The sequence below is a fragment of the Dendropsophus ebraccatus genome, chromosome 3, assembly GCF_027789765.1.
Source record: "Dendropsophus ebraccatus isolate aDenEbr1 chromosome 3, aDenEbr1.pat, whole genome shotgun sequence".
Taxonomy (NCBI): Eukaryota; Metazoa; Chordata; class Amphibia; order Anura; family Hylidae; genus Dendropsophus; species Dendropsophus ebraccatus.
Genome location: NC_091456.1, coordinates 131085675 through 131229853, shown reverse-complemented (window position 1 = coordinate 131229853; position 144179 = coordinate 131085675). Strand labels below are relative to the sequence as shown.

Sequence of the window (144179 nt, the reverse complement as noted above, 5' to 3'; positions counted from 1 at the left end):
CCTGGCCTGATCAGGTGACTTAACCACCCTATAAGGATGCGCCGAGGGGGGCTTGTCTGGTACGGTCCGGGTAGCGCGCCTGAGGAAATGGTATATGCTGCGGCGTGGACGGTTCCAGCTTGATTGGTGAGAGATGGTGGTAGACACCCTGCTTTTGGAACTCTTGACAAGGGGGATGTGTTTGGTGAGAGCCCTGTGATAAGCGTGGTACGGTCGGTTGTCACCCATCCTTCTATGTTATTTACAGGGACGTATACCTGGGGCTACTACGATTTGTTGGTGAAAGGGGTGCCAAAACTTGTGGAAAGAGGACTGACTGGCAGCAATGCCGCCTAAGCCATCACAGAAGAGGGGCGGGCAGATTGGATCACCTAGAGAGAAATCTGCTAAAACAGAGAAAATTGATAAATATCTAAAGTCCCCTAACTGTACAATAACCCCTGCCTCATCGCGGTCTCCGTCTCCAGCCGGGGCCGAGAAAAAGATATCTGGCTCAAGATTTTCTATCCTGCATGAAGAAAGGGGAGAGGAAGTAGAGGTGGGAGAGCCTGCGGTGACAGCCAGTAAATTAGATGCTATTCTGGCTGAGGTGTGCAGCTGTAGTAGATCCTTGGCAGAGCTTACTCTAAATGTAAATACGTTGGCCGTGGATGTCTCGCTAATTAAAGATGATTTGAATAAGATCCGTGGGAAGGTAGACATGCTGGAAAAATCAGTGCCCACATTAGAGTCTGAAATATCAGAGATGAAAGTAAAAATGAAGGACTTTGAGAAACAGCTTAAAGTAAATACGGAGAAAGTTACAGATCTGGAAGATCGGTCTAGGCGGGCTAACGTCAGGATTCTGGGCCTGCCAGAGGGGGCAGAGTCGAGTAATGCAGTGAATTTTTGCCAGAAATGGCTGGTGGAAATCTTTGGCAGAGACTCTTTCTCTACTCTATATGGCCTGGAAAGAGCTCATAGAGTGCCTCTGAAACCCCTTCCCCCGGGCAGTGCTCCTAGAACGATGATTGTTAAGTTTGTCTGCTCAGGGGATCGTGACAAAGCGCTAAAATTAGCAAGAAATAGAGAAGATATCACATACAATGGTGTGCGTGTTGCGCTCTTTCCGGACTTTTCGAGAGCCACGCAGGCCAAAAGGCTGCAGTTCAGAGAAATAAAGAAAAGGCTTCACAAGGCTGACATCTCTTTTTCATTAATATTTCCGGCCAAACTGCGAATTGTCTATAAGGACACGGTGCGGTTTTTTCTGTCTCCCAACGAGGCAATAGAATGGATGGACAAAGAAGGCCTCTAAAGATATGAAATGTGTTACGGGAGGGGGGGATGGGAGGAGGGGAGGGTTGGGGAGGGGGCCGTGGACTGGCTATGGACAGAGGCCGTTCTTGGGATGTTGATAATGTCCTAGGGGGGTCAGTTGGAGTGGGAGGGTTGGGGGGGGGGCAGGGCGGTGGGGGGGGGGGGGGAAAGCACGGAGGTTTTTTTTTTTTTTTTTGTTTTGTTTTTTTTTCTCTAAAGTATAATGAGTTTTGATATCTTTTGTTGGAACCTGAGGGGACTGGGGGAGAGGACCAAGAGGGTGGCGGCATTTGACGTAGTGAATAGGCATCTGCCTGCGGTAGTCTGCCTTTTAGAAACCCATGGGACAGAGGAAACGATTGGTAGGCTGAGGCGTAAATGGGCAGGAGTAGAACTGCACTCCGTTTTTAACTCATACTCATCGGGGGTATCGGTATATGTTCACCATAAGATTCCGTTTGAGACTATGGCTAAAAAGATAGACGGTCGGGGTAGATACGTGTTTGTGCAATGTAAAGTCTATGGGAAAGCAATGGTGCTTGCATTTCTCTATGTTCCTCCTCCCTTCTCCTCTCAGGTATTTTTTGATTTATTGTCCTGGTTGCATGGTAGAGAAGAGCTGCCACTGATTATATGTGGTGATATAAATTGTGTGTTTGACATATGCTTAGACAGGAAGGGACCTAAGCTTAAAACTACCAGAGGTACGTCCCCTATTGCTAAACTAGCTGGGGAGGTAGGGTGGTTTGATGTTTGGCGTTCTTTGTATGGTAATAAATGTGAATATTCATGTTTTTGCCCAGCTAGGGGTTCGGCCTCAAGGATTGATGTAGTTATGGGTAACGAAAGGGCCCTTCGCTGGGTAAAAAGGATGAGATATGAGACGCGCTCACTTTCAGACCACTCTCCTATGACAGTGAAAATAGATGTGGCGGAGCAGACACTACACCACATGAAATCTTTCAAATTTAACGCCCATTGGCTAACACTGTTTGATGATAAAAAAAAAATTGGTAAGGAATTGAATGAATTCTGGGATATTAATATAGGGACAGCAAGTCTTCATTGTGTATGGGATGCTTCTAAGGCGTTTCTTAGGGGTCTCCTTAGCCGAGAGATATTCCGTAAGAAAAAACATTTTAGGGAACAAGAGAGGAATTTGCAGGAGGCAGTTGAGGTGGCAGGCGTAGCATTTGCACAAGATAACAGTGAGGTTAATGTGGAAGGACTAAAAGAAGCACAAAAAGTTTACTCAGATTATCTGAGAGATAAAGCGCAACAAAAAATTTTCTTTTCAGGGCAGAAGCATTTTATAGAGGTAGGTAAGCCGGGGAAGCTCTTGGCCAATGTACTAAAAGCGCAAGGGGAGAGTGGTCACATTGCAGCTATACAGGGGGAGCAGGGGATTGTCATACGAGATCAGGGTCAGATTCGGGAGGTAGTTAAAGACTTCTTCTCCCAGCTGTATGGGGAAGATGTTACTCACTCGGAGGGAGATTATAGCGCTTTTTTTGAGAAGATCTCGCTGCCTCGAATCTCAGAAGAACAAAGAGTTAAATTAAACAGTCCCATTACTTTGGGAGAGTTGGGGGAAGCACTGAAGAGCATGGCAGTGGATACAGCACCTGGGTCTGACGGCCTACCTTTTAAGATCTATGGGGAATATGGGGAGGTATTGATGCCACGATTATTGTCAATAATGAATGAATCCTGTAGCAGAGGCATCTTACCAGACTCTATGAGACAGGCCAATATTGTTTTGATCCTTAAAAAAAATAAGGATCCCTTGCTGGTTGAGTCGTATCGGCCGATCTCCTTGCTCAATACAGATTGCAAGATTTTTGCGAAGGTCTTGGCAAGGAGATTGGCCGAGGTGGTCCCGGATTTGGTGTCACGAGACCAGGCGGGTTTTATACGCGGGAGGTCGATTTTTGACAATATATCCAGAGCCTTTGCTAATATTCAGTTGGGGGGTTCGGGTCCCCACTCCATTCTGTCATTAGATGCGCTTAAAGCATTTGACAGGGTGGAGTGGGGCTTCCTGTGGAGGGCATTGGAACGGTATGGGTTGGGTACAGAATTTATAGGGTGGATAAAATTGTTATATACGTCACCTATGGCCAGGGTGATAGTGAATGGGGTCCCCACTGAAGGCTTTGAGTTAAAAAGAGGGACCAGACAGGGCTGTCCGCTTTCCCCCCTCCTCTTCGACCTATATATGGAACCTTTGGCAGAGAGAATAAGGGGAGCATGTGATGTAGTGGGTTTTGGTCTGAGAGGAGGGGCGGATAGGATTTTATTATATGCGGACGATGTCATTCTTTTTGTTGACGACCCTAGGAAAAATCTGGACAGAGTGATGAGATTGGTAGAGGAATTCGGTAGTATCTCTGGATTCAGTGTGAATTGGGGGAAATCTTCATTACTGCCAATTGTGGAGGGGGAAGTTATAGACTATAAAGATCTGAAAGCTAAAGAGTCGATAGAATACTTGGGTGTGGTGATTAGCCCCTCGGTTAAGGACTATGTTGCGTTGAACATCAAACCTTTGTGGGATAAGATAGGTAAGAAAGTTGAGACCTGGCTTAAGTTGCCCTTAGCGATGGTAGAAAGAATAGCAGTCATCAAAATGGTAGTCTTACCCCAAGTCTTATACTTTCTAAATGCGGCCCCGGTGTGGATCCCAGATGTATGGTTCAAGAGGCTTAGAGTTATGATGGATCGGTTGATCTGGGGTCGGAAACAGGTTAGGATCAAATATGATGTGTTGTGTCAGGAGGTTGGTAAAGGGGGTCTCGCCTTGCCGGACTTTCGGCTCTATTCTATTTCTGGTGTAGCCCAGGGTCTGGCGAAGTGGAAGACCTCCTTGATAGTAGAGCATATTTTAGTTAGAACAGGGAACTCTGGGAAAAGTTTCTTTGAAGTACTAGAAGCTGGTCAGGGCATGAGTGGTCCCCTAGATAAATTCTCGTTTTGTACATTATATAATAGAGTGTGGAGGACTGTGAAAAGAGTGTGTGGAATTAAGGGGTCGTTGGATTTCACTCCATTATGGGAAAATGGTAATTTAAAGGAATTTTTGAGCCAGGATCTGGCAGGTTTTTGGAAGAGTAGGGGGGTAAAATATGTGTGTGATTTATTTGAAAATGGAGAAGCGATCACATTTGAAACTGCGCAAAGCAGATATGGGTTATTAGATATTCACAGATTTCAGTATGCTCAAATTAAGCATGCAGTACGTTGTTCACAAGGGATAGATTGGAGATGTGTGGAATCACATGAAGTAATTGATGTATTATGTAATTGGAGTGGTAGGGGTAAGTGTTTGCCGAAAATCTATAGAATATTAGTTAGAGAGAAAAGAATGCCACACTTAGAGAGGGTAAAGGTTAAATGGGAAGGGGCATTTGGGGTGATACATGACACAGTGTGGGAAATTATAGTTAAGAATCTAGGAGTAGCATCATGCAGTCCGGCACATAGGTTAATACACTACAAAATTTTGCTCTGGCTTTATAGAACTCCTGAGTCCCTATCCCGTTTTGGTAGACAAACTGTGAGTTGCAATAAATGTCATACTGAGAGAGCTGACATGATACATATGATGTGGACGTGCCCATTAATTTGTACCTATTGGGAGAATATAAGGAATCATATTGAGGGAGTAATGGGATTGCCTCTACAAATGTCTTGTTCTATTCCAGAGCTGCTATTGGGGGGTTTGGTGGAAGATGGGGAAATTAATTCGTTACTGAATAGGATAATGGGTTGTGCAAAGGTTTTGATAGCAAGGAGGTGGGTGAACCGTCTACCCCCTGTGGTGGAAGAATGGAAGGGGTTGGTTAGAAAGGTGAAGAACTATGAGGAGATAGTGGCAAGAAGATCTAGTAAAGCAACCTTAAGGTTTCAGAAGCTCTGGAGAGGTTGGAAAGATTGATGTATTCATCTGTGTTTTTTTTTTTTTTTTTTTTCTCTTTTGGCCTCCGTGCTATGGGTGGGTGGGTGGTTGGGGGGACATATATTGTGAGCTGTGATATTCTCGTCTGTTTTTTTTTACTATGGTAAAAACAATAAAATATTTATAATTAAAAAAAAAAAAAAAAAAGCTTAAAACTTTAATAAGTTTGGTCCTTGTATTCTCTAAGAATCCATAGGCTTTGGATGTAGTGTTTTAACCCTGTGAGAGCCAGTGAGTGGTGTTGTGGGTTGACAGTGTCCTTTCACACTTAATTTGAAAGGTGGTGGCAGCGTGTGTGTTGGGGTGCTGGGACTGTGTTGGGGTGTGATTTATGCTCAATTTGCCACCTGAGTGGAAGGTGAGTGCAAGATTGAGTGAGTGGAAATAGATTAACCCCTTGCAGTGGCATCCCCGTCACGTGCTAGTGTGTGTAGGTGACACTACGTATTTCACTGCGCAGTGCATGACAACTGGGAAGTCTCGGTAGTCTGCTTAGCCCAGATAACAAGGCCTGTGGCTCGTATTACCTATCTAGGATGGGTAGCCTAGAAGTCATCTGTGAGTACGAGTATTCTCTACTTTCTTCTTCTACACAACTTTATTGTTCCGGCAGAGGACATGTCTACATTGGAGAATGCCCCTCAGGTAATCCCTCTCCTCTACTCTCTCTACTCCAAAGCACCTTATCTCTACCTCAACTACAAGTAACATGCAAGATTGTATTTTTCTGTATTGTGCTGGACTGTATTACTACCACAAGTACTCTCCTTGTATTGTTCTCCTAAGTAATCTGTCCTATTTTACTAAAGCACTATGGCTTATTTCTTGCGCACCCGCACCCTCACACCCGTACATTTGGGTTAACCGCTTTTTGTGTGGTGTTAGCGAGGCATAAACTGTCTGGGGTGGGTCCTACACCATTTCCTGTGACAAGTGCCCAAGTGACCCTAGACCCACTCAGCTACCACAGCACTGTACCAGCTGACCCGGCAGGAAGACCACCAAAACAACAACTCCCCACACCTTGCAATCCATAATCCACTGCATATTGAAAGTATGCTGTGAATACTGAGGTACCAAAAGGGCCTGTTTAGTTTGTGTGCAAATATAGTTGTAGCTTGGAGAGAAGACAGTGAGTGGAATGAGAGAAAATGCTTAAGTTTGGGAGCTATTGTCTTGAGACCAAGTGAAAGCCTGTATATTGTGGTGTGGTCAAGAGGGACAGTAACAAGGACACTGGGTTCTTGGACACTTAGCCAAATAAAAGAGGAATTTTTAAAACTGATGCTTTTCCGTCTTGTACTGCATATAGCAAGTTAATGTTGATCTATGTGAATGTCCATCAGTTAGGGTATAAGTTATGTTATTATTGTTACAAGTTCAAAGGAGTGGTATTTAAAGAGATGTTAAACTGGAATATGGAGTTGTAGTGCCCACTCTGGATTGGGACTGTACTCTTGTTGTGGAGAGTGGTATATATAACTATTCATCCTACTTGTTCACATCTGTAGGTAGTTGAAACCATGAAAGGACCACAGCATAGTGACCACAAAAAATCACAATGATCACAAAAGAAATATAGATGTTAAAGTGTAATTATTTTATAGAATATTAAGCTATAAGGCTATGTTCACACAACATAAGAGACAACGTAAGAGACCAGCTGTTGCATGACCCAGCCAGGTCACGGAACGGCCGGTCTCTGAAAAGATCATCTTTCGGGCCGCAGAGTTCTGATGCGGGCGCATCCGTGCACGCCCGCATTAGACCTCCCCACAGCACGCTATGGAGCGATAGTTCAGAGCCGCTTACTCCGCAGTGTGCACTGACATGGTTTTCTACAGCCGCTATTCATTGAATAGGTAGGATGTGCAGCCGCTCCCTTCTCTCCATGTCGTATTCATTGAATAGTGGGCACAGAAAACTGATATGTCAGTTGTTATCGGCGCCGTTAGGGATCCTGGCCGGAGTGTATACTATGTGTATACGCTCTGGCCGGGATCCCATAGGCAGCAATGACAGCCATTCAGTGTGTTGCCCAGCCACAGCCACTGATTGGCTGGGCGGAAGAGTAGGAAGCCGTGACCCGAGACAGGTAATGTATACCGACAACGCGGGGAGCCGATTAAGGGGTTAAGGGGGTGGCTGCATTACATACTCGCAGTGGTCTGAAAGATGTATGTAGTATGTAGTCACAGGGGCCTGACAGGATCTTAGCTCATATCAGAAACTCGCAGCGTGATCTCCGCTGCGAGTCGTTATGTGTCAAGGCATCATTAAACTTGCAGCCCTGTGTCAAATTGGGGTGGCCTAGAGTTTCTGTGCCCTAGGCTTGCACCACCACCTCTCCATCCCTCCTCTCCACCCTCTTCACCATTAGGAATGCCCCAGGCAGGATTTCTCCTAATGTACCTTCAGAGGGTTAAGTTGGGATGCAATGCATCCTTACTTATTCCCTTCCTGCATCTCTCTGAACCGTTGCGATTCCAGCTTCTATCTGCAGCCAGGGACCATGGCTATTAGCGGGCGCGGTCCGATTGCCATGTCTGCTCAATAGACATTTAAATGCAGCTGTCAAAACTGACAGCTGCATTTAAATGGCTCTAAACAATCATTGGCTGAGACGGGACACCACTCCAGCTGCTGACTGGCTGAGCTGAAACTGCAGAAGTTTCTCGTCAGTCATTCAGCAGTTGCAGTGGTGTCCTTCCTCAGCTGCTGATTGTTCAATAGAAGACCGGAGCGATAAGTAGAAGTTCCCGGCTCCCTTACCCCCCCCCCCCCCCCCCCCCACACACACACACTCACACACACACTTTGTACATGTCATGATCAGACCTTCTGGATCATTGGTGGGACCTCTGCTGGTCTGGAAGGTCAGATCTCAATGGACATGGAGATGCAGTCTGCAATGATGCATTATATTATGGCGTCTCCTCTGCCACAGAGACCCGACCCTCCCAATTAGCAGAGAATCTCGCCACTCGCCACCAGAACGTACAATTTAAGGCTATGGAAATGCATAATGAATTTCCACAGCTTTAAAGCTTGTTAAAAGGCTTTTCAGCAGTAATTAAATCCTTAGTGTCCCATGACGTACCTGGTACGTCATGGTGGCGCAAGGGAAGTCCAGAGACGAGTCCCGCCAGGTCCCCGATGTGAGCGGCGCCGCTCCCGGCTGCTATCTGTAGCAAGGGGGTGTATCTATTAGCCGGCGTGGGTCCCGTTGCCGCGCTGGCTAATCAAGCACTTAACAACCAACAACTAGCCAGAATCCTACCCCACACTGACGAGGGGCAAAAACCCCGAAACGGCTGTCTGTGGGTGGAAGCCTGCCTTTGCAAGCCCTTGTCATGATCGCAATACTCGCACCTTGAGTTAGACATTGACAAAAGGGGCCACCCTGTTGTTTCCCTGTCTATGTTCCAATACTTGCAACCGAGTGGGACTTAAGGGGTTATTTATCAGGGTGGTGTGGTGCTCTCCCCATCATGGAGGCACCCCGTTGGCAACAGGCTAGAGATATCTGGCTATCCCGTGTTTTGAGACTCGTAACTGAGGCTCCACGGACTCTTGTTTTGCATAATCAAGCACTTAAATGCAGCTGTCAAACCTGACAGCTGCATTTAAGTGCTGTCCTCCGCATGTACCTGTTGTCTAGTGGGACCATCTCCCCCCTGCGATGCGGTTGCAGGGGGGAGATCCATTCTTCTGGCCGGGCCTCAGCGTCCGAATGACGCTGATCCTGGCTCGGCAATACATTGCTGTATTGCGATCTAATTGACATTTGCTGTGTATATACACAGCATTGATATCTATGAGAGATCAATGCTGTGTATATAGAAGTCCCCCAGGGACTCCTAGTTAAAATAAAAAAAAAGGAAAAATGTTTTGTCATTAATAAAAAATCCCATCCCCTAATAAAAGTCCAAATCACCCCCCTTTTCCCATGTTATAAATATAAATAAACAAATAAACATATTTGGTATCGCCTTGTGCGTAATTGCCCGAACTATTAAATTATCACATCTCGCATGGTAAACGCCGTAAGCGCAAAAAAATTCCAAAGTGCAAAATTGCGCATTTTTGGTTGCATGAAATCCAGAAAAAATGTAATAAAAGGTGATCAAAAAGTCGCATATGCGCATTCAAGGTACCGATAGAAAGTCTAGATCATGGTGCAAAAAATGACACCTCTCTCCCCCATAGACAAAAAAATAAAAGCATTATAAGGCTGGGAATAGAGCAATTTCAAACACATTTAGTTTTTTTCTAAAAAAGGTTTTCATTTTTTAAAAGCCATCAAATAAAATACCATAGTCAGTTATACCATAGGGCGAACGGCTTTAACACGAAACTCCCTGAAATGAAAACAAATTCCTTTTTATTTCAATTTGGGAAAATAAAGTCTTTGATTGCAAAGTACAATTGGTGTCGCAAAAAAAAGGGCTCATATGGGTCTCTAGGTGAAACAATGCAAGCGCTATGGCCTTTTAAACATAAAGTGGAAAAAGCAAAAGCGCAAAAACGAAAATTGGCTTTGACCTTATGCTCGCTCATTTCTACTTACTACTCACCCAATGTCACTGGTATCCAGAGAAAAGATACCATTAAACCATATCCAGAGATAAGGGGTTATCTAGGATTAGAAAACACACAGCTGCTTTCTTGTAAAAACAGCACCAACCCTGTCTTTAGGTTGTGTGGATAGAACTAAGCTGCAAAATCCCACCCAAACTAGAAACAAAAGTTGTGCTGTTTCTGGAAGAAAGCTGTAAAGTTTTTCTAAGCCTGGATAACCACTTTAAATATAGACCACCTCTTTTAGATGGTAGATAGATGATATCAAACTTCTATACAGGTAAACTGTATTGTATTTTCACCAATTGCAACTCCAGAGCTACCCATCATTATAGTAGAACTGTTGGTCAAGGCAACTAGGTAGGTTGAACATGTGTATGTGAAAGGATAAGATGGACAGATGCTCTTTCGTGCTGTTTTTATACCAGCTGGAGGACAAAATTAGACACTGCAATAATTCATGATAAGCATCATTTTTTGGATACCTGATCAAATTCTGGGAGGGTGTTGCAGCAGCATAAAGAAAGGTATCGTTTATTGAATAGATGGAAGAAATGTATTTGTGTGAAGAATGATTCACAGCTAACCTTCACCAAGTGTTCTTGGACGCTCAAGCATTGCACAGCTCCGCCTCTTGGTTTGGCTTTAGGGCTATGAAGTCAGCCCCGAGTAGCTTTCATAACAGGCGGGGTTGTGGTAAACAAGAGCCACTGTGAACTGTTTTTGGCAAAGATGTGAGCTGCACACGTATTGTTTGCTGAGTCGTAGCTAGAACATAAGAGAATATTCTGTAATGCTGGCTGGAGCAGTAAATACAGCATTGCATTAACATACCTAAAACTCTGTGAAGATTTTTTTCTTAGAACCATTCCGTAGATTCAGGGAAAGAACATAGTAGATGATATCTGTAGAGGACACAATGTTTTATTCCACAACACTTGGCAGACAGAGGGACAGACATTTAGAAATGACTAGAAGATGGCTGACAGATTTGATCGGGCATTTAGCAGTCAAATGAATTATAAGAATGCTTACGTCACAATGTAGTTACATAATATATGCATAACCCATGGTCATGTGATAATTTTATTATAAAAAAAGTACATATCCAAACCTGGACATCCCCTTTAATTTGTTAAATCAAATTTTTTTTAAATCAACTGGTTTCAGAAAGTTATATAGATTTGTAATTTACTTCTATCTAAATAATCTCTAGTTTTCCAGTACTTATCAGCTGCTGTATGTCCTGCAGGAAATGTTGTTTTCTTTTCAGTGTCACACAGTGCTTTCTGCTGCTACCTCTGTCTGTGACAGGAACTCTCCAGAGCAAGAAAGATTTTCTATTGGTTTTAGATTGGTAGTATATACAGATCAACCGCACCGCTGAGAAACAGTCCTTAATGTGGAGGTGTAATAAGGCACAAGGGAACTCTGAAATTGCTCTGTATACAAAAAATGTTGAATGAAGTCCATCAAATGCATATACGAGAGAAAAAAAGAATTTCCAGCATGCACCGGTCCATGAAGCAGGGACAAGCTTTATTTCATTTTCATGAGGAGCAGGGAGAGGTATACAGGGGGTGCAGACTGCGCTGCGGAGCTACGTACGTTTCAGGCTATCACAGCCCTTCGACTGGCTCATGCACGTGACTTAAAAAGCAGGTGTAAGATAATGACTGAGCTGCTAATTACACAAAGACACTAAGATCTTTGCGCTCATTCACACCAAGCAGTTCAGTGGCATTGAGACCCAAGATTGTGTATCCAAAAGCCGGCAGTAATCTATCTACAAATGAGAGAAGAGCTATGAATTGGCTTCGTTCTCGCCCCGACCTGGTGGTCCGCCAGGCCGATAAGGGCGGAGCAACCGTCATTATGTCTAAAACTTACCATCAAGAAGCCATGCACCAATTATCCGATACAGTGACATACTCCATCCTTAAAAAGGACCTGACTTTAAAAATTAAGGAGGATCTTAGATCCCTTTTGTCCAGACATACCTCTAGTGGCGCTTTGGATGCGAAGATTGCCAAGAAGCTCTACTCAGACCATCCCAGGGCGTCAGATAGTTTCTGCCATAGGCTGAGAGCCTGTGTCACGATCGGCAGGTGAAGACAACACACTCGACAGTGGGCCCTAAATCTGACCCCACCCACTGTCACCTGCCTACTTGCCTCAGTCGACCCTAGGCGGTCGCGGACAACCACGAAGACAATCCCTATACTGTATACGTGCAGAACATAAAACGCAGACAGACAGACAAACAAAATGCGGAAAGTCAACTAGCCGAGTCAGGAACCAAACGAGCAACGCAGTACAAAATCAGAACCGAGCGGAGAGTCAGGGGACAGGCAAAAGGTCAGAATCCAGGCAAGACAAAATGGAGAAGGATAGGACAGAATACAAGGGACTGGGGAGCTGGGATCAGAAACAACTAATAGCCAGCGATTAGAGGCTGACACTGCAAACACTTATTACTGGATCAGGAGCCCGGACCAAAGACTGATTGGTCCGGCCTCCTGAATCCAGACACATAGCAGCTGGTGCGCTGCAGGCTGAGTGGCAGAGCGATCCGTCACTCAGCCTGAGCTCAACAGCACTCAGCTGCTTGGCCGGGCGACGTACACTAACGCGAGACCCGCGGCTTCCCTGGTTACTAGGGACGCCGTCGGGTCTCCGTGACGTCACCCGGCTCGGCCGAGGAGGACGGCGCTGCGCTCCAGCCGGACCAGACGACGCTGGAGCGCGGTCAGGTAAGTTACTGACATTACCCCCCCCTTCAGGAGGGGCCTCCGGACCTCTACCTAAGGGACCAGGCTTAGATGGATTTTGCAGATGAAACTGTCTAACTAGACGTGAAGCATGCAAATCTCTACTAGCTACCCAAGTGCGCTCCTCTGGTCCAAATCCTTTCCAATGAACTAAATATTGTAAAGAACTCTGAACCCGACGAGAATCCAGAATTCTCTCCACCTCATATTCCAGTTCACCTTGAATGATTAACGGAGCGGGAGGAGCAGACGGAATCACTGGATTAACAAATTTTTTCAATAGAGATTTATGAAAAACATTGTGAATTCTAAGACTCCTAGGCAACAGCAGCTTAAATGAAACTGGATTTATGATTTCTACTATAGGATAAGGACCAATGTATTTTGGAGACAATTTACCAGATGGTGTCTTTAATTTCAAATTTCTAGTGGAGAGCCACACCTTGTCACCTACCCTGTACTCAGGGCCAGATATGCGTCTTTTATTAGATTGTTTTTTACAATTCTCTTGAGCTTTAACCAGGTTCTGCAGAGCCTGGGCCCAAACTGTGCACAGTTTTCTGTAAATTTTTTCGGCGGATGGATTAGTGGATTCGGACGCATGTACAGAAGAACAACGAGGATTAAACCCAAAATTACAAAAGAACGGCGACATTTTGAGAGACTGACTTTCACGATTGTTCAGGGCAAATTCAGCCAATGGTAAGTATTCTCTCCATTTCTCCTGTGAGCCTGCAACAAAACACCTTAAGAATTGCTCCAGTGACTGATTTACCCTCTCCGTTTGTCCATTGGATTGTGGATGAAAGGCTGAAGAAAATGACAAAGATATACCTAGACGACCACAAAACTCTTTCCAGAATCTAGATACAAACTGTACCCCCCGGTCCGACACAATATTCTCCGGTACCCCATGCAACCGTAAGACATGACTAATAAAAAGAGAGGCCAAAGTACGAGCATTGGGCAGTTTGCTGAGAGGAATTAAATGACACATCTTCGAGAACCTGTCAACAACCACCCAAATCACCGTTTTACCCTTAGAGGGTGGTAAATCAGTTATAAAATCCATGGAGATGTGGGTCCAAGGTCTAGCAAGCAGGGGCAGGGGTTGAAGAAGTCCCTCCGGTAACCTGCGAGGAACCTTGGACCTGGCGCAAATCTCACAAGCTTCTACAAACAGTTTAGTATCCGTAGCCCAGGATGGCCACCAGTAATGACGAGACAGTAGGTACTTGGTACCAGCAATACCTGGATGACCTGCCAGTACTGAACAATGTGTTTCTTCCAACACTTTCAACCGAAGATTAGGGGGAACAAATAGTTTATTTTCCGGGGTGTTTCTAGGTGCCATGGACTGAGACTGAACCACCTGAGCAGCCAGATCGGGCTGCAGAATTGCCACCACCACCCCAGGAGATAAGATGGTTTCGGATTCTCTTACAGGGACCTCTTTAACACTGAAACTACGAGATAACGCATCTGCCTTTACATTCTTGGACCCTGGTCTGAAGGTGATTTCAAAATCAAACCGTGCAAAAAACAATGCCCATCTGGCTTGCCGTGGAGTAAGGCGCTTGGCTTTATCTAAATAAACGAGGTTTTTATGATCGGTAAGAACTTTAATTTTGTGTTTAGCCCCTTCTAAAAAATGTCTCCACTCATCAAATGCCCACTTAATGGCAAGGAGCTCTCTATTGCCAATATCATAGTTGCATTCGGTCTTGGAGAACTTTCTAGAGAAGTAGGCAACGGGTCGGAGGTTAGTGAGTGTTACGGGACCTTGAGAGAGGACAGCCCCTACACCCACCTCTGATGCGTCTACCTCGACAATAAAAGGTAATTCAAAGTTAGGTTGAATCAACACTGGAGCGACAGAAAAACATGTTTTGAGTTTGTCGAAGGCCAGAATGGCTTCAGGAGTCCAGTTATCCATATCGGAACCCCTTCTGGTGAGATCAGTTAAGGGTTTAGCAATTACTGAGAAGCCTTTAATAAATTTTCTGTAGTAGTTGGCGAAACCCAGAAATCTTTGAAGAGCTTTAAGATTCCTGGGGCGTTCCCACTTTTCAATGGCTGCCACCTTAAGGGGATCCATACCAAAAGAACTAGGGGTGATTTTATATCCCAGGAAAGAGACCTCCTGAACACCAAACTGGCACTTCGACAACTTCGCAAATAACTGATTGTGTCTTAACAGTTCCATAACTCTGCGAACATGATTGACATGTGAAGACCAATCTGGAGAAAAAACCAAGATATCGTCCAAGTACACCACCACAAAACGACCCAGGTACTCACGAAACACATCATTGACGAAGCGTTGGAAAACTGCAGGCGCATTACACAACCCGAAGGGCATGACTAGGTATTCAAAGTGTCCCTCGGGGGTATTGAATGCAGTTTTCCACTCGTCACCCTCCCTTATTCGAATCAAATTATAGGCCCCCCGGAGGTCGATTTTAGAAAACCACCGGGCCCCCCCAATCTGATCAAACAAATCTGGAATCAAAGGGAGCGGGTGTTGATTCTTAATGGTGATTTTATTTAGCTCCCGATAATCAATGCAGGGACGTAATCCACCATCTTTTATACCTACGAAGAAAAATCCGGCCCCAAGGGGAGAACAGGAGGGACGGATGTGACCCTTATGTAAACTTTCCTTAATATAATCCCGCATAGCTTCCCTTTCTGGTCTAGACAAATTAAAGATACGCCCTTTCGGGTATTTAGATTCAGGAACCAAATCGATAGCACAATCGTATGGACGATGAGGGGGTAGTTCATCCACCGATTTTTCATCAAAAACATCACCAAAATCAGACAGAAACTCGGGGATCTCCCCTTCTAATGAAGAACATCCTGTTAGATTTAAAGAAATACAGTGAGCAGCACACCCGGGCCCCCATTGGACGAGCTCTCTGCTTGCCCAATCAAAAACAGGGTTATGCTGGGTCAACCAGGGCAAACCTAAAATAACATTGGAAGACAAATTGTCCATAACCAAAAAATCAAGACACTCCGAATGGATCGACCCCACTTTTACTTCTAGAGGAGGAGTGATATATTTCACTCTACCTTGAGCCAGTGGTGTAAAGTCCGCCCCAGTAATACTCAGCGGGCATTTAAGCTGAAGTGGACATACCTCCAAACTGGACCAAAACCCGGAATTAATAAAATTAGCGGATGCCCCTGAGTCCACATGGGCCATTCCCGAAATACACTTCTCACCCAAACATAGTGAGATGGGGACCATTAATTTATTCTTATCGAGTGGTACCTGTGCGCCTGAGTGACCCCCTCGATAGTCACTCAGGCGCTGGAGTTTTCCGGCGATGATCCAGGCTTGGAAGTACATTCCCGAACACGATGTCCAGCTTTGCCACAGTACAGACACAGATTATGTTGCATACGATGGGCCCGTCTAGTTTTAGCATCGGTAGCCCCGATCTGCATGGGTTCCTCCGGAGGTGGTAACGGGGAAGGAGGAGGTTTAGAAGGAGACAGAAAAGAGGTAGGGGTTTTACAGAGTTCAACGATTCCTTTCTCCCTACGTCTGTCCCGCGTACGACGGTCCACCCTGATGGCTAACGTCATGGTCTCTTCTAACGTTTCAGGGGGAGGATAAGCTACCAACCAGTCCTTTAGCTGCTCAGATAGGCCCACCCGAAACTGATAGCGCAGAGCAGAGTCGTTCCAACCGGATGGGATACACCACTGGCGGAACTCTGCGCAATAGTCCTCAACTGGCCTTTTACCTTGTTTTAAGGATGTCAACTGTCGCTCGGCTACAGCAGTCCTGTCAGGGTCGTCATACAATAACCCCAAAGCTGAAAAGAAATAATCAACCGAGGTTAACTCTATGGCGTTGGGAGGAAGAGAAAATGCCCACTCCTGTGGTGGCCCCTGCAACAGTGACATGATAATCCCCACTCTTTGAGACTCGTCCCCTGAGGAGCGGGGACGTAGTCGAAAGAACAGTCTGCACCCCTCTCTGAAGGTCCGGAAATTCCTTCTATCACCCTTAAATTTTTCTGGGAGTTGTACCGGTGGTTCAGGGGGGGAAGGGGTGGTCATAGTAACTTGTCGGGGAGCAGCCTCCTGCTCCTGAACCCGCTCAGCAAGGCTCTGTACCATAGAATTTAGGTTCTGCATTTGCTCCAACAATGCTTTCATAGGATCCATAATAGAAATCCTGGTGCACGTCACGAAACTGTACTGGCTGGCTATTCTGTCACGATCGGCAGGTGAAGACAACACACTCGACAGTGGGCCCTAAATCTGACCCCACCCACTGTCACCTGCCTACTTGCCTCAGTCGACCCTAGGCGGTCGCGGACAACCACGAAGACAATCCCTATACTGTATACGTGCAGAACATAAAACGCAGACAGACAGACAAACAAAATGCGGAAAGTCAACTAGCCGAGTCAGGAACCAAACGAGCAACGCAGTACAAAATCAGAACCGAGCGGAGAGTCAGGGGACAGGCAAAAGGTCAGAATCCAGGCAAGACAAAATGGAGAAGGATAGGACAGAATACAAGGGACTGGGGAGCTGGGATCAGAAACAACTAATAGCCAGCGATTAGAGGCTGACACTGCAAACACTTATTACTGGATCAGGAGCCCGGACCAAAGACTGATTGGTCCGGCCTCCTGAATCCAGACACATAGCAGCTGGTGCGCTGCAGGCTGAGTGGCAGAGCGATCCGTCACTCAGCCTGAGCTCAACAGCACTCAGCTGCTTGGCCGGGCGACGTACACTAACGCGAGACCCGCGGCTTCCCTGGTTACTAGGGACGCCGTCGGGTCTCCGTGACGTCACCCGGCTCGGCCGAGGAGGACGGCGCTGCGCTCCAGCCGGACCAGACGACGCTGGAGCGCGGTCAGGTAAGTTACTGACAGCCTGTCTGAATTTTTGGACTGGCTTCTCAGACCCATTTTAGCTGATACCCCGTCATATCTGAAGGATTCGGGTGATTTTCTGTCAGTCCTTGATGATTTTGCTTTTACTTCCATTGATGTCGAGAGCCTCTATACCCGCGTCCCCCATGCTGCAGGTGTAGAGGCGATCAATTGGTATCTCATACAAGGTGGTTATTTAGTGGCCCTCAGATCTTTTGGTAAAGAAGCTCTTCTTTTTGTTTTGAACAACAATGTGTTTCACTATGAAAGAGGTTGGTATCGTCTGGAGATCGGCACTGCCATGGGCACGCTGGTATCCAGTACATATGCCAACCTCTTTCTTGCCAAACTTGAGTATGACCATATCTATTCACTATCCAATCCATATATTCATTACATCAAAGCATACCAAAGCTATGTGGATGATATTTTTATTATTTGGGACAGTTCCAGGGATTTGTTCACTGATTTTGTGCCATATGTTAATGATTGTAATCACATTAATATGTTTTTTACATATAATTTCGGTGGCCCCTTTTTAGATTTTTTAGACATTTAAGTATCTATCTCAGATCATAGGATAGTGACATCTGTATTCAGAAAGTCGACTGTCTGCAACTCCCTTCTCCACTTCGGCAGCTCTCATCCTCTCCATGTTAGGAAGGTCATACCTTTTGGTCAAGTTACTTGTTTATGTAGGATTAATAATACTGACGAGATATTTCATCTCGTCCAAGAAGCCTAATTTAGACCGCAACTCGTTGTTAAAATCTAAAACTACTACAAGTACAGACAGGTTTAATTTTATTTTTCAAAATTCTCCTTTTAATGATGTAAAATAGAAAGCCATGAAAAAGCACTGCTTTCTAAAACCAGTTGATTTAACGAAAAAGATTTTGTTAGATAACCCCTCTAACCTTCAAGAAACTCTCTTCAGGGTTATTTCTCATGTTTTCATGGTGCTGTTGTTTAGAATAACCTACTTCTAAATAGTATTTGTTTTTCCACACATCTGAAGTAGTCTGGAAAATAATTTAGTAAGTGTCATTAAAGGGGTTATCCAGCGCTACAAAAACATGGCCACTTTCCAGTGACAGCCCCGCTCTTGTCTCCAGCTTGGGTGGGGTTTTGCTGCTCAGTTCCATTGAAGCGAATGGAGCTTAATTGCAAACCGCACTTGAACTGGAGACAGGAATTGTGTTGTATCTGAAAGAAAGTGGTCATATTTTTGTAGCAGTAAGCAAAAGCAGTAAAAGCAGTTGTTTAGGCCTAAATTTTTTTTCAAAATTTAATAAAACTACTCCAGTGATTTTTTTTCTTTCAAATCAACTGGCTTTAGAAAGTTATATTGATTTGTAAATTACCTCTGTGTGGTGTAATTTTTCAAGCGTGACACAGTGCTCTCTGCTGACATATAAGGGTGGGTTCATACTGAGGAATACTCGCGGATAATGTCCCCGGAATTCCGCTGTCTGTCCGCGCGCCTTTCCGCCGGCTCCATAGATACCATTCTATGGGCCAGCGTATTCTGCTGCGTATTCAGCGTATTCTGACATGTCACTTCTTTCAGCGGATAGCGGAATACGCCGGCCCATAGAATGGTGTCTATGGAGCCGGCGGAAAGGTGCGCGGCCGTGCGCGGACAGACACGGGAATGCTGCAGACATTATCAACATGAATCCACCCTCAGACTGTAAAGAATACACCACTTCTGCAGGGCATACAGCAGCTAAAAAGTATGGGAAACTTGAGATTGGAAAGAAAAAGATTTTCGCTGGAGTACCCATTAAGATTTTCCATACTTATTCCAGCTTAAAGGGGAACTCCGGGTAGAGGTAAAAAAAAATGAAACTTCTGCAGAAGCATATAACAATACTTACCTATCTATCCCAGTTTTGAAACTACCAAAAATCCATTTGTTTTGGAGGTTTTGTTCTGTTTTGTGTTTCTGTATTTCCTGGTTGAGCAGATGTACTCAGTACTACAGGTTCCAGAATGCAATGCTTTCCCTCAGCTGTTCCATCACAGCCCCCCACCCTGCCTATTCCCCGCCCAAAGCTGTTGCAGAACATCTAGGCTGTGTTCACACATTGCAGTTTCATTGTGTTACTGAATTATTTGCAGTATTTTATCATCTCATTGTGGTCCCACCCGCACAGCACACTGTATTCTCTACCTGTAATGCTGATATTGGAATAAAGCAAAGAACTTTTTAAATATTTTTTTCCCCCTTTCCACACACACATTATGATCAAGCATCTTTTATCTTTGAAGTTGATTCCCACAAAAAGGACTTTATCTGATATTAGCTTACATGGGATATACTGTTTATGCCTTGGTTTTTGTGCAGGTGGGATTGGCAGTGCCGGCTCTTATCCTCTCTGCCGTTTAGCATTATCTAATTGTGTTACTGCATCATTTTTGTGCAGATGCTGCAGTACTGCAATGACACTCCAACTTGTGTGAACATAGCCCTAATTTCTCTGTAGACTTTTGCACAATCAGCGAAAGTTGAAACACCTGCTGAGACGAGCAGACTGAGACTAGCAGACACACACAATGTGAGACAGAGGCATGGGATATTTGTCTCCTAAGGGAGGACAGCAGAAAGAGCAGGAGACAATGTGGATCCGCACAGGGGCCATTTTTCTTCTCTTCCTGGGTTTCTATCAGCTACCAGTGTGGCAGAACTGTAGAGATACAGTAATACAATGTATAGACACATCTATATAACTTAATGTACTTTTAATAGAAAACAAGTTTTTCTTATCCCAAGTTCCCCTTTAACAACAATTCTGTAGAATTACTTACAATGCTGCAATATCATCTTTAGGAATCTAACCTCTCTTTAGGAACCTCTAACCTTATGTTTGACAGGTTATGTGAGTGGGTCAGCAAATGGTGTCCTTGTGAAGGCCACATAACCACTATGTTGTCCTTTAGACAACACACCATTGTATGGAACTGTAAGTAGTTATGACATGGGAGACCCTTCCAGTGGTGGTGTAGGAATAGTTAGCCATAGTAAAAGTAGTCATAATGACAAGTTTATTATTTGGACGCTATCAAGCAAAAACATGGATTTTATTATTTTAACAGTATGGAATAATTTTAAGGGTTTTTTCATGTTACCAGAGAACCCAATAGGTAAAAACTGGAAATAAACATACAATGGAGGAGCTACTCAGTTGGGATAGAGGTTCCCATGAGAAATACCTGAAGGAGTGGCAGCCTTGGCTTAGCTACCACCACATACTGTAAGAAGTGGTCACACTATGCAGGCTGGGCCAGAGCCTACACATTGTCATTGGTGTACTGTTGACTGTAGGGGGGGTGGACTTTCTCCTTGCATTTTCCTTTTATCACCTACTGCCTTGCTGTTGTTATGTGTGTTGAGGATAATGTCTTACATGGTCTACCAATATGTTTCCTTGTTATAATGTTTCCTTGTTATAATGTTCTGTGTTACACCCCTGGTTGTCCGTCATGGCCTGCTGTTAAGGGCCTGGACGGACATTCCCCATCCTTCCCTCCCTCTTCCCCCCCATCCCCCCTCCCCTAATAAAACCAATACCCACGGCTTTGCATTATAGAGGACTTGTATGCACCGCTGAGATGGACTTGTCATGATAACTGTCACATACAAACTATGTTCCGCCCACCGCGTATATGCCCCTCAACTATGTATGAACGTGTTATTTGTACAACTACATGCCTATGCTTTTTGTGGATATTGTCGAAAAACCCAATAAAAACTTGATTATAAAAAAAAACAAAAAAAAAAACATACAATGTAATACTATCTTACACATATTGCAAAACATATTGTTGGAATATATAAAAAGTAGGTGAACATTAAAATGAATAATCATCTTTGTGTATGGATCATGTTCATTGTGGCTGCACAATTTTTGACTGTAATTTCCTGGCTTGGCAAGCATGTTTGGATCTTTTGTTAAGAAGACAAAAAAATTAACTAAGCGCAAAACTAACCTCTACCAGCCAAATCAGAGTTCAGATATGCTTTGTTTTTGCATGAATCTCGGGTTTTGTCCATAAGGCACCTTATGTCTTTTCTAGAGATGAGCGAAACTCGAGCATGCTCGAGTCCATCCGAACCTGAACTTTCGGCATTTGATTAGCGGTGGCTGCTGAACTTGGATAAAGCCCTAAGGCTATGTGGAAAACATGGATATAGTCATTGGCTGTATCCATGTTTTCCAGACAACCTTAGAGCTTTATCCAAGTTCAGCAGCCCCAGCTAATCAAATACCGAACGTTCAGGTTCGGATCGACTCGAACCCGAACCCGGTTCGCTCATCTCTAGTCTTTTCCCTTAGTGGATTCCACATCAAACATATTTTGTAAACTGAAGGCACATCTAAGGACAACTCCAGCCAAAATGTATTTTTTAATATGTTATTACTTAAAGCGTAACTATAATTTAAGTGGCCAAAAAATTAAATTACTCAAATACAAAGCCTACGTGTTACTCTTTAAAACGAGCCCTTACTTGAGTGGATATCTTGTGTGCTTGCAGAGATATCTCCAGTAGGGATGGTCCGAACCGAGTTCGGTTCGGGTTCGTACGAACCCGAACCCTTGGCAATGATTCCCGCTGTCTGCCCGCTCCGTGGAGGGACCGCCTGGAAAACTGGGATATAGCCATAGGCTGTATCCCAGTTTTCAGGGCGTTACTCCCGCTGGATCCGCCCGCTCCACGGAGCGGGCAGACAGCGGAAATCTGCTGCCGAGCATTCGGGTTCATACGAACCCGAACCTCGGCAGGTTCGGATCATCCCTAATCTCCAGTTGTTTGGCTCAGACAAATAAATTAATTTTTCTCTGGTCTGTCTAAAAGTGGGCCTATCCCTCATCTCCTTCCCTCAAGAATGTGCTGAGGTCCCTCCATCCACTGACAGAGATGCAGATGGCATTGCACAAACTGGGATAGGATACAGACCCCAACAGCAGCAGTATCACACAACAGAGGCTTAGATACAGCAGCTGCAGCCTCTCTGGTGTGGCATACCAAGCAGAGCAAGTTTGATGGGGGGGGGCGCTAGAGGAGTAGCCGAGCTGATATTAGTTAGTGGTTGTGCTGGTACCCGTCCTCTTTGCGGTGCCCGCGCTGTATTTGATCCAGGGCAGCTCATGGTGCTGGGGGTCCTGTGGCTGCTGCTTTACGCTGTTTTCACTCACAAGGGGAGGAGGGTGAACTATGTGCCTCACCACTGCCGCCCGGTCCCCTAGCCCTGCTGCTGGCTACCAGCATCTCTGCTACAACTGCATGGTCTATGTAAAGGAGAGCCCCCTGACAGCTATACCGGAGCCCTCCTATCTGGCGCGTACATACACCATGCCGCAGCAGAGCTCCGGTACAGCTGTCAGACGGCTCTCCTGTACATAGATCAGAGCCTCCCCACTGACAACCCATCACCTACCGCTGCTTCTGGGTGCCGATATCTCTGCTACAACTCGTTATGGGCTATGTACAGGAGAGCCGACAGAGAGCGGTACCGGAGATCTCCTGCTGCATGGTGTATGTGCGCACCAGATAAGAGCATGGGAGATCTCCGGTACCGCTCTCTGTCGGCTCTCCTGTACATAGCCCATAACGAGTTGTAGCAGAGATACCGGCACCCAGAAGCAGCGGTAGGTGATGGGATGTCAGTGGGGAGGCTCTGATCTATGTACAGAGCCGTCTGACAGCTGTACCAGAGCTCTCCTGCGGCATGGTGTATGTACGCGCCAGATAGGAGGGCTCCGGTATAGCTGTCAGGGGACTCTCCTTTACATAGACCATGCAGTTGTAGCAGAGATGCTGGTAGCCAGCAGCAGGGCTAGGGGACCGGGCGGCAGTGGGGAGGCACATAGTTCACCCTCCTCCCCTTGTGAGTGAAAACAGCGTGAAGCAGCAGCCACAGGACCCCCAGCACCATGAGCTGCCCTGGATCAAATACAGCGTGGGCACCGCAAGGAGGACGGGTACCGGCCATCGGGGTTTACGTATAGTGTGGGGGCTGTCTGGCCTTGCATCTGGCTGCCTCAGCCTGTCATATAAATCTGTATAAAGCTCAGGCAAAGTACGGATTTTCAGGGGGCGTGGCTAACAAGAACTGAAAAGTAACACAGAGGCAGAGGTAAGGTTCAGAGGAAATTCAGCTACATCTACATCTAAAACTATTCATTTTAGGTTATTAATGTAAATTGCAAAAATTCTTATCACCTAAGCTAACTAAAAATAAATGGTCAAAAAACTTTATAGTTGCGCTTTAAGGAAAGTTAGACAAATTCCTAATGTACATTAATTATGGGAAATGCACATATAGTGCATCTACCTCCCCCCTTTCTCCCTGCTTGGTGCAGTGGGACAGATACACACTACTACTACTCCCATCATCTGCTCATACTATGAGCAGATGATGGGGGAGTAGTACCAGGAAGATCCCCATCACCAAGACCCCTCCCAGCCAACATCCCCCATCTCCAGGCTGTCTGGAAGATAGGGGATGTCGGCTGGGGGGGGGGGGTCTTGGTGATGGGATCTCCCTGGTACTACTCCCCCATCAATTGAGCAGATGATGGGGGAGTAGTACCAAGGAGATCCCCATCACCAAGACCCCCCCCCCCCCCAGCCGACATCCCCCATCTCCCAGTCTCCCTGGTACTGCTCCCCCATTATCTGCTCATAGTATGAGCAAATGATGGGAGTAATAGTAGTGTGTATCTGTCCCATTGCACCGAGCAGGGAGGGAGGGGGAAGGTAGATGCACCGGCATCTCTCTCCCTCCCTGTTCGGTGCCCTCCATTTGGGGAGCAAGTGTCCTTGCTCCCCAAATTATTCCATAAACGTACTGCTTCAATAAAGCATTACACCACATTACATTACATAGACTTCAATACAGTGCCATAGACTTCTACATATAGTGCACCCCCGCTGGACACTCCATAGGAATTACACCTTTGTGACGTCACGGTTTTTGAGAGAATTTGAAGCTTTCCCGATCTACTAAAATAAGGGAAATAGCAGTATATGTGCATTTCCCATAATTAATGTACATTAGGAATTTGTTTAACTTTCCATAAGTAATAACATATTAAAAAATACTTTTGGCCGGACTTCTCCTTTAACCCAATTACAAGGGGAGAGTTTAATTTTTGTTATTGATCATTAAGAGAACATAGCTTTACCTTTGTGCAAAACACTAGACAGAACGCACATGAACACTATGGACAGTGTATAGGTACTGTATTAGATAGACACAGCAGAGTTAGACAGAATTCTGAAATATGTGATCAAAGTAACTGCTTAATTGTGACACCCATAAAGATATCCAAAACTATGTGCATTTTGTGTGGAGAAAATACCATACCCATAATTGTAACTATGACAAGGAGAAATCTGCCTTGTCTAGAAGAAGGAAGATTTCAACACCATAGTAGATGAGGATTCAGGACTCTTCACTATAGGAGAAGTGAGATTATGAATTTTTAAGACTCCCGTGATTGATTGACACATTGAAACACAACTCTCTGTACTGACCGGAACTTCATGTTTTTAGTCTCTTTTTTTCAACCAGCAAAAGACTAAAAGCTGCCTGCAGGAAACTGGACCTGGATTTTTGGTAAGTATAGCTTTGTTTTAGAGTAACTTAACAGACACTTTAATCTTTTGGATATTTATCACAGTTAAATGTTTCTCTTTTCTGACAAAACTGAGAGGAGCCTTTTTGTTCTTTTTGCTCAGCAGTGATTTTTGTCTTGGAACTTTGCAGCTCTTTGAGTGTTGTTGCGGGGTGTTTTGTGACCTCCCAAATTCATTACTTTGCTCTTGGGGTAATTTTGGATGGATGGCCTCTCCTGGGAAGGTTTACCACAGTTTCATGATTCCTCCATTTGAAGATAACAGATGTGATGTGAGTCCCAAAGCTTTAGAGATGATTTTATAACCTTTTGTCCAGACCAATAGATTTCAATTACTTTGTTTCTCATTTGTTCCTGAATTTATTTGGATCTCCCCCATGAGGAAAATCATCAGGAAATCAGATAGTAAGGTCCCCAAGTGGGACAGTAAAATAAAGTAAAAATGCAATGAAAAAATAAATAGATACACAGAGTGAAATACATATGTCCCCCGATGCAAATTTAGAAAAAAAATGTACACATTTGGTATCACTGATTGCGTAACAACGCATTCCTCCAGAATGATTGATAGTCGTCTTATCCTCGGCTGTGCAGGATTTCATTGTGAACTGGCTGTCAATCATTCTCGAGGAGGCGGGGGTGGTCTGAAGACAGAGTGGTGGCCGGAAAGTGGAGCGGGCATAGACAGTGTCACAGACCTGCCTCTGTGACAATGTCAGTGAGAAATATATATTTTTTTTACAAAGATGCCAGATTAGAGAGCAGCACTAATGCGATGCTCATGTTATAGGCAGCTGGAAACTGGTCCCACAGATATATATATATCCTTTAAGCTAAAACTACATACTATTTGAGCCAGGAAAAATGTCATAGCTAAATTGTCAGTATGCTTATTGTTCTTTATTCATTGTGAAAATGCTAAATTCTGGTGTAAAACTACATATCATATGCAATTTTTTTTTTATTTTCATAGCCCAATACTAATAAATCCAACAAACTACATGTTTGGTCAAAATGCTGGCCAAACACCTCTATACATCCCTTAAGGGGTGTAATTTCCAAAGTTGGGTCTTTTTCTTATGTTTTGGCACCCCAAGGCCTCTGAAAACCTAAAATGGAGTAAAACATAAGCAAGAGGAGAAAAAAAATCATTAAGTGCTCCTTCATGTCTGAGGTCTGTGGTAGAGTCCAGTAGCTTTCTAGGGCTACATATGGGATACTTCTAAAAACCTCAGAATTGGGATTTATACTTCTCTGTCAACACTGTCAAAAAACTGGATTGAAATTAAATATCTGAAAAAAAAAAAAAAAAAAGAATTTTCCAAATTCTGCCCTAAATTCTGTGAATCACCTAAAAGCTCAACATATTTCCTAAATTTTGCCTAGGTTCCCGACCACCACTCTCAGGTCTGAGAGTGGGGGCCGGGCTGTGACACACTCAAGTGGCTAGGATCCTCGGTAACGGTAAGTATACTTTTTGTATTCCCTATTACCTAACAAAAGTTTAGGTGGGAATACCCCTTAAGGCTATGTTCCCACTACGTATTTTTCCGTAAAACTACGGCCGTGGTTAATACGGAAAAATATGATACCTTGCTGTTTATGGAATCCTGGCCGGAGCGTATACACATTGTACACGCTCTGGTCGGGATCCCTAGCGGCGCCGCAAACAACTGACATGTCAGTTTTCTGCGGCCGTTATTCAGTGAATAGCGGCCGCAGAAAACCATGTCAGTGCACACTATGGAGCCAGCGGCTCCGGCTGCTCGCTCCATAGTGTGCTGTGGTGAGTTCTGAGGATGACCTAATAAAGTAAAAAGTTGAGAAGAGCTGGAAGAAGACCAGGCCATGTGGTTTCCTCTCCATGTGTGGAAGAATTAGTAAGCCATGAAAGGCTTAGGGAGCTGGTTAAAGATGGAAACTTGGAGGCAGATGTAATATTGCCAGTTATCAGTAATACATTCCTGAGGTGACTGATTCAAAAACATCTGAATAACATAAATGAAGTTGGTAGGAAGTTTGTTCCTGTAAAAATAGGAAAATTGGCAATTGCCTCATAGGTTATTTTTCTTCAGCACTAAAAAGAAATTGAACAGTGTGCACCTTTTTAACCTTATTATGTAACATAGGGATGGTGAAGAGCTTTCCAGTCAGACTGTTTTGCAGAAAAGGCTATGATTTAGCCTGTTACTTAAAGCAGATATCACAAATTTTAATATGCATGGACAAATGTGATATTTTATTCCAATATTAGCCTTACTGCTGTCTGAATCAACTTCTGTAAGTCACTTAACTTTTATATACAGGCACCTTTCTGGCACAAATGAATGACAATATAGAATGAAATGGTTGATGTACCCAACCAAGAACAGGCCTTTTATAGTAATACACAAAGGATGTAACTGTCTATATAAACAGTTAAAGGGGTTGCCCAGCAAAAGTCTTTTTCTTTCAAATCAACTGGTGTCAGAAAGTTATTCAGATTTGTAATTTACTTTTGCATGACATATAGTAGCTATTAAGTATGGGAAGACTTGAGATTTTTTTTAATAGAAGTAAATAACAATTCTATATAACTTTCTGACACCAGTTGATTTGAAAGAAAAAGATTTTCCTGGGCAACCATTTTAATGTGACATGCAATGAAAAATACCATATATAAAATGTATCATATCATTCATATGTCATTCATATATCATTCATTCTTCAAATACTCAACAGAGTAGGAAATATGGATGACCAAAGACCACACCCAGAAGTTCCTTCAATGTGGAGAATTCCTCTAAGCATCAGGATACGGGACTTACTGACTACCAACCTTGTGTTCAGTTTTTTCAAAATACACAGAAATTCTTTTGAAAATGTTTTACTGTTATTGTAATATCAATGATAAATAAGCTTCCCTTTGTGATCCAAATGGGCAGTTTTCAGTCTTTTGGAACAAATGATGATGCAGTTAACATTCTGAAAGAGGGAACAGTCTTCACTAATCTGGACAGCTGTGGGTAAGAAAACTATTAAAGCACAATGAATTCATTCTAAACCTCTCTACTAAACACACCTGCTAAGCTGAAATACCAATTCCATGCCAAAGTGACAAAAACAAGCTTACAAAAATTGTTTTGACAAATGGTTTTCTTAGATCAGACAAAAGGTTTGCTTTTTCTCTCAGAGACAGTGCCACCCCTATCCATAGACTGTGTCTGGTATTGCAGCTTAGCCCTACCTAGTGGAATGTACTGTAGCACAGCTACAATGATGAAAACCCGTGAAGATGCTTTTACATAATATCATGTATATCATTTAAAGTGTAATCCACAGACCCTACGGATCGTAAAGCTTCTCAGTGGACTCGGCATCTCCATTGTACTACCTGTCATGCACAAATTTCTGTACAGATTGGCCTGCAGACACAGCTAATACCAGAAGGTGATTTTTCATCAGCACATCAATCTGGTGACAAGTACCCCTTAGGGTGTGTTCACATGTACAGTATCACAGCTGATTGTACTGTGATGGCCTGCCTACCTAACCCACCAGCTCCTGGGCTAATACATTACCTGCCCACGCTCCCGCTTGCTTCTCCAGCTCCCAGATCACTCATGTCCTGCTCAGCCAATCAGCAGCAAGGCAGTCAACTGATTGGCTAAGTTGGATGTCAGTGACCCGGGAGCTGGAGAAGCAGGTGAGAGCATGGGCAGGTAATGTATTAGCCCAGCAGCTGGTGGGTTAAATAGGCTGTGGCTACATTCTCGCAGCAGAATGAAAAGCCATAGGCAATGGCAGTGCAGAGCATCGCAGCAGATTTAACTGCAGAACTCACAGCGAGAAATCCACTGCAATACTGTACATGTGAAGGCACCCTTATAGGGGTTGTGGGGGGAAGCAAAAAAGTTCTCCCTGATTGGGTGTGGTATCAAAGTAATAAACTCACCTCCTTTGATCTCCCACAACTGCTAGTCTCTATTTCTTTCAGGTTTTGTGTTGTTTCAACCACAGAGGACCTGCTTAATAAGCCAATCAGTGGCTGCAATGTTGTCCTGCCTCGGTTACTGATTGACTGGGTAGGCTTGTGACACACAAAACCCGGAAGAAAGGAAGAGCAGTGGAGCATCAGCATGGCCAGTGTTAGACCGGCTCACTGGAGGATCCTCCAGTAGGCCCCAATGTCTGGGCACTGACCACTGCTGCGTCATGGTGGCAGAACTGTGATCGGGTCAGAGGCACGGACAAGCTATGCGTGACCTGTGAGGTCCTACAATTTGCTGGCCACCAGACCACTAGGGGAAGACAGCGCAGTGGGATGGTGCTATGCTTGCCGATATTGAGCCTTATTACTATATGGGGCAGTATGAAAGGCAAGTTTGAATAGAGATAAGAAGGTTACTGGATAAGTGCAGGACCTAAAATGTTTGTCCAGTAGTTTTGGCTGGAAAAAGTCAGTCTGGGTGAGACGAGGAGGAAAAGGAAAGTAAAAAACTCCAATCAGAGAAGACGTCCCCATGGAGTCAATGTAAGTAACTATTGTAATCACTCACTCAGGTCAAGCGTAAAACTGGTACCACTATGTGGTCACTATATGGGGTTATATTGGACTGCATAAAGTGGTTTTAATTTAGTAACAGTATGCTTGTAATATGCAGGATATTTTACAGTTACCATGTTGTAGTAATATGTTCATGATGTGATGTGATGGTAATGTTTGTTCTTTTTAAAGTGAAAAGAATCATATGGGTATACAGGGATTTGGTATTATTTGGTATAATTAGACATAAGTGCAACTGGAGCATGCTTGAGTCTGATTGTGCGGCATTTCATTATCAGGGCTAAGGAAGTTGGATGTAGCCCTAGGTAGTCCAGGTACACATGGATACAGTCATAGGCTGCATCCATGTTTCCCAGGACTTCCAGGGCATCCACTGGTATTCAAACATTGATCGAACGATTACTCACTAATGATAATGTATACTCGATACTGGTGTGACTATTATTTAAAGGTATACAGTATTATGATACATAGAAAAATATCCTAGGCTGGGTTGTGTGCATCTGTTTTTCCACTGACTGTAAAACACAGATCAAAAAACTGATTAAAACGCATCCTTTTCTTAGTGTACACAAAAACTTGGTTAACCACGTTTTTGTGTAGGTAAAAAAAAAAAACTGATCAAAACGGATGCACACTAATGCATCCCTAGCAATGGTGATGCGGAGGAGGGATGGGTATGTGGGGTCATTAGGCTGAAGGGTGAGCCCGAAAAATGATTTTCTCTAGTGGGCTCAAGGCACTCCAGTCCGACACTGAGCAGTGCGGGGACTAGAGTTTGTGATTATAGCATTTTTTTTTTTACACAACCCCTTGCTGTGGAGTAATTGTCCTAGATAACCCCCTAAAGAGCCCTTTACTGTACAAATTTGTGAGTCACATTAGTCATTATCTATACAAGGAAATATCCTTTATGTTTCATGTGCTGAACCTTTAGCCTAAGTACTTTGTATCATGATAGCAACTGTTGTGAATAAAGTTGCAGTCCATAGGAAAACATCTACTAACAGGACTGTGTACATGAAATCTTATGGTCCATTTGAAAGTGATTTTTGTGAATGCTGTAATTTTTGCTTAGTAATTACAATATTGTTCTTACATGAAAGAGCTTTTATTTTTTTTAGTCTGATGTGTGGACAGCACATATTCTACTGTAAAATCAGTATGGCATGAGAATTTTTAAATTCTTCATTAGTGTAGCTACACACATAGCAAAATTACAGCGGATTTCACGCTGTATGGGATTTTCCATTCTGCTGCGAGTATGTAAACCCCACCCCCTTAATCACTGCGCCTTTACCCCTCCACGCTCCGGCCTGCTTCTGTGGCTCCTGGCTCCCCAACGGCTTGCTCAGCCATTAAGTGGCTGTGGCAGGACAGCGCACTGATTGGCTGAGCGGGATTTCATGGAGCCAAGAGCCACAAAAGCAGGCTGGAGCACGGAGGGGTAAAGTTTTCACTGGGCCCCAGCAGGTTAAGGGGGTGAGGCTTTACATACTCAGTCGATTGAGTTTTTGTGTAAGCAAAGAAAAAGGATGTGTTTTGATCCTTTTTGTTTATAACTGAAGTCAAAGGGAACACAGATTCAAACAAATGCACATAAATGGATTCATTTTTTCCATTAAATGGACAGCAAAAACGCAGTGTGAACCCAGCCTTATTGGGCTTATTTGTCCCTAATTGTTTTTAGTTTATTCAGTAATAAATATTTAATTGTAGCAAAAAAATCTGTTCTTTACCAAGATGATATTCTGGATGACATCCTAAAAAACAGGGTAATTTTGTGACCAAAAGAGTTAAATCACTGGAGGCAATGCTTTTAGCTACATTATTCAACAGCCAAACAGAAATTATGTATGATATATTTGTGGCCTGAACAGGTGTGGTGCAACCAGACTTCAAATAACTCAATATTTTACTCAATAGAGGCACCACCCACCTGCATATTGATATGTCGTAAGTGTCCCCTAGAAACAGATTGCGACCTGCACCTATGTTTATACAGAAGTATCACTTATTCAAGGGGGGAGTTGCTATTTGTGTGAAAAATTAAAAGAGAAACTCTATAAAGAGAAAAAAAAGAATACAAAACTAATCAGGAGTTCGTATACATTTGGATGTGCAAATATACTAACTCCTTTACACTTACTCCTGTATACTTTTTTTTTAGAGTAGATGAATGATAACAAAAAAACAATGTACTGACCTCAATATCATTGAGCAGTCTGGGGAGGTCTCAAGCGTGCAATTCATGCAAGAGAGCCCAGGAATTTACAGGAACTGGAGGCTTTTTGCCAATAATAATTGGCAGCTTTACCATCTGAGAAAATAACGAGCCTCATCCACAACTACAACAAAGGACTTCAAGCTGTCATTGATGTTACAGGGGGGAATACATGGTATTAAGAACTGGGGTATGTGAACTTTTGATTAGAGTCATTTGGATGTTTTAGGTTGTCATTATGATTTAAAAAGAGAAAACACAGTAGTTTGACAATAAATGGCTTCACCCAAGACAAAGATTTTTGTGTTATCATTTATATTCTCTGAAAAAGTACAGCACAACTGTACATTAAAGGGAAACTGACACATATACTACTATACTGAAGCAATAACTAACAGTTCCTATTTCCTTCACCAGGGGTGTACGCTCTTCACTCACTAGTCTGCAGATTAAGTACTGTACACCAGTGCTACTCACATGAATGTCACTCATGTGGTTCATTTCTGTACCAGGAGCCCTCTGGCCTAATTGTCAACTGGTCCTCCATGCTCTGCCCCAGCCGCAGCTTCACTCACTATTGATGACTCCATACCTGGGTGGTCTACAGCAATGTCCAATGGAACAGTGGCAACACTTAACAAAGGCCAAAAAATGCTTGCTGTCTTTCTGAGCACCTTGCCTTGTACTCTTCTCTCAATGCTGGACCCCACACGGCTAGACTAGGAAATTATGAAGCCAGAAGAAACACAAAAAAAGTGGATCCTTATCTATGGTCTCCTATAATCATTCCTTCTTGGTTATTCTGACATCATGTGGCCATTCCTTGCATTGCTATCTGTTGTACAAGAAAGAAAAAAAAAAAGAATGCAGGGTATGAAACAGAGCGCACACCAAAATATATTAATAAATTAGCTTTATTGTAGCCGGTGCAATAAAGCTATTTTATTAATATATTTTGGTGTGTGCTGTGTTTCATACCCTGCATTCTTCTTTTTTCTTTCTTATAAGCAATTGTTATATTGCAGGGTATTCAGCAGCACCCAGATTTATTGATTCATATTGGCGGTGCCCACAAGCATATAAAATACAACATAATATGCAATATAGCATAAGACTTTTTTCTTTTAGGCCCCCTTCACACGTCCATGAAATTTACTCAGATTTTTTATACTTAATATGTTCAATTTTACTTTTTTTTTTACTCCGTTTTTATAGCCAAGAAACACTGAAAGTTTCCTGAAGCCTCCTGGCCATAAAAACAGCAACATACTGTATGTGTGAAGGGGGCCTTAGAGTTTTTAAAGAAATAAAAACAACATTTAACCCCTTCAAGACTAAGCATATTTGGGCCTTAATAACTAGGCTCATTTTTCAAAATCTGACCTGTCTCACTTTATGCGCTTATAGCTCAGTGATGCTTTAATGTATGCTAGTGATTCTGAGACTGTTTTTTCGTCACATATGGCACTTTATATTAGTGGCAAAATTTGGTCACTACTTTGTGTGTTTTTTGTGAAAAACATCAAAATATGAAAAATTTAAAAAATTAGCATTTTATGAACTTTGAAATTATCTGCTTCTAAAAAAAGAAAGTCATAGCACATAAATTAGTTACTAAGTCACATTACCAATATGTCCTCTTTATTCTGGCTTCATTTCATAAACATATTTTACTTTTTTAGGGTGTTACGGGGCTTAGAAATTTATCAGCAAATTACCACATTTGATTTAGGAGGTTTGTATACTGGAAACCCCCATAAGTGACCCCATTTTGGAAACTACACACCTTAAAGAATTAATCTTGGGAGTATAATGAGCATTTTAACCCTACAGGAGCTGGAGTAAAGTATTCACAATTAGGGCGTAAGAAAATGGAAAATTAAAATTTTCCAATAATATATACGTTTAGATTAAAGTTTCTCATTTTCAAAAGGAACAAGAGAAAAAGCAACACAAAATTTGTAACGCAGGTTCTCATGAGTACGGTACCCCATATGTGGGCGTAAACCACTGTATGGGCACACAAGGAAGGGAGCGCCAATAAGCTTTTCCAAAGCAGATTTTGCTGAAGAAGTTTCTGAGCACCAGGTGCGTTTGCAGTGCCCCTGTAGTGTCAGCAGAATAGAACCCCCCCAAAAGTCACCCCATTTTGGAAAGTACACCCCTCAAAGAATTAATCTTGGGGTAGGATGAGCATTTTGACCCCACAGGTATTGGAGGAAAGTATTCAAAATTAGACAGTAAAAATGAAAAACTTGAATTTTTCCAATAATATGTTCGTTTAGTTTGAAATTTCTAAATTTTACGAGGAACAAGAGAAAAAAATTACCCCAAAATTTATAACGCAGGTTCTCCTGAGTAAAAAGGCACCTCATATGTGGGCATAAACCACTGTATGGGCACACAGGAGGGCTCAGAAGGAAGGGAGCACCAATTAGCTTTTTCAATGCAGATTTTGCTGCAGAAGTTTCTGAGCGCCAGGTGCGTTTGCAGTGCCCCTGTAGTGCCAGCGGAGTAAAATCCCGCCATAAGTCACCCCATTTTGGAAAGTGCACCCCTTTAGAGAATTCATCTTTGGGTAAGATGAGCATTTTGACCCAACAGGTATTAGAGGAAAGTATTCAAAATTAGACAGTAAAAATGAAAAACTCGAATTTTTCCAATAATATGTTCGTTTAGTTTGAAATTTCTCAATTTCACAAGGAACAAGAAAAAAAAGTACCCCAAAATTTGTAACGCAGGTTCTCCTGAGTAAAAAGGTACCCCATATGTGGGCATAAACCACTGTATGGGCACACAGGAGGGCTCAGAAGGAAGGGAGCGCCAATTAGCTTTTTCAATGCAGATTTTGCTGAAGAAGTTTCTGAGCGCCAGGTGTGTTTACAGTGCCCCTGTAGTGCCAGCGGAGTAAAATCTCGCCATAAGTCACCCCATTTTGGAAAGTGCACCCATCAGAGAATTCATCTTGGTGTGTGGTGACCATTTTGACCCCACAGGTATTAGAGGAAAGTATTCAAAAGTAGACAGTAAAAATTAAAAACGCGAATTTTTCCAATAATATATTCCTTTAGTTTGAAATTTCTCAATTTCTTGAGGAACAGGAGAAAAAGTTCACCCCAAAATCTGTAACGCAGGTTCTCCTGAGTAGAACAGTACCCCATATGTGGGAATAAACCACTGTATGGGCACACAGCAGAGCTCAGAAGGGAAGGAGCGCCAATTACCATTTTCAGTGCAGATTTTTCTGAAGAAGTTTCTGAGCGCTAGGTGCGTTTGCAGAGCCCCTGTAGTGCCAGTGGACTGAACCCCCCCCCCATAAGTTACCCCATTTTGGAAAGTGCACCCCTTAAAGAATTCATCTTGGGGTGCAGTGAGCATTTTGACCCAACAGGTATTGGAGGAAAGTATTCAAAATTGGCCAGTAAAAATGAAAAACTCGAATTTTTCCAATAATATGTTCATTTAGTTTGAAATTTCTAAATTTCACAAGGAACAGGAGAAAAAATGTACCCCAAAATCTGTAATGCAGGTTCTCCTGAGTACAACGGTACCCCATATGTGGGTATAAACCACTGTATGGGCACACAGCAGGGCTCAGAAGGGAAGGAGCACCAATTTGCTGGAGCAAAACCGCAGCTAGTAACAGTTATTAGAATAGCGCAGTTACTAAAATACAATAAAAAAAATTAGATTACAGGTAACGTGGGGTGTTTACGGACAGTCTGGGGTGGATACGGTGAACATAGGGTGGTCACAGGCAACCTGGGGTGGTTACTGGCAATGTGGGGTGGATATGGACAACCTACTGTGGTTACAGACAACATGGGGTGGTTACTGGTAATCTGGGGTGGATACGGTCAACCTGGGGTAGTTACAGGCAACCTGGGATGGTTACAGGCAACCTGGGGTGGTTACAGGCAACGTGACGTGGATACGGACAACCTGCTGTGGTTACAGACAACCTGGGGTGGTTACAGGCAATCTAGGGTGGTTACAGGCAACCTGCTGTGGTTACGGTAAACATAGGGTGGTTACGGGCAACGTGGGGTGGTTACGGGCAACGTGGGGTGGTTATGGACAATCTGGGGTGGTTACGGGCAATGTGGGGTGGTAACAGGCAACGTGGGGTGGTTACGGATAAACTGAAGTGCTCATAGGTAATCTGAGGTGGGTACCTGTAATCTGGCGTGGTTACGGGCAATCTGGAGGAAGTCATTGGCAATTTGGGGTGGTTAGAGGCAACGTGCGGTGGTAAGAGGCGACGTGCGGTGGTCAGTGGCAAAGTGCAGTGGTCAGAGGCAAGGTGCGTTGCTCAGAGGCGACCTGCGGTGGTTGCGTGTGATCTGGGGGGTTACATGTAATCAGGCATGATTACGGCAACCTGGGGTGGTTATGCGCGACCTGTGGGCAACCTGGGGGGGGGGGTTACAGACAATCTGGCATTGTTACGGATAAACTGAAGTGCTTATAGGTAATCTGGGGTGGGTACATGTAATTTGGGGTGATTATGGACAATCTGGAGGGGGTCACTGGCAACGTGCGGTGGTTAGAAGCAACGTGCGGTGGTTACGGGCAACGTGCGGTGGTTACGTGCAATCTGGCGTGATTACGGACAACCTGGGGCGGTTACAGGCAACCTGCGGTGGTTACGGGTAATCTAGGGGGGTTAGGTGTAATTTGGGAGTAAACTGCAATTATTACTATAATAAAAAGTGTGTTGGCTAGGAGGGGCCAATATAAATGTCCCTTCCCACCCTGATCATACTAGGCTGCTGCTCCTTGGTTTTTACCTGGCTGGTTATGGTTATTTTTATTTTTTTAAAGCCTATAGGGCTCTCCCCTTATTCCAGCTCTTCCCAGTACCCCCATAGTGGTTGGTACTGGGGTACCAGTGTAAGGCCGCATGCAGACGGCCCGTATATTACGGTCCGTAGTTCTGTGCATGGGCCGTCCTGGATTCTTTCAACGGCCGGCATGATGCATCAATATCATGCTGTTGATGGGGAAAAGCTTTGAATCAGTACAGTGCTGCGGCAATTCAAAGCATTTCCCCGCTGCCACCATGATATTGATATATGTCATATATACATACATATATACATCATTCCGGCCAGGGAAAGAATCCAGGACAGCCCATGCACGGGACTACGAACGTAATATATGGGCCGTGTGCATGTGGCCTTACTGTTACCCATTTTTTTATTGAAATCAACACACCCCCACACCCCATTTTATAAAAAAAAAAAATAGCTTTCATCAACGTAGTCATTGGAATATAGGTACCTGTAAACAAGAGAGAGAAAAGCAAACAGTAACCGGAGGGTGTTCTCTGTTGCATTAGCCTGGTCCCGATTCTGCTTGGATTGCAAAAGCACATATTCTAACCGCTGTGGCTAGTGCAGTCGGTAGGAGCGCCTGCAATGTGCTAATGATCTCTTATCTTGTTTTTAAAGGAGACCCATTTTTGAGGGGGCGTGATGTGGCAGGCACGCTCAGCCATTTATCAGCAGAGACAGAGCATGGCTACAGCCTCTGAATGGCTGAGTAGGCCTGCCACATCACGACCCAAGTCCCGTCTTAATACCAGGGAAGGGTCTGAAAATCCATAGAGGCTAGAGTCTGGGATGGGAGGGCATTGTATCCATATGCACTACTTACTGACCAATTGATGCTTTCTTCTACACCACCTAGCGCTCAACGATAAGAGGAAAAGCCATCGTACAAACACAACAACAAAAAAGTAGATCTACTAATACAGGTGCAGTTAACAAACGTCTAATGAATTTAGTTTGTTTTGCTTTGTTCACTATTCGTGCAGATTTTTCAATGGGCAACAATGGGCTAATTCAGGTGAAGGTGAGCAAGAACATCAATAGAAGAAATCTAAGAATATTAGCCTCAGAATTCTCCCACAGAATCTTTGGTAAAGGAGTATTCTGCTGAAACATTAAACTCCAGGGCTGGCAGGAAAAATAATAAGCAGCAGCAGCAGCACCTCTCATGATCCCACGTCTTCCTCTTGTAGCTCCTGGTGCTTAACAACTCGGCTGAGAAATGCCTGCTCATCCAATCAGTTACTGAGGCGGGACACTGACTGGCTGCACAGGTAGAAGCACAGGTGTATCTGTGGATACAGGGGAGGGGATGTGATTCTACACTTCTCTATATGTTATTCCAAGAACTTGTCTCTGCTGGTTGTAAGGCCTTAACAATTTTTGCTATGAGAGCTCCTGAGTTGACAGCTTTACAGATTAAATGTGTTCCAATGAAGTGTACTCCTTTTGAAGTGCTCAATAAACCGGCGCTGCACTGGAGAAAAACGCTACTAAAATCTCTAGCGCTGTAGCTTGCTGGGAGGACAAAAACAAATGAAATACTATGCCCCAGATTATATAACAAATAGATACATGTAATGACTGTATATGCAAAATAAAATAGTGTAAGAAAGTAGTATTGGATATAAAAAGCTCTTAATCTATTGTGATATAAACTGTACTGATTGGGCGCTTGTACTGCGGCATGTAGTGATTACACCGTAAATGAAGGCACTCGTTTAGTAGAAACAGAAGCTGATACTCCAAAACTCGGAATAAAATTCAATACCTGTTTCCCGCCGTGCTATCTTCAGGTTAGTGTCGATATGTTGCGATTTTGCTGTTAAAGATTTAAATGCTGATGTTGAAGAGAATGTTTCTAATGTCGGGGCTGGGAGCGGGCCCCGGCCGGCAGCTCCGCTGCTACCAATCACCCGGCGTGATGGAGTAAGTACCAAGAAGTTCACACAGTCCAAAGAGTCCACTTCTACTGTGTGGACTCTTTGGAACTTTCTTCATCACGCCGGGTGCTTAGTAGCAGCGGAGCTGCCGGCACTTCAACATCAGCAATTGAATCTTTAACAGCAAGATTGCAACATATCGACACTAGGGATGAGCGAACCAGCCGAGGTTCGGGTTCGTATGAACCCGAATTATCGGCTTCTGATTCTCGCTGCCTGCCCGCTCCGTGGAGAGGGTGGATACATCCTTGAGGACCGCCTGGAAAACTGGGATACAGCCATAGCCATAGGCTGTATCCCAGTTTTCTAGGCGGTCCTCAGGCTGTATCCACCCTCTCCCCGGAGCAGGCAGACAGCGAGAATCAGAAACATCATACAAACCCAAACCTCGTCCGGTTCGATCATGTCTGATCGACACTAACCTGAAGATGGCATGGCGGGAAACAGGTATTGCACTTTATTCCAAGTTTTTGAGTATCAGCTTCTGTTTCTACTACATGAGTGCCTTCCTTCACGGTGTAATCACTACATGCCACAGTACAAGTGCCCGATCAGTACAGTTTATATCACAAGAGATTCAGGGGACTTTATATCCAATACTTTTCTCTTACACAATACTTTATTTTGCATATACAATCATTACATGTATCTATTTATTATATAATCTGGCACTTAGTATTTCATCCGTTTTTGTCTTCCCAGCGAGCTACAGCGCTAGAGATGTTTTCATATCTACATAAGCTTTACAGATTAACCTCTGGAGATTGAACCTATTTTTCCCCAGGAGGAGGCAGCACCCCCTTTTGTCTTTTGAAATGCCTTATTAGTTTAGTTTTCCAGTACAGGGCGTCCTTTATTTAAAATTTTGTTTGCTAATTTTTTTATTGCATGGCTCCATAGTTACATGCAGTTTGCTAGGTGGTAATGTAGTGCTCCAAACCGATCACCAACAATTACTTTTTTTCTATGTTTCCCATTTTTTACAGTAAAATTTCATGAGTGATGGAAGAAAAAGATTCAATGGGGCTGAATATCGCAAACGTGCTATACAAAGGAGGATGAAAACTGCAAAGGAAATAGAAAAAGCAGTGAAAAATGACTCTTTCTTTTTCAAGCAGGAAACTCCCTAGCACAAGTAGCTATATACCTGAAATAATAGAACATGACGATATGGACGTCATTGAAAACATTACACAGGAATTTGAAGTTGACATTTCTCAAGAAGAGTCTGATCCTCTTACAGAGTGTGTTTCAGGTGCAGAGGAACCACCTGTTCTGTCAGGGATTAGCAGTGATCCTGCAGAATGGCTACTAAATGATGCCACTAGAGATTATGTGGCCGTAAATGGCTTTACCAGTCTCTACTTCCGCATTATGGACAGGACAAATATGCTATGCAGACCCAAGTTAACTAACTACATTACGAGGGCTATATTGTGAGGAAAACCATCACAACAATAAAGACTGCTGTCATCCTTACCTGACCCCCATATCTCGGGGACACTCAACAGTTTGATCCTCATATATATCATAGGGATCCCCTTTATCCTAGGGGGTATGCCCACTTACCACCTATCAACCTGCTAGTTCAGGACCTCATGTACTACGAGGATTCCTGGGATAATGTATCGGATGGAGACCCAGGGATTACACCTTAAGGCTATGTTCACACTGCGTATGATTCCGTCCGTAGTTCGTACGCCGCCGTACATGTGCGGCTGAAACTACGGGCGTGGGAAAAATCGACATGCGGCCAGATGCATACGAACATACGCCCGTAGTACAGTTATGCTTCCCTAGCTTGTTTCGAAGCGATCTGAGTCAGGTCATTTACTTGGAAATCTACGCCCAGCCCCGTAAACCACACAGAACCTTTTGGATCGAAAAATCAAGTTCAATTTGGCTGAAATAAGTACTTCGTACGGGACTGCATGGAAATTCACGGCTGTGAGTTTCAACATTTCCGTCCTCAAACAATGATCTTGTTCATTTTTCACGACGCCGTATACAATCCGGCCGTAAGCTCATACGTAGTGTGCACTGTGCGGGCGTATATCGTATACTTTCAAGCGAACGCATCAACCGCAAAACTACGTGCGTATATTCGCAGTTCGCACTACGGACGGATTCATACGCAGTGTGAACATAGCCTTAACTATATCTACATCTTGGTAAAAAAAAAGGAACGTATCAGTGCTCCACTTATCTGATGTCTGATACACCAACATATATGACTGACCCACCAGTTCCCTGAAGATCCCAGTGCCACTAACTGGGGGAAACGCGTCAGAAACAGGGTCACTGAAAAGTGAACAGGAACAGAATTCAGACCTCAAAACAACTTGCATCTTCTTGTTAACTGTATATTTGTATATTATGTTTGTTGGAAAAGACAGTATTTGCACTGTTTAATACAGTACTAATTATAGTCCCTTACACTTTCACACATCATAACATTTATCAATTGCAGACAAGCTATTTAGAGTGTGCAGGGTCAGCCTCTCCTGGCTCTGGGGACGGACCAGACGGCCACCTATAGACATAAGGCCCTATTCCACAGAACGATTATAGGCTGATATCAGCCGTTACGGACGATAATCGCCCCGTGGAATAGGAGCGGCGGCAGCAGACTGCCGCTATGTCCTATGGGCTGCCGGACGATTTAGCGATCACCTGGACAGCCCCTCCCCCCGCAGCTTTCCCTGGCCCTCCCCCACTTGCTGCTGCCGGGTCGAATAGCGGTGGCAGCGAGCGGGGAACGACTCAGAGTCAGGCTGTGGAATACGGCCTATAGGCAGGGAAAAGGTTAGGGCGAAGTGTAGAACCTGCCAATAGCCATCACTATTATTTACTGTTACTACAAGATAAACTACATAGATATTGGTCCGCTCTTTTTAAGAGCCTTTTTAGATACTCAATAAAGGTTAAGTTTTATCCTGAACCACCTGTTTACCACAGTGTCATTAATTTAGTTTTTTTCATACGGTCTAGTCCTAGACACTGTGGGGGAGAAAAGAAAACACGTCCTTATCTGGTATATCAAGAAAGTAAAGGAAGGCTTTTTTGTGCATCATGCAGATTCTTTGGTGGGAAAACGACAATTAGCCTGGACGGCATTAACGATACAGGAAGTACATTAGGAAAAACAAAATACTTACTGAGAAGTTAAACCATGAAATAAATTATTGGAGAAATGTATTGAAAAGAGTTATGTCTGTGGTTAAAGCACTTGGTACATCTGGACTTGCCTTCAGAGGGAGTGATGACTGATTTAAATCCCAACATAGCAGAAACTTTAAAATGACTCTCGAAGTCATAGCAGAGTATGACCCTTTTCTTTCAGACCACATTACTTGCTATGGTAACCATGGTAAAGGGAAGACATCGTACCTATCTTTTGCCACCTGTGAGCAGTACATTAGTGTTATGGCTGAGGAAGTTACACATGCTATCATCAAAGAGCGTAAAAATGAGAAATATTTCTCAATCAGTGTTGACTCAACTCCTGACATCTCACATATTGACCAACTTTCTTTTATAGTGCGATATGTCTAAGAAGATGGTTCACTCATTGAACGATTTTTTGTTTCATACCGAATCCTGGACACCCTTCAGAAAGGTTAACAGAAGCTGTACACACTGAAACATTATGACTAGAACATCAATAATTGTCGAGGGCACTCTGGTCACTACAGTGGTCTGCAGACAAGAATTAACCCACTTGCTGTATATATTCCCTGCTCTGCACACTCCCTGAATTTAGTTGGTACATGTGCAGCTTAGATCTTTAAGGAAGCGTGTTCATTTTTCGAACCCCCACAGCACCTTTATGTGTTTTTTACAGCATCAACAGGTCGGTGGGAAATTAACTGTGAAAAAATTGTCAGAGACACACTGGTCTGCTCGTGAAGAGGCTTGCCGAAGTCTGAACCGAAATTTTGAACACATAGTCCATGCATTGTCAGCAATATCTGAAGACAGCAGTGAAAATGCTGCAACGCAGTGCAGTGCTGATGGACTACTTAGTCAATTAGAAGGACTTGAAACTGTGTTCATAGCAAACTTTTGTGGATCTCTCTTAGGGTCCTATTCCACGGGCCGAGGAGGGCCCGGTCAACGATGTGAACGAGCGGCGATCTGCTAGATCGCTGCTCGTTTACTGGGCCTATTCCACGGCCCGATGATCGTTGAGCGAGGGCTGCAAGGACATCGTTACCGATGTCCTTGCAGCAATACATTACCTGGCTGCAGGGCTTGTCCTCCGCTCCGTCTCCTCCCTGGGTCCCCCGCGCTCTATCTTCTGAATGGCCGGTCAGCTGACAGGCCACACTCGGTCCCGGCCTGTGATTGGCTGAGCGCTCCGTCACCTGACCAGCCATTCAGAAGATAGAGCGAGCGGGACCCGGGGATGAAGACAGCGCAGAGAAGAAGCCCTGCAGCCAGGTAATGTATGATGATGCTGCTGCTGTTTCTTCTCAAATCGTCGGTCGCCTGCCGCGCACCGCTATTCAACCGTAGCGATGCGCGGTGGGGGAACGATGATTTTAGGTCTGGCCCTAAATGAACGATCAGCCGATGACACGATCATCGGCTGATCGTTCTCTCTATTTCACCGAACGATAATCGGCCGAATCGGGCCAAATGGGCCCGATCCGGCCGATTATCGTTACTGTGGAATAGGGCCCTTAGAAAGTTTCCAAGCTGTTAGTCGAGTTACAAAAGATTGATATCGATCTGAGTACCGTCATAGAACTTTATGACTCTCTTGTAGAGTACATCAAGGAAATCAGGGACATGTTTGATTCATTTGAGTCAAATGCTTTGACTAAATCACATGGAAAAGAATATAATCTTAGATTTAGAAAAAGGCAGCGAGGCAGAAATGATTGGCAAAAAGATATTAGGAAAGATTTTAAAGTAAATACATACTTGTCATTTGTGACAATCTTGTTTCGGAACTGGAGCAGATGAAGTCTTCTTATAAGGAGTATTTTGAAAAATTTTAATTTATGTTAAAGTTAACAAAACTGGAAAGTTCAGTTGTAAGTGAGCAAGCTGGGAAACTTGTGGAGGTGTACAAAGTGGATCTTGAGGCACCTGACTTCATTGATGAATGCCTACATTTGCGTGGACACTTTTTAAATCTCAATAAAGACTGCAGCTCTCCTCTCAACATCCTCAGGAAGATCTGTAGAAATGACCTTCATAATATCTATCCGAATGTAGATATAGCTTTGAGAATGTTCCTGTGCACTCCTGCAACAAACTGTTCTGCATAGTGTTCCTTTTCTGCATTAAAACGAATAAAAAATTACTTAAGGTCCAGCATGCATGAAGATTTCCTAAGTGCACTGGCAACATTGGTAATTGAACGCGACTTTGTGCACACTTTAAATTATGATATTATCCGTTGTTTTACAGCTCAAAAAGCATGTCGTAAGATTTAAACTTGTGTGTTCACACAGGTATATTTTGATTGCAAATTATACAAAATATTTTCATTTGCACTGGTTGATAGTAAGTTAATACAGTGGTGCCTTGGATTACGAGCATATTTCGTTCCTGGACTGCGCTTGTAATTCAAATCCACTCTTAAACTAAAGCAAATTTTCCCATAAGAAACCATAGAAATGCAGACAATTGGTTCTACACCCCAAAATAATGATTAATTATTCTGAATAACATGTAAAACAGATGAAATAAACATTCAGAAACAGTAGAACATGTGATATTATAAATTACTGGACAGTAATGGAGAGGATGGGAAACACAATGGCGGACAGAGACTGCAAGGAGCATGAAGGAATAAGCAGGGCAGATGTAGGCACAGTATAGCAGCACTCTCTGTCCGGGGAGAGAGGGGTTACAGTTATGAAGACATCACCTCCACAGTCCTGTCCCCTGATGTAAGCCCCAGCCTGAAGTGGATCTGTTATGATTTGGAAGGTGAGGGAGGCTTCCTGGGTCAGAGTACAGTGCTGTAGAACCCGCTATGCAGACCATGCCCCTCCTCCACTCCCGCTCCCACCCAGTACAGGGAGCTCTTAAACCAAAGCAATGCTCTTAAACCAAGTCACAACTATGAAAAACTGTGAGCTCTTAAACCAAAACGCTCTTAAACCAAGTTACTCTTAAAGCAAGGTACCACTGTATTATTGTTTACATCTATTATTATAATTCATTTTTATTTATTAGTTGTTATTGTTTATTGCATTTTTTTACTGTTATGTTACTGATAAAGATTAACCATTAAAAATAATTCAAATGTTTTTTATGTCTACTATATTTTTTTTTAAACTTCAATAATTGTGAAATAGGTATGAGTATTGGCTGTCTGGCTTTCTATTCTTCCACATTTGTGTTCAGAATGGGTTCCTACACATGGGGGGGGGCGCATCATCACGCAATGTGCCTAGGGCAGTATGAGCTCTAAATACAGGCCTGCACATAGTCATTATTATGTAATAAACATGTAATTTTTATTTTATATTATGTACATTGTTATGGGGGCCGCCATTTTGCTTAAGTTGTTTTTAACAGCATTTTGTGAAATGCTTTACAGCAAGCCTGGAACATAGATGACAAAAGACAGACCCTGCCCCCTTGAGATGAATATGGAACATCATCAAGCACGCTCTGTGACTTTTGAAGAGGTCATCCCACAGGGAGCTGCTATTGTCTTTACAGCAGCAACAGAAAGTCTCGACTTTTAGTCCTAGTGGTGGGAATGAAAATATCAGGATTATTTTATAATCTAGATATTAAAATGGAAAATTAGAAAAAAAAAATTATTACCTACAATTCCTAAAAAGTATAGAAAACCCCTTTTTTAATTTTTTTTTTCTAATGACACATTCCCTTTAAGCTTCTCTTGTATGAAAATGCACTTCTTAGGGGTGTGTGCTTGGGTAAACTTGGTATCAAACATTTTACCCATATAAAGGCTAGAGCCACACTGCGTTTTTGGTGTCCATTTAACATATCCATTTAAAGTAAAAAAAAAAAAAAAGGGTTGGTAAAATTGGATGCTGTTATATGCCGTCCTGCAGCATTAGTTTTCTATTAACATACATTAAGAAAAACTGATGGAAATGGATAGGTTTTTTAAAAAATGTTAACATATAAAAAGATTTGGTTGACCACATTTTTCTGTATCTTAAAATTAAACATACTAAAACGGATACAGTAAAATGAATGCAAAAACGCAGTGCAGCCCTAGCCTGACACTTTCAGAGGAGGCCCCTCAGTGGACTGGGAGCAGTAGGATGGTCGTTGTGAATTACTGCCCATCATTTACATAAGGCATTCTAACAATACTGTTAGGAGGTGTTGTGAGCAGTAGTTACATAAGGGCATGCACACATAGCAAACAGGCTCTGGACAGCCCAAACAGTCCACCTGAAGAAAGAATTGTTTGAACCACTAAGCAGCTCCAACAGTTTTGTCATCCACCATCCAAACACAGGCGGTATCTTTATTACACCCGTGTCTCTGCCCAGACACACACCGGGAGGCCCGGCATCCTCGTGGGTCAGTCTGGGGAGGCCCGGCATCCTTGTGGGTCAGTCTGGGGAGGCCCGGCATCCTCGTGGGTCAGTCTGGGGAGGCCCGGCATCCTTGTGGGTCAGTCTGGGGAGGCCCGGCATCCTCGTGGGTCAGTCTGGTGAGGCCCGGCATCCTTGTGGGTGAGTCTGGGGAGACCCGGCATCCTCGTGGGTCCGTCTGGTGAGGCCCGGAATCCTCGTGGGTCAGTCTGGGGAGGCCCGGCATCCTTGTGGGTCAGTCTGGTGAGGCCCGGCATCCTCGTGGGTCAGTCTGGTGAGGCCCGGCATCCTCGTGGGTCAGTCTGGTGAGGCCCGGAATCCTGGTGGGTCAGTCTGGTGAGGCCCGGCATCCTCGTGGGTCCGTCTGGTGAGGCCCGGAATCCTCGTGGGTCCGTCTGGTAGGGCTGGGCGATATGGGCAAAAAATAAAATCTCGATTTTTTTAAATTTTTTGACGATTCTCGATTTAAATCTCGATTTTTTTCCTTTTTTGCTAAATAAACAGAACATTTTCTCCCTGCAGCATCAGATACTATTTTAATATTTTAGACAACAACTGTATTGATTTCCAGTGTAACAGAGGCCCCATATAGTATAGGAAATCATGTTTGTGCCTCCATCTACGTTGGGTGTAGGAGTGGAGGTATAGTGGATAAGGGGTGTAGTAGTACAGGTATAGATGAGGGGTGACTGGGGTAAAACTGAAGGGGACTGGGGTGACACTAAAGGGGACTGGGGTGACACTAAAGGGGACTGGGGTGACACTAAAGGGGACTGGGGTGACACTAAAGGGGACTGGGGTGACACTAAAGGGGACTGGGGTGACACTAAAGGGGACTGGGGTGACACTAAAGGGGACTGGGGTGACACTAAAGGGGACTGGGGTGACACTAAAGGGGACTGGGGTGACACTAAAGGGGACTGGGGTGACACTAAAGGGGACTGGGGGACACTAAAGGGGACTGGGGGACACTGGGGGACACTAAAGGGGACTGGGGGACACTAAAGCGGACTGGGGTGACACTGGGGGACACTAAAGGGGACTGGGGGACACTAAAGCGGACTGGGGTGACCCTGGGGGACTGGAGGGACAATGGGGGACACTAAAGGGGACTGGGGTGACACTGGGGGACACTAAAGGGGACTGGGGTGACACTAAAGGGGACTGGGGTGAAGCGGACTGGGGTGACACTGGGGGACACTAAAGGGGACTGGGGGACACTAAAGCGGACTGGGGTGACCCTGGGGGACTGGAGGGACAATGGGGGACACTAAAGGGGACTGGGGGGACACTAAAGGGGACTGGGGGGACACTAAAGGGGACTGGGGGGACACTAAAGGGGACTGGGGTGACACTAAAGGGGACTGGGGTGACACTAAAGGGGACTGGGGTGACACTAAAGGGGACTGGGGTGACACTAAAGGGGACTGGGGTGACACTAAAGGGGACTGGGGTGACACTAAAGGGGACTGGGGTGACACTGGGGGACTGGAGGGACAATGGGGGACACTAAAGGGGACTGGGGGGACACTGAGGGGACTGGGGGGACACTGAGGGGACTGGGGGGACACTGAGGGGACTGGGGGACACTGGGGGGACACTGAGGGGACTGGGGGGGACACTGAGGGAACACTGAGGGGATTGGGGGGGGGCACTGAGGGAACAATGAGGGGACTGGGGGGGACACACTGAAGGGGACTGGGGGGGGACACTGAAGGGGACTGGGGGGGGACACACTGAAGGGGACGGGGGGGACACTGAGGGAACAATGAGGGGACGGGGGGGACACTGAAGGGGACTGGGGGGGGACACTGAAGGGGACTGGGGGGGACACTGAGGGAACAATGAGGGGATTGGGGGGACACTGAGGGGACTGGGGGGGGACACTGAAGGGGACTGGGGGGGGGACACTGAAGGGGACTGGGGGGGGGACACTGAAGGGGACTGGGGGGGGGACACTGAAGGGGACTGGGGGGGGGGACACTGAAGGGGACTGGGGGGGGGGACACTGAAGGGGACTGGGGGGGGGACACTGAAGGGGACTGGGGGGGACACTGAGGGAACAATGAGGGGATTGGGGGGACACTGAGGGGACTGGGGGGTGATTGGTGCAGCTGGAGGTGATTGGAGCAGGAGGGCACATACATCTCCTTCTCCTCCTCCTCTCACCTCCGCACACATGCTCTCCTCCCGGCCAGATATGGAGGTCCCGGGTCTGTGGAGGAGGAGGAGCAGGGACTACAGTAGGTGGTGATCGCGGCGCTGCGGGTCACGGAGCTATACAGCGGGAACGGGGGTCTGCACCGAGCCCCCCCCCCCCCATCCCGCTGTATAGCTCCGTGACCCGCAGCGCCGCGATCACCACCTACTGTAGTCCCTGCGGCCTCCTCCTCCACAGACCCGGGACCTCCATATCTGGCCGGGAGGGGAGTGGGACGCTCAGTGGAAGGGGCGGGGGCAGATCAGCGGCGGCGCTGTCAGTGGCTGGAGGCCGCCGGCACTGCACCGCCCCTCTCCAGCCTGGCCACCCAGCATCTTCTCCCCGCTCACCCACACCGCCCCTCTACAGCTCTCCCGCCGGACCGCACCGCAACCCCCCTTCTCTCAGCTCCTCCCCGGCACCGCAGCCCGAAATGATTTTTTGTGAAAATCGAATTTACGATTTTCACAAAAAATCAAATCGATTTCAACGTTCTGGACGATTAATCGAATTAATTCGATTAATCGCCCAGCCCTACCGTCTGGTGAGGCCCGGAATCCTCGTGGGTCAGTCTGGTGAGGCCCGGAATCCTCGTGGGTCAGTCTGGTGAGGCCTGGCATCCTCGTGGGTCAGTCTGGTGAGGCCTGGCATCCTCGTGGGTCAGTCTGGTGAGGCCCGGAATCCTGGTGGGTCAGTCTGGTGAGGCCCGGCATCCTCATGGGTCAGTCTGGTGAGGCCCGGCATCCTCGTGGGTCAGTCTGGTGAGGCCTGGCATCCTCGTGGGTCAGTCTGGTGAGGCCCGGAATCCTGGTGGGTCAGTCTGGTGAGGCCCGGCATCCTCATGGGTCAGTCTGGTGAGGCCCGGCATCCTCGTGGGTCAGTCTGGTGAGGCCCGGAATCCTGGTGGGTCAGTCTGGTGAGGCCCGGCATCCTCATGGGTCAGTCTGGTGAGGCCCGGCATCCTCGTGGGTCAGTCTGGCACTGATAAATGCAGCTGAACAGACTGCTGCACCAACAGACATGAACAGAGCCAGACAGACCCGTTTACTCTAATGGCATCTGCCGTGTTTTGTACATGCGTCAATTTACCGTCTAATAAAACTGCATACCGCATTTGTTTTGGTCTGGTAATTTAAAACGGACGCAGTGTGAACCCAGCCTATGTCTGGATCATAACCTGCACCAAGGTGCTGACCTGTGAGGTTATTGCACTAGAGTTTCTCCTGGATGAGACAATCCCGAGCTGAGACAGACACAGCTCCACCTCAGACGCGGCATTACACCACTTCACTCACTGCATTCATTCATTTAGCTGCAGATTGTTCCGTCGCGTTATCAGTGACGTCACGAAGCTGCCGCAGCCATCTTGCTATCCCCAGCCCTTGCCAGTAACGCGCTGATTGGCTATCCTCGCTGTCACATGACTGGAATGACGTGTCCCGGGAAGTGGCTGATGTAGGTGTATTGAGCGGATCGTGAATTCTAACGTGGAGCGCTGGAGACCCGGGCGGCGATCAGCAGATCTATCACCCGTCTTGGGGCGACATCCCGGTCGCTTGCGCTCCTACTGCACATTCCAGCGCCATCATGATCAAAGCCATCCTCATCTTCAATAACCACGGCAAGCCGCGGCTGTGCAAGTTCTACCAGCACTACGTAAGTGACGTGACACCTGCTGATGGGGCACAGCTGTGTACGTGATGGGCTCTAGTGGCAGGTCAGTGACAGCTGTCTGGCATCCTGCTGTCTGCCTGTGCTGCTCCAGTGTTGCAGATACAGCCCTCCAGCGCTGTGTAAGCCGTGTTCACACCTATCCTCAGCTCCATATCAGCATACCATGTCTTCTTGCTGCAAGAATGATGGAAATTGCATTGGGCCCCATTATACGTCCAGGGGTCTAGATGTCATACGTGATGAATGGAAGCCATAGCAGAGATGTGGACTGAGCCCAATAAGAATGTTGTAGGATGTGCTCAGTTGCATCTGACCTTTGGGCTGTGTTCACACCTATATTAGAGGCTCCATCATTGCTTCCATTAAGAATACCAGACACAATAGCATGCAGCGCTAGTTGGTTTAGTAAAATGGTGGACATCGTAGTGGAGATCCAAAGTGGCACATCTACCACTGAAATGAATTGGAGCGCGACTGAATGGGAGCCAACTTCTTGATTTTTTTTTTTGCTGATCAGCTTTCTGTAAGAAACGTATCTATAGTATAGTGCTATACCAGTATCCTGTGATTGGGATTTTTAGTATTGTGCTGTTTAGTCCCATCCCCCTTGCATACCCCCCAGTATGTTATAATGTACAAGATTTACATTTTTCTCACCAATTGAAGCCAAATCCTATAGCCACCAAGCCCAGCGGGAGTGTAGTAGTGTGACAAGGTGGTCTGGCCTCTGAGCACCCCAAGATGGATGTGCAGAGCTCTGTACTTGCCTATAATATTAGGCTATGGGAACCAGTAGATTGAAAATTTCCAAGAGACTTAAAACGCCACTTAAGGTGTGTTTAGACAGAAAGATTTATCTGACAGATATTTGAAGCCAAAGTCAGGAACAAACTATAAACAGAGAACAGGTCACGGCAAGACTGAGATTTCTCCTCTTTTCAGAAAAATTTCTGGCTCCGGCTTCAGAAATCTGCCAGATAAATCTCTGTGTAAACACACCATTAGTCCAAGGGCCCTATTCCACCAGACGATTATCGTTCAGATTATCGTTAAATCGTTCGAATCTAAACGATAATCGTTCGGTTGAAATGCAGTTAACGATTAATGACCGAACGAGAAATCGTTGATTGCTTTATAAGACCTGGACCTATTTTTATCGTTGCTCATTCGCAAATCATTTGCATTGAATAAGACATCGTTCGCAGTAGATACGAGCGCAATAGCAAAGAAATAGCGAAGAAAAAACGATCGCAAATACGAAATGAGTGAACGTTTTCAGGTCTTTCGCGGTCGTTTCAGATTGTTAATCGTTAACGATTATGTGAACGATAATCATCCGGTGGAATAGGGCCCTAAGGCTAGTTTCAGATGCACGCTTAGCTGAGCATAGTGTCCATGTGTATGGGGATCAGGAGGAATAGCTGTCAGCTGACGTCTTCTCCTGTCAGTTATTGGTGTATGGGCTCCTATAGGTTCTGTGGTGATCCGGGTCAGTCCACTTTGCGTCAGAGAGACTGTTCGGAGCCTCCTTAGCAGAGTCTGTTTTAAATTACTAGATAAAAAAACAAAAAACCCAAACTCTAGACCTGTTGTTAATATGACGGACTCCTCAAGCCCATGGGGTCCGGCAGTCTCTGTTTGTGTCTGTTTGGCTCAGTCCATTTGGCAGTGCTGAATGGACTCTTTGATGGAGCCTCTAATGGAGTGTGGACCTAACCTACCTACCTGTTGGGATCTATGTTTTACAGCCAGGTTACATCCGTCTGCAGCCAAATACATCTCTACAATATCTTATTTGTGTGCGAAAACCCATCTTTCTCTCCTTTCTTTCTGCAATGGATTATTATAGGGATTTCCTAACACTAATGCTATGCACTTCCCATGGTTTGCAGCGCTTGCTGTGTCCTCCGGGGAAGCACAGCCTTTTTCGGGTACAGAGTTATTCATTGGTTTTATGTACGGTTATATGGTAATGTGTTTTATATATGTGACTGTACTAACTCTTTATGTGACATTTACACACAATCTGGCTACCTCTGCAAATACATTCTGAAATGGCTGAGATCTGCTGCCTCTCACATGACCCGGTGTAATGTGATTTAGTGACGGATGGCCAGTAACAAAGGCTGCATTACATAATGAAGTGTGAATGCATCACTAGCCACCAGAGCAGATGATGGATCTGTAGTCTGTTCATCAGTGAAGAGTAGCAGGACTGTCCCTCATTTGCACGCCTATTCATGGTATTCATAGTGATGAAAGCCTGTCTTGTCTACTATATAACTATATGGAAGGCTTCATTACCCTTTACAGCTTCATAGAAGGGATCTTATAAGGAAGTCTTTAAAGCCAAGGCTCAACTATGCTTGTATGTTAAGCAACAGAATGCACAAAAAATACAAAATATAATCTGTAATCTAAATGTATGTATAGTAGTAAAAAGCTTTGTCCACCAGCTATAAGCGATCCTGACAGTATCTGTGCATGCACTAAATGCTAAGCTGCTTTGTTCAGTTTCCTATATGGCCGTCCAGATCCGTTCCCGCGTTGGTATAGCATAGGTTAGGCTCCGATCACATCCTGTTCAGTGCATACACTGGTCATTAACTACCAATGTAAGGAAATATACTACACATGGTAATTTTTGCTTTCTACATCCAGTATATATCCCAGACACACACCAGGAGCCTTACCATAAATACTGATACTATGAAAGCCATATTCAGGTACACACAGTATGTAGGGTGTGTAGTCTGGCAGAGAGAAATGTGGGTGGATGTGCTCCACCTGTTCTATGAGAACGTCGCAGCAGCTGCGCAGATCTGTTGTTTGTATGTAAAGATTGGTGTTTCTTTTACTACAATTGGGGTATTCCTTTTTTTTTAGTACGTTGTCTGAGTATCATTGCATATTCAACAGCTTTTTTTAGACCATCTCAATAACGGCGTTGTTTTCTGTCCTAATATTAGTAGCTTTTTAGCCAGGAGTAGTTAGGCTAGGCTTTATCCATACGTAATGTCTGTTGTGTCGGAGGTGAGCTGCTTGGTGGGTATGTAGGGTGTGTGATAAGCTGTCAGCAAAAAAGACTTTGGTTTTCCTGTCAGTATTGGAATTGGACGTTATAGTCTAGGAAACGCTTTCTTGGCAATCTCTGGGCCCATTGGTCCACATGGATGGTGCTCCTAAAGGGGCTATCCGGCATTAGGAAATTTTTGATACAATGCTGTCCTGTTGAAGAACATAATAAACATGCTATACTCCCCTCTCTCCGCTCTTTCGGTGTTCTGTTGAGGTGTCTTCAGTGTCCCCCGCTGACTGTAGCCTTGCAACTTCTGAGATGTCCTGTCTCAGTCATTGATTGGCTCAGTGGGCTGCCACTCCTGAATAGAGTTCCTCTCAGAAGTGATGGCGGGTGTCAGCAGGTGATAAATGCTGTCAATGGGGCCACCGACGACGCTGCAACAGGACATCGGGTAAGCGCAGAAAGGTAAGCAAGATGTTTATTATATTTTCCAAGAGGGCAGTGTTATATAAAAAAAAATCCTAACACCAGATTACCCCTTTAAGCAGTTTCCCGTATGAATCCATCCTTTCAGATCACAAACACCCGTACATGCTGCTTGTCTTCCGTGGTGTGGATGAGGTCTTCCAGCAAGATTATGTCACACAGCTTAAAACGTCTGACCAAAATTATGGCCAAAACCTCCAAGTACTACCCTGGCCCTCTGATTCTCAAGAATTGAATTAATCTGGATGTTAGCTGGTGGTCATAATAATGTGTCGAAAATATACACTACGCCTTTGGTATGTGAGGCTATTGTGAATGATTTTAGTAGATAAGTTGATGTACATAATTAGAGAACAGCCTATGTATGCTTCAGAAAGTGCTTAGATCTATTGCTGTATGCTTTAGCGATGTCTTTTTCTGTACAACAAAGGCTTTAGTTATTGTGCTGCCTGAATCCACATGGGGCTAGCAGGATGCGGTCACCAGGGACAGTTTGCAGAGGTTCTTAGCCTGCGTGTTGAAGGCTACTGTTAGACATCTACCTTGGTAAGTGAATATCAATACAATCAGTGCATGGACAATAAAAGATTGTTAGACCATTTCATGTACGTGTCTCCAGATAATAATACTTTGGGGTATTTGCTAATAACAGGAAGTTCCAGCCGTTGCTTCTTAGAAGGAGAGAACATGTGACTGCCCACCATTGCTCAAGCTGCTTTCTTATCCCTCTGACCTAGTTTTCTTCCATTGCAGTTTAATGCGCATTCATCTTTATATTTTCAGAGTGAAGATACACAACAGCAGATTATCCGAGAAACATTCCATTTAGTGTCTAAACGAGACGAGAACGTCTGCAACTTCCTAGAAGGAGGATTGTAAGTATAGATACCCATGTGCCACTGGTAAGATCCACATAGCTTGAAGTTTTACAAGTTCCATCCTTTCTACAAGAATAAAAAAAATCACACTTGAATGAATAAAGTTCTTGCATGATTTGCTCTAGTCAGACATTTTTGAGTTAATCCATCTATTTCAGGTGGCTTTCATGTAAATAGATTGACGTCATCAGTCTAAGGCTATGTTCGCACTATGTAAAAGTAAAGGCCGTATTTCATAACAACAGCTGTTGTTCTGCAAACAATGGCTGTTGTTTCAAATATAACGGAATGCCATTGTTATGAAATGCGGCCGTTGTTTTTACATATTGTGAACATAGCCTAAAGAAACAATCCCTTTCATAATGTGGATCTCCCTCCTGGCACCCATGGTAAAAAGCTGATTTAGGCAGGAAACCCATGGCAGCAGAAGTATTTAAAGCGTAACTGTCATTTCAGGGCCACTTTTCTGAAAACATTAAATATCAACAGTACAAGCGATTTTAAGAAACTCTGTAATAGGTTTTATGTACTAAAAGAGTTTCCTTCTGTAGTGAAAAAGCAATCTCCCAGCCTCCCCCCTCACATCAAATGAAGCAGGATTTCTGTCTCCATTATGTGTCTATGGAGAGGGGAGGGGCTGTTAGGAGTGACTGAGCACGGAGGATTTCTGCACAGCACAACACCCTGCAATCTTCTCTCAGTAAGTTCATAGATAAGCACTGACCTTTCTGACACCTGAATTTAGCGTTTTAGGTGCCCAGAGAGTCTACAAACAGCTGACCTTCATGTCAACTCTTCCTGCTCACTCATCTCCCTCCGCCCCTCCCCCCCTTCATAGGCTTACAATGGAGAGAGCAGAGCCCGTCTTCACTGGCTTCTCTGTAATGAAGACGTGTTTGCCTGATAATGCACAGATAAGAAGTCAGGGGGGGAGGCTGGGAGATTGCTTCTTGAGTACAGAAGGAGGCTTTTTTGGCTGATGAAACCTATTACAGAGTTTCTTAAAATCGCTTATACTACTAATTTCTGCAATAAAAAAAACATGACAGTTACACTTTAAGGCTGGGTTCACGCTATGTATATTTGAGGCTGTATTTGGTCCTCATGTCAGGTCCTCATAGCAACCAAAACCAGGAGTGGATTGAAAACACAGGCTCTGTCCACACAATGTTGAAATTTAGTGGATGGCCGCCATATAACGGTAAATAACTTCCATTATTTCAATACAACAGCCGTTGTTTTAAAATAACAGCACATATTTGCCATTAAATGGCGGCCATCCACTCAATTACAACATTATGTGAACAGATCCTTTCTGTGTTTTCAATCCACTCCTTGTTTTGGTTGCTATACAGCCTCCAACATACAGCCTCAAATATACGTAGTGTGAACATAGCCTAAAGGAGAAGTTCAGCCAAAGGTATTTGGCCAGCGCAGTATATGTAGAAGTCTATGGACTGTATTAAAGTATATGGAAGAGTATGTAATGTAATGTAAAAACTATACTTTATTAATGGACTATGTTTATGAAGTAATTTGGGGAGCAAGCACACTTGCTCCCCAAATGGAGGGCACTAAGCAGGGAGGGAGAGAGGTGCCGGTGCTCATAGTATGAGCAGATGATGCGAGGAGTAGTACCAGGGAGATCCCCAGCACCAACACCCCCCCCCTCCCCTCCCTTAGCCGACATGCCTCCCACCCTTCCGCCACCTGCCGCCGCCACCGGTAACCTCCCAGATCTGGTCCCCATCACCAACCCCCCAGCCTCCCCCATCGCCGCACGTCCGCCCACTTCACTGCCAGCTCACTGCCTCCCGGGAAATAGCCCTATATGTGCATTTCCCATAATTAATGTACATTAGGAATTTGTCTAACTTTCCATAAATAATAACACATTAAAAATTACTCTTGGCCGGAGTTGTCCTTTAATGACTGCAGAATGAATGGCTGGTTATGCAATAGAAGAACAGCTTCCGTTGTGCCGAATAGTAGTCACAATACTGCATGGAGCATATGCCCAGGGGAAATCTGCAGAAGTCAATCATTACTGTGTTTTTTTTTTTTATGAATAAAATTGTTTATTAATCTAATACCTCTTTACTATCATTTTTTATTTGGTTGCCTGGACTTTGGAGTTGTGCTAGATGTGGGCTTTTTGCTGTAGCTAATAGAAAGGAGTGGTAAAAAGGGCACTGTCCATTTATTACAAATGGATGTCTCCGAAAGACAAACAATATTCTGTACTAACTATCTTACTATTCTTAACTGGTACATTTCACTGCTAGCGCAGTCACAGTATGTACAGTATATCTGTTGTTTAATCCATTGTACACTATATTTAATATTGTCCGGATAGGTCAATGTGTAGCATCCAGGGACCTGGGCCAGATATGCACTTTGGATTTCCAAATGATTCTTTTTGACTTTTACACTATCAGCTTTTTCAGGAATAACTGTATTTTAATAGTAATACATTTTTAACATTGGAGACAGATTTAATAGGAGGTGAAAGAATACGCCTTCGAGAATTAGAGGTTTATAATGTGTAAAACGTGTCCTCTGGTAGCAAAGGGACGGGTTCAATAAATCTCACAGTGAATATGAATTCTAATAGATTTCAGCCCACAATTCAATGTTTGTTTCTTACATATGAAGTGGACTGAAGAAAAATGTCAGGTCTATCATTATGGAAGTAAAATTATTATGCATTATTGACATTTATTATCTTTACAGGTTAATAGGGGGATCTGACAACAAGCTCATATATCGACACTATGCAACATTGTACTTTGTCTTCTGTGTGGATTCCTCAGAGAGTGAACTGGGAATTTTAGATCTTATACAGGTAAGTGGTGCATTAGATACAACCCCATATAGTGGTGAAAATCTACACGCAATGAGGGTGAAAATAGGGGGCGATTTAAGCCATCCATCTGCTGAAAACTACAATTCTTATTATTCCTGGACAGCCTAAGCTTTGGCTGTCCGGCCAGGATGGGAATTGTAGTATTGCAACAGCTGGAGGGCCGCATCAGTGCAATGCACATAATATCATCCTGATGACACTTAACAAGCAGGAAATGCGTTGGGTGAATATTCTGTCTGTGGACATCCAGAATGTGTTAGCTGAGTGGTGAATTAGGTCTCAAATGCAGGGTAGATAGTGGGATAAATGTACACTCATGTTCACTACTTACCTGTATGGGCATTCAAGACTAGCAGGTCCATGCAAAAAAAAAAAAAAAAAAGTCCTAATGTGAACAAAAGCATATCCATGTCTAATATATTAAACTGTGCATTATGTGTTCTGACAAGGACTAATTACTGAAGTGGACTTTAAATATCAATGTAAACTGGATGACATGAAGTTGTATCCAGAAAAAAGTGAAAAACATGTGCAGTAGGTTTATAACTATACACTAATAGTGGAGGTTGTTTTTAAAATAAAACATTTGGGGGTGAGAGTTATGAAAGGGTGTAAATATACACCTGGTGTTAATTGCCCACAGCAACCAATCACAGCTCAGCTTTTATTCTACCAAAGCTGAAAGCTGAGCTGTGATTGGCTGCTGTGGGCAGTTTACACCAGGTGTATACACCCTTTCATAACTCTCCCCCTTGGTGTTGATTCTATAAAGCTTCTTGAGGCATAATTTTTAGTGAATTATTTAGGGCCACATATTCCCTCTCCTTGCCATAAAGAATCATGAGGGTAATCCCCTTGTTGAACAGTCAGCCTAGTAGTCTGGTTGGTTACTGTGGATTGACTAACTGCATTTATAATCCAGCCCACATTGTATCTATCTTCCCAATTTTTATCCAACTTGCTTTTTGACTCCCTGCAATCCGGCTTCCGTCCCCAGCACTCCACAGAAACTGCCTTAACTAAGTGGCCAATGACCTGCTAACTGCCAAAGCCTCATGCCAATATTCTGTGCTCCTTCTCCTTGGCCTATCTTCTGCCTTCAACACAGTTGACCATTCTCTCCTCTTAAAAATTTTTTCATCCCTTGGTGTCACTTGATTGAATCTCCTCTTACCTCTCCAACAACACTTAGTGTCTCCTACTCCCACACCACTTCCTCTCCTCGTCCCCTTACTGTTGGTGTTCCCCAAGGCTCTGTACTTGGGCCTCTTCTCTTCTCCATCTATACTTCTGGCCTGGGACATATCATAGAATCCCACAGCTTCAGGTATCCTCTCTACGCCGATGACACTCAGATCTACCTCTCTGGTCCTGATGTCACCTCTTTGCTATCCAGGATTCCAGAGTGTCTATCGGCCATATATTCCTCCTTCTTCTCCTCCCGCTTTTTAAAGCTCAACATGGACAAAACAGAACTAATCATCTTTCCCCCACCTTGCTCCACCCTGCCTTCTAATCTGTCAATCACTATCAATGGCTGCTCTCTGTCCCCTGTCCCCAAGTCCGCTGCTCGGGGTCACCTTTGACTCTACCCTGTCCTTTAAACCACATGTTTAGGCCCTGACCACCTCCTGCCACCTTCACCTCAAAAAACATTTCCAGAATCCGCTTTTCTTCCACAAAACTGCTGGTACATGCTCTCATTATCTCCAGCTTGGACTACTGTAACATCCTCCTCTCTGGCCTTCCATCTAACTCCCTTGTTCCCCTCCAGTCTATGCTTAACTCTGCCGCCCGACTAATCCACCTTTCCCCTCGCTTTGCCTCTGCCTCTCTCCTCTGCCAATTCCTTCACTGGCTCCCCATTGCCCAACATATTCACTTTAAACTGTTGACCGTGACGTACAAGGCTCCAGTGACCTCCGTCTGCACTCCCCCCTTGTTTGTACTTCACACAACCGCCTCCAAGACTTTGCCCGAGCCTCCCCCATACTCTGGAACATCCGGCTCTCATCCACCATCAAGTCCTTCAAAAGTAACCTAAAAACCCATCTCTTCAAACTAGGCTACAACCTATAATTCTGCATCCCACTTGACTGTCTGCACTTTACCTCTTGTTTCTCTTCCTGTACCTTATAGATTGTAAGCCCTCACGGGCAGGGTCCTCCTCCCCCATGTACCAGTCTGCCATTTGCCTTCATGTAATGTGTTTTTGATCTTGTATTGTTTCTGTTTGTTATCCCCTATCTCTTGTATAGCGCTCTGAAATTAAGGGCACTCTATAAATAAATAATAATAATTGTAAAGGGGCTTCATTTGACATTAGTGACAGACATTGATGGCAAATCCTTGTGATTTATGGTCAGTCTTTTAACCCTTCATTAGGATGGCATTGGTGTAAGGCATGCACTGTGCCACTTTTATCTCTCGTTGCGTCTGCCTAGCAGGGTGGCTGTCATGGCAGGTCTTTGACTATAATGCTCAGCCCAGTGACTGCCCAGAATAAGGTAAGCCTGTCGGAGATGAAGTGACATTGGTCCTTTTGAGCACCACTATTTAAGTGAATAATTCAGCTTCAGGAAAAGCTGTTGTGCATCTTCTGTGCTGCAGCAAACATGTCTCCAACCTCCAGCTGAACGCTGTAAACCTTGGGCATATTCTCTGTGTTATCTTACTTCTTAGAATACACCAAGAATTCACATTTCAATTACAGGTGTATTCTTACAATGCTGATTCAGCCCGACACCTTGGTTTACAGAGCGGAGAGTGGTGGTCAGTAACCTAGGCAGCAAGCTGTATTCAATAGGGTAAAAGCTATTTAGCTAAAGAAAGGCATTAGCAAAATTGCTTACTTTTGCCAAAATAGCAAAGCTTTAGGAGATAAGATTACCCCTTTAAGGGTTTCACTACATTTTTGCTTACTGTTTATAAGACATGGAGATATTGCAGCCAAAAAAGCAGAATTCTGAAATTCTATAAAAAATTATTTAATACATTTTAAGATACAACGTTAAATATGTGAAACATGGTTTAGAAATAACAATTCTAAAATTCTTGAGATAATGCCTAAAGTGTCACTGTAGTTATTACTTTCAAAATCTAAATCAGCAGGGGATGTGAAAAAAAGCAAGTTCTCAATTTGAATAATTTTTTTTACCATGCTTTAAAACAAAGCTATACTTACCAGAAGTGCGGGCCCAGTCTCCTCAAGGCAGCTTTTTAGTCTTGTGCTGGCTGAAAAAAGAGACTAAGCACATGAAGTCCCGACCAGTACAGAGAGTCATGGCTCAATGTATCCTTCAATCAAATGACTGCCTTCTCTTGAAGCGTGACCTGGGAAACACAGGATTTCCTGTGTTTAAAAAAAAAAAAAAAAGTCAGAACACAGGAAAAGCTTCCGTGATAACTCGGGCACGGAGTTATATCTAGAGAATTAGAGCGTCTGCGTGATAAGTATTTATTTATTTTTTTAAATGACAGAAAAGTTTTTGAGGGTTAATGTAAAAACTTTTCACATGTGGACCAGAAGTGTCACAAGGTTATATCACACCAGGTCTTGAGGCTTAGATTATGGTCAAACACGACATGGAGAGAGAGGAGCGGCTGCACATCACACCTATGGCTGATACTAGTGCTGCTAAGCTTATTTTAAAAACCAACGTCAGGATGTTGGCATATAATTTGATCAAACCATACCGCGTGCAGGTCTCCTGGTTCACACAGGTCCCTACGCTAACTCCACACTGTGTCTGTCGGTGGCCGCCAACCCCGCAAAGCGTGCACCTGCAGGGAAGGGAGGCCATGGAATGGCCCTGCAACCCCAATGTCACAAGACCAAACCCAAAATGCCCCACCAATACCCAGCCAGCACCACCGGCGGAGAAGGCTGCCCCCAAACAACACAAGTATGAATATGGTATTGCACTCACCACTACTGCTGCAAACAGAATGGGAAAAACATGGAGGTACTGACATGTGAGCACAGGAATATTCTGCTGATTTGGGTCACGTGGGTCTTATAAAGGGGAGTGCCAGCTGACGGCCACGACCAACACAGGGTGGAGTTAGCGTAGGGACCTGTGTGAACCAGGAGACCTGCACGTTAGTACACGGGGCGGTATGTTTGATCAATTTATATGCCAACATCCTGACGTTGGTTTTTAACATAAGCTTAGCAGCACTAGTATCAGCCATAGGTGTGATGTGCAGCCGCTCCTCTCTCTCCATGTCGTGTTTTACATTATGGTCACACTGAGCAAATTCGGTGGAATTCTGTGGCAGAGCTCTCCCTTGGAGAATCCTGCCTAACTCAGTGTTAAACAACATGTCTATGGGAGGGCTTGCGTGTTTCTGCTCTCTGCGGCTCTCAATTCTTTGAGTGGAGAGCGGAGGCGCATGAGCCCTTCCATAAACATAGCACTGTGCTTGTTAGTTATAGCGGCCGCATGATTCACTCTCCGGCTAAGCACCCAATACGACTGATTACAGGAGTCAGGCAACATAAACTTGTAATGGAGCCATCGCCTGATGTCTTACATGTCTGTGTAACATGTCAGAAGTTTTTTTCAAAGTGACAGTAACTCTTAAAGGGCACACTAAATTGAAAGTGCCTTTTTAAAGAGTCACTGTCGTATTTATTTATTTATTTATTTATTTATTTTTTTTTTGCAGAAATCAATAGTCCAGGCGATTTTAAGAAACTTTGTAATTGGGTTTATTAGCCAAATCTGCCATTATCTGCATGTAAAAAGCCTTTTCCCAGGTCCCCCCCTCCTTCCTCTTTTTCATCCACTCTGAAAAATCTGAAAATTGTGACTTGTTACAGGAGTCGTACCCTGTCTGTTTTAGGGAGAGGGGAGGGGGGAGGAGGAAGGAGGGAGTTAGCCGGCAGCAGAAAGCAGATAACAGAGGATTACAGGCTGGGTGACAGCTGTAATCTGAGCTCAGACAGGTCAGTGGTGACTGTCCCAGGAGATAACTGAGGTATTTGTAGATTAACTGTTTGTTGTCCTGTTTTGGTCTTTTCTTTAGCTCTCTCCATAGGAGAACAATGAAGACAGGGGGGAGAGCTTCAAACTGCTTTTTCATGATAAAAATGCATTTTTTTGCTAATAAACCTAATTACAAAGTTTCTTAAAATCGCCTGGACTATTGATTTCTGCCAAAAAAAATTCACGACAGTGACACTTTAAAGCCTTGAGGAACTGATACAGAATATTGTCTGATATAGAAAGCCTCTTTATAACCTAAAATACCCTAATACAGAAATCTAATATCCGTTAACAAACTCTACATATAAGTGTCACATCGGGCTGTTGAGTTGCAGAGCGGAGTTTTACTCTGAGGACAATTAATTCAGTAAGTAGAAGCGGTACTGTCTGGAAATCCTGTTACTTCTCAAGGTAATTATGTTGCTTAAATGCTATTCAGAAGCCGGTTATTGATCCCAGGTTGTCATATCATTTTACTTGAGACAGCAAGGCTGAAATATTCATGGAATAATAGAAGACTGACATGAAATATTCATGTAGAGCTGACCTAGATATTTAGATCTTGTTGCTGGTTGTGCACTGTATGTCAGGGCCTTCAAGCAGCATTAGCCACGTGAAGGATGATTTTCATAGCTGTCCTGGCAGTCGCCATTATGTTGTCTGTAATGATGTTCTGTAATAGAATAGTTTATAAAACTCACTTACATTATAATAGGTACCAACATGATATCAAACTATGCAGAGGATAAAACAAACAAGTTCCCCCGTGTTGTAGACAAGCCTCTTCTGTTCCCAGTGCTGTATTTACTACTAGGCACCCGTGGTCCAGTGCCTAGGGCAGCACCTTGCAGGGGGGCACCACCAGGGAGCAGGGGGAAGAAAACAAATTTTTTTTTTTTTGTCTTCCACCTCCCATTCAGACTTGCCAGTAAATCTGGTATCTTTTCGGAATATGGTCAGGTCTGGTATGGCAGTGTTATCCAGTCACAGTATGGCGGTATTGGTCAGGTCTAGTGTGGCAGTGTTATCCAGTCCTAGTATGGCGGTATTGGTCAGGTCTGGTGTGTCTGTGTTATCCAGTCATAGTATGGTGGTATTGGTCAGGTCAGGTCTGGTGTGGCTGTGTTATATAGTCATAGTATGGCGGTATTGGTCAGGTCTGGTATGGCAGTGTTATCCAGTCATAGTGTGGCGGTATTGGTCTAGTCTGGTGTGGCTGTGTTATCCAGTCACAGTATGGCGGTATTGGTCAGGTCTGGTATGGCAGTGTTATCCAGTCATAGTGTGGCGGTATTGGTCAGGTCTGGTGTGGCTGTGTTATCCAGTCACAGTATGGTGGTATTGGTCAGGTCTGGTGTGGCTGTGTTATCCAGTCATAGTATGGCGGTATTGGTCAGGTCTGGTGTGGCTGTGTTATCCAGTCATAGTATGGTGGTATTGATCAGGTCTAGTGTGGCAGTGTTAAATGTGACGCCTGGAGCTATTACCTACCAATCTACCAATCCTGTGGAAATTTGTTTATGTTTTACCCAGTTAAAAATCATGAAAAACACGATTCAGACAATGTTCCTACATGTAGAGAAATGCATGTGGTAGAAACCACGCTCCCATTTCTTCCTCAGTAGTCATGTGCTGTTACCAGGATTATTGGCCATATGCCTATTGGTTACCGCATGAGGGTCTGGTTTTGACTGCATGTGGTGACGTACAATAAATGTGGGAGCGCGGCCTTAGGCTATGTTTACAGAACGCATGTTTTACATAAATCACAGCTGTGATTTACACAAAACATACGTTGTATCGTGAATGAATGGAATCCCGGCCGGAGCGTATACACATAGTATACGCTCCGACCGTGATTCCATCCAGCCACACAAAAAACTGACATGTCATTTTACTGCAGCTGCTATTTATTGAATAGCGGCCGCAGAGAACCTGTCAGTTCACACAATGGCCACTCCGGCCGCACGTTCTATTATGTGCAGCGATGAATTCCCGATCAGATATCAATATGATATTCAGAAACTAGAAAATCATTATGCTAATTGGTGAGTGAAGATGGGGAGTCAACAGGCTTTGTGCCTAGGGCAGCAGCAGCTGTTAAAACTGCCCTGTCTGTTCCCCTGTATTGTAGACAAGCCTCCTCTGTGCCGCCATCTAGTTGTTGGACTCTCTCTGTGCATTCATGTAAGTAGAGGTATAGTAGATGAGCGTAGTAGTAGATATAGTAGTAGTAGTAGATAAGGGGTGTAGTAGCGGCAGTAGTATTGTAGATGAGGGTAGTAGTAGCAGTAGTATTGTAGATGAGGAGTGTAGTAGTAGCAGCTCTGGGATTGCTCTCCTGCACTTCCCTCTTCTGTCTGTCTGGCTGCTGCTGCTGCTGCTGCTGGAGGATCTCCGCTTCTATGTGCAGGCAGTGGGGGGGGGTGATCCTCCATTGAAAGGGTTGCTCTCTCAGAGCTCTTCCAGCTGCAGCTCCAGGCCCAGACGCACTCCATGTCACCTACAAGCAGCTGGAAGCTGTCAGTAACCATGCTGCCTAGGCCCTGAGCCCTGCTGTTCCCCCTGCAGAGCAGAACGCACACTGATCTTTTAAATTTTTTTGGAAAATTGCATTTAAATAGCAGGGCTCAGGGCCTAGGCAGCATGGTTACTGACAGCTTGCAGCAGCTTGTAGGTGACATGGAGTGCGTCTGGGCCTGGAGCTGCAGCTGGAAGCTGTCAGTAACCATGCTGCCTAGGCCCTGAGCCCTGCTGTTCCCCCTGCAGAGCAGAACACGCACTGATCTTTTAAATTTTTTGGGAAAATTGCATTTGTTATTTTCCAAAATAATCAAATTATGAATGTCCTTAGGGGTGCATTTATTGATTAATTGCCCAGCTCTACAGTAGGTTATACAAAGTTGCATGTCATTGTAGTCCATTGAAAAGTTTTGTATCCTGGAAATTTTTGCCACTGGAAATAACACAACTGCATTAATCTGTTAACCATAATTTGCCATCATAGTAGTAGATTTTAGATTGACATTTTGAACCATTTTTGCTTATTCTTTTGCATTATTAAGCTACACGTACAGTAGAAACACCAGTGCCACCTCCTTTATACTGCCTATTAGGGTACAAACCCACTTGACGTATTTGCTGCATGAATCAGTCTTAAAAATAAGCAGGCAAAACGCAGGTTGGCTTTATACAATTGTTCTGTGTTAAAATACGCAATTGCGTATTTTTGAAGCATGAAGCTACATGCGTTTTTCACACAGGTTGTTAACAACTGATGCTTTGCTAACAACAAGCTTCATGCTTCAAAAATACGCAATTGCGTATTTTAACGCAGAACAATCATATAAAGCCAACCTGCGTTTTGCCTGCTTATTTTTAAGACTGATTCACGCAGCAAATACGTCAAGTGGGTTTGTACTAGGGCTGGGCGATATGGCCTAAAATTTATATCACGATATAATTTGATGCATGCACGATATAACAATATATCACGATATATAAATTTTTTTTTGTGTGTATACTCACCCCCCCCTTGCCAGTCATCAGCCTTCCCCTGTGCCAGTGATCAGCCCTCCCCTATGCCTTCAGCCCCCTTTGTGCCAGTTATCACCCCCCTTGCCAGTCATCAGCCTTCCCCTGTGCCATCAGCCCACCCTGTGCCAGTGATCAGCCCTCCCCTGTGCCATCAGCCCTCCCCTGTGCCATCAGCCCTCCCCTGTGCCATCAGCCCCCCTTGCGCCAGTCATCAGCCCCCCTTGCCAGTCATCAGCCTTCCCCTGTGCCATCAGCCCACCCTGTGCCAGTCATCAGCCCTCCCTTGTGCCAGTTATCACCCGCCTTGCCAGTCATCAGCCCCCCGTTGCCAGCCATCAGCCCCCCGTTGCCAGTCATCAGCCCCCCGTTGCCAGTCATCAGCCCCCCGTTGCCAGTCATCAGCCCCCCGTTGCCAGTCATCAGCCCCCCGTTGCCAGTCATCAGCCCCCCGTTGCCAGTCATCAGCCCCCCGTTGCCAGTCATCAGCCCCCCCCCCCCCACAGTGCCAGTCATCTCCCCTCTCAGTTTTCCAGCCATTTCATGTGCCAGCCAGCCAGGGCCATCATCAGCCCCATGCCAAGCCATCTGCCGCCCCCGACCCCTCTGCTACTTACCTTTCCTGCAGGGCTGGCTGATGGAGTCCGCGAGGCGAGACGGGCCGCGTCTTCTTCCCAGCATGCACTGGGAGACCTGACGTCACACGCATCAGCGCGCTAGCGCGCTGACGATGCGTGAACGGAAGGCCCTGCAGCGCGGTACCACGGAGCGGTAAGTGAGAAGCTTATTCACTACCGCTCCGTGGTATATCGCGATATGACGATATGCCAAAAATCTATATCGTCAACCAAATTGATGACGATATTTTGGCATATCGTTTATATCGCCCAGCCCTAGTTTGTACCCTTAGATTACAAATGACATGATCGCCAGGAACTGCTTCCTGTGTCCCATCTGTTGGGTGTAACTGAATCCAGAACAGTGTTAAAAGCAACAGTTGTCCCAGTAGTCAGGATTGTTTTCTCCTATCCCTACATACAGGAGAAAGCCACAGTGTAGTTTGAGGGCTACACCTCCTGACCTTTTTATGATTGTGCAAGAAAAAAATTGGTGATAAAGTAAACCAACCATAATATTTAATGCTAATTCCAGGAAAAAATAGTCCCACTAAGTGGAAAAAGGTAAACTGTCTATTGCAATGCACAAACAAAGTAAGTATAAAAAGGCAAAGAATGTATATGAATGGGAACTACAAGAGGATTCACATCATGCCTGGACAGCTTCCACACTAAGGCTGGGTTCACACTACGTATATTTCAGTCAGTATTGTGGTCCTCATATTGCAACAAAACCAGGTGTGGATTAAAAACACAGCAAGGCTCTGTTCACACAATGTTGAAATTGAGTGGATGGCCGCCATATAACAGTAAATAACTGCCATTATTTCAATATAACAGCCGTTGTTTTAAAATAACAGCAAATATTTGCCATTAAATGGCGGCCATCCACTCAATTTCAACATTGTGTGAACAGAGCCTTTCTGTGCTTTTAATCCACTCCTGATTTTGGTTGCAATATGAGGACCACAATACTGACTGAAATATACGTAGTGTGAACCCAGCCTAAATGTGTCTATAGGATTATATTAGCCTGTTGGAGGTCAAAAGAGTGTTATCTTAGACTTCATAAGGCCAGTATGCATCATTATAGTATGCATACCACTAAAAAGGTATTTTTGACGTTTGTTTAATATATACATCATGAGTAGAGATGAGCGAACCTCGAGCATGCTTGAGTCCATCCGAACCCGATCGTTCGGCATTTGATTAGCGGTGGCTGCTGAAGTTGGATAAAGCCCTAAGGCTATGTGGAAAACATGGATATAGTCATTGGCTGTATCCATGTTTTCCCGACAACCATAGAGCTTTATCCAAGTTCATCAGCCCCCGCTAATCAAATGCCGAACGATCGGGTTCGGATGGACTCGAAACCCGAACCCGGTTTGCTCATCTCTAATCATGAGCTTTTCATGAATTATCCCCATAGATAAGGGGTGTCAAACTGTGGCCTGTGGAATAATCAAACTAATCTACTAGAGCTAACCCACTGGTACATAGCACCTGTGTGCCGGAACTCATATATCTTATGCAACCCTTATATATACCTGATGTGCACATGAACTTCACAAACGCCAGTTAGGGGTGCACATCACGGTTCAGCTTTGATTTTGCCATAGCTCCGTAAGAAATGAAAGTTGAGCTGTGATTGGTTGCTATGGGCAATAATGAGAATCTTACTACAAGACAGAACAAAAGATTTCACCCCTTGGCTCACAGGCCTGGATTTTTTTAAAGTTATGTGCATGGTCTGTAAATATGCAAGATAATGGTGCCGGAGGCTCAGAATCAGTTTAAATCTGCGCCACTGCACTGGCACAGCCGTGCAGCTATGCACACCGTTCGTGCCCAGACCACAATCACAGAACGTGGGGATGACCCATAAGTGTGTAAAATAGTAAGCTGCCCATAGGATCCAATCACAGCTTTCTCTCTCTTAGGTTACAAACCCACTTGGCGGGTCTGCAGCGAGTCTCCATGCTGCGTTTTTGCAGCGAGACTCGCTGCAGATCCCGGCCCTATGCTTTTAATGGCAGACAAACACGCAGCAGGGATGTACATCCCTGCTGCGAGTTTGTCTGCAGCCCACCCCATTAACCCCCCGGCCGCCGGAGCTGATACTTCACCTGATCCCGGCTCCGGCGGTTCCTGATGTCTTCAGCAAGCCGGAGCGGGGACCAGGTGAAGTATATGCTTCAGCCAGCCGCCCGCAGCCCCGGCCGCCCGATCGCCCCCCCCCCGCCGCCCCGGCCGCCCCCCCCCCCCCCCCCCGCAGCACCGATCGCACGCCCCCCCGCAGCCCCGGCCGCCCCCCTGCAGCCCCGGCCGCCCCAATCGCAGCCCCGGCCGCCCGATCGCCCCCCCGCAGCCCCGGCCGCCCGATCGCCCCCCCGCAGCCCCGGCCGCCCGATCGCCCCCCCGCAGCCCCGGCCGCCCGATCGCCCCCCCGCAGCCCCGGGCGGCCGGGGCTGCGGGGGGGCGTGCGATCGGTGCTGCGGGGGGGGGGGGGGCGATCGGGGGGCCGGGGCTGCGGGGGGGCGATCGGGCGGCCGGGGCTGCGGGGGGGCGGCCGGGGCTGCGGGCGGCTGGCTGGAGCATATACTTCACCTGGTCCCCGCTCCGGCTTGCTGAAGACATCGGGAACCGCCGGAGCCGGGATCAGGTGAAGTATCAGCTCCGGCGGGGGGGTTAATGGGGCGGGCTGCAGACAAACTCGCAGCAGGGATGTACATCCCTGCTGCGTGTTTGTCTGCCATTAAAAGTATAGGGCCGGGATCTGCAGCGAGTCTCGCTGCAAAAACGCAGCATGGAGACTCACTGCAGACCCGCCAAGTGGGTTTGTACCCTTAGGGTACAAACACGCGTACAGGATCCACAACGGATTTCTCAGTGAATATGCAGCAAAATCCACTGTGGATCCCTTGACAGTTTCTATGAAAATCCATATTCGCAGCGGGTTTGTCACCCCTCTGCGAGTATGTAAATGACGCCCCCTTAACGGTTCCACCCCCACGTCCCCCCCGGCTGGAGCATACTGTACCTGCTCTGGCTTGCTTCGGCGGTTCCTGGCTGGACGATCAGACATCGGGAGCCCCTGAAGAAAGCCAGAGCGTGGAGCAAAAACACCAGCAAACTCCAACAATGGGGATCCAGGCGCAGGTCCGACTAATGGTGACCAGACGAAAAATATAAAACTCTAAAAGTTTATTAAAAAGACCCAACACGTTTCGGAACTGTACCGGTTCCTTTTTCAAGAGTCATATAACATTACATGAGAGACACAAAACACAACTTATACCAAAAAGAAATAGTGATGTCAGTAAGATAGGTGGAGCTACTCCACCCATCAGGGTTAACTCCTACAGAGCTGACACAAAACATATACAATTAATTAGTACTACAGCTGTAACTACATAAAAAACATGCAAATAGCATAAAGACATGTATAATTGGTTGGTACTGCGGCTACATAAAAAACAGCGTACAAAAATATATAAAAAGCAACAAAAAAAACTTTTGAAAACAAATTTTGAAAAAAAAAAAATATTTTTTTCCCTCTCTCCTCCTTTTTCTCCTTTCCTTTTCTTTTCTTTCCCTTTCTCTCTTCTCCTTCTTTTAAACAAAATAAAATAAAAACACAAGGGACAAAAAAATGTTAGAATAAACATAAGGCTATGTTCATACAACGTAAAACTACGGCCGTAGTTCTCGCCGCAGAACTACGGCCGTAGTTTTGCGGGGTGGGACATAGCTTCAATTTGAATGGGATCCCGGCCGGAGCGTACACACATCGTGTACGTTCTGGCCAGGATCCCGTGCGACAGCCGCAGAAAGCCCTGTCAGTTCACACAGTGAAGCGAGCAGCTCCGGCCGCTCGCTTCACTGTGTGCTATGGCAAGCTCTGATGCGGGCGCGCGCTGATGCACCCGCATTAGAGCTCCGCGGCCGGAAAGATCACCCAGCCAGTACTTAAATACCGGCCGGGATGATCCGGGCTAAGACCGGCCGTTCCCTGACCCGGCCGGGGTCACGGAACGGCCGGTTGTTCACGTAATGTGAACATAGCCTAAAACTGATTTAAACCTTAGTATTTTCTAACACTTCATTAACCCCTTAACGACATCGGGCGTAAACTTACGCCCTCGCGCCCTGGTACTTGGCGCATCAGGGCGTAAATTTACGCCCGATGTTTCCCCGATCGCTGCGTGTTCACACACAGCGGTCGGGGAAGATGGCCTGCTATAAATCATAGCAGGCCATCTTAGCTTCACGGCACGGGGGGTGGTTAACACCCCCCGTGCTTACGATCGCCGCTATAGGCTGATCAATTCAGATCAGCCAATAGCGGCGATCGGAACCTTTCCGGGTCATCGGCGACCCGATGACCCGGAAAAAAATGGCAGTCGGTGCTGTCCGAGGACGGCACCGACCGCCATTACTGTAAAAAGTAATGGTGATCGCCGTGCCACCGGCCCGATCGCCGTGAACGGCCGGCCGGTACCGGCCGGCCATTCACGGCGATCGGGCCGGTGGCACGGCGATCAGAGTCCCACAATATAGTAAATACCTGCCCTGGACCCCTCAGCTAGGTAGCCGAGGGGACCAGAGCAGGTATTTGTACAATACTCACCTGTCCCGGGCTCCTGATCGGCGTCTTCCGGGTTCGCGGCATCCTCGTCTTCGTTCGGGTCTTCGGCTTCTTCCGTGACGTCACGTTCGGCTTCTCTCGGCTATTTTCGGCTCCAGCGTCGGCTCTTTCCGTATTTTGCGCTCTGCTGCCCTCTAGCGGCTGATATGTGTAATACACTTATCAGCAGCTACAGGGATGTTCAAATGTAGAAATTTTTTTTTTTTTTTTTTTTTTTTTCAAATTTTTTTTTTTCTATTTTCCGCACCCTATCGCCGCTGAGTGTTGATCAGCATCGCACGAAAGTGCGCTGCTAATCAGCAACTCCTCCTTTTTGGCGTAGGGTGTTTTTTTTCTATATTCTACTGCCACGGTCTGCTTATAAGTGCCGCACATAAGTGCGGCATTTATCAGCAACTCCTTTGTTGGCGTAGGTTTTTTTTTTATACTTACTGTAAAAAAACACGTAAAAAACACTACATTACACCACACTACATTGAATAAAGTTTGACACTACACCACTACATACCCCATATACCAATCCCCGTATAAAGATGGCCCCCAGGGTGTTTTCGGCGTCAGAGGGATACGTTATTATTACCTCCGACACCGAAACAGCCAGTGAGGATGAATGGGGGGTCCTTCGTTCCTCCATTCATCCTCATCATCCTCATCCTCCAATGACGTATCTGGGGGTAGCGTAGCGTACGCTGCCCCCCAGACACATCTTTTCCGCCAGTACCGTCCCAATAAGAGATGACGGTATGGTGTGAAATTCTACAAACTCTGTGAGCGTGCCTTAGGGTACACTTACAGATTTCGGGTACGTGCACACTGCGGAATGGCGAAGGATAACCCTTTGTGCATTCCGCAGCTGGCACCCGCCGGCGGACTGATGCAGGCATGTGTCTCCACCCGTGTCATAGAATCCATTCTATGCACGGGCGGATTCCATCGTCCATCCAAAGAATGAACACGTTGGACGGAGAGCGGAATCCGCCCGTGCATAGAATGGATTCTATGACACGGGTGGAGACACATGCCTGCATCAGTCCGCCGGCGGGTGCCAGCTGTGGAATGCACGAAGGGTTATCTGTCGCGATTCCGCAGTGTGCATGTACCCTTAGAGTGTATGTAGGAAGGGACACCCGAATCCGGCCCCCAGATGCCCCCCCCCCCCCATCCTCAGAACAAGTGGGAAGATCGTCCGGGAACTGATCCTCCCACTGCTGGATAAAGGTTACCACCACCTGTACGGGGATAACTTTTATACCAGCGCCCCCTCCTCTGGTCTCTCGCTGCCCTGTAGCTTGCGGCACGATCCGAACATATCAGAAGTAGTAATAGAGCCCTAATATTTAGCAGCCATGGAGCGGACCCAGCGCTTCTGGATATGAAGGACCCCGTATCGCACCAGGGCAACATTTTCCAGGTGACGTCCCCCACACTGGAGAACGGGAGACCCCAGAAGAAGTGCAGAGTGTGGCGTAACAGGGGGATCAGGAAGGACAACATTTTCCAGTGTGACGCCTGTCCTGATCCCCCCGGCCTCTGCATACTGGATCGCTTCAAGGCGCACCACACGTCATTGGGGTTCTACATTATCTAAATTCTGTCCCTTATTCCTATTTCAGGAGTCACGTTGATCCAGGGATTATTCTGATCGCCAATATGGAGTCGGGAAGGAATTTTTCCCCTGTGATGAGGCTACTGTCGTCTGCCTCACGAGGGGTTTTTGCCTTCCTCTGGATCAACACAGGTTGAGTTTGATGGACACCTGTCATTTCCAACCTTATAAACTAATAATTGGCCTAATACCCCCAAATAAATTAGAATTGTCCCTTTTCCCCAGCTAAGTAGGTATGGCCGCCATTTCCATTAGAGGATGCCATGTCGCAATTACAAAGCCCCTGTGCGGCCAGGACAGTAGAAACCCCCCACAAGTGACCCCATTCTGGAAACTACACCCCATAAGGAATCTAAGAAAGGGGGCAGCGGGGATATGGCCCCCTGGTGACGGCCACATTTGGGACGTGAAAATGAAAAAAATTGTATTTTTTATTTTCTCGGCACATGTTCTACGTAAGTGCCCGTCACCAGTGGGGTCCATATGCTCACTGCACCCCTTGTTAGATTCCTTATGGGGTGTAGTTTCCAGAATGGGGTCACTTGTCGGGGGTTTCTACTGTCCTGGCAGCACAGGAGCTTTGTAATTGCGACATGGCCTCCATCCTCCATTCCAGCCTCTAAATGGCGCTCTGTCCCTTTGGTGACTTGCCCTGTGCCCATATGGAACACGTTTTGTGTTCATTTTCTTTTTTAACCCCTTGTGGAAATGGAAAAAAATCAAGGCTAGACCAACATTTAGTGTAATTTTTGTAAAATTTTTACTCTAAATCATTAATCTTGTCATGTTTTTTCATTTTCACAAGGGGTTAAAAGATAAAAAAAAACATTTAATGTGTAGAGCAATTTCCCCTGAGTACGGAAATACCCCACATGTGGACATAAAGCGCCATGCGGGTGCAGGGTAAGCCTCCGAAGGGAAGAAGCGCCATTTGGTTTTTGAAGGCTGGATTTGGATGGAATGGATTTCGAGGGGCCATGTTGCATTCAAAAGGCCCCTGTGTTGCCAAGACAGTTGAAACCCCCCACAAGTGACCCCATTATGGAAACTGCACCCCTCAAGGAATGTAACAAGGGGTGTAGTGAGCATATGGACCCCACTGGTGACGGACACAAATGTGGAACAATGTGGCGTGAAAATGAAATATTACATTTTTTACACTATAATGTTGGTTTAGCCTTGAATATATCATTTTCACAAGGGGTTAAAAAGGAGAAAAAAAACAAAATGTGTAGCGCAATTTCCCCCGAGTCCGTAAATACCCCACATGTGGACATAAAGCGCCATGCGGGTGCAGGGTAAGCCTCCGAAGGGAAGGAGCACCATTTCGTTTTTGAAGGCTGGATTTGGATGGAATGGATTTCGAGGGGCCATGTTGCATTCAAAAGGCCTCTGTGTTGCCAAGACAGTTGAAACCCCCCACAAGTGACCCCATTATGGAAACTACACCCCTCAGGGAATGTAACAAGGGGTGCAGTGAGCATATGGACCCCACTGGTGACGGGCACAAATGTGGAACAATGTGGCGTGAAAATGAAATATTACATTTTTTACACTATAATGTTGGTTTAGCCTTGAATTTATCATTTTCACAAGGGGTTAAAAGAGAAAAAAACACACAATATGTGTAGAGCAATTTCCCCCGAGTCCGTAAATACCCCACATGTGGACATAAAGCGCCATGTGGGCGCAGGGCAAGCCTCCGAAGGGAAGGAGCGCCATTTGGATTTTGGAGGTTGGATTTGGCTAGAATGGATGATGAACGCCATGTCGCATTTACAGAGCCCTCCTGCTGCCAAAACACTGGAAAGCCCCCACAAGTGACCCCATTCTGGAAACTGCACCCCTCAAGGAATCTAACAAGGGGTGCAGTGAGGATATGGACCCCTTGATGACGGGCACATTTGTGCCATGAAAGTGAAAAAATGAAATTTTTCCCTTTCACGTCACATTGTTCCACATTTGTGCCCGTCACCAGTGGGGTCCATATGCTCACTGCACCCCTTGTTAGATTCCTTGAGGGGTGTAGTTTCCAGAATGGAATCACTTGTGGGGGGTTTCCAGTGTTTTGGCAGCACGAGGGCTCTGTAAATGCGACATGGCCCTTGAAATCCTTTTCAGTGAAATTCAGCTTCCAAAAGCCAATTGGCGCTCCTTCCCTTTGGAGGCTCGCCCTGCGCCCCCTTGGCACTCTATCGCCACATGTGGGGTATTTCTGTACTCGGGAGAAACTGCGCTACACATTTTTTGTCTTTTTTTGCCTCTTATCCCTTTAAGAAAATGAAAAATTGAAGGCTAGAACAACGTTTTAGTGTAAAAAATAAATTTTTCTTTTTTCACGCCATATTGTTGGGAAAATCTGTGAAGCACCTGTGGGGTCCAGATGCTCACCGCACCCCTTGTTACATTCCTTGAGGGGTGTAGTTTTCTAAATGGTGTCCCTTTAGGGGTGTTTTTTAGGTTTTGACACCCCAGAGCCTCTGCCAACCTGAAGTGGTACAGTCAAAAATGACCAAATATAACGGAGGCGTTGAAATTCACTAGGCGCTCCCTTATATCTGAGGCTTGTGGTTGCGTCAAATAGCGCAATAGGGCCACATATGGGGTATTTCTATAAACTGCAGAAACGGGGCAATAATTATTGGGGTGCATTTCTCTGGTAATAGGTTTATAATTATGAAAAATATTGGATTACAATAAAATCTCTGCACAGAAAATTAAAATTTTCAAATTCCTTACACACTTGGCTTTTATTTCTGTGACTCCCCTAAAGGGTTAAAACACTTTCTGGATGTGCTTTTGCAGAGTTTGGGGGGTGCAGTTTCTGAAATGGGGTGCTTTGTGGGGCTTTCTAACATACAGGCCCCTCAAATACACTTTAAACCTGAACAGGTCCCTAAAAATATCTGATTTTGAAATTTTACTGAAAATTTGGAAATTTGCTGCTAATGTTTTAAGCTTCCTATCGTCTAAAAAAAATGAAAGATAGTTTAATAAATACCGCCAACATAAAGTAGACATGTTGCTAATGCTATTTAATATATAATTTATGTGGTATAACCACTTTCTGTATACGCAAAGAAGTTTCAAAGTTGGAAAAATGCATTTTTTCACATTTTTTCACATTATTTGGGTTTTTTTCATAAAGATTTGTTATGAGTATCGACTCCAATTTACCAGAAATGTAAAGTACAATATGTCACGAGAAAACAATCTCAGAATCAGCCGGATAGGTAAAAGCATCCCGAAGTTATTAATGACTAAAGTGACACTGGTCATATTCATAAAATTTGTCTCTGTCATTAAGGCCATTTCAGGCTCTGTCCTTAAGGGGTTAAGGCCACCTGGAGAAAGTGAACAGAGTCTAAAAACAGTTTGACACCCCTTATCTATGGGGATAATTCATGAAAAGCTCATGATTAGAGATGAGCAAACCGGGTTCGGGTTTCGAGTCCATCCGAACGCGATCGTTCGGCATTTGATTAGCTGGGGCTGCTGAAGTTGGATAAAGCTCTAAGTTTGTCTGGAAAACATGGATACAGCCAATGACTATATCCATGTTTTCCACATAGCCTTAGGGCTTTATCCAAGTTCAGCAGCCACCGCTAATCAAATGCCGAACGCTCGGATTCAGATGGACTCGAGCATGCTCCAGGTTCGCTCATCTCTAGTTTGTACCCTTAGGTTTTTTTTAACAGACTGATAATACCCTGTGTAATAGGGCCATTGATCGGTCGACTGCTGATTGCATCTGGATGCCACTTACGTGGGGTCAGCACATTTGGCAGAGCCGAGGGTTCATGTGTTCTGAATGGAGAGAATGGGGTATGACAGTGGCAGTAGCTTATCTATTAGAGCAGTGATTTTCGACCTTTTTTGAGCCGCGGCACACTTTTTATACTTAAAAAATCCCGGGGCACACCACCAACCAAAATGGCACAAAATGACACTAAAACAGTACATATTATACATATAGTTTATAATATAGATTCTAAATGTATTTATACTCTATCAGTGTGAAACCTGGGCCTGTATACTTCTCCCCACCATACTTCTCCCCACCATACTTCTCCCCACCATACTGTTTCTCCTCCATCCCCAGGTTTCTCTCCCCCATTGTTTTCTCCTGTTTCACAGGGGCACCATAGTTTGGGGAACTTTCCCCGCGGCACACCGGACCATGTGTCGCGGCACACTAGTGTGCCACGGCACACTGGTTGAAAATCACTGTATTAGAGAACAGAAGAATCAAAATGAAGCGCTAACTTCATGTTTGTGGAATGGAAGCCCTAGTTTGCCCGAAGAATACAGGAGTTTTAGAACTAGAGTCTTGTCTTGTATGCTAAGTTATCAGCATAAGTTTAATAGGAAAATGTGGCAGTCTGACGTGGCCTGCTGGCTTCTTCTTTGAACAGTAGATGGTGCCAGAAACTCTGCTAAGCTACATCCTACATACTGTTTGCAGCCGGAGACTTCATAACTTCTCTCAGAAATGTTACTATTTATTTTTCTTCTTCAGTGACACAGTACTAAAAAACGACAAGTAACCCTGTACATAAGGGGATGTAGATTGTTACACAAGCCCAGATATAAGAATTTCTTTTGTTGATGCACAAATGTTAAATCCAACCATACGCATTTACACTAAACAACAGATATGTAGTTGGCTGAATGAATTCCACTACATAGAACTACATAGAAAACTGAAGTTACATAGCATTAGAGGACTGAAAACAACAGTACTACACATTAGGTGCCTGTGTGCAGTGATTGTAAGTGTATATTTGGCTTGTCTTGCAAAAAATATGTTTACGATCGTTCTCTCTCCCAGCCCACCCATGCATGCATATACTCTGGAAGAAGCTTTCTAGAAAGTTGTGTCTCAAACTAATATACCAAATTATAAAGGGGTTGTCTGTTGAAACTGGGACTGGCTTAAAATTTAAAGTGCTACCTCTGTCCCCTGCTGCTGCTGTTCCATCGTTTACCAGGCCCCCACTCCATAGACTGTAAAAACAATGTAGCTAGTCACTAGCCTCATGCCATTTATTTTAGCATCCCTACTGAGACCAGCAATTGTTTGTAGTGTTCACACACATGTACAACACATTGCAGATAAAAAAAGGTCAGGAAATTCCAGACGCCCTCCCCATATAGCATATATGGCACGTATGTATACTATAACAGTCATGATCTATTGGATGTATACCAACTGTATGCAACTGCCATCAGCTTTGTACTATACATATATACATACATATACAATGTGTGTGTGTGTGTGTGTGTGTATATATATATATATATATATACACCCCGCCCTTTAAATATACCTCATCTTCTGAAAACAATTATTCAGTTATTACAAGGAGGTTTTCTGAGTATTATACACAGTTGTGCCAAGCTACTATATCTATTAAGGTATCTCTGTGTCGTTTATTGAAAAGTTGTCCATTTAGTCCCCTGAAATGTGCTTATTGGCCCTTGTTGCCAACTAATGTGCAGTTTTATTTCACACACTGTGATTGGTTGCAATGGAAGTATATAGTTTTGTTTGTTATAGTTTTTGTGCTAGCAGAACATGACAGATAAACCTTACTTTCAAGTATGTGAACAAGGTTGTAAATGTGGGAGTTTTCACTTTGGCTTTGTGCTAGAAACTTCCATTTTACTAGCTGAAGGCTGTTAACTTTGACGTTAAATTTCATTTGCAAAATATAGTCACTGCCATCTCTAATGTGCAGCTTGAAAAATGATCAGTGACTTTTCCAAAGTGTTTTTCATCTTAAAACAACACTTTCCACTAATGGAGACTGTCACAGTCTGATGAAGTCCCTCATGTTTTGTTTGTAAGCAGTGTAAAGCTGAATGGCAATGTTCAGTCCTCCTCTTGGAGATCTGTCAGGAGCCTTACTAAATCTGTCCGGTAAATGTCGTAGCTTGAATCATTGGTGGTAATAATAACCGTGTTTTCGGGGCTGCAGGATGTTTTTACTGCTTGTAGGGACAAGAATAAGAAAAGTGCACAATTCACTCTTAGAGATAAGCACTGTATTTGGTTGGTAGCCGCTGTACACAAACACATCCTCCCTAGATGTATTTCAACCCTCGCATATACAGAATAAACTGAAGCATACCAGGAGTTTTTGCTTTTTGCATGTGAAAAAACAGGCTTCAAAAGGTACTTATGGCTCTGTATGGCAGCAATATTATGGCTCTGACTTCATAAGGCGGCATATGGCTCTATGGTTGCATATTACATACCTCATGCCTCAGTGTGCCAAAGTTTGTAAATAGAAATATTTTTAAAATATTAAAAAAAGTTATATTTTATTACATGATTCTGTGATAATTGCATATTACATACCTATACAGAGTGTACCTCTGTACGCAACACCATTCTTTCTTAGAATTGGTTACTCTGTGGGAGTATCCATCTTTTTAAAAAAGTTTTAAAAGGGCCCCAAACTATTTAATATGAGAGACAGGCTGTAACTTACCCCTCCCATCCTGTGCTGATCCTTTGCTTAGGCTCTGGTCAGCACCCCTGCTTCTGGAGTCAGAGGTCATGGGCCATATTTCTTTTATCATGGCTTCCATGAATGAGTGTTGATGTCTGGAGTCTGGCACTGCTGACTGGCTGTAACAGTCATGTGACGGCCACTCCAGAGAACAGGGTGCCAAAGTAGCCTGAGCAGAGGATCAGGGTGGAATAGGAGGGGTAAGTCGGAAAAAATGTCCAGACTCCAGCTTTAAAAAAAAAAAATCTTAGAACAATTTAAAATTGATTTTGATATGAATTTTATAAGTTTTGCTCATCAATATATATTATGAGCAACATTCTAATAGGACACTGGCCCTATTAGATAAGGGTGGTCGGGGAAAAGTTGTCGGTCACTATTTGGCATTTTGTTTCTGAGCTGGAAGAGTCCATTGTGTGGGGGGAGATCTGTGCTGTTCTCTTCCTGGATGCTGGATGACTATATAAGCAGCAGTGTAATATGAAGATATCCTGTGTAATATAGAGGAGGAGAAGACCTAAGTAGTGTAGCAGTAACCTCTGTCCTCAGTGTGGTGCTTTTCTTCAGTGTTCTATGGCTGCAGGTGTGTGTATGTGTGTGTGTGTGCACGCTATGGCTGCAGCAGGCTGTGTGTGTGTGTGTGTGTGTGCGCTATGGCTGCAGCAATTTGTGTGTGTTCTATGGCTGCAGCAGGCTGTGTGTGTGTGCACTATGGCTGCAACTGTGTGTCTGTGCTATGGCGTGCCTCCACACCCACAGTGATCCCTCTATATCACTAAGTATGACTTCTCTATATCACTATGTGTGACCCCCTCTATATCACTATGGCTGAACTCTATATTACACATATCTGGCATTGTTTGCAGTGTTTCTGTGTGTATGGTGAATATTTAGTTAGAAACTAAAAGACCACCTGCTCCTTCTAGTCTAATTCTGAGTTCAGGACATGTAGGCTGGAGACTAGCTGCATCCACTGCACACACAGGAGAAGCTGCTTTATATCTTTCCTCATTCCCTCAGAAGTTGGTGATAAATAACTCCCCTGGTATATGTCCGGCCATTTATGAAGGAGCAGGAGTCTGAGTCGGCCCTGATAAAATTCAGGAGTCTTAGTTGGATTCGGAACTGCGGCTTACTGACTCCACAACCCTGCATGTAACATAAATATTTAAAGCATACAGAGCACAAACATTGTATTACAGATTCACATGCATTCAAAAAACGGCAGTATGCATGTGTCCCAAGCCCACACAGTCACAGAGAAATTGATCACATGTGTGACTGGAAAATCCCTTGAAAAGCAGCACCTGTGGTATCTCTCTTCAGACACAAACTTATACAGCTGGCACACATTACAGGGTGACTGTCTTATCTATCTTGTTGCAAAAACAAGGTTCTCATCCATTGGTATGAGGACTGTCTCAACTATATTACCTTCACAGAGCACATAAGCCCTCATTCTTCACCTCTAACTTGTTTGTTGTATTTTGTCTTTTTTTTTTTTTTTTTTTTTTGACATCTGTTTTAAATTATGTTTGGATGGAGTTTTACTATTACAGCAAGCTGAAATATTTAGCATTTTTGTATTTAATTGATATTTTAGTAATGTGTCAAGCTGATTTGATGAGTCATTCATTTTCCTCTAGTTATTGTGTTAACTGTACTGAATTGTAAGTTTTTCCATCTAAAGTAATCCAGCTAAAAATCAAAGAAACAACCCATGTTAACTCCTTTAGCTCTGGCCAAATTTAAAAACCTGGTGCAGGTAGGGGGAAACATAATAAATAAGCTAAACTTACCTGTCCCCATGCCCCTGCAGTGTCGCATCACCTCTCATGGACCTCCACTTGTCTTGTGCCAGAGATTTGTAATTTACTGCAATTAAGGGTGCCTTTACACACAGCCGATTTGCAGCGGATTTCATGCAGCGAATTTGCAGCGAAATCCGCTGCGGATCCAGTGCGCGTCAATCCCAATGAGAATACATACTCAAAGCAGGATTGACATCTGCTGTGTGCATGTAAGTTAAAGAGGTAGTGCAGCCCCCCCCCTAAAAAAAAATAAAAAAAATAGACGTACATATAAATAGGAAATATACTTACCATCCCACTGGTGACGATCGCCGTTCGAATTTCCCGCCGGCCGCATCCCCGCCATCTCCGTCTGCTGTCCTCACTTCTAGGTCCGGGTGCAGTGAATGGAAGAGAAAAGGCTGCTGGTGCACATCCGCATCGGCAGCCTTTTCATTGGTTAGAGTGCATCACACGGCTTCAAGCAAGCTCAACCAATCGGCTGAGCAAGCTGGAAGCCATGCGATGCGCTCCAGCCAATGAAAAGCCTGCTGGTGCACATGTGCACCGGCAGCCTTTTCTCTCCCATTCACTGCTGTGGAAGACAGCGAAGAGGAAGGACACCAGGACCACCCCCTTCTCTGAGGACATTGACCCAAGATGGCGCCCTGGAGAAGAGGACGGGGTCGACAGTATTTTGGTATGTATACTTTATATAACTTCTGGAGGGGTGGGGGGGAGTCAGACATCTTATTAACATACATTACAAAGTTAGATAACTTTGTAATGTGTGTTAATCAAGCAGATTAACACACATTACATTACCTGCTCCGCGATCCAGCTTGCTTCGGGGTTCCTGGCGTCTGCTCGTCCCCCTCAGCCAATCAGTGCGCTGCCCTGCCGCAGCCACTGATTAGCTGAGCGGCACATCCAGACGATAACCCCTGAAGCAAGCCGGAGAGCGGAGCAGGTAATGTATACCCCGGCCGGCGGGGGGGGTTAACTTACATACACATGTCACGGGATGTCACAGCAGCTGATAAGCTGATAATGGAAGACTGGAGGTTTTTGTTTTAATAGAAGTAAATTACAAAGCTCTTTTGCTTTCTTTTTTTTTTTTGCTGGAGTACCATTAAGGCTTAATACAGTGAAGAGGGTGTGGCAAGAGTAGTTAGGAAGTGCAGTTCTACAGCTCAGCTCAGTAATACATCATGATAATCCAGAGTGATAAAGTGAAAGTGTCAGCTTTAGGTCATGCTCTGAGCTCAAGTGTCAAAGAGGCGGTGCTAATCTACAGGAAGCTCCTCTCCCTGTCTTGATTGATATGCATGTCCCAGTGCGTGTAGGAGAGCCATACTAGTGTATTAGTTGACATGGGAATATCCCTTTAATGTAATTGTGTGTAAGGTATATAGTTAATCAAAAGCATAATTTGCTATACAACTTATATTTTTGAGTTGCACCATTGCCATAAATGTTAGAATATTCTTCTTAGAATTTAGTGACAGGACAGTTATTATACATATGAAAACAGCAAGAAAGGTCAAACATGGTCTGTTTATCTATCTTGTTAAATTATTGCTCTATTACATCATATGTAAGTTGTCATGATGTTTGTGCAGTAGGGATTTGAATTCTAGTTCTATTCCCCTATGAATGATATCACAATAAGTTGTTCTTGGCTGCGGACAAAGTAGCTGTACTGTTATCATATTTATGTCACTTCCCAAATGTCCGATGTCCGAGGGGAACTGTCTCATCTGTCAAGCATGGTGGGGATATTGTTATGTTGTGGACTTTATGGCTGCCTGTGAAACAGAGTCTCTTGCATTAATGAAGTGAATACTGATAGGCATTTCTATATAGTGTGTTCAGATAAATGCTTCACAGCGTATCACAGTGGTGGATAACCTAAAGCATACTGTTAAACCACCAAAAGGCCTGATATAACCTTACCTCTGTATAGCTGGGCATGGTTTTCAGTTGCTAAAGGCAAAGCTAAAAATGCAGCAACAGAACAAAGTACACGAGGAGTAACCTAGAGCTTGGTAATGTCTGTGGGTTCCAGACTCTGTAGTTTGCGTGTTAGTTTGTATACTTTTCTACTCTCTGACTATGTATGGAAATGGATGTAATTGATCTTCTCTTCACCTGATGTAGATGTAAATATAATAACAGGACACATGCACTGAACCCTCCAGGGATCTGATGGTTGGCTCAGCAGCTGTATACTCCATCTTTCTACTCCGCATGGCTGATGTCACGGAAAGATGTATGTGGTTGTAGAAAGGTAGATCAGCAGCAATACACTGCCCAGATAGTTACAGTCATAACTAGAATGCTAGTCAAAAAGTTTACTAAAAAAATGCAGTAAATACTTCATTTACAATAAAGAGTAAAAAAAATGAAATAAGAGGAGAGAGATAAAGATAAAGGCCAATGCTATCCTTTGTCAGTGGTGTATCACAGTGCTTCTCAATTCCAGTCCTCAGGCCTCACCCACAGGTCATGTTTTGAGGATTTCCTTAGTATTTCACAGGTGATATAATTATACTCAGTGCATCAGGTGATCTTGGTATGGGATATCCTCAAAACATGACCTGTTGGTGAGGCCTGATGACTGGAATTGAGAAGCACTGGTGTATCAGGAACTTTAAACATGCACAATAGAAGCTTGAAGAAGCTTATATTACAATCTACCTAGTTTCATTAGTGAAAATGTTTTAATCACTTTATTTCCACGTTGGCTGTATGTTTAAGGTTTTTAAAGGGAACCAGTCACCCCCCCCCCCCGTGCCGGGGTGGAGGCTGCCCAACCCCCTGCTAGAGCCCCGGATACTTACCCCATCTCACCAAGTCCCGCTCCTGGAGCCGGTCCCTAGACTGAGATATCTTTGTCGGAAGCCAGGCGCGAACGCTGCAGAAATGAGTCAGACGCCCATTGAGAATGACAGCTCTATTCATTCTCTATGGGCATAGGACTAATCTCTGCAGCACACGCGCCAGGCTTCCGACAAGGATATCTCCATCCCGGGACCACATTGCTTCTTCTCCACATTGCTTCTTCTGGATTGTCATATGTACCTGGGTCCAGTTCGGTGAGACTAGCACCCATTTATTTTTCATTTTTTCTGGTGCTGCTGTAACCTGTTGTTCTTTTGTCTGTCCCGGGACCGGCTCCAGGAGCGGGACTTGGCGAGATGGGTTAAGTATCTGGGGCTCTAGCGGGGGGTCGGGCGGCCTTCAACCTGGCACAGGGATGACAGGTTCCCTTTAATAATGATCCCAGTCTTTATAGAGCGATTGAAGGCTGAGCATGAAGTAAAGTCAAACACTATTATTTTAATAAGATTGTGGGCATGTACAGTTAGTTTGAATGATAAACAATAATATTTGAAACCCAAACTAAAAACTAAAATCTTTCAATAAGGTTCTTGTGAACTGATCTTGTTACATTGTAGTTCATTTGGTATCAAGTCATTTGGGCATCCACTGTCTTCTTCTTACTATGCCATTGTGAACTGAGCCTTAAAGCGACTCTGTACCCACAATCTGACCCCCCCAAACCACTTGTACCTTGCACCACCCCTCCGTCCCTCCTCCCCTCTCTCCTCATCATTGGGTATGCTCCAGGCAGATTGCCTCCTATTCCCCACCTGTGTCAGCCCAGCACATGGACTGGATCGTTAAGCACAAATACTCCCGTTTTGGCACGGGCTGCAAGTTTAAAAGTATTTTTTAGGACAATAACTGCATCACCTGCCGAACAGACCCCAGGACAGATCTTGTATTAAAAGCAGCTATCCGAAGGTACAAGTGGTTTTGGGGGGGGGGGGGGGGGGGTCAGATTGTGGGTATAGAGTCGCTTTAAAGCGAATGTACCATGTATAGAACGGCACCAGATTGAGGAAACCGATGCTGCGGTCGTTTTTTTGAACTGTGCCCCGATTCCTGTGTACGGCGCCATTCTATTCACAGGCATTGGGCCGGAGGTGAAGCACTGGAGGCGTGCCTGTGAATAGAACTGCACTGTACACTTGAACCGGGCCACAGTTTAAAAAAAGGACCGCAGCTCCGGATTCCTGTATCGGCGCCGTTCTGTACATGTGCAGTGCTTAAAGCGAATGTACCTAATGGCACATTCTCCTTAAAGGGGTATTCCCAATTCCAAAAAGTACCCTCAATTCAAAGGGAAGGGGATAACAAGCTGTTTGTTGGCACCACCACAGATCCCAAGACCAAACAAAATTGTCAACGCACCACACTAGCTTCATTCAATCTCTATGGGGCTTATGAACGTTGCCGAACTCTCGATCGGTGGGGGTCTACTGATCAGCTTGTTGTTGCCTATTCTGTTGGTGAGGAATAACTTGGAGTTAAGTGTGTTGATTTGTGGATTTTTGAGCTTTTTTGGTTGGGGTGATTTTTTTTTTTTTTTTTGAAACCTTTTGAAAAATGAAAAAAGCAATATTATTGGTTGCTATAGGCCAGTGCTTCTCAAATGTTTTCTACTGAAGCCTCACCCAGCAGGCCAAAGCAGTCTGTGGTGGCAGTCCATTTAGGACCTTAACATAATCCTTGGGCCACCTTTCTCCTGTCTCTAAGGTCTATATACCAATAAAGCAAGCACATAATAACTTAATTATGTTGCTAAAATGGAGATTGCTGCAAATATTGGAAAGCTTGTGCAGATCATGGTCACTTCTGTGAAAACTGCCTCCTCAGCTATGCCTCACCAACAGCCAGGGTGCGCCTCACTAGCAGGGCCTGCATCACAGTATGAGAAGCACTGCTCTAGGCAAGTGCCCCACTGTTCATTGTACAAGGCTTGGTAAATCTCCTGGTAAGATGGAAATAGCAGAACATTGCTAAATATAATTGCAGCCAGCTCTGTGTTCATGATCTGACCATTATTATCTTACCAGATTTGTCCATCTTTATTTTACAGGTATTTGTGGAAACTCTGGACAAGTGCTTTGAAAATGTCTGCGAATTGGATTTAATCTTCCACGTAGATAAGGTATTTCTAGCTCATACTATATATTACGAAATGTGATTAGAGGGAATATAGTCGTTTTAAGAAAAAGATATTATACTGTATAAAGATTAATGCCTTGTACTCGGAAAATATGTATTATTATTCCTTTTCATTAAGGAGTATCGTACTACAGCAGATTGCTACCTCATTTGAAGTGTAACAATTATTTGTACAAACTTCTGGTAGTTCGTACTGAGTATTGATGAGAGTGTGAGCTGTGGCAAGCAGTATATACTGTCTATGGGACTTCCAGTATTTGCTATTGCCAGGAGTCAAATACATTGCCATTATAATTCTGTAGAGCGCTATTTATAGCTCTCTAAAGTAGGAATGTAGAGGCACAGCACGTGCACCCTAATCCCCACCAAGTGGGAATGTAGAGGCACAGCACATGCACCCTAACCCCCACCAAGTGGGAATGTAGAGGCACAGCACATGCACCCTAACCCCCACCAAGTGGGAATGTAGAGGCACAGCACATGCACCCTGACCCCAACCAAGTGGGAATGTAGAGGCACAGCACATGCACCCTGACCCCAACCAAGTGGGAATGTAGAGGCACAGCACATGCACCCTGACCCCCACCAATACAACCATCTGACATATCAGTGTGACATGTCAGAAGTTTGTCCAATTAATAGTTACACTTTAAATATCTCACTGACTTTATTATTGACTGCTGCTCTGATCAGTGAATGTTCTCCTGCTTTTGAGCATTTTGAAATAGTATTTTTCCCCATTCATGTATTGTATCTGTAATCAGGATATAATTCAGACCATACTTTTACTTGGTCAGTTAACCATATAAAAAAGCGCTATGTTTATATGATTGGTATACAGATGTTCTGATTATGCCAGAGAGTGGTAATAACCGCACAACCATTGTTATTAGGCTGGAATCACACCTGCATTGTGTGCCTGTGTCATAGGTTCCATGAAATACACTGAACAAAATAGTGCAGAATTGTCTGGACCCCATTAAAGTTAGTGGTGTCCATTTGGAGTTGTTTGTCTGGTGTGTCACAGATCCGTCAGTACCATCTTTTTCCTATTGTTCTGCTCTAGTGACAGCAGAACAGTGGAAAAATACAAGGCTAGTGTGAACCAAGCCTTAAGGGGGTATTCCAAATTCCAAAAATAACCCCCAATCCAAAGGCAAGGGTATAACAAGCTGTTTGGTGGGACCCCTGCAGATCCAGAGAACAAAGAAAATTGTCCAATGACTAAATAGAGTGCACCACCCTTGCATGACCAGATCTCCATTCATTTTCTGTGGAACTTCTGAACATTGCCGACCTTAGGATCAGTGGGGGTCGGACACCAGTGATCAACTTCTTGTTGTTGGTAACTTGTGGAGTTAAGAATATTACTTTAATGGGCAAGATCCTTCTTTGTGTCATCTCCTTGTTCTAAGCAATGTATAAAGGCATAATCAGACATATCTAAAGGGGTTACCCTTGGCATAAAAGTATGGCATCTATACCTAAGCTGACAAAAAATTCAGGTCTTCTTTGGCTTCTATGGTTGAAACTCTGCATGAAACTCCTACTGAGTGTAAGAAATCCCTTACGTTTACGTATCCCACTTTGGTGCTGATAAAATTTTAAAACTTAAAAGAAATTTACTAGGTACAGCAGCTACATCATAGCCTTTCATCCAATTTCTGCATCGCATCCAAATATCTTATAACACTGGGGCCGCAGTTTTCCTCCATAATATAACTTCTTAGCCGTTCCTTCAAAATACTAAATCACAGATCAAAACTTTCCCTCATTTCCGCTTAACTTTCCTATCTGTCTTGCTGCCTCTTGTGAAACAGATGTGAAATTCTTGTTTATAGTGAAAGTTTCCACCAGTCGTCGGTGGAGCAGTCGTTGAATTTAAATGAACAGATGCCAGATGGCTCTATTTAACTTGGATGTGCAGGAATGAAGTATAATATTGTTCTCTTTCTTTGTTCTGCTCTTGAATCTTTAATTTGTTTTTCTACGATGAACTCAAACATTTTACATACGTTCTGGTTATTGGGAGGAACCGCGGTGACAATTCTGGGCACAGGAAAGGAAATATTTATATCTTTGCTACAGTAAACAACTTAACTTTAAAGTGATATTACAATGCATTAGTTAACACTCTTTCCTATTGTCAGTATGACAGGAAACTAACTGGCAAGATGTTAGCATGTTTGCTATATAATATGCATTAGCAACATACCAAACATATTGAAGATCGCTTGGTCGTACTATAAACCAAGCACGTTTCACTCTTACAGGTTGTTCACATTTCTACTCTTGTTTTTTATGATGACCAGAATAATGTCAGACCCATTAGTATATAGGACTTGTTTCAAGGTTAGTTATATTGGAAATGTCTTCTGTAATACTAGTAGAAACATGCATTATGCACATCAACGTAGCAATCTTTATGTACATAATATAATTGTTTCATTTTGATGTCAACTGGTGCCAGAGATCTGTAATTGACTTCTAGTAAAAAAATCTCGAGTCTTTCAGTACTTATCAGCTTCTGTATGTCCTGTAGGAAGTGGTATATTCTTTCTAGTCTGGAGAGCAGGACAAGGTTTTCTATGGGGATTTGCTCATTGCTTTTTTTAATAGAAATAAATTAGATACATTGGCACTTTGTGGTATGTTTTTAAACTTTTTTTTTTTTTGCTGGATTACACTTTTAAAAGTTTCTTCGGAAGTTTAGATGACCCCCTCCCATAACTCCTAGTGCTGCAACTGAGCATGCTCGACTAGAAGGTTAAATCTGAGACACAGGTTGTGACCCCAGGTAATGAACTTTACAACGGTTATACGGAGTTGTAAAACTTTTTATATAGTGTAGTGCTGCCCTAGGGTCCTCCGGCGGTGTCTCCAGGTCTGGGTCAGCAAAGATAACTGAAGATCTTCTTACATTGTGTATCATCTTTCAACAAGAATTAGTCTGACCAATACCCAGAGCAGATGTATTGTATAGTGTTATAGCAGGGAATGCTATTCAGAACATACTGGGGAGAATGTATGGAATTGTCTAAAAGAAGAGGGAATTGAAACAGAGGTATATCTGCTAAAAATGTCATTAAGAATATTCTCAACTTTGTATTCTTAATTTCTTGTAATTCCACTCTTCATATTGCAAAGAAAAATGGCTGCCAGTTTCAAGCATGTATACTGGGAGTTTTAGGTGAATAAAAGATGGTAATGCAGCTAGTGCAGCTGTTTACTCCTGGAGCCACTTAAACATTTAGTTTCACATGAATGGATGCATATAGCTCACAGTCAATAAAGTAAGGCCTAACAACATTTTCTTTCCTCTATTTGGGATTTGTTTAGGCCATGTTGACAAATATCTTATCAATGTATATAGGCATCTACAGGGGAGACATAGTATTCCTGCACAATATACAGTAAGTGGATATCTGTCTTCTGTCTTTCTATCAGGTCCACAACATACTTGCAGAAATGGTGATGGGAGGTATGGTCCTAGAAACTAACATGAATGAAATTGTAACTCAGATTGATGCTCAGACAAAATTGGAAAAATCTGAGGTAAGACCTTATCTGTATTATTGTTATTCTGTATTGTATAAGTAGCCCCGGCATTATTAACTATTAGGGTGCTTGCACACAGGACATTAGTCCTCAGCTTTTCTGCAAATAAATCCACAGCAAAAAATGTAAAAAAAACAAACAAACTAAACAAAAACAAAACAAATAGTTTCAAAACCCCCAACTGCAGATTCTGTTGTGGATCCTCTGCTTTTTCACAGCATTATCTGCTACACTATAATATTTAAATGAAAATCCTCTATAAATCTTCACAAAGTAAATTAACGTGTGGATTTAAAAACTGTTCCACAGCATCTCAAACACTTTGCTGCTACTGTAAAACGATCCAGATTTTTAACATGCAGTTTTATGGTGGAAAACCTGCATTGTTTCTATCCTGTGTGCAGGTATTCCTTAAAGTGACATAAAGTTGTTTCATATGTTGTCATGTGTTTTTTCTTATGCAGTTGCTATCACTGGTGCATCTTCTGTAGTATTTCATGGTGCCCATTACAGTCAGTGAATTACATGGTTGCACCAACCGACCATTAGACTGGCTTAAAGTGTAACTATCATTTGTAAAAACTTATGACATGTCAAAGCGACATGTCAGAAGTGTGTATTAGTGGGGGTCTGGGTGCTGAATCACTTGAATAAAGGGGCAGAAGCGATTAGCAGCGCACACTCTGTCCCTTCATCTCTGCTATACGGAGTTGAATTCCATAGACTGCTCGTATTAGCAGTCTACGGAACTATAACGGCAGCCTATGGAAGTTCCATAGGCTCCATTATAATCCAGTTATACTGCAGTTACAGCGAGATGAAGAGGCTGAGCGCTTCTGCCCCTTCATTCTAGCTCTCTAGATCTCCATTATAAGTCTAGGGAAACCACTTAATCCAGCAAGATGGGGTGTCAAACGCTTACAAGTGTGCGTCTCATAGCTCATACTTCCTTTCCTGTTCCTTTACTATTGAGTAAATCAACATTCATAACCGCAATTTTTCTTAGTCTTAGAAAGTATTGCATAAAATAAAGATTAGATCTATGCGCAATATGTACAGTATGATAACATAAAAATAAAATAATCTTTTGTAAGTCTTTATCATCTCTGTTCTGGTAAGACACAGCCCAGTAACCTTCACTTCATATAGCTTGATAACATTGATATTTATTACTTGGAAACTGCATGTTACAGGAACAAAAATAATGGTAAGATGTTTGCTCTCCTTTAAGTAGCTTATATTTTTAGACATTGGTTAAAATTTTGTATTTTGTCCATGGTGTGCTTAGCTAGCTTAGTTATATTCACAGCATGGTAGATATAGCTACGAGATATGTCATTAGAGAGACTTTGACCTGATATGTCACTTGAATCTTACATACTCTTTTAAGCCGTGGACAAGTAGTAAGGTGAGTAAGCAGTTCTTCCAGGACTTTACAGACAGTGCTGGTAATGTATGAAAACTAATAAAGAGAAGTAAGAGGTTTCTTACTCCCCCACCTTCACCCCCTAACCAAATATTCTATCCTGTCCTGCACTTCTTTGCTCTATTAATTCCCCACCATCTTCAAAGGCTCTACTTGCAGTCATTTAATAGGAACCTTTATTCTGAGTTCCCTCATGGGATTCCATACTGAAAGTCCATGTCATTTTATAGTACAATGTGTTTGGGCTTTCTAAACCCCATCCTTATGGGGGGGACTCTGGCCATGTCATTTCCATTACTTATTTTTGCTGAGGATTTTATCCTTTACAATGCATAGGCTAAAGTCTTTTTTGTGAAATTCACAGAGAAAAATATCTGCCACAACTGGCCTCCACCCTTAGTGCTTACTTTCTAAGCTGATCCCCAGATGATCCAAGATGATCCCCAGTACAATACAATCCAGGTATCAGAACGCTCTGGTGTGCTGAGCCATATGACTTTGCAATCTTCACATTACCAGGACAGAGCTAATGAAGGTCTCCATTGGGTGACTGCGATGTATTTTGGGAAAGCATATAGTTTTTCATTATGCAATACATAAGCATACTGGTTGATCATTTTGAGATGTTAGATGTCCGTAGAGGCTGATTTATAGCAGTTTCTTCTGATATTCAGAGTGTGTCAGCTTAAACATGTACAAAACAAGAAGCGGGGAGCAGTCTTTGGTGTCTTGTGACTTCTGAGCGCAAGGGTCAGTAGGCCCCCAAGTGCTGATCTGTATACCGGGGATAGTGATATATGGATGGAAATTGTTTACTCAGAATAATCCTCACTTTGCTCATTGTTCCATGCATTTCCTCTTTAAACATTACATGAATTGTTTACACCATAATTACAACTACAAAATAGGATATCTGCAAGAAATTGCTAACATCACATACAAAATTACGAGCGATCCCCAAATGCATAATAACCACTAAATATGTATAGTGGTTTCTGTAACTCTGAGTTGTTCTAAGTTTCACCATGAGCGTATATGCCTATAAATGTGATGGCTATTCTCCATTATTATAATTGGTTTGTCACTTTTCATTTAGCAGATGAGTGTAGTTATTTACAATATCAGATCTGCTAACCACAGTGCTCATAGCTTAGGGGACCTGAGTCACTGTATAATCGAATGATTATAAGATATGAGTCAGAGCAGAAAGCATTCATATGAATGACATGGCCACTGTGTGAAATAACAAGACTACATGGTGAAAACAATTAAGACAATGCTGGATATCAGGGAGACGTAACCTATGGCCAATGGCATACAGGCTACTGACTCTATACAAAGAAACCTAAGCGCCTAATAAGCGTTGTTAAAGTTAAGTCTGATCATGTGGGAAATTGTAATCTGTTCACTTGCCTGGAAGCGGTTCCCCTTTGCGACTGACACCTCCACGAATCAGAGGTTCCTGTCATAGTCTGAAGGTTTTTTCAAACAAAAGGTCACAAAAGAACGCTAGGCATAGCTTGTACATTCTGTGATGTTTAGTGCACGGCACGAGAGCACCACCTATTAGGCATTACACTAGGATTAACATGGTTTAAGTTGTGCCTGGAGTCTGTTGGTCCAAAAAGTAGACTTTGTTGTTTTTCATTGCAGTAAGGGAGAGCTTTAAATTCTCGAAAGGCTTAAAATGTAGGAGAATGTCTTGCACTTTAAGTGGCAAGCTTAAACTTTACTTTAATTGTAGAGCAAGAATACATAGTGTGAAGTCTAAAGTGGTAGATTAAAGGGCTAAAGAGACCAGTAAATGTATGTGTTGTGGTGGTTGTAAATAGAAATCAGTGTGACATTAGAAATCCCAAATGTCAAAAGTAAACCTTGTGATTGAAAAGACATGGTCATGGACTAAAAGGTTTAATAAAACTTGGCGCTTTCATGAGTCCTTTTGTGACATATTCATTCTCTCATTGACTTATATTTACAGATCCTGCACCGAACATCGTTGTCTAATTTTTGGGAGCTTACATGCATTCCTAATAAGCAACATGTTTAAAAGGTTATTCTGATTTATTTAAAAATACTAACTTACAAGTATTTAAACTACAAAGTGTTTGTTGTGTAAAATAACACAATAGATCATACTCGCCTTGCTCCAGTGCTGCTGCTCTAGTCCCTTTGTTTAGCTTCCCTGGTGGTGATCTTTTCCTGCACTGCTGCTAATGTTTTAAACTGACTGCAACATCAGTGACTGGCAGCAATGGTTTCAGACCGCCATCAGCCCAGCAGGTAGAATATGTCATTGGGGTGAGTAACCAGAGAGACCAAAGCAGTGGCAGTGGCACTGGACTAGACAAAGTAAGTATAATTTATTTTGTTTTACACAAGAAGCAAACTTTGTTTTTATTTAAAATACAAACTAAACACCCCTTTAAATGGGCACTGTCACTTGAAGAAAAAAAGAGGAGAAAAAGCTTGAACATTTGGGGTCTAGGTGTCCAAACCTGACCGTTGGAGTTGGGAGAGGTTCTACTAAGGGCATACCTGCCCAGCTGACATTCAAGAGGCAGTCTTCATTGTAAATCCTTGGAGACCATCTGCAGCAACACTGAAATCACAGCGAGCACTTCAAACTGGCTTTTTATAAGGATCAGTGGAAGTCTAAACACCCAGACCTTGACCAATCAAAAACTTTTGGTATGCCAATAGGACATGTAACTCAAAATGCAGTAATTGGCCAGCACTCCACTGAGTCACACTATGCAATTTGTACGCGCAGTGGCTAAAATACAGACAAAAACAGAAAAGTGCAACAGGACCCTGCAATTGCCAGGGCTTACTGCACATACTGCCCCCCCCCCCCCCCCCCAGTGTATATGCAATAAACCTGTTCTAAAGATCTTTAGAACATGTTTTATCATTTTAGTTTCTTTGCAGGTTGCTGTTGCACTTTCCTGTTTGTGCCTCTAGGACATTTCAAACGTTTTTGTTTTTTTTCAAATGACTTTTTCCAAATCACTTTAATGGTACTTCAGACAGAACAGATCATTCAGCCTGTTTAGAAAGAGTCTTGCCGCTCCTTCCACACTGGAGTCATGGCTTCAAACCAGTGCTAACTACTCCCACATCTAGTTATGGTTCCTGGGCTGTAGTCACTTCCCTCCGCACTGTAATCCCACCTCTGAATAATGTAGCAGGCTCCTGATCTGTGAATCACGCTCAGAGGTGGGGTTACAGCACGGAGGGGAGTAATTACAGCTTGGCAGCCGTGAATACAGCACAGGAAGGAATAAAACTACACTTTCAGGATTTATATGGTAGGAAACGCTGCAACATTCTTTATAACATCAATATTGTAACTCGGAACCCTAAGTCCTTATGATTGGTACCCTTTTAAACACTGTCAGCAGAGTAATGAAACAGGCAGTGTTAAGACTATAGAACAATGTATGTTATGGCCGTATTATCAAATCTGGGGCAAGCAGTAAGCAGTTGTTATGGGAAACATAGTCTAGTTACTGCTATGTCCCCCCCCCCCCCCCCCCAATACCTTCAACATTGGCCATCTGGTTGGTTGCTCAATGACCAATTGATCCACTTTCCCCTTGTTGTTAACACCCTCATTGACCATCCTAGAACAGAGTCTTCTCCAAGAGGAACCTTGTTCTCCTGGTTGTGGGATTTATGTGCATTTATTTATTACAAAGTATCTCATTTGGTTGTTTGTTTTCTTTCAGTAATGTTCTTTATTGCAGGACTGAGGCTGTGTTCTGTCTAAACACCAGCTCATTCATTAACCATTTGTGCTAATCTGTGTTCTCCCAATGGAAAGCTTTATATTAAATGATCATCTGTATGTGGTACATGTACTCATTTACAGTTAAATAAACTTGTAAGGAACTTGTCATCACATTCATGCTGCCTGAACACAAGTCATTAGGGCGGTCTCCAGTGACTTCTGTGTGCCCTGATGGCCTTGATTGTTAGGTATCTCCCTAAATCCAAACAGGGAGGGAACTATTCAAGGCTGGTGGGGTGGGCAAAAACCATTGGGGACCATCCTTATAACACATTGTTCCCACAGCACGAATGTGATGACAGGTTCCCTTTTTAAAATGAAGCATTAAATTTGATTATACACCCATATAAATTGGAGAGAGATTTGGATAAAAAGTATGTATATAACAGTGTAAGCTAAATTTAAACTATATTAGTATCCTGATAGGTGGTGCACTGAACTTTTAAAATTGAGTATTCTCGGAAGATATGGCCACATTTATATGAGTTCTTTGATTCTCTGATAAGTTCTCTGATTTTTGGTCACAGAAAAGTTTTAAAGGTAATTTGTTAGCACCTGGACCCGACCCGAGGCGCTGACGGTGCGCTGTAGGTGGTATTACATCAGTTAGCAGCAGGTTACTTGTGGTTTTTCTGAATGTGGAGGGGGGCTGTACAATATTGATTTTCTAACTGTAGTCAAGAGTCATGCCTCACCACTCCTTTCTCCTCCTTCATGAATATTCCAAACTGCCGGACCTCGTGCATGATCTTGCCATCTTCCTGGTCTGTGCATGCGCTGCTGATGTCACAGGCCATGCGCCTCCTACGCAGTGGCGCCGCAATGATGAGGCGACCCGAGTCGTCTGCCTCAGGCGGCGCCACCATCTGTTATCATGGGGGCGGCCAGTGGCGTAGCTACCACGGTCGCAGCGGTCGCCGACGCGACCGGGCTGCTACCAAGGAGGGGCCCGCGGGGCCCCCCCTTGCCACTATACTGCTCCCATCCCACTCCCTCTTGTGACCGCAAGCAATGTTTTGCCTGCGATCACAAGAGGCAGGCTGGGATGGCCCCCGGCTGACTTGCGGGGCTGGGAGCATCTTGAGGGCAAAAAAAAACAGGTCCCGCGAAGCTCTGCCCCCTCCGCTGGAAGCCCCTCCAGTGCGCATGACAAGAAGACTAGAGGAACCATTCAGGTGAGTAAAGATTTTTTAGTTTTAAAGGGCATGATGGGGGTGTAGTGGTATGGTGATGATGATGGAACAAGAGGATGATAGGTCGTGTAGTGGTATGATGAAGGAACAAGAGGATGATGGGGGGTGTAGTGGTATGATGAAGGAACAAGAGGGTGATGGGTTGTGTAGTGGTATGATGATGGAACAAGAGGATGATGGGGGGTGTAGAGGTATGATGAAGGAATAAGAGGATGATGGGGGGTGTAGTGGTATGATGGAACAAGAGGATGATGGGGGGTGTAGTGGTATGATGATGAAGGAACAAGAGGATGATGGGTCGTGTAGTGGTATGACGAAGGAACAAGAGGATGATGGGGGGTGTAGTGGTATGATGATGATGGAACAAGAGGATGATGGGGGTGTAGTGGTATGATGATGGAACAAGAGGATGATGGGGGGTGTAGTGGTATGATGATGATGGAACAAGAGGATGATGAGGGGTGTAGTGGTATGATGATGGAACAAGAGGATGATGAGGGTGTAGTGGTATGATGAAGGAACAAGAGGATGATGGGGGTGTAGTGGTATGATGATGGAACAAGAGGATGATGGGGGGTGTAGTGGTATGATGATCATGGAACAAGAGGACGCTGGGGGGGTGTAGTGGTATGATGATCATGGAACAAGAGGATGATGGGGGTGTAGTGGTATGATGATGATGGAACAAGAGGATGATGGGGGGGTGTAGTGGTATGATGATGGAACAAGAGGATGATGTGGGGTGTAGTGGTATGATGATGGAACAAGAGGATGATGAGGGGTGTAGTGGTATGATGAAGGAACAAGAGGATGATGGGGGTGTAGTGGTATGATGATGGAACAAGAGGATGATGGGGGGTGTAGTGGTATGATGATGATGGAACAAGAGGATGATGGGGGTGTAGTGGTATGATGGTGGAACAAGAGGATGATGGGGGTGTAGTGGTATGATGATGGAACAAGAGGATGATGGGTGTAGTGGTATGATGGTGGAACAAGAGGATGATGAGGGGTGTAGTGGTATGATGATGATGGAACAAGAGGATGATGGGGGGTGTAGTGGTATGATGGAACAAGAGGATGATGGGGGGTGTAGTGGTATGATGATGAAGGAACAAGAGGATGATGGGTCGTGTAGTGGTATGATGAAGGAACAAGAGGATGATGGGGGGTGTAGTGGTATGATGATGATGGAACAAGAGGATGATGGGGGTGTAGTGGTATGATGGTGGAACAAGAGGATGATGAGGGGTGTAGTGGTATGATGATGATGGAACAAGAGGATGATGGGGGTGTAGTGGTATGATGGTGGAACAAGAGGATGATGGGGGTGTAGTGGTATGATGATGGAACAAGAGGATGATGGGGGGTGTAGTGGTATGATGGAACAAGAGGATGATGGGGGGTGTAGTGGTATGATGATGATGGAACAAGAGGATGATGGGGGGTGTAGTGGTATGATGATGATGATGGAACAAGAGGATGATGGGGGGTGTAGTGGTATGATGGTGGAACAAGAGGATGATGAGGGGTGTAGTGGTATGATGATGGAACAAGAGGATGATGGGGGGTGTAGTGGTATGATGATGATGGAACAAGAGGATGATGGGGGGTGTAGTGGTATGATGGTGGGGGTGTAGTGGTATGATGATGGAAAAAGAGGATGATGGGGGGTGTAGTGGTATGATGATGGAACAAGAGGATGATGAGGGGTGTAGTGGTATGATGAAGGAACAAGAGGATGATGGGGGTGTAGTGGTATGATGATGGAACAAGAGGATGATGGGGGGTGTAGTGGTATGATGATGATGGAACAAGAGGATGATGGGGGTGTAGTGGTATAATGGTGGAACAAGAGGATGATGGGGGTGTAGTGGTATGATGATGGAACAAGAGGATGATGGGGGGTGTAGTGGTATGATGGTGGAACAAGAGGATGATGAGGGGTGTAGTGGTATGATGATGATGGAACAAGAGGATGATGGGGGGTGTAGTGGTATGACGATGATGGAACAAGAGGATGATGGGGGGTGTAGTGGTATGATGATGGAACAAGAGGATGATGGGGGGTGTAGTGGTATGATGATGGAACAAGAGGATGATGGGGGGTGTAGTGGGATGATGGTGGAACAAGAGGATGATGGGGGTGTAGTGGTATGATGATGGAACAAGAGGATGATGAGGGGTGTAGTGGTATGATGATGATGATGGAACAAGAGGATGATGGGGGTGTAGTGGTATGATGGTGGAACAAGAGGATGATGGGGGTGTAGTGGTATGATGATGGAACAAGAGGATGATGGGGGGTGTAGTGGTATGATGGAACAAGAGGATGATGGGGGGTGTAGTGGTATGATGATGATGGAACAAGAGGATGATGGGGGGTGTAGTGGTATGATGGTGGAACAAGAGGATGATGAGGGGTGTAGTGGTATGATGATGATGGAACAAGAGGATGATGGGGGGTGTAGTGGTATGATGATGATGATGGAACAAGAGGATGATGGGGGGTGTAGTGGTATGATGGTGGGGGTGTAGTGGTATGATGATGAAGGAACAAGAGGATGATGAGGGGTGTAGTGGTATGATGATGGAACAAGAGGATGATGGGGGGTGTAGTGGTATGATGATGATGGAACAAGAGGATGATGGGGGGTGTAGTGGTATGATGATGATGGAACAAGAGAATGATGAGGGGTGTAGTGGTATGATTATGATGGAACAAGAGGATGATGGGGGGTGTAGTGGTATGATGATGATGGAACAAGAGGGTGATGGGGGGTGTAGTGGTATGATGGTGGGGGTGTAGTGGTATGATGGTGGAACAAGAGGATGATGAGGGGTGTAGTGGTATGATGATGATGATGATGGAACAAGAGGATGATGGGGATGTAGTGGTATGATGATGATGGAACAAGAGGATGATGAGGGGTGTAGTGGTATGATGATGGAACAATAGGATGATGAGGGGTGTAGTGATATGATTATGAAGGAACAAGAGGATGATGGGGGGTGTAGTGGTATGATGAAGGAACAAGAGGATGATGGGGATGTAGTGGTATGATGATGGAACAAGATGATGATGGGGGGGTGTAGTGGTATGATGATGGAACAAGAGGATGATGGGGATGTAGTGGTATGATGATGATGGAACAAGAGGATGATGAGGGGTGTAGTGGTATGATGATGATGGAACAAGAGGATGATGAGGGGTGTAGTGGCATGATGAAGGAACAAGAGGATGATGGGGATGTAGTGGTATGATGATGGAACAAGAGGATGATGGGGATGTAGTGGTATGATGATGATGGAACAAGAGGATGATGAGGGGTGTAGTGGTATGATGAAGGAACAAGAGGATGATGAGGGGTGTAGTGGTATGATGATGAAGGAACAAGAGGATGATGGGGGGTGTAGTGGTATGATGAAGGAGCAAGAGGATGATGGGGATGTAGTGGTATGATGATGGAACAAGAGGATGATGGGGATGTAGTGGTATGATGATGGAACAAGAGGATGATGGGGATGTAGTGGTATGATGATGGAACAAGAGGATGATGAGGGGTGTAGGGGGATGATGATGGAACAAGAGGATGATGGGGATGTAGTGATATGATGTTGATGAAGGAACAAGAGGATGATGGGGGGTGTAGTGGTATGATGATGGTGAAGGAACAAGAGGATGATGAGGGGTGTAGTGGTATGATGATGATGGAACAAGAGGATGATGGGGGTGGAGTGGTATGAAGGAACAAGAGGATGATGGGGGGTGTAGTGTTATGATGATGATGGAACAAGAGGATGATGAGGGGTGTAGTGGTATGATGATGATGGAACAAGAGGATGATGGGGGGTGTAGTGGTATGATGATGGAACAAGAGGATGATGGGGGGTGTAGTGGTATGATGATGGAACAAGAGGATGATGAGGGGTGTAGTGGTATGATGATGGAACAAGAGGATGATGAGGGGTGTAGTGGTATGATGGAACAAGAGGATGATGAGGGGTGTAGTGGTATGATGAAGGAACAAGAGGATGATGGGGGTGTAGTGGTATGATGATGGAACAAGAGGATGATGGGGGTGTAGTGGTATGATGATGATGGAACAAGAGGATGATGGGGGTGTAGTGGTATGATGGTGGAACAAGAGGATGATGGGGGTGTAGTGGTATGATGATGGAACAAGAGGATGATGGGGGGTGTAGTGGTATGATGGTGGAACAAGAGGATGATGGGGGGTGTAGTGTTATGATGGAACAAGAGGATGATGGGGGGTGTAGTGGTATGATGGTGGAACAAGAGGATGATGAGGGATGTAGTGGTATGATGATGATGGAACAAAAGGATGATGGGGGGTGTAGTGGTATGATGAAGGAACAAGAGTATGATGGGGATGTAGTGGTATGATGGAACAAGAGGATGATGGGGGTGTAGTGGTATGATGATGGAACAAGAGGATGATGAGGGGTGTAGTGGTATGATGATGATGGAACAAGAGGATGATGGTGATGTGGTATGATGATGATGGAACAAGAGGATGATGAGGGGTGTAGTGGTATGATGATGATGGAACAAGAGGATGATGGGGGGTGTAGTGGTATGATGATGGAACAAGAGGATGATGAGGGGTGTAGTGGTATGATGATGGAACAAGAGGATGATGAGGGGTGTAGTGGTATGATGATGGAACAAGAGGATGATGAGGGGTGTAGTGGTATGATGATGATGGAACAAGAGGATGATGGTGATGTAGTGTTATGATGATGATGGAACAAGAGGATGATGAGGGGTGTAGTGGTATGATGATGATGGAACAAGAGGATGATGGGGGGTGTAGTGGTATGATGATGGAACAAGAGGATGATGGGGGGTGTAGTGGTATGATGATGGAACAAGAGGATGATGAGGGGTGTAGTGGTATGATGATGGAACAAGAGGATGATGAGGGGTGTAGTGGTATGATGATGGAACAAGAGGATGATGAGGGGTGTAGTGGTATGATGAAGGAACAAGAGGATAATGGGGGTGTAGTGGTATGATGATGGAACAAGAGGATGATGGGGGGTGTAGTGGTATGATGATGATGGAACAAGAGGATGATGGGGGTGTAGTGGTATGATGGTGGAACAAGAGGATGATGGGGGTGTAGTGGTATGATGATGGAACAAGAGGATGATGGGGGGTGTAGTGGTATGATGGTGGAACAAGAGGATGATGGGGGGTGTAGTGGTATGATGATGGGGGTGTAGTGGTATGATGGAACAAGAGGATGATGGGGGGTGTAGTGGTATGATGGTGGAACAAGAGGATGATGAGGGGTGTAGTGGTATGATGATGATGGAACAAGAGGATGATGGGGGGTGTAGTGGTATGATGAAGGAACAAGAGTATGATGGGGATGTAGTGGTATGATGGAACAAGAGGATGATGGGGGTGTAGTGGTATGATGATGGAACAAGAGGATGATGAGGGGTGTAGTGGTATGATGATGATGGAACAAGAGGATGATGGTGATGTAGTGGTATGATGATGATGGAACAAGAGGATGATGGTGATGTAGTGGTATGATGATGATGGAACAAGAGGATGATGAGGGGTGTAGTGGTATGATGATGATGGAACAAGAGGATGATGAGGGGTGTAGTGGTATGATGAAGGAACAAGAGGATGATGGGGATGTAGTGGTATGATGATGGAACAAGAGAATGATGGGGATGTAGTGGTATGATGATGATGGAACAAGAGGATGATGAGGGGTGTAGTGGGATGATGAAGGAACAAGAGGATGATGGGGATGTAGTGGTATGATGATGGAACAAGAGGATGATGAGGGGTCTAGTGGTATGATGATGAAGGAACAAGAGGATGATGAAGGGTGTAGTGGTATGATGATGGAACAAGAGGATGATGGGGATGTAGTGGTATGATGATGATGATGGAACAAGAGGATGATGGGGGGTGTAATGGTATGATGATGATGATGATGAAGGAACAAGAGGATGATGAGGGGTGTAGTGGTAGGATGATGAAGGAACAAGAGGATGATGGGGGTGTAGTGGTATGATGGAACAAGAGGATGATGGGGGGTGTAGTGGTATGATGATAATGGAACAAGAGGATGATGGGGGCTGTAGTGGTATGATGGTGGAACAAGAGGATGATGGGGGTGTAGTGGTATGATGATGAAGGAACATGAGGATGATGGGGGTGTAGTGGTATGATGATGGAACAAGAGGATGATGGGGATGTAGTGGTATGATGATGATGGAACAAGAGGATGATGGGGGGTGTAGTGGTATGATGATGATGGAACAAGAGGATGATGGGGGGTGTAGTGGTATGATGGTGGAACAGGAGGATGATGAGGGGTGTAGTGGTATGATGATGGAACAAGAGAATGATGGGGATGTAGTGGTATGATGATGGAACAAGAGGATGATGAGGGGTGTAGTGGTATGATGATGGAACAAGAGGATGATGAGGGGTGTAGTGGTATGATGATGGAACAAGAGGATGATGGGGATGTAGTGGTATGATGATGATGAAGGAACAAGAGGATGATGGTGGTGTAGTGGTATGATGAAGGAACAAGAGGATGATGGGGGGTGTAGTGGTATGATGATGAGGGGTGTAGTGGTATGATGGAACAAGAGGATGATGGGGGGTGTAGTGGTATGATGATGGAACAAGAGGATGATGAGGGTGTAGTGGTATGATGATTAAGGAACAAGAGGAGGATGAAGGGTGTAGTGGTATGATGATGAAAGGGCAGGAGGAGGAAGGGGGTGGTAGTATTATGATGGAGGTGTTTGTAGTATGATTATGAAAGGGCAGGAGGATGAAGGGGTAGTAGTATGATGATGGAGGGGCAGGAGGATGAAAGGGGTAGTAGTATGGTGATGAAGGGGCAGGAGGAGGAGACAACACAGGGGGCCATCTATAAGGTGGACTACATGGGGGGTGTATACAATAGGGCATGCACAGAGGGGGGCATGTACTGTAAGGGGGGTCACATAGTGTCAGGGCTACCTACTAAATGAGGGTGTAAAGGGGAAAGTACAGATGTGCAGTTTTTAGAGAGATGAGGATGGTGTCAGTGTGAGGAGCCTAATATGTCTGTCTGGTAGATTCTGTGGCCCAGAGAAGTTCTCATAATGGCCCAGGGCAGATGGAGAAGATGAAAAGGGAAGAACTCCGATCAGAGAAGACGTCCCCTGTGAGTCACTTGATATAACTGCACTGTAATGTATATAGTGTATAGATCCTGTGTACAGTGCGTCCACCTCTATATGACTGTATGAAGTGATATTGGTCTATGTACAGAGGATTATATTCAGTAGCAGCGGTGGTATTATTTGTTACTTGTTATCTGGTACTATGTTTTATTGGATTTAGTATACTGGATTTGGTCAGTAACAATATGGTGGTGATGGTTGTGGTGTGGCGGTAATATTTCCCCTTGTGTACTGGTAATATTGGCAATATTGGTCTCAGTAAACAGGATTTGTTTAGTAACAGTATGGCGGTGATAATATTTCCTGTATACTGGTATTATTGGTAATATCAGTCTTGAGATATATATATACCAATAGCATCGAGAAAGGGGGGGCCCAAGTTGACCTCTTGCACCAGGGCCCAAGAGACATTAGCTACGCCCCTGGGGGCGGCATTCAGTGGCAGATTATAATATGGGCGGTTCGGGCGGCCGCCCACATTATAATCCGCCACGGATTGTACCATGTACCGGAGACCCCCGCGCCCGAATAGCATCCGTAATTAGATGCTGGGAGCGGGGAAGACTGTATTCATAAGCGCCACGCTGTAACTGTTACTACAGCGCAGCGCTTATGAATACAGTCTCCCCCGCTCCCAGCATCTAATTACAGATGCTGTCCGGTCGCGGGGGTCTCCGGTACTGGCATTCCACGGGGAACATGGGAATGCAGCCTTAGTCCCCCGGCTGATGTGCGGCTGCCGGAGGTGTCCCATCCTGTCCCCGGCAGCGCGCGCATCAGAGAGCTCCCTGTGCGCCGGAAGTCACAGCCACAGGCGCACGGGGAGCTCTCTGATGCGCGCGCTGCCGGGGACAGGACGGGACACCCCGGGCAGCCGCACATCAGCCGGGACCAGACCAGAGAGGCTCGACGGGGGAACGGATGGCAGTTGAGTTGTGTGCTGTTTTTTGTTTTTGTTTTATCTGCTGTGCAGGGGGTGACTATATATAAGGGAGAGGGGAGAGGGGGACCATCTATAAGGGGGGGGGGAGAGGGGGACCATCTATAAAAGGGGGGGGGAGAGGGGGACCATCTATAAGGGAGAGGGGAGAGGGGGACCATCTATAAGGGGGGGGGGACCATCTATAAGGGGGGGCAGAGGGGGACCATCTATAAGGGGGTGGGGAAAGAGGGGGACCATCTATAAGAGGGTGGGGAAAGAGGGGGACCATCTATAAGGGAGGGGGGAAAGAGGGGGGCCATCTATAAGGGGGAAAGAGCGGGGCCATCTATAAGGGGGAAAGAGTGGGACCATCTATAAGGGAGGGTAAAGAGTGGGACCATCTATAAGGGAGGGGAAAGAGGGGGACCATCTATAAGGGAGGGGGAGAGGGGGACCATCTATAAGGGAGGGGGAGAGGGGGACCATCTATAAGGGAGGGGGAGAGGGGGACCATCTTTACGGGAGAGGGGACCATCTATAAGGGGGGGAAGAGGGGGACCATCTATAAGGGGGGGGAGAGGGAAGAGGGGGACCATCTATAAGGGGGGGGAAGAGGGGGACCATCTATAAGGGGGGGGGGAGAGGGGGACCATCTATAAGGGAGGGGAAAGAGGGGGACCATCTATAAGGGAGGGGGACCATCTATAAGGGAGGGGGGAAAGAGGGGGACCATCTATAAGGGAGGGGGGAAAGAGGGGGACCATCTATAAGGGAGGGGGAGAGGGGGACCATCTATAAGGGAGTGGGAGAGGGGGACCATCTATAAGGGAGGGGGGAAGAGGGGGACCATCTATAAGGGAGGGGGGAAGAGGGGGACCATCTATAAGGGAGGGGAAAGAGGGGGACCATCTATAAGGGGGGGGGGAAGAGGGGGTCCATCTATAAGGGGGGAAGAGGGGGACCATCTCCTAAAAGATCAGCACCCTCCTCTCCTGACATCCTCTGTGCTGCTGGGACTTCTCCTATAGGATTAGCACCCTCCTCTCCTGACATCCTCTGTGCTGCTGGGACCTCTCCTATAGGATTAGCACCCTCCTCTCCTGACCTCCTCTGTGCTGCTGGGACCTCTCCTATAGGATTAGCACCCTCCTCTCCTGACCTCCTCTGTGCTGCTGTGATCTCTCCTATAAGATCAGCCCACTCCTCTCCTGACCTCCTCTGTGCTGCTGTGACCTCCCCTATAAGATCAGCCCCCTCCTCTCCTGACATCCTCTGTGCAGCAAGGGACCAAACATTATGTTTATTGGGGACAGCAGTGTGGGGGGGGGGGGGGGCCGTCATCCTATAGTTCGCCTCGGGCAGCAGAGAGGCTAGAATCACCCCTGCTCCTACGTTTTCTGTTATTGTTGACCAGTAGTGAATGTGCAGATCAGGAGATGGTGAGAACATGCAGGAGTGCTGGCAGTTTGGAATATTCATGGGGAAGAAGGAGGAGAAAGGAGTGGTGAGACATGCCAGAGTGCGGCACAAGCGCCTCACCACAACTCCTCTTTAACTATTGATTAGTTAGATAATCAATATTGTACAACACCACCTCGACTGACAAAATAGCCACAGGTAACTTGCTAACTGATGTAATACCTATAGCGCACGGGTAGGGTTAGGTTGCTGACAGATTTCCTTTCACTAGTATAACACAGAAGGCTTGATTAAGAAATAGTTTTGTGAAAAAAAATATTTGCTTAAAACTTGTGGCATGCATTTTTTTTGTTCATTTTTTTTCATTTCTGTATTCGTGCTGCTGGGACAGTCTGTAATGTCCCTCAATATGTAAGGTCAACTCTCCAAATGTTAGCATTCCTGCATTGTCAAAATATTTTTCATCGGGTGTTATTGTTTTGTACTTTTTTTTTTTTTTTTTTTAAATAATGGTTTGCATGTGTTGGCAGCACAACTCTTTTGGAATAACAGATGTGGCTGTCAGACACTGGTAGTTAACCTCCTAGCTTCAAAATAAACTCTCTCTCTGTGTGTGTATATATATATATATATATATATACATATATATATATATATATATATATATATATATATATATATATATATATGCAGAAAAGAGAGTGGGCACCCCAATATATAGCGATTTCCCCACTCAATTACAAAAAAGAACCCAATGCCCGCTGTGAAGTTGACACGCGTGAACGTAGCTCCAGAAGATGTTTCCACATAAGAAAAGTGAAACAAGCCCAGGCAGTGAAATAGTTTCCTAAGTTATTCATCTGCTCTTATCCTAATTATTTTGGTGAAACATCTGTCCTTGCAGAACCAGGCCAGCCTCTGAATTCCTACATATTAATTCTTCTGGATCTAAAGCCAAGTCATATGTTTGTCTTCTGTCTTTTCATTAAGAGAGAAAATAAAACTTGGAATGGAATTCCAAACAATTGACTTTATTGCACTCCACTGTTGAAGATGGTACTTTTTTAGTCACTTATTAAGAAACAGTTCTAATACATTTTGTAATTAACATTTTTAAAAGGAATATTTACTTTGTGTACACCTTTATCTTTAATTGACGGAATTCAATTAAGATTCAATTTAGATTATTTTTTGTTACTGATATATAGGTTTTGAAAATACCTGCTGACATGATCACAGATTTGTAATATATTCTGTGATTTCACCCTGACTTCAAACAAAATCCATCAGCTGCCATTCAGGTTCCAAACTTCTGACACTGTTGAATAGCTGTTAGGTATCATCTGTCTTCTTCACCTTTCATATATCGCTTCTGTGCTTCTATAATGTAAAAAAATTATTTATTTGAAATATCAATAGGCTTCTTAAGTGCTTCGCCTCCTCGCTCCCCTTCTTATCCCTATTCCTGCCTGGGCTTAGCTTCCAACCAGCTGACAATCAGGCATAAGAATGGAGGAGGGGCAAGTCAGGGTTGTAGGACATACACTTTGACACTTTTCACAGGAGAATAAAGGCATTTTTCTATGTCTAAAAAGCACAGAGAGATATATGAAAGGTGCCATATGCCTCCTTGACCAAACAGCTATATAACAGTGTCAGCCGTTTGCGATTCGAATTGCAGCTGTTAGATTCACTTTAAAGCTATGTTCCCACAATGTAAAAATAAGGGCAAATAATGGCTGTTGTTTTGAAACAACAGCCACTTTTAATATTCACGATAATTAATTCTGGTCGCAAGTAGCGTTAAACCACGGCGGAACAGCAATTTTTGGTCCAGCATGTGAACATAGCCTAAATTTGACCTTAAATGTTCTAAGAGCCTTGTAAATTTGCAGAAGAGGATTTCTTTTATTGTAAGAAACAGCACCCACTCTGATGGCTTCATCTCCATTTGTATTTTTTTAGTCTGCTATGCATTGACAGCATCCTTTTTTATTTTGATGCATGTTATGCATTCCTTAACCTGTTTGATCTAACTGTGCCTTACACGAAGGTTGGCGCTCCTGAGCATTTGCTGAACAACAGTGTAAATGTATGTCGCCTAAACCATGTTGGCATCTGAAACCAAATTCTAGGCAAAGACCCATTTAAATCAAAGAGTGCCATTAGGTTTACGTGTTCTGCAGACCCATTTTTCTCTGAAAAAGTCCAAGAGAAAAGTTCAGCATTGTGATTTTTAACTATGACGGGACCAGCCAAATTAAAATTGATTATGTTTGCTTTTTTCCAGCCTAAGATCTTTGTGTTTGATCACTTTGATCGTTTTGTGAATAAATGAGCCTAGCCTTCTCTTTTGGGTTCTCCCCTCATAAAAATTTTAATGTATTTAAATAGGACCTGTAGCCAACCCCAGTATAGCTTACAGTGCTCTAATCACACCCCGTTTTATAGTTTTGTGATATATCCTCCCCTTCCCAAGATACTTAAAATTTATAATTTGCCTGACATTCAGTTAAAGTGACTCTGTACCCACAATCTGATCCTTCGGATAGCTGCTTTTAATCCAAGATCTGTCCTGGGGTCCGTTTGGCAGGTGATGCAGTTATTGTCCTAAAAAACTACTTTTAAACTGGCAGCTCCGTGCCCAACGGCCAGGGCTTACATTGTGTATGCATGAGGCTGGCACAACCTCTCTGTCCCTCCTCCCCGCCCTCCTCATCATTAGGAATGCTCCAGGCAGATTGCCTCCTATTCACCAGCTGTGTGAATACTGAACATGGGCTGGATCGTTAAGGCACCTGTGCAATGTTCAGACGAGGAAATGTTCCAGTGGCATTCCTAATGATGAAGAGGTCGGGGAGGAGGACAAAGGGGTGGTGCAAAGTTAGGGCACAGATACTCTAGTGAACAAGTGGTTTGGGGGGGGGGGGGGCAGATTGTGGAAACACTCTGTTGCTTTAATAGTCAGATGCGTGTGAACCTAATTTTAATTTTGGAAGTGATGGGGGTGGAAATGCCTAATTAAACCCCGGACTGTATAATCCCACATACCACCCGATATTCACCCATATTATTAAAATGAGGTTCATGCCCATCTGACCTGTCAGGTAGACTTTAACCTAACAAAACTCAGAAATGGGAGGACATATCAACAAACTGTAATCTGGGCATCGTAAGCTGTTTCATGGTGGTAAAATCTATTTTTTTTTGGGGGGGAGAGGGGATTGTTTACGGGTCCCTTTTAAAGTCCTGTTGTCAAACTTTACGCAGGAACTTCTAAATAGTTTTTGTTCATTTTCTTACACAGAAGAGTGAACTTACTGTACTGTAATGGCTTACCCTATTGTTTTTGTTATGTATGTTTAAAGCAGTTGGACTCCCAAAGGTGTAGGCCTACATTGAGGGACAAATGGCGGCTTATACTACGGATAGATGGGAAATGTACTGTAAGAACTAACAGATTTATCAAGCTGTCTTATAGATTTTCTTTCTTGCCCACAGTAACCAATTGGAACTGCAATATGAGAAATGAAAGCAGAGCTACGATTGGTTGCTATGGGCAAAAAAGAGAATCTTACTATAAGGCAGCTTGATAAATAGTAACTATAGGCTATTACTTTTTCTCACTCATTCTCTAGTGTAAAGAATTGCAGACTTTTGTACAATATGCAACTTAATGACTGTTTCCTAATTGTTTTAATTTGTGACAAATTTTTCATTTCAAAACTCAAGTGAGAAAATTCTGCATCTCCAGTTAGCAAGCCCCACAAATTTCTTACACTGTTTCTGCTTTCTCTTATGGATTTGTTCTTTAGCCGTCCTCAGGAGAGGAATTGTTTTTTTAAGCTTTTCTTTTAGTTTCTTTCATTCTTCTCTCTTGCAGAGTTTTATCTTTCAGTCTCCCAGACAGGACAGGTAGAACAAGGTACTGCTGCCGAAACATACCTGTTGCATTGAGAAAGGCAAAGCAAAATGATGTCACTGACATTATATTTAGGCCAGAAATGCTAGCTTGACCCTAAACTGTGCCAACCACACTTATTACTGCTGATTTTATTATTCTTTTCATTTTTAATGTGTTTTACTAGATATTGCAACATTTCATTCCTTTTCTTTTGCTCATGACCTTTTTTTATGTCTAGTAGGAGACTTGCCTAATGTTTTGCTGAATTTAGTTATTACTTACTTAACAGTAGTCTTTGAAAGAGTGGGGTTTATGCTTGGTCTATACCTTTTAATTAGGAGCCTTTATTCTTGCATCCATGCTCTTTAATCTGTGAACACAAAGGAAGTTGTCTTACTTTTAATGAAAGGAAGATACACTATTGAAGTGGTGAAAATTCATGCTGCTACAGCATGATGAAAAGGGCTATCTGATCTCAGAGGGAATGAAAAGTAGAAATTCCCAGTGGAACATATGGAAATGTTTTGCTTATTCTCTTTCTTCATTCTGTTCCCAATACCTACCGTATGTGTATATACAGTGTGTTTGGATAGGTATAGTATACTGTATTGGTGTCAACATTATTGGAAGCCGTGAATATTACTCCTTGTAAAATATTTCCTAAAAAGACGTATTAAATGAAACTGGAGTTGGAGTTGGTCCATTTTTGCCGTAATAACAGCTTCCACTTTTCTAGATTTTCAACAAGATTTTGGAGTGCGTCTGTGGGATTTTTTAACCGATTCAGCCATTTGTGAGGTCAGACACTGATATGGGGCTTGCAATCTTCATTATAGTTAATCCCCAAATTATTTATTGGTATTGAGGTCAGGGCTCTGTATATTTTATGTTCTTTACCAAACTCACCCTGTGCCTTTATTGACCTTGCTTTGTGTCATGCTGGAAAAAACAGAGGTCAAACCCACCCTGTTACCGTGAAGTTGTAAGCATAGAATTGTCTGAAATGTTTTAGTAATGGTAAAGCAGTACAAATTTCCCTCACAGAAATTAAGGGCCCTAGGCTGACCACAGGAAAAGAACCCCATAACCCCTCTTTCACCAAACTTTACAGTTGGCACAAAGCTGTGAGTCAGGTAACATTCTCCTGGCATTTGTTCAGCCCAGATTCAACCACCAGACTGCCAGATAGAGAAGCATGATTTGTCACTTTACAGCACTGCTTCTCAAACTTTTTCTACTGGAGCCCCACCGCAACAGACAAAATGATGCCTGGGCCTCACCAAACTGACTAAGAGGATTCCGGGCTTCACCATCTGTGGTGGAAGTCCATGCAAATATAAAAACTATTGCTCTATTAGTCTACCCTTCATTTGTCTCCTAAGCTTTGTATAACATCAAATAAGTACAAAATGAAACAGTAATGTTCCTAAACCAGAGACTGTTGCTGTATCTCACCAGCAACTAGGGGGCGCCTCACTGGTGAGGCCCACCTCAAAGTTTGAGAAGCACTGCTTTACAGAACACTTATCCACTATTCCAGAGTCCATTGGTGGTGCGATTTTCCCCAGTCCATCTCCAATGTTACATTGTGCTTGGTGATGTAAGGCTTGTATGCAGCTCCTTGGCAATCGTAACCCATGCCATAAAGCTCACATAAGGTTTGGAAATATGTTTGTAATGCCAATAGGCTGGTACACTACTACTGGTTGTCCAGTTCTCTTAGCCCATGGTACCCACCAGCTTCCTTGTCTCTCCTGGCCTGTATTCTGAACTTTTGGCCCTACCGAAGTGCCAATTGCCACCTGTTCATAAGGGTGCATGTTGTGCTGCTTTCTTGAATTTAAAGGGCCAGTGTGTGTCTCCGTATTTTTCCTCTACCTATCCTGGCTCACTTTTTCTTATGTAAATCTTATGCCAATTCTATCTTGCTTGAGTGTTGTTGGTTCTCTTGCAAAGGTGTTTTTTTGGTATTTGCTTTCCTGTGTTTCCTGACACATTCCTGTTTTTTTGGACTTTTCTTGCATGACCCCTTCTGTACTGTTAGCCTCTTCTGACGCCGATTCAGACTTCTTGACCTACATGTGAGTCTTCTGTCTCCTCTGCCTCATCCCTTGTATGATGCTGCTTTCTTCTGTTAACAACCCAGCCTGCTTACTACCTTTTTTTTTTTTTCTGCCCAGTTCTCTGGTGCTTTGCTCTGGGTTTGGTTACTTGTTTCCACCATTGGTCACACTGTAGCAGAAGATCCTGGAGTGTGATAAAGGCTGCTCCCTGGGTGAGGCCAAAGTCAAACCGGTTTGATAGCACATTATGTCTACATCTGCTACCCATTACACTGTTAAGTCCAAAGCACTTTAACAAATTTTATGCACTTTGGGCCTCACTGATTGCTGTATCTTTGTATTGTCTTCACTTGGCAGAGTTGCTGCGGTGCCTTAATGTGACCACTGCTCACTTACAGTTAAGTAAAAGATATAAAACAAAAGAAATTTTGTTAACTGAATTCATCCTATTTCCATGCTGGAATTTTTACAATTTTACAAATGTTTGTAAAGACAGGATTCAAAAGGTGTATAAAATCAAGTATATACCTATGCAATGTCATTAAATGAGCACCTGGACACGTGTCACAATGCTGCTGGAAAGCACAGGACACAAACTTAACTGAACAAAAACTTGGTAAGAAAAGACACAAAAACTGTGTCACGACCCATTAATGGCATCCTTTGTTCAGTTTAAAAGACAAAATCTAAGGCTTGAAGGTTCAGTTAGAATCATCCTTTGCAGATTCCAACAAAAAAAAAAACAGCACTGCATGCAATGCACTGATATTTTGTCTAGTAAAATCAAGGGCACCATGCTAAAACACAACAGGTCCATTATAGCCAGTGGAGTCCATCAGGTGCCATTGCTTCTATTATTCAGCGGATCCAGCACTGATGTTATTTCCATTGTTTTGGCCATCCTAAGAATCATTGGCAGCAAATGCCAGGCACATCTGCCTCTCTTTGTCTGTTTTCATTTGACTTTAATTAGCCTTGGAATTTGTTTCTTGTTCTTTGTTCATAACGGCAAAGACACAAAAGCTGTTTGGCCAGACCAGAAATTGCATTATGACCAAGCTTGAACAGTCTAAAAGCTAAATGGAGCTGCCCTTTGGCTCGGTCCTTCCCGGAGGGATATCTGGCTAGTCCTGTGTTTTTAGACTCTTCAATGAGGCTCCACTGGCTTTTTTTTTGCATATTCATGTTTCCCAGGGGGCAATGCACCTAGGAATTCACTGCATTGAGCGCTTTCACTAGCAGACGGCAGTGTTGTCGTTTGGCTGGTCTCCCTGAGTTCAGCAATCTGTTTCTCTTATGGCTCTACTAGGCATTGCTCCCACCTAGCCAGAATCCTGCTCCACACTGATGAGGGGCAACATCCCGAAACAGCTGTATGTGGATGGTTACCTATCCTGGGTTTATCCCTTGTCATTACATTGACTTATAGGGCCACTTAATATGGTGATTTTGGTGGTTTCCTAACAGGAGCTGCCCCTTGGCTGGGTCCTTCCCAGAGGGATATCTGGCTAGTCCTGTGTTTTGTGACTCTTCAATGAGGCTCCACGGGCTCTTCTTTTGCATATTCATGTTTCCCAGGGGGCAATGCACCTAGGACTTCACTGCATTGAGCGCTTTCACTAGCAGCCGGCAGTGTTGTCATTTGACTGGTCTCCCTGAGTTCAGCGATCTGTTTCTCTTAAAAGCCATATTATACTGGTCGGGATGCAGCTCAGCACTTGTCTATTGAGCCTATTACACTGCTCTTCAGATCATTCCTGTAGCCCTTTGCTTTAATCACCCAGCTGCATGTCTCCTATTACACACGGAGATGTGCGCCTGATGGGCAATGATTTTACTTGTTCGTTGTCTGATTAAAAGATATCTCAAAAGACTTTGGCATGGAATATTCAAGACGTTTCCTGGATATGGTGAAACGCTGAAAATTAATCAGAGGACCCCGACAAAGTTGGTTCAGAATGTGGCAAAGAAATCACACAGTGCTGGAAACCCCTTACACTGAGCTGGAGCCATGTGGTGTGATGGTTTCTGTCTGTACCATATGCTGTGTACCGAACAACACAAGCTCTATTTATAAAGATAAAGGGGGACCGCACTGCATAAATAAAGTATTAAAGAGAGGGAATGAAATTACCACACAGATAAACCGCAGTCCTTCAGAGAAGATGTTTTATGGATAGATGAAACCAAACTAGAGCACTTTTGCAGTGCATGCCAGCTTTAGGTTTACAGACGATGAATTGAAGGAAACTGAAAGATTCCTAGTTCTGTGGGGCTGCTTTGGCTTGTCTCTGGGAGCTGAGGCCTTGAACTTGTTACAGAAACAATGAAATTAAAGGATTTATCAGCATTTAAAAAAAAGAAAACGAGGTTTAAATAAAATGGAATGATAATGAATAACGACCAAAAGTACACAAGAATGGTTAAGAAGTCAAAAACTTCATAGTGGCCAGCAGTTTGTCTTGATATTAATCCAGTTGAAAAACATCTAGTAAGCGGGGATCCTGTGGGTGTAGAGAGCTCATTGGCGAAAGGGGTCAGAAGAGGATGTAAATTGTTCTGATGAACAATTTCTGGTGCAGAGTGAGACTGATTGCTGCCAAATACAACAGTCCAACTAACATTGAATATATATCTCATCATTCCTCATCATGGCTGGGCTACTGCAACACAAGACCAGTTCCTGTGGTATTTCTAAATGAGACAGAAGGGTAAGACTTTATTGGGCAGAGGAGCACCAAGATTAGGTCACTAAGCAGTGAGAAAACATGGCCTGGTAGAGTAACCCAGGTTTCTGTTGTACCATGCTGATAAGTTGCAAGAAGCATGAATCTCCTTTGCCAAAGGCTGAAGTAGTGGAATTGGCGTAAGGTATCAGGATTTCTGAAACATATGGATGGACATTGGGATGGTAGGGCTAATAGAAGTGTTGTAGCCAACAAAATTCATCCATTCATGGCAGTTGGTTACTGTGTGACAGAAGGACGCCTTATGCAGAACAGTATACTCATGGTACTAAGAACTTGACGGTGGGTTTTTCTTGTTTTTCTAGCCTTATTATTCCACAGATGGGCAGTTCTAAGTATGTCAGTACTTGTCTAGTTTGCATCAACTGCAAGAAGCTATCTTGTCCAAAAGGGCCATAGAATATCTAGTAAAAATCTAGTGAATTTCTACAGTTCTGAAATCTAGGGGGTCTATTGTACTGCTAGATTGGTGTCTCTAAAAGTCTCAGTAGATTATTTCCAACATGTAATTTGTTTTCTTCCAGCATCCTTTCAATCCAAGCACTCTGGTAAAAAATTAATTAAAAAATTAATTAAAAGTAAAAAATTAAAGGGACCACAGCACTTATTTTTTTTTTTTTGAGTCAGATCTCTACACATTACACTTACAGCATATACTCAGTTGGAAAACCCTATGAGACTGCTATCATTCATTTATAGTTCCTATTCCTTTTAAATCCACTGTTAGTTTTGGCTTAAACACTGCAGTGGCAGTTTTCCTAAAAAATGTTGTGTGTCCTGGCAGCCCTATACTGATACTGCATTTTAAAGCATATCTGTCGGGAAAAAAAATGAAATGTCACAGAGATGTGTCTAAAGTTCTTATTGGTCAGGATCTGAGTGTTCAAGACTGCAACTGATCAGGAGAACAAGATGGGAGACCTCGACAAAGTACAAGTCTATGGGACCTTTCAGGTCTCATAGGCACAGAGCAGGGTGAGGAGCACGCTGCAGAGTAGTTGTCTTTCCACTTCACACCCGCCCGATTAGTTGAACACTCACCTGACTAATAAAAACTAAAGGACATGTACCTAGAACTTCAAAAGTTTTTATTCGTGACAGGTATGTTTTTAGTACTTGATTCTCATGGAATCATTGATTATGTAGCTGCACCCTTAATACAGTATAAATGCAGTCCTCAAAATCCAAGCAACTTTGAGTACAGCCTTTGGAAATTAATCTTAACTTTCATTATTGTATTTTCCAGAACATCACCACAACATTTTAAATATTAGTCCCATAATCATTGCAACCATAAGGAATAGCCAGAACTTATTTCAGATGATTAATATACAATGACCTTTATCATGCCATAACGGTGCTGTAAGCCATTCCATATGGGTGGATTCATTTTCATACACAGTGTTGTGGGTGATAGGACTGCCTAAATGGGTAAACCCATGTGTGACCCATCCTCAGGATTTGCCTTAAGTGACCCCTGGATGCAGGTTCCACCTCTGGGACCTCCAGCTATCTTTAGATCGAGGGCAGCCTAAAACTGCCTTATCTTTAGTTTTCCATCTTATAAAGTGATTGTATATTGCTACACTCTCACTTTGATCAGGAGGGAGCTGACCTCAAGGATGGTGCTCTTGGACACTAGGTTTTGCAGAGAACTGCAGCTGGCACCATTCACCTTAATCCAGTTAATTCTTGCAATTGATCAGGGTCCTAGAGGTTAGATGCCCAGTCATCATAGATTGCGTTCCCACCTGCCGATGAACAAGTGGCCAAAACCATAAACCATGAGTTCACCAGTGGCTTTGTAGTGTTGCTGATAACCCCTGCCAATGTTGTGCGGCCATTGGTGAATGCATGGGGGTGTGATTTTGATCATGTGATGGCACATCCTAGTGATACAACATCGTCTTTTTTATTAGATGGGTGTTTTGGGACCATGTTTGCATGGATATTCCCAACAGAATGATACCTTAGCTTTACATTATATTCTTGGGGCAAAAAAAACAACAACACATGAGTGTAAAGTATATAAAACCTATATATATTTTGCATTTAACATACCTAAAAATGACCCGGTAGATAGAAGAGCCCGGCACTCACCAAATAGATTTTCTTTTTTTTCAAGTGCAGTATGCATCAGTGTTACAGACAGGGCGTGTTTTGGCCAAGCATGGCCTTCATCAGCTTAGTCATGCTTGGCTAAAACGCTTCCTGTCTGTAACATTGATGCATACTGCACTTGAATAAATAAGAAAATCTATTAGGTGAGTGCCAGGCTCTTCTATCTACCTGCTGCTAGATCTATCTACCATGTGCACCACCCCACCTCTGGAGTGCTGTCCTCCCTAATTACTCTAAAAATGACCAGGAGCTGGAAGTAGTCTTCATTATTGATTTTTATTTTGGATTCACACTCAGCAGTACGCTTGTAGTCTTGTTTATTTTTATTCAACTTTTTATTTTTTACATATAAATTTTTTTGTTTTGTTTTTTCATTTTGTGGATCTGGCATATAAATTTGATATAGTATATTACCATCTTCCCTACATTATGATCCTTGTGATTCCATATATTTAAATAAAACAAGTGTCTGTACAAGTCTTCTATCAGTTTGGCCACATTTTGATATACTTGCAGACTTCATTTTGTTTTCTTTCTCTAATTCATTTAATTTTTGAGTCATTGAGATAGCTTATCATTCTCCTTTACCTTTGAACCCATTCCCATCCCCATTTCATCCAACCTTTATGATCCCATTGGAATTAGTTAGCACATTTTTGTTGTCTATCATGTTGTGTCCAACCCTTGTTAGACCTGTTTTAAGTCTGATTTGTGTCAGAACTAGTTCAGAAACAGTGATGATGTTCATTGATTTTTGGAAACCTTGACAATGAAATATGTCCATTGATGTTTCACCAGAATACAGTCAAATTAATAATTTGCTATCAGATTCACAGGTGTTTTGTGTCTGATGTATAATCCTATAGATATTGTGATATGTTTATATGTAATCAATAATAATGGATATGGTGACCTATTACAACAAAAGTTTACCTGGCCATATTAAATGAGCACCCCAAAAATTTTTCTTATTGAATGCTTACCATTAAAGGGACATGGCTTGAAAGTGATGGAAAGTGATGTCCTTCAAGGAAATATGTTCCTACTCCAATTGTATATTTACATTGTTACACATTGCATCCTTTCTTGTAGCACATGACTGAATATTATAATTGTAGCATTACTTTAAATGATATACTTTTTCAGTTGAAGGAATGAGCTTCCAAATTGTACAAATGTAGTGCCATATAGACTTGGCATTCAATCTCTGGGGAGTATGCTAACAAAGCACTATAGCTTTCTCCCTCCCTAGAAAGTGGAGAGGGTGTGGCCATGATCACCACATGATGTTGCTGCTACGGTGTGTAACAATTGGCTACCGCATGCTGTTGTGGTTTCTCCCGCATATAGCGGTCATAACATATAATACTAGTCCTGAAGGCGCAACCTATCTCCATCAAGAAGTAAGAAAGGTAGAGTGCTGTGTTGGCATACTGTCCAAAGGTTGAGATTATGTCATATCATCTTAACGTGAATGTACCACTTCACCTAAGAGGGGGGGGGATTATATAACCAAAAAGCCCAGTTCTTGACATCTGCGTCGGTTTCTCGGTCTGCAATTAGGCCTGTTTGGTGCACTGGAGGAGAACTCAGTGCCCCAGTTAACCGATATCTCCTACCCTGGGTTACACGCCTCCCTCAGAATCAAGTCTGGCCATGTCACAGAGGGGAGGTGATATCCATAAACTGGATGTACTGTGTCCACCTCCAGTGCATCAAGTGTGCCTAATTGCAGATGGTGGGAACTGGTGGCAGTTTGAAAAATGGACCTTGCCACTGGGATCTATGTGCCAGCACTGACCAGATTATATAGGTGTTTTTTTTTACTATAGGGAAGTGGTACATTGGCTTTAAGCACTGGGACAACCCCTATTTGTCATTGATTATCATTATGACTATGGCTGTCCTTAGTCATATTGTGTGTTTTCAAGTGCGTCTAAAACTGACTTACAAGGTTTGTTGCATACCAATTTTGTACCCTCGAAGGGAAGAGTTTATAGCAGTGATTACATTTATCTGGATTATTGTATTTTATTTATATTGTAGGCCCTTTCCTTGCAGAAATATAACAGGTAAACTGGTACACTATATGTGTTAACCTATTTAAATGATAACCTTATTAAATGATTACTGCTTTAGCTCATTGTATAGTACCGCTTCCTGCAGTGTGCTTGTGATGGTGCGAGAAATTTATATTTCTGGTGTATTTTACTAAAATTCTAATAAGTGTTAAGAAATACAATGCTGCAATAATTGTAGTAGGTGGAACTGTATGATATTTTTGCATATGTCATTACTTCCTTTTTCTCCTCAAGATACAGAAATGTATTTAATAAAAATAAGGAAATTAAATTCCGTTGGGTTTTTTTTTTTTTTTTTTTTTTTGTAGACTGGCTTACTTGTATAGTGCAAATTTTTTATTTTTTTTGAGAAAATTAAACCAGTTATAGGATCAGGACCATTTGGTATAAAGTTGGTAGGGCAGGCAATAACAACATCCCAGCACCTCATGAGCCTTCTCATAATCACGTTAATGTTCAGATTGACATTTCATGCGTCTTTTCGTCTTTGTGCCATGTCTAATCCTAACTTCATATGAATCCATTTCATGCCACCCAGGTGACTCCCTGCAATGCTTAAGACATCGGTGAAGTAAACTGGAGGGAATGTGTGATTAATCTTAGTTTTTTGTTTTGTTTTTCTACTCTGTACACAGGCCGGATTAGCAGGGGCTCCAGCACGGGCAGTGTCTGCTGTAAAGAATATGAACCTTCCAGAGATCCCAAGGAACATTAATATTGGTGACATCAGTATAAAAGTACCAAACTTGCCTTCTTTTAAATAGCATTTCTTTGTCTTTTCCTTTTTTTCAAGCTGAGATATGTTTACCAAACAAAAATACATCTAAGTGAAGGAACTGCTGGGGTTTTGTGCAAATTTGGATGTTTGATGTGAATGTTGCCCTTTACCTAACATTGCTAAAGGAACAGACTCCTAGCTGGCTGCAATGTGTTTTAAAATGGCATAAAAACTCTATTTAAGGCATGTTTCTGTGTCTTGGCTGCTGCCGTGTTCAGAGAAAGTATTAACATTAAAAAAAAAAAAAAAACTTTGTTAAATTTCCAGTGTTGCTATGTTTTGTATCCTCTTACAGTGCATAATTTCTACTATTCTCTAATGAATCTTGTATGCATCATTCCTACATGTTCCTCTGTTGTCGGGTAGATTATTTATGACATATTTAGAATGAATGGAATCATTACAAATCACATTTTTTTCAATGCATTTCAGGGCGATGTTACTGGTTATTTGTTCATTGTGGGGGAGGGGGGTCTAATTCCAATGTTATCTCTGGGTTTGTTTCTTTCTAGATTTTGGCTGAATAAAAATTAACTATTTTAACACTGTAATAAATTGCTGAAGTCTATTGTCATGGTCTTGTGTTTATGTTCTGTAAAATAAATATTTAATGAATGATAAAGTACTTATATATGAAGGCTGTATGTTCACATATATATGAAACATGTAAGGTAAGGACTAAAGATGAGTGAATCAGATTCGTTTTGCTTCATACAAAGAAAAACTGATCTGCGCCTATATCTTAGCCCTGCCCAGCCCAGTTCCAATTTTAACAACTCACTATTAGACATCGGTAATTTTATTGGTGTAAATTGTTCCATATTGTACCCAGAATAACTAAAATAAATATATATATATATATTTATTATGAACCGCCACTTTTTTTTTTTTACCACACAAATTTGTCAAAGTGTACCGTAAAAAGTGTCTAGTATTCATTCAGTGCTATATATCTGTGCACAAGTTATAATGCTACCTCAGCTTTAATTCACATAGCCATAAAAAAACACAAACTTCTGAGTTTACATAGCAAAATGTATCTTTATTAATCACATTGTTATATAAAAAAAGAAATAAAATGACGGTGTATAAAACTGTAACAAAATCACACACCTAGATACCCACCAAAAAAATATATAGTAGGACTAAAGAAAAATGTATACAATAAGTTACTAACTCAATATCAATAGGGACCAAAAATATCAATATAAAGTGCAGAATGCAGTCTGGTCGTACTGAATACTAATCACAATTAAATCCCTATTTAGTCCAACCTAAGTAATTTACCCTACTCTGGTTTGGGAATAGGTTGTTGCTATTTACATTGTATATTTAAGTAAGATTCCACCGGGACGCCACCACCGTCACGTGCGTTTTGTGACCTTTCGTGACTTTGAGATGTACAGAATACATTTCTAAACCTTTTTTTTTTTTTTTTTTAATAAATTTTAATACAACTTGAAAATGTAATATAAAACAATATTTTATCAATTCTATTACACTTCATAAACAACCCATTTTTAATTCTGTATATTATCTAGCCGAAATGAACTCCCACAAATCCTGGGGATAAGCCATCAATCTTTTTTGCCCAGAAAACCCCTTTAATATCTAACCAGACTAACCTCAAGTATATGTCCCTTGGTAGTTAGCAGGCCTTTTGTCAGTTAGCACTGCCTAAGACTATGTTCACACTACGTTTCAGACCGGCCGTTACGTGATCCCGGCCGGGTCACGAAATGGCCGGTCTGTGCCCAGATCATTGCGGCGCCTGCATCAGAGCTTCCCATAGCACACAGTGAAGCGTGTGGCCGGAGCCGCTGGCTTCACTGTGTGAACTGACAGTGGTGTCAAGTCTCACTCAGTCAAAGAGCCTCAGAACATTGACTGAGGGGCAAAACCCCCGAAACAGCTGTCTGCAGATGGGAAATCTTTCCTTCTGGAGAGATTGCTTTGCTTGGCATAAAATCCCCAGTCAATGTTCTAAGGCTCTATGACTGAGCGAGACTTGACTTGAAGGAACATCTAATATATAACAAGAAATTATAACCAGATAGACGTACCTCGTACAGATTGCAGTACTGCAACAAACTATCTGGAACACGTGTTGTCCTTGTTGTCCTTCTAGCGGAGAGCTTGATTCAACCTCAGTGGTGCTCAACACTCAGAATGCAAAGATCTTCCAACTTATACTAAGAAAGTACGTGCTGCACTCGCCAGTAGGTACTTGCAATAAAAAGTCTTTTAATCCAATTCAAGTCATGGAAGAGTGACAGATAATACAGGCAACAGATCGTTTCACGCTTAATACGTCACACGCTTCCTCTCGGCCATGGCTATGGCCAAGACTTTTTATTGCAAGTAACTACTGGTGCCACACGTTCTTTCTTAGTATAAGTTGGACTAACCAGAAATTGTTCACCATATTACACAGAACGATAGTCGTTAGGTACGATAGTTACTATGATCGTTTACTCCATCTGTTCCCAGCAAAAGAATTAACGATGTGCAATTACACTGAACGATTAGTGACTGATGGTGCATTTACACAGGCAGATTTATCTGATCTGATTTGTGAAGCCAAAGCCAGGAATGGATTTGAAAAGAGGAGAAATCTCAGTCTTTCCTTTATGACCTGTTCTCTGTTTATATTCTGTCCCTGGCTTTGGCTTCAAAGATCTGTCAGATAAATCTCTCTGTGTAAACGCACCATAACTGTGGAATTACAGCAAATGATTAGCAAACACTTAACAATGATTTTAGGGTCAGATCTAAACAACACACAAACAATATTTTGATCATTGCCTGCAATTACACAGGATGATTATCGTTTAAATTCTAGTGATATAACAGTTTTCCACAGTTTCCAAGATTGAACACCTGCTATAGATGATGAGGTTGTTACAAATCTAGAAACATGTTTTACATTTATCACTCTTGTGCAAACAAAAGTTTTTGTAAAAAAAAAATCTACACTGTATCTTACAAAGGCAATTAAACAAAATCCTACAAAAGTCCTTAAAAAAAAGTATTAATCTAAATAAAATCATTTCTCTGTATACAACCTTAAATGTCAAGCGCAAATGCCTAGGTGCACATAACTTGTAAATGTGAAGAAAGAAAATGGATCACAGGAACAGTAACAAAAGACGGACAGGAGAGCTTTATGTATATGGCTTTATAGCTCAAGAACCCTATAAAGAAAATTCTATTTTGTGTTCTTATCATTTTCATAATTCTTATGGGTCCATCATGCTCACGCACACCTATTGTACTATGTTATCTATCTAAGAGAAATCTTAGTTTCCGTAGAAGAGCCAGTTAGGGTGCGTTTACACAGAGAGATTTATCTGACACATTTTTTAAGCCAAAGCCAGGAATGGATTAGGAAAGAGGAGAAATCTCAGTGTTTCCTTTATGACCTATTCTCTGTTTATAGTCTGTTCCTGGCTTTGGCTTCAAAAATCTGTCTGTGTAAATGCACCATTACTTGTTAGCGCTAATGAGAACACCTATGGTTTATATGGAATAAATGCAAAGCCTACCTAAATGGTATAAGTATTTTATCCATCAACATTGATGAATAGGAGCATGGGACTAAGTTATTAGGAACATAAGAAAAGAGTGGCACCTCTATAGGGAACCTGTAACTAATAACCTGTAACATTAACACATACAATTTTTAATTGTTAAGGAAAAAAAAAAAAAAGCTTGCACTCTATATATACATCAGCCATAACAGTAAAACCACCTACCTCATATTGTGTCTCCTCATACTGCCAATGAAGTGTGACACTGTGAAAGTTTGTTTTGTTGTCTAACATGATGACTTAAAGAAGAAAAAAAACTCAAGTCTTCCAGTACTTATCAGCTGCTATTATGCCCTGCAGGAAGTGGTGTATTCTTTTCAGTTTGACAGGATGCTTTCTGCTGCCACCTCTGTTTGCGACAGGAACTGTCCCAAAACCCAAATTTTTATAGCAATCCTTTCCTGCTTTGGACAGTTCCTTTCATGGGAAGAGGTGGCAGCAGGGAATGTCATACTGGATAGAATACATCACTTGCCACAGGGCATACAGCTGCTGATACGTACGCCTTTTTTTTTCTTTTTAAATGTAACAGCAATGACTGTATTTACAGCTTGTGCTGCCTGCAGGGCCGGCGTTAGGGGGGGGCAAACAGGGCAATTGCCTAGGGCCCCCATCCCCAAGGGGCCCCCTGCAGCTTCACGGTCAGCCTGTCTTTATAAACCTTGCTCCAGCTTGCTGTGTGAATGAGGATTACACTGCCCTGTGCCACTTTAACAGGGCTTCCTTAAGAAATCCTCCCCTTCATCACCTCAAGCTGCACTTGTCACATGTCAGGACGGCAGGGAGGAAAGACGTGTGCAGATGCTGTGCAGCTCCCTGGACGCTTCCTGTCCCGGTTATCAGGCTGATTTGTCACTCCCTGCACCCTGCTTCTTCATGAAGTGTGAGTATAGCGAAGTATAAGGTGTGTGTATCTGTGTATGTAATGTGAACATTGTCTTATGTATGTGTGCTTATTGTGTGCACTGTGTGTTATACACGTATGGTATGTGTGTTCTATTATTTATTTTTTTTTCTATGTGTATTAAAAGGAACCTATCACCAGCAGCCACCCTCTGCACCTTAAGGCTATGTTCACACTACGTAAGTCTACGGACGTAGCGCGTTCCGTGAATAAGCGGCCGGAGATTTACGTAGTTTGCGTATAATGGAAAGTATACGATGTACGGCTGCACAGTTCACACTACGTACGAACTTACGCCCAGATCGTACGCGGCGCCGTAAAAAATGAACCAGTCCATTGTTTGAGGACGAAAATTCTGTAACTTACGCCCGTAGCGTAACATGCGGTCCCATACGTAGTGGCAATTTCTTGATTTTTCCACTTTTCTTTGCCGATCCAAAAGGTTCTGTGGGGTGTCCGGGGCTAGGCGAAGATTTCCAAGTAAAAGACCGCTGTCAGATCGCTACGTAGGGTGCTCGGGAAGCGTAAGTAGACTACGGGCGTAAGTTCGTGGTCCGTACGTAGCCGGCCGCAACTTGCGTAAATTCCCGGCCGGACACTGTCCTATTACACTGTATGTATAGCTGCAGGGGTTAGCTGGTGGTGACTGGTTCCCTTTAAGGGTGCGTTCGTACGTACAGGATCTGCAGCCGGTTTGATGGCCCAGATTTGATTTACTTTGAATATGTGACTTCAGATCTGCTGCAGATCCTGTACGTGTAAACGCACCCTAAAAAGATTATGCTGCTGCACATGTGACGCCAAGTAGGTACTGTGCACATCTCTATTAAGGGTAGCTTCACACAGTGGGGCGGATTAACTTTACCATAGGCCCCGGGCTGTTCACCAAGCCTGGGTCCCTCCCAACTCACTGTAACTATGGCGGCACTAGCGTGGTGTTCATAGTACATAGCAGATAATGTCATGATGCCTGGATTTGTGATAAAAAAAAAATAAGCAGCGATTCTTTTGCAAATCATGGCAGAAATGTAGCCAGGAAACAATACACCACTGAAAGTATAAGTCTAAGGCCATGTTCACACTACGTAAAACTACGGCCGTTGTTGCCGATGGCAACAACGGCCGTAGTTTTTGCAGGGTGGAACAATGCCTTAGTTTCAATGGGATCCCGTGCGGCCCCACAAATTACTGACATCTCAGTTTTCTGTGGCCGCAATTCAATGAATTGTGGCCATAGGAAACCCTGTCAGTTCACACTATGAAGCAAGCGGCTCCGGACGCTCGCTCCATAGTGTTCAGGGGGAAGCTCTGATGCGGGCGCGCGCTGATGCGCCTGCATCAGAGCTCTGCGGCCGGACAGATCATTCGACCGGGGTCAAGGAATGGCTGGTCTCTCACGCCGTGTGAACATAGCCTAAAGCAGTATTGTTTGGTCCTCATGCATAGAAAGATTTTGTATGTGTGTTGGGGGCTTGTGCTCTTGATCATTTAAAACCCCAGCAACGGCCCCGCCACCTTCTGATTCAACTTTGACTATATTGTGGTACAATATTCGAGCTTCTGGGGCCCCCACTTTAAAATTTTGCCCAGGGCCACACCTGGCCAAAAACCGGCCCTGGCTGCCCTAGGCACCCAGACTTAATGCACCCCATTACGGTGATTCCTCAAGCAGCAGAATTTTTCATCTAGATCTGGCACAAATACGCAGCAAAAACTGCATTTATTACATGTGGATTTTGTCACTATACACAGAAAGTCGAGAGATCAATCATAAATCCATAATATAATGAGCAGCTGCAAACCTGCAGGGAAATATTGTTTTAGTTCTTATCCATGTAAATTCAACCAATGGAAGATGGTGACAGCAGCTACATCAAAAGTATTTATCTTTCTTTTTTTTAATTTTTATTTTATTTGGTCTCAAATCACTGATGTGCTGCCTGCTCAACACTGCTGCCCTAGGGGCAGGACCCTGGGTGCCTTATGGCAAATACAGCCCTGGTAGCAGTCACATAACAGCCAGGACCCAAGGATCCTGCCCATTGTGCATCCTGGTGAGATCTCTTCCCAGGTAAGTAATGCACAACTAGCCATTCACATGATGTAGAAGAAAATAGAAATGAATAATCAGACCTGCCCACTGTGTTTCTTTGCTCAGTGATCCAGTTCTGATGTTTATAACAGCCATGCCAGCAGCGGATAGGGTTCAGTGTGGGTACTCTGACCAGTCTGAAGCTGAGTAGCAGGCTGTGATGCACTGTGTTATGTTATTTCAATTGTAGTGTAACGCTGGAGCTTGGCACCCCACACCCCTATCAACTTCAAGCTTGTCCAGGCCCCCACTGCCACCAGGCTGCGTTCTCTGATGCAGCTCCCTGCTGCCTGATTTGGACCTGTTTTCTGACACTGCATTAGCCTGACCCTTGTCTACCTCGCTGACTCTCCTGTGTATAACTCGGACTGTCAACATTGTATTTGTTTCTGCCACTGGCTAGCTGCTAAGTGAACCTCTCCCGCTTTGCTACATCACCTCATGAAACTATGAACCCTTGCTGTGGGTAATCCACTACTACTGACCACTGCCACCTACTGGATGTTTATATGTTGCTGCGGAATCCGTCCGACCATAGAATAGAGTCTGTGGCACGTACGGAGATGGAGTGAGTAGCGGAATCTGTTGTAAGTTATCTGCCAGGATTCTGTAGTGTGAACGCACCCTTAAGGAATACTTATTACCACTTAGTAAACCAAATCCCCCCCCCCCCCCCCCACACACACATTTGTTAAATAGTTTTTTCTTTTTTCTTTTTTATTAGCTTCACATAGAATGTAGAATGACATTAGAAAGCACAGTTGGTGCCACAAAAAACAAGCTCAACGTGGCTCTATAGATAGGGAAATAAAAAGGGTTAAGGAAGGAAAAAATAAAAATACATGATCTGTTCCTGCTTTTGGCTTAAAAAATTGAATGTATATATATATTATTTTAGAAACACACATTCCAATGGGTATTTGAAAGTAATTGTATAATATGGGTCTATTTTTTACCCATTTCTCTCTTAACCCAAACAAAACGTACAATCAAAGCCTTATATATAGATTTTTTTTTTATACCAAAGAAACAAAGGAAAAAACGCTTGTGCTAAAAATCATTAACTTATTTTCAGATAAAAAAAACTTATATTTAAAAATAGTATATATCACGTATTCCAAAGGTTACAAAATGGTGTTCTGCAAACACACCGCCAATAGTATATCATATACCGGCCAATGTTCTGAGTCACAACAACAGTGAACAACACTTTTATATATAGATTCATATAGGAAGTATAAGAGGGCCTCCTAAAGTGATGATGCTTAACCCCTATATATATGAATAAATATCTAAATGTGGAATCACAATCTATTACCTGAGACTATGACAGCCAAGTGTATAGTATAAGTCAATGGAAATATTGATTTTCACTTCACAGCATTTTACTATGTTTTTCTTGCCGTTTTTTTGTTTTTCTTAGAATCTTAGGCCCCGTTCCCACTGAGCAAAGCTAGCGGAATTCCGCGACGGAATTGTCCGCCGCGGAATGCCGTTAGCCTTCTGCTCATAATGGGAGTCTATGGGAGGCGCACGCTGCTGCTCTGTACGCGCTGAAGAATGAACATGTTCATTCTTCAGCGCGGACAGGGCAGGAGCGCGCGCCTCCCATAGAGTCCCATTATGAGCGGGAGGCTAACGGCATTCCGCGGCGGACAATTCCGTCGCGGAATTCCGCTACCTTTGCTCAGTGGGAACGGAGCCTTATTCCCACTGAATTAAACCACGATGTATTTATATACTTTTTGAGGTTTTGTTTCTCCTTTTGTGCACAATAAAATACATTATAACATCTACATCTAACATCTACTTTTTCTACATTGACGCTGCCTAATTTAAAAAAAATAGACAAATCACTACAAAAATGTTCATTGAAGCTTTAATTGTTAACTCTTTGTGCAATGCTTTATATCCCACTGTGGTTATGCTACCCTTGCTTCATTCTCTGTTGGCCTTTCACAAGTCTTAATCTCTTGGATAACCTTTTTGGAAAAACACCGCTTAAGGTTGCTGACATTGATGGTTTTGGCAAATATTTAAAGGTCTAGTTGTAACTCCTATGCACAGAGTGGTGGCATACTGTGATGATCTGTGCACCCACACCACAGGTTTTTTTTTTCAAAATGTGTTTTTTTTTCTTCAGTTTTTAAGTTTACAAAACGTATTTTCTTTTTATGTTAATAGCATAACAAATATTGCACAGAATGTGAATATTTTTGTCTGTGTTGGCAATACAATGGCTCTCACATCGGGGGTTTCCTATAGTCATATTAGCAGAACCTTTTATTTACAACCAGATTTGTTTCTATCCAGGCTGAAGCTTCAGTGAGAGGTTTGAAGTACAGCTAACAGGTGGCAGCATCACAGTCAGGAAACTCCCACTTCCTTTGTTACTTCCTTGTTTAGCATAGGAAAAGGAGAAGCATAGCATTAAAACTATAAAGGTTCCCTTTGTTGTCTCTACCGTCCACTTGAGGCCGGCCTGGCCATCAATATAAAGAGTATGGGGTCCTCCCAACCAATCACCGACACATGATGTCAGTGGTGATAAGGGTTGAGTGAGATAAACAATCACGGCTGACCCCTTTGTTCTGGGAGAGATAAGCCGCAGTCAGAATGCTCTGGCTGTTGCTTAACTCTCCCAACAGAGAATACAAGAACATTCGGCAGTGGCAAACATTTCTATGTATAGGGAGTGCAGCAGTGGTCAGGAGAGATAATTGATGGCTATGTTCGTGTCTATTATTGAAGGTGTATTGCCACCTTAAGCAAAGGAAAGCAGGTGCTGCAACTTCGTTGATTATACAAAAGTCTGCAGTGACATGAGATGTTCTGCAACAGCTTTGGGGAGGTAACTAGCAGGTTTGCTGGGGGAGGGAAGTAAGCAGGGTGGGAGGGCTGTGATGGAGAGCTAAGGAAAAGCAATGGATGTTGGGACTTGTCATACTGAGAAACTGGTCAATCAGAGATTGCAACCACATAATACAGAACTAAGAGCCCCCCTCCCCCCTGAAAAGTGGAGTTTTGGTTTCAGAATTGGGCCAGATAGGTAAGCAATGTTTCTGCAGCATGTCTATTTTTTTTACCACTTTAACAGGCTGCATGATCCAGTGATAGGAAACAAGCCTTGTAACCCTATTGCAAACAAAGCAAAGGACACTGCCTAACCTAGCACATCATGTTCCTATACAGTATATTAATAGGAGGTGCCTCAGCAGACGAATTGCAACTGCCTCCTAGGAGTATTATTTTATCTACCACACTTTTATTATGCTCCAATAAGTTATCACAAACATTATTCTGTAACAGATATCATGAAGGGTTTATGTATTTTTCATCACTTTGGTCTCAGTGGCTTTTTGGGTACTTAATGTGCTTTATAACTTAAGAACAATTTGTTATTCTGATTTGTAGAAACAAGAAACAATATCTCAGCCTCCACCTAGAATTCCTGTGGTGATGATCCAATTCTTCTTTGTTTCTTTGGAATACAGATGCTTGTTATAAATTATGACCACATGGATCCTCGTTGTTTTGGAATATATTATTATCATAGAATGATTCCCAAACATTCCACAAGTTATTAGTATCAGAAAACTCAGATCAGTAAGAAGTGCAAGGAAAGCAAGGATTGCATTTGTTTTAGGGGAAATGTAACTTTTAATTTATACATGTTAAAATGCCATACTATCAAAAACACAATGTATAGTTATATCCCAAAATAGCCATAGGGATGTAACTAAGGGCAGAAAAATGGGAAGTAAATGTTCATCAATGTAAGATTTACTTTTCTGCTCAAAGTCATTCACCACCTTGTGTTAGGGCCCAGTCACATTATGCAATCCGCATGGATAAGCTCTGGTGGATTCTAGCCTAGGCTGAATCCTGGAATTCCAGGCGGTACCCGGGCTTAGGGATGGTTCAAACCTGCCGAGGTTCGGGTTTGTATGAACCCGGACTCTTGGCAATGATTCCTGCTGTCTTAAACCTTCGTGCAAACGGTGGATACAGCGGGAGGACTGCCTGGAAAACCGGGATACAGCCACAGCCATAGGCTGTATCCCAGTTTTCCAGGCGGTCTTCCCGCTGTATCCACCTTCTCCACGGAGGTGGAAGACAGCGGGAATCATCGCCGAGAGTCCGGGTTCGTACAAACACGAACCTCGGCAGGTTCGGACCATCCCTGCCCGGGCTGTCTCCTCCTTCCCCCCGGATCGGGAAGGGTCGATAAGCAGGGCCAGCGTCAGCACGCGGCTTACTCGAGCAAGTGCCGGGCCCACAGCCGCTCAGGAGGCCCCCCGGCACTTGCCCGAGCAGTGAGCCACTGGACACACGCAGCGCCGGCCTGCCCGCCGCCGCATCTGCCCCCCCCCCCGGACTCAGGGTCGGCATCGCTGACACCCGGGGGGTGGGGTATTGCCAACTCTGAATCGGCACGTCCGGGGTGCAGGGACGTCACTCACCACATCTACGGCGTCCTAAGCTGGTCCTCCCTCAGCTGCGTACAGCGCTGCGTGGCTGTGATCTCCCAGCAGGCACAGAGAGATGATGTCATCGCGCCTGCTGGAGGATCCATCCCCGCGGCGCACACAAGGGAGAGGACAGGAGGGAGAAGAGGACCCGTCACCTGACCGGATTAGGTGAGTATATTTTTGTTGTTGAGGCAGAGCAGGGGCATTCTCCATTCTGTCTAGGTGATCAGCAGTGTATTAAATATTTATTATCCTCCTCCTGTATGAGTGTGTGTATATATGTGCCCGAGAGATAGATATATACACACTCATACAGGAGGGGGGATAATAAGTATATAATACACTGCTGTATACCTACACAGAATGGAGATATATACAAACTCATACAGGGGGATAATAAGTATATACACTGCTGTATACCTACACAGAATGGAGATATATATACATTCATACAGGAGGGGGGATAATAAGTATATAATACACTGCTGTATGCCTATACAGAATGGAGATATATACAAACTCATACAGGGGGATAATAAGTATATAATACACTGCTGTATACCTATACAGAATGGAGATATATACAAACTTATACAGGAGGGGGGATAATAAGTATATAATACACTGCTGTATACCTACACAGAATGGAGATATATAATACACTGCTGTATACCAACACAGAATGGAGAGATATATACACACTCATACAGGGGGATAATAAGTATATACACTGCTGTATACCTACAAAGAATGGAGATATATATATATCTCCATTCTTTGTAGGTATACAGCAGTGTATATACTTATTATCCCCCTGTATGAGTGTGTATATATCTCTCCATTCTGTGTTGGTATACAGCAGTGTATTATATATCTCCATTCTGTGTAGGTATACAGCAGTGTATTATATACTTATTATCCCCCCTCCTGTATAAGTTTGTATATATCTCCATTCTGTGTAGGTATACAGCAGTGTATATACTTATTATCCCCCTGTATGAGTGTGTATATATCTCTCCATTCTGTGTTGGTATACAGCAGTGTATTATATATCTCCATTCTGTGTAGGTATACAGCAGTGTATTATATACTTATTATCCCCCCTCCTGTATAAGTTTGTATATATCTCCATTCTGTATAGGTATACAGCAGTGTATTATATACTTATTATCCCCCTGTATGAGTTTGTATATATCTCCATTCTGTATAGGCATACAGCAGTGTATTATATACTTATTATCCCCCCTCCTGTATGAATGTATATATATCGCCATTCTGTGTAGGTATACAGCAGTGTATATACTTATTATCCCCCTGTATGAGTTTGTATATATCTCCATTCTGTGTAGGTATACAGCAGTGTATTATATACTTATTATCCCCCCTCCTGTATGAGTGTGTGTATATATATATATATATATATATATATACACACTCATACAGGAGGGTGGATAATAAGTATATAATACACTGCTGTATACCTACACAGAATGGAGAGATATATACACACTCATACAGGAGGGGGGATAATAAGTATATACACTGCTGATCCCCTACACAGAATCGAGAGCTAGAGACCCTTTAACAATGATGCCACATAATTTGCTATACAAAGGGGCCCACTGAGACTGTCTCGACCAAGGGCCCACAAAAACCTGGAACCGGCCCTGTCGATAAGGTTCGAGTTCTATAGAACCTAAGATTTTCTCATGTTCGATCATCTCTAGTGGATTCTGAGTGCGCTACCTCTTGAAAATCTGCCCATCCCATAGGCTCCATTCTATTCAGGCAGATGCTGTCTTTCACCCAAAAAATAATTGACATGTCAATACAGGAATCTGCCTGACCATAGAATGGAGCCTAGGGGATGGGCAGACTTTCAAGCGGGAGCACGCTCAGAATCTACCAGAGCTTATCCGTGCAGACTCCATAGTGTGAACAAGGCCTTAGGCGTTTTTTTTCTTCATTTGTGTGCATCCAATTTTTCCATTGACTTCCATATAAAAAAAAAATACAGATCAAAACAAATTAGCTTTTTTTAAGGGACACAAAAACGTAGTCAACCTCTTTTTTGTGTCCGTTAAAATAAAGCATCCATTTTGATCCGTTTTTTTTTTTTTTTTAATAATGAAAGTTAATGAAAAAATGCACACAAATGCATCAGATTTAAAAAAAAAAAAAAACTGATGAAAAAATGCAGTGTAAACACAGCCTTACTCTGGGTGGAGGTGCAGATTCTCCTACAGTGTAATGAGAGCAGATGACTGTATCTAATCCCACTGTGTGTGATACCATCTGCTGGGGCTCTGTATCTAATCTTACATTGGGATACTGTATGGTGGGGCTCTATCTGATCCTGCTATGTGTGATACATCTGCTAAGGTGCTGGTCAGTGAATGGAGGGACGCAGCCAGGGAGATGAGGGATAGGCCACGCCCACTTTCTCTCAGCCAGAAGAAAAATTCATTTATTCTTCTGAGCCAAACAACTGGGGATATCTCAGCGAGCGTACACACTATGAACGCAGTTTAGGGCTCTTTTTAAAAGGTAACACGAGGGCTTTTTATTTGAGGAGTTTCATTTTTTTGGCTACTGAAATTATAGTTGCGCTTTAACCAAAGTTTCAGAAGCATGGCCACCAGCTATAATTTACCTTTGTTATTTGCTGGATATTAAAGAGGCAAAACTAACTTGTCTCCATCCACAGGATAGGGGACAAGTAAGTGATCGCCGGGGGTCTGATCTCCATACACTCCGCCGACCTCCATATTGAGCCGCCGGCTTCTTTGTTATGAATATAGCGAGTGCTGTACTTTGCTCTGTACTCGATGGCTTGATAGGAATAAATATAATAATTAGGGTCATAAGCTGATATGGAGATCGTTGGTGGGTATGAAGGGTGGACCCCCCACAATCTCATACTTGTCCCCATATCCTGTGGATAGGGGACAAGTTAGTTTTGCCTGGGTAACCTCTCTAAAAAGGTTTTATGGCTTCTTTGATAGAATTACACAGGGCTAAAATATAATCATCTTTCTCTTACTGTTGGTTCACTGCTACTTCTGCTGCCCAGTGGAAGTGCCCCAGTGGCTATCCTGCATCCTGCTGCACTCAGACACTGGTCTAAACAGTCACGTATACTTGCATTAGCCTGCTAAGGTGAGTGACTGCAGCATCCTGCGCCCAGTGTATGTTGACATCATGGGTACACATTCATCAGGTGGTCCAAAGCACCGATTGCTGAAGCACGGGCAATTGGAGGGTAAGTATGTTTTTTTTTATATTTCTCCTGTAGTTTAGTCAATAGGGACAGAAAACTCAATTTTTATATAGACAGTATCTACAGCATCTCAGCACTTCTTCCATACTGTTCTGGTTTCTAGTACCTCTGATGTAAGCATAGCATACATTCCCTATATACAACTACTTATTTTAGCTCAACTACCAATGATTTGCTCATATATGAATCAACACACTTAAACTAGAAGGATTCAACTCAGAGTAATTTCCAGAACATTTCTATTGTACAATATAAGCAAAAAATAAATTGTTTACAATTGGTGCTATTTTCTGACTCAGAATAAGCAGTAGAATCCATGCTAAGTGCATATTTTGTTCTCAATATGTATTAAATTGGCCGATATACAGAAATATTTTTAGTTTTAAACCATGAGAAATTTCGGGTGGACAGAAGACAAAGCAGGATAAGCTATTTCAGCTCTGTTCTGCTTCTACAGTAAAACATAAATGTTATTGTTGCCGTTTACAGCCCATATTAAAATGTTTTATTGGTCTTTGTTCTGATGTCATTAGCGGATTATCTAGGGGAGGAAATATATATAACACAGGCAAATGAACTGTCAAACTGAACAGAACTGAATTTGCTCCTTGTTTAGTATTAACACTTACAATAGTCAACTAATGTAGTCGTGTACTTTTTCCTAAGTGAAAGAAATACCAGGGGTTATTATCCTCTAATAAAACATACATCAGGGAGAACACTCATTATTACCAAAGGAATCTATGTAACATGACAATGGGTTTTGGACCACATGCAAACTATGCCAAAAAGAATTGTTGTGTGATTTTTTTTAAATTCTTATTCCATGTTATTGTTTGTTCTGCACAAGATTTTCATATATTCTCACAGCATACAGAGATATCAAACAATAATAAATTCTTCTACGTGTGTAATAAAAATTTTCAATAAATAATACACAGGCTTTTTTTTACCTGGGGGAACAACTTAGTTTGCTTTCCTGAGCTGATATGTCTGTTTTGGTAAATTTGTATATGCCCCTTAAGGGTATGTTTGCATATAGCACGTATGCTAAGGATTTTATGCCGTATCTAATGATTATTCTGCACAATATACTCTATATGCGAGCATACCCTTAAACAATGCTGGAGCAACTTTTCTTACAACTCCTCATTGTGCCACTAGTTTTCTACTTTAAATATGTACAAATAAATAAATAGACAACTGGGTGTTATCATTTCTCTTGGCAATAGGTTGTCTTCTCATCTTATTAGTGCTAAAGATTGTCGTCTTCACTGGGTAAAAAGATACTATGTCAACAAGGAAAATGGTAATACACAGTTACATTCTACCTAACATCTCTAATCACTCTAAGGGCCCTATTCCACGGGCCGAGCAACGATGTACATGAGCGCCGATCTGCTAGATCGGCGCTCGTTTACTGGGCCTATTCCACGGCCCCTATGATCGAGAAACAAGGGCTGCGAGGACATTGTTACCTGTCCGGGCGCAGGTCTTCTTTTCCCGATCCCGCGCAGCAGCATCGGCTTCGGAGCGGAGCTGTCTGAACTAACAAACCGCTCAGCCAATTACTGGCCGCAGCGTTTCTAGCCAGTGATTGGCTGAGCGGTCTGTAAGTTCAGACAGCCCCGCTCCGAAGCCGATGCTGCAGCGCGGGATTGGGAGAAAGAAGAAGACCTTTTTAACCGTATCGATGCGCTGGTGGCGAACGACGATTTTAGGTCTGAACCTAAATGAACGATCAGCCGATAACACGATTATCGGCTGGTCGTTCTCTCTATTCCACCGAGCGAAAATCGGACGAATGGGGCCGATTCGGCCGATTATCTCTTCTGTGGAATAGGGCCCTAAAACAGACATTGTTCGGTACTTGTTAACTAGTCTGCATAAAACTGAAAAAACGTATGCGCTTTCCACGACATCTAACACCCAAGAATATAAAATATTTTACAGAAATAATAAATTCATTAATAAATCTTGGGTATGTTCAGTTCATCATCAGTGTATTGAGTATTGAGAGTTCAAAGTATTAATTGCACCACAGAACAAAAGGAAAGAGTCAGAGAGGAGGACTGAGGGATAAGAAAGAGAAGGACACCCCCCCCCCCCCCCCCCCCCGCACACACACACACACTAAATACCAGTTTAACATGAGATCCAAAGACTCAAATGCTAAAGACTAAACTTAAATGAGCACTGCCATTAACTTTAAATAATGATAAATCATCAGGGTGGCTGATATACTACATCTTTGCAATTTACTTCATTTTTTCCTGCCCATTTTCTATATGAAATACAGTGCTATACATTCAACCACTAGATGTCTCACGAACTGTAAAACTTCAGTCAAGTGTTTATCACTGAGGCCATTTGGTCTTTAGTTACAGCAAAAAAGAGACCAAACGCAAGAATTGATGTCAGTTGGGCCAGTAAAGATGAATGCTGATTGGTCAGGGGCCATGCACTGCTGCAGCTGAGTAAACTAACAAATAAAAAGGCCCACCCACCGGCTCAGACTGAAATGCAGAACCATCAGCAGCACAATAGGGCAATGCATGGACCATTGGAAAATTAAAACAGAAATAGACAGAATACATAATGCAAGCATTAACTATATATTTGCTGGGGTTTTTTATATGTCATGACAGGTACACTTTAAATTTGGTATGCAAGGTTGGGTATTTAGCTTAATTAAGTCTTGACCAGGTCAAGCTTATCATATCTATGACCTTATGCAAGCATTTTTCCCTACCAGAAGAATAGTAGTTATAGTTTTTAGAACATCTAAGAGCATCTGGAATCAGTGAATTCAGCAATGCCATTCCAAGATCATGAGGCGCAGTCATATAACTCATCAGGCAAGATGGAGAACACTGATCCTAAACCTAGTGGCTGTGACCACCATATGTGAAACATATTCCTTCTTCTCTTTAGCCACTGCTCATACACTTCTTCAGTTGATTCATTAGGCACAACATGATGCCAGGAGCTATAAATCAGGTTATGTTATTTTCCTTTAATCTCAATTCAGGAAAAGCAAAGTGTGCAATTTAAGTTATTGTAACTGAAGTGAGCATAACTGCTGGATTGGGGACTTCAAAGGCTTACGTTTGTCTCATGTCCATAGAAAAGCTAATACTCATTTGTGCTGTTAAAATATTTTAGAACAAAAATAACCCTGCATCAAATCAGAGGGGTATGGGAGCAATAAAGCAATACAAGGATGCACACATTTGATAAGGAAACTGAGACGGTCAGCAATCCAGGTGAAGTACAGGGTATCACAGATATCATAGTCAAGAGAACTGGGTCAAGCACAATGTAAACAGTAAGCAGGTATGCACAGAACATCTGGTACCACACTTCTCTACACATTTGTATCATTAAAGTGTCACTGTTGTTTATTTATTTTTATTTTTTTTGCACAAATCAATAGTCTAGGCGATTTTAAGAAACTTTGTAATTGGGTTTATTAGCTAAAAAATGTATTTTTATCATGAAAAAGCGATTTGAAGCTCTCCCTCCTGTCTTAATTGTTCTCTATGCAGGGGGGAGGGGTGGAGGGAGATGAGGCGTAAAAACAGGACAACAAAGAGTTATTTTACAGCTACATCACTGGGCTATCTCCTCTGAGGTCAGCACTGACCTCTCTGACCTCTGAATAGCGCTTTCGCTGTGTAATCCTTTGTTCTCTGCTCTCTGCTGCCGACTAATCTCCCTCCTTCCCCTTCTCCATAGGTTACACAGGGCCCGACTGATGTAAAAGAGTTGAGATTTCCTAATAATGAGCAGTGGATGAGAGAAAGGAGGGAGGGGACCTGGGGAAAGTCTTTTTGAATGCAGATAATGCCATATTCGCCTAATAAACCCAACTACAAAGTTTCTTAAAATCGCCTGGACTATTGATTCCTGCAAAAAAGGATTTCACTGCACAATGCAGTTGTGCTTTCGGTCTTGCTGTGGTCGTTTGCTATTAGTTATGGCAATTTTTTTATAATTGTTATATTCATCATTTCTTTGAGTGCTTTTAGTAGATATGAGAACCTCAGAGGACTTGGGCCCCACATGGCAGCTCAGACCCACAATTTAGTTTGGCATTGGTTGTACCACAAGTCATTGTCTCTCAAGTGGCTCCTAGTGTATTCAATCCTAACAGAAAGGGACTGTAGTTGGAATGGAAGCTGCTATCCATCAACTCCCTTCCCCACCACCACCACCTCCTTTTTTCAGGTTTTTTGACTTAACCCAAACTAAAGCACTGTTGGTTTCCATGCCTAGCTTTTTCAGAATCTTATATACATACATCATACATAAGTCACAGCAGCCATACTGCCATTTAAAGGAATATTCCCAACTCCCCTTTTTATCTTGCAAATAGCTTGAAGAATGTTCCACTTCCTGGTTTCCTCTGTGGGTGGCCTCCTTCACTGTGATTGGTCCTTTTCACCAGCAACACTAGGGCTGGCATCATGGCTGCTGGCCTGTGCTCTGCTGTTCTGTGCTTAACACAGCTACACCAACCCACACCTCCCACAGAGCTGGCTGGGAGCTGTCAGTGTAATTGCTGCAGATAAGGTGGCCGGTAGAGGAACCTGTAAGACACATCAGATGCCCTAGCAGGAGGCCAGAGCTAAAATGGTAATAAGAACCAAATGCAAATTTCCTTAACTGAAAATAGGAAACCCCCTTTATGGTGCGTTCACACCTACAGGATCTGCAGCAGATCTGCAGCAGATTTGATGCTGTGTTCAGTTATTTAAATGAAATCTGCTACAGAAAATCAGCTGCAGATCCTGTAGGTGTGAACGCACCATTAAGGAACATTTACCAAGAAGTGGAATTTACTGGATGTCCTTGTTTTGAGAAAAAGAAAAAATTAATTAAAAAAATATATCTTTTGAAAAACAGTAGTCTATAATATATTGACATACTATAGACATTAAGGTGCTGCCATTTGAGTAGTTAACTTAGTAATACATAAATCTTATTAATACATATATAGGTAATTTTTTAGCTGTATATTTTCTGCTCATACTATTTTTTAAAAGTTAAAAGTTACATTTTCACATTCCTGATGTTTTACTCAACAGGTCAAGTAAAGCCTTTATAAATGCTAGTAAACTGAATTATCCTTCAACTCCCACAGTCTGCCACGTTGTCAGAATGAATGTAATTCTTACTCCAGTGTTCTATAAACAATCCCCTCCTGTATCATACCAATTCATCATAGTGATTTCATCCTAAAGATTGTATAGTTCACTATTTATTTTAGTATGTTTCACGCAGTGACTTACACAAACACAATTCTATATACAATGCTATCAAACAAAATGTATGAATAAAAATGCTAGAGATGCAAGTATGACATTATTGCCAGTTTATATCCTACACATTTGATGTACATGTAAGGGCCCTATTACACAGAGACAAATTCTGCCAAATCAGCCCAATTTGGCAGATTATTGCTCTGAGTAATAAAGACAAAAATCATAATCGTAATAAAAATCATCAGCTACGCTTCACTATGTGTAGTGGTGCCTGGCCGAACGCTGATGACTGTGTAAAAATAATAAAATTTATACTTACCTATTCTCGCTGTTGTCCTGCAGCTTTTAGCCTGTGTTTCCTGGTCACCTCTGACACTTCTGGCCTGGTCTCTTTAGTGATACACCACTTAGCCAATCACTGGCCACAGTGTTGTCCCATCTTCACCAGTGATTGGCTGAGCACCCTGTCACTGAAGAGACATGGCCAGAATCATCAGAGGTGAGCAGGAAACATGAGGTAAAGGACAACAGGGGAGAAAAGGTAAGTATAAACTTTATTACTTCTTATGTAAAAACCAAAGCCTGTACAGGCATTGCTAACAATGTCTGTTCAGCCCTTGCTGCACTATAATTGACCTGTGTATCGGTTTAGCTAGCAGATCAGCGCTCGCTTACTGTGGAGGCAGGTCTGTGCAATACACCCAAGTCAAAGATCGGGTCACATAGTGAGTTGCAATAGGACATATGTCCCCTATTGAATGCCTATAGGGCTAAATGTATTTCTATTATACCATGAGCAGAAATATCCGAATAATAAAATCATTATAAGTTTTATATGAATCTAAATTAACAGTAGATATGATATAAAGCAAGTTTGAAATTGACATTAATTATTTGTATGTAGTTATCATGCTTTAAAACAAAACTATACTTACTTATATCCAAGTCCAGTCTCCTGAAGGCAGATTTTTAGTCTTGTGTTGGTTAAAAAAAGAGACTGAACACAGTATGTCTTGGTCATCTGCATGTTCACAGAGAAGGAAGTCATGTGATTGATGAAAATATTGAGCCAGGACACTCTGTACAGGCCGGGATTTCATGTGTTTGGTCTTTTTTTCAACCAGCACAAGACTAAAAATCTACCTTCAGGAGACTGGACCTGGATACAGGTAAGTATAGCTTTGTTGATGATAACTAAAAAAAAATAATTAATAAAAATTGCGTACATGCTTTATTTCACATCCCCTGTTGATTTAGATTTTGAAAGTTATAATGACAGTGCCCACTTAATGTTATCTATCAAATGCAGTGAATGCCCTAAACAAAAAAATTATTCAAAGTCCAATGCTAGAATTGTTGTATTTTGGCCCCCTGCCTCCCAAAAAGCATAGATAAAATAATGATGAATCCGAATCCGTTTACGCCATTCACCATGCGGGAACAATAATGTTATATTTTAATAGATCGAGCAATTCCGCAAGCTATGATATGTAATATGTTTATAGATTTTTTAATATCTTTATTTTTATAATGGGCAAGGGGGTATTTTAAATTTTCATTGGGAGGGGGGGGGGGGGTTATAAAGGTTTTTTAATACTTAAAAAAAAATGTTTTTATTAAACTTTAAATAAATAAAACATAGGGCCAAAAGCCCTAAATGGGCCCCCTCTTTTAATATGGAACCCCACACACAAAGTATAAATGTTAACACTTCCCTTTTAATAAAGCTGCTAAAATAAACTCAATATAGATACTGATTAAAAACACAGCTATCACTCCTTCACATTCATTCTCTATACCAGTGCTTCTCAAACAGTAAGGCGGGCCTCACCAGTGAGGCGCCCCCCTAGTTGTTGATGAGGTCCAGCTGAGGAGGCAGCTTTCACTAAAGTAACTATGATCTGCACAGTTTTTGCTTTTTGCAAAAATCTCCATTTTAGCAACATTATTAATTTTTTTTCGTAGTTGCTTTATGAGTATATAGAGCTTAGGAGATGGGTAAAAGGTAGCCCTAGCAATATTTTCAGTTTTTAAATTGACTTTCACCACAGATGGTGAGGCCCAGGCATTGCCTTGGTCTTTTGGGAGAAGCTCCAGTAGAAAAAGTTTGAGAAGCACTGTTCTATACTATCCTAAATAGAAACAGCAGTAGGATAATAGAAGATGCAACCATTTACAAGACAGTGGCACTACATTGTCCCCTATGGGAACTATACATTTGTCTATAAGAACTACTATGTCCCAGATGGAAACTATTAGTCAGTGTATAATGTATCACTGAACCGCACTGGGGTTAAGTGGGAGTGGGATAAGTTAGTAATATGCAATATCTTATATTTCTGTCCACTACACAGTCAGTTAGTGTATATAATATATAACCAAATGTATACAAAGTATCACTGAGCTGTCCCCTGTGGCACCAGTTACTACAGTATACAATGTATCACAGAACTGTCTCTGTGGGTACAGTCAATGTATTTCCCAAAACTTTCCTGTGGGATCAGTCAGCTGGCATGTGATGCATTACCGAACTATCCTAGATGTGGGCAGTCAGTTATTATAACCAAATCACAGAAACTTCCCTATGGGATAAATCAGATAGCATATAATGTATACCCAGACTGTCTATCTCAGGATCAGTCAATAGGTATACAAAGTCTCAGATGGTTAACGTAAATAGTATATTATCCCCCCTTTCCCCATTAAGAATGGAACTCGGCAAGGCTGCCCGCTATCCCCTACTTTGTATATTTTGGTAATGGACAATCTCTTGCAGAGCCTCCGCCAAGATCCGCACATTAAAGGTTTGAAAGTCGGCACCCAAACCAATTTGGCAGCAGCCTTTGCCGACGACCTTCTGTTGATTGTAACAGATCCGCTACATTCCTTACCCCACACCCAAACACTTCTCACCCAATTTGGCTCTCTATCTAACTTTAAAGTAAATTATAGTAAATCCAAAATTCTTAATATCACCGTGCCTGCACCCATAGCCACCCTTCTGAAATCCGCCTCCCCTTCTCCTGGCTGTGTACTTTTGTCAAATATCTCGGAATCCAAATCCCTACGTCTTTATCTTTCTTATACGACCTAAATTACAAGCCACTCTTGTCCAAAATTACACACTTTCCTCCTATCATATCTCCTATATGTCATGGCTGGGAAGGAAGAGCCTTCTTCAGACCTATGTCTTACCTTTTATTCTATACATGATGGTAATGGTCCCTATTGATCTACCAAGATCCTTTTTTGTGGACATCAGTAGACTCTTCCGCAAATTCTTGTGGAACCACAGGAAACCGAGGATATCAAAGGTGTTGATTCAGAAGAAGAGAGGTGGAGGTATTGGTCTACCCGACCTGGAACTCTACTACTCTGCAATTCATTTACAAAGATGGACAGATGTGGTCAATGTGGGTGGGCTGTTAAGAGGCTCGGACTTGGAAACGACCCTCTTGGGCCCTGAGTACTTACGTTACCTCTGGCTCCCGAGCGAGTCAGATGTCACTTCTATATCTAATCCCTTATTAAAAGGCACACTAAGATGCAGGGCTACTTACTCACAGGCACACCAGGCATCGCCCTCGCCTCTTCTCCCAGGAAATCTTTTACCATACCTGCTCAAACCTCCATCCATGGATAGAGACTCAGTGTGGTCTCTCTTTAATAAAGTCTCCATCTCGTCCTAATGCCTAATAACACAGTGAGTACAGAGGAGATGATCCAGTCTCTGGTGCAGTCTACAACTTAAACATTTTTTCACCTCCAGATTGTCAAACAAATGTGCTCTGCTTATCTGCACACAGACAGTTCCGTCAGGGAATTGTCATGGCTGGAATAGGCCTGCCTCACTAGACCTGGCTCAAAATTGTGCCGGTCATTCTTTTAGTCCCATTTACTATCCAAAATTTCCCCCCATGCTCCCCCTTTTTTATCCACTCATGGGAAACTGAGCTGGGTATTACACTGTCCTTAACAGAAAAAAAGACAACCACAAAGATGTTCCCTATACTGAATAAGAACAAGACACAGAACAAGACAGACAGACAAACACAATAAAGGGAAGTCAACAAGCCAAGTCAGAACCAAACGGGCAACGCAAAAAAAAATCTAAGATCAAACGGGTAGTCAATGGTCAGGTGGGAGGTCAGGTACCAAGTCGAGAAAGCAGAGGAATTAGGAATGGGGATCGCAGGAGTAGACAGGGGAACTGGGATCAGAGTATGAACTTTAATAGCCACAGCTTTCATTTGTGAGGATCAAGAGCACGGTACGGATCCCCATTGGACTGGCGCTCTGATCCTCAAGATTCCGGACAGGCAGAGGCATGTGTCAATCAAACAACACTACTCAGCTGCAGCAATCAGGGCTAGCAGTGAGCAGTGTAACTCCTGCACTGCCAGGATGCTGAAAGGCAAGCAGGTGTGTCAGACAAAAAGTAAAAACAGACCCAGTTCACACCAGGCTCACTACACATTCCTGACATTCTTATAAGGGGCCTCAGGACCCCTATTCAACCGACCAGGCTTAGAAGGATTGTGTGCGAGATATTGCCGAACTGTGCACAGTTTAGAAAAAATACCTTCTGCTGAAGGACTAAATGACTCGGTGCCATTAATAGCTGCATACCTGGAATTTTTGGTTAAAACCAAAATTGCAGAAAAACTGTGACATTTTTAATGAGAACTGTTCATGATTGTTTAATGCAAACTCTGCTAGTGATATAAAGTCCCTTCATTTGTCTTGGGCATCAGCCATGAAACTGTTCAAGAGACTGATTGATCATCTTTGTCTGCCCGTTCACCTACGGGTGGAAGGTAGACAAGAAAGACTAGGAGATACTTAATCGACCACAGAATTCTCTCCAAAACTTAGCAACAAACTGAACACCTCGGTCAGACACAATATTTTCAGGAATACCATGCAGGTGCAGAATGTGGTTATTAACAGTGTAGATTTAATTCATAACAAAGTAAGCACTTAGGAACTAAAACATAACTTTTAATCAAGATAAGAATAAAAAAGAAAGGTATATATAGCTCAAATAGATAGAATCACCAATCTGAATCAAAATCACCGCACTTAGGAAAATAACAGTGTAAATGTATAGACAACGGAACGTATTAAAAGGGAACCACACAAGAGGACAAGGTGCACTCTGTCCACTCCTAGATTGTGATACTTTCCCTACCTTTTGGGGTGACCCACCTCCTT

General features: G+C 43.5%; 1 protein-coding gene across 1 annotated transcript; it reads left to right on the top strand.

Annotated features, from left to right (window-relative positions):
* The first annotated feature begins 49870 nt into the window (after positions 1 to 49870).
* On the top strand, positions 49871 to 119934 carry AP3S1 (adaptor related protein complex 3 subunit sigma 1). The gene is made up of 6 exons (XM_069964584.1): positions 49871 to 50108; positions 54418 to 54509; positions 57246 to 57357; positions 86031 to 86102; positions 89567 to 89674; positions 119218 to 119934. Exons 1-6 carry the CDS (start codon positions 50040 to 50042, stop codon positions 119344 to 119346), a joined length of 582 nt encoding a protein of 193 aa, XP_069820685.1. The 5' UTR covers positions 49871 to 50039; the 3' UTR covers positions 119347 to 119934.
* The last annotated feature ends 24245 nt before the right edge of the window (positions 119935 to 144179 follow it).

Bases quoted from the DNA above. Each gene is read 5' to 3' on its own strand.
- AP3S1 (XM_069964584.1), top strand. From the start codon at position 50,040: ATGATCAAAGCCATCCTCATCTTCAATAACCACGGCAAGCCGCGGCTG. The intron at 50,109-54,417 runs GTAAGTGACGTG...TTATATTTTCAG, and splicing joins GCAAGTTCTACCAGCACTAC to AGTGAAGATACACAACAGCA. The intron at 57,358-86,030 runs GTAAGTGGTGCA...TTTATTTTACAG, and splicing joins GAATTTTAGATCTTATACAG to GTATTTGTGGAAACTCTGGA.